This window comes from Micromys minutus, assembly GCF_963924665.1.
Source record: "Micromys minutus genome assembly, chromosome: 8".
Taxonomy (NCBI): Eukaryota; Metazoa; Chordata; class Mammalia; order Rodentia; family Muridae; genus Micromys; species Micromys minutus.
The window spans coordinates 3,245,095-3,389,273 of NC_137977.1; the positions used below are offsets into that span (position 1 = coordinate 3,245,095).

The 144,179-nt window shown below is 44.9% G+C and overlaps 1 protein-coding gene across 2 annotated transcripts; it reads right to left on the reverse strand.

Moving 5' to 3' along the window:
- Positions 1–2,187: 2,187 nt before the first annotated feature.
- KCTD1 (potassium channel tetramerization domain containing 1) lies at positions 2,188–99,957 on the reverse strand. Of its 2 annotated transcripts, none has more exons than XM_080920227.1 (5): positions 99,635–99,957; positions 46,371–46,549; positions 20,122–20,266; positions 6,576–6,881; positions 2,188–3,006 (listed from the first exon to the last, which is right to left on the reverse strand). In XM_080920227.1, the coding sequence occupies exons 2-5, from the start codon at positions 46,532–46,534 to the stop codon at positions 2,848–2,850; spliced, it is 774 nt and encodes a 257-aa protein (XP_080776353.1). In that variant the 5' UTR covers positions 46,535–46,549; positions 99,635–99,957; the 3' UTR covers positions 2,188–2,847. The 2 variants fall into 2 exon arrangements, with proteins under 2 accessions (XP_080776353.1, XP_080776352.1); XM_080920226.1 differs by lacking the exon at positions 99,635–99,957 and adding an exon at positions 97,500–98,967.
- Between the last annotated feature and the right edge of the window lie 44,222 nt (positions 99,958–144,179).

Genomic DNA, 144,179 nt, shown 5'->3' on the forward strand with positions numbered 1-144,179 from the left:
AGTGAGAAGCAGAAGCGGGTGGGACTTTGAGGCTGTGGCCCACTTACTCACTGCTCCTGAAGTATGAGGGTCTGGAGATCTTGCTAGAACTAAGACCATCAAGAATACAAAGGGCTCAGTTCCACTGAGCTCAGTTTCCTGGGGTTGGAGTCACATATACTGTCCTTAAAAACTTAAAAAAGACCAAAAAGTCACAGTTGGGGCACACAAATCTGTGGGGTGCAAGTACTTTGGGGGAGGCAATTCTAACTGCAGAGATGGTGCTGATAAGCATCAAGTGTTGGTTCATGTGTGTGTAGGTACATGTATGCCTTGTGTGAAGGCACAGTGCCATTTCTCAGCCTTTTTGTTTGAGGATTTCTCCATAGCCTGCAATTTTGCTGAGCTGACTAGGTCGGCCAGCCAGCAGGCTCTTGAAACCTGCCTGTCTCCACCTTTCGTCTCTCCAGTGCTGGGCTTGTAAGTGTGTCCTGTCGCTGATCCTAACTTTTGCATGGGGTCTGGGGCTCAAACTCCTATCTTCATGTTTGCAAGGCACACTTCAATGACTGAGCCATATCTCCCCAGCACTTAATGCAAACTTGATTGTCACCAGTGGAATCCCAGAGCAGGGCCCTTGTTTTACTGTTTTGGAGCTGTCTTGTCTAATGAAAATAGATTGCTAGTAAGAACCAGGGTGAAATTTCATTCTTGCAGTAGTACAGGAATGCCAGAGCAGCTGGCAGGGCAGCCCTGGCTGTCTGTGTCAGATCCTGGGGTTTATTAGTCTCATCTGAGAGGACATTACAGAAGAATGTGGCAGCCTTGTTGGCAATCACTAAAGAAAGTCAGCATTCGGGCTGCCTCTGTGGTTCTGAGGGGCAGCAGACATTCATGGTTTACTTTCCATCCCAGTAGCAATGATCTTTTCATTACTGCTGGCCTCAGGCACAGACTTTTTAATTTAAAACAGGAAGGTAAGTTCAGGGTGGAAAGAACCCATCACCAGAGGGGCATCACTGCACCCAAACCACGCTATAGCTTACCTGCCAATCTTAGCAGCATGCCAGATGCTTGGGGTGTCTGGAAGGAGGATGTAAGAAAGAAAGGTAGCAGGACAGAGACTTGAGTCACCAGTGCCCTGAAAAGGCTGAGGACTTTGTTTTAAAGTAAGATGGAAATTCCAGGTTTGTACCTTTCTGGCTGATAAGAAAGCCATTGCTTTGGCTCCAACATTTTCCTTATTACTTGTAAAGTTATAACACCCTTCTTTTGGCTGATAACATAGTGGATTCAAGTTGGCTGATAACAAACTGTGTTGTTATTCTCCCCAGCAGGTGGGTTTTATGTCCTTCTTCTCCGTCTGAACTAGTAGTGTACGTTCAGAAAACAGAACAGAGCCACAGCACAGGACTGCGCTTTTCATAGCTTGCTTCTCAGTACTTACAGAGACAAGTCGATGAAGGGTCTTAGCCACAGGGATCCTCACAGACATATGACTGACAGCCACCTGGATAAGCTGCCTTGGACATCATAGCCCTGCCGGTTCCCTGCATGGCATTATATACAGCAGGGACAGACCAGCCAAGATCAGTATGTGCTTGAGCAACCCTGAATCACAAGCAAGAACACATGCTAAGCCACCCACACAATACTTGTCTGGTCACCTCTACAGCAATAGACCTAAGTGAGACTCGAACGTTTGCAGGAATAAAGACTAGAGTCTAGGCATGGTGGTGCAAACATGTAATCCCGGAATCTGAGATGGAGGCAGGAGGATCAGACACAGAGATGGGGCTGAGGAAGGAGCTCAGTGGTGGAATTCACACTTAGCTTGAATGAGGCTCTGGTTCCCTCATTCTCCTCAAGAAAAAACAAAGTGTTTTATCTTATTCAACAAGATAGAATAACAAAGTGCAGGAAACAGTGGCTAAGTTGGAAGAAAACTGTCTAGAACAAATTGCTACATCCTTATCTTTTTTGTGCTTTTTGACTTTAAAGCTAGCTCCAGCTGTAAAGACTGCTTTTTGATGTTCAACACAAGAGAAAAAAAAAAAAAGAAAAATTCATTTTAATTCATTCTCATCCCAACACGTGTGTTCTACACAGGTCTCATTTTTTAAAACAGAGTTTATTGTATTTAATACATTATAAAATCTGAAAAAATTGTAGGAAAGCAGGAGACTGAAACTGGAGATCTCTAGCAAGTAATAACTCTGGCCCCTCTGCCAAACGGTCAGCTTAACAAGCAAGGAAAGGTCGTGGCTGTGCGGTGGACAGACTGCAGTCCCAAGGTCCTGTCTACCGTACGTCCAGTGCCGTGTGCTCTTGAGCGGTCATCCGAGTTCCCTCCTGGTCCCACCTGAGCAGACATGAAACCTCCACTTATAAAGAAACACCAGCCCGAGGTGTTTTGTATTGTTTGTTTAGAAAAAAGAAAAGGAAGAAAGATAAAGGAAACATGGATGGCTGTTGGCTATGAAGCTGTAAGGAATTTCTGTCCTCCTTGCTCATGGCTTTTCTATTGGACAGAGACCTCAGAAGCCCAGGACACCCATGGTCATCACATCATCCACTGCAGTGTTCTCTCTCTCTCTCTCTCTCTCTCTCTCTCTCTCTCTCTCTGCATTTCCTACCTTTTGACATATATATTTATATATATATATATTTTTTTTTTTACATCTTGAGGATATCATGATTCCAATTGTTCCCATATGAATACAGGTGTGAGTTCTAGTGGATATAAATGTCTTTTATTCAATTTTAGGTTCAGAGCTTGGTTTACTGTCCCAGCTGCACACAAATGTCCCTTGTCTCATATTGTTATTGGTTGTGTATGTTTTCTTTTTGCATAAGAGCTATTTCTGTTTAGTCCAGTGGCTCCTGTTTTATCCGGATGACTGAGGGTACTCGAGGTGTCCGCCTCAGTTCCCGTCGGAGGACATATTCACTGAACTGGGACGAGTCTACCCCTCCTCCACAGGATCCCACAATTTCAAATCCTCTTTGCTGCAACCGCTCGAGGACCTGGAACAAAACAAAACAGGAGTCTGCTTACGGACAAGGCAAGTTCATCGGCCATATAAACATACCAAAGATGTGTTCTAAAGCTCAGTTCATGGACATTCAAGAATGAAGGCAGAGTTTTTTATTAGAAAATATCCCCAAAATACCCTATTTCTAACAGGGGCTGTCGGTCTGCCGCAGAGTGCTTGCTCCACATGTACAAGACAGTGGTTTTCAGCCCGATGCTGCAAACAAACAAGAAGATACTGGAAACATCCAGTGTAGGCTTCGTGAGCGGCTGTTTAACTCTGAAGTCAAATGCCAGCCAAATCCTTGCATTTGGTACATGTCTGACACGCTGGGGGAGAGTGAGGTTTGCTGGCGGCCATCGCTGTAGCCCGGTCGGGAGTCCACTCGCACTCGGCCTGCAAAGCAATCCTGGTTCTAATTCATTGTAGCACTGGGTATTGAACCTAGGATCCCGCGCATGTTCGGCAAGCTCTCTGCCGCTAAGCAACATTTCCGGTCTCTTAAATTATTGCTGTTCATCACCAACTTTCATATGTGACATAGAAGCAAAATAATGTACTAGATGAGTTTGGAAAAACAAGCCTATGCTCCAAACATGCAGACTGGAGACTGAGGACAGTGGCAGCCCTCCCGGGGTATCGCTGTTTGCGCAGGTGAATTCGTGCGCACATCTGCGTCACAGGATGCTGGGGTCTGTCCTTATGCTCAAGCTGCAGATGCTCTGGTGGCAGGGGAGTACAATGGTTGAAAACAGCTCTCTGAGTAGATGACGCTGAGGATGGAATTGAGGCTGAGTGAGAGCTCCTCAGTGTACTTCGAACGGATCTTCTGCCCCGCTAGGAGAGGCCATGTAAGCATGAGGAGCCATCAGACAGGAACGAACCTTATTCTGATGCTGACTTCCCAGGGATCTTATGAACACCGAGTGGTCTTTCCCCCCAGAGCTTATGATGCACGGAATGTGACGAGTATGTGGAACGACCTGATGGCTTCTGTGGTCCAGTGCTTGTCCCAGTGCCATATGCACACAGCTTAGGAGGTCACTGCTTTTCTTCTATTTTTTTTCCCATTTGCTTATTTACTAAAGTATTCAGTGTGTGTGTGTGTGTGTGTGTGTGTGTGAGTGACCATGGGGGTCAAATGACAATTTGTGGGAGTCATCTCTCCTGCTGTGTGGGTGCCAGGAATTAAACTCAAGTTAACAGGCTTGAAGGCGAGCAAGCACCTCTTCCCACTGAGCTAACTCACAAGGCAGACGCTGTTACGTTTAGAAACCTTTTGGGAATGCTTAAATGACTGAGTGTATCAGTATCTGATACCCTGTCCCTAGTCTTTGTGTACTGACAGATATGTGTCTATCTCTTGGTGGTGGGTGGAGTCGGAAGCAGGAATGGGTTGGGAATGAGGAAGGTGATTCAGGTGAAATGTGCACAGCCGTCTGGCTAGTGCATCAGATGAAAGGTGTTCCCGGGGGCTGAGTATACTTTGAAAAGTATAAACAGGATGTAACAATTCCTCTGAGGCAGTATGATCCCATGAGCGTTTCTAGCCTTTTAACTCTTGAAGAGTCCTTAGTGGTGTTGGGGATGGAGCCCAGATAGGGGCCATTCGGGCTGGATGAGCACTTTACCACTGTTGACTAAACAATGAGTTGGGGGGACGTTTTGGAATACTGCCTCTTAACGGAGCTCCAGTGTCACAGAGCTCCTCGGGGGAGACTTAGGGGTGACTCTGACAGGCATACTAGCAAAGCTTGCCTGCTAGAGTTGTTGTCCGAGGGCAGTGACCTACTGGTCCAGCCTTAGAGAAGCCGACTGATGCTCAGCACACTGAGCTAAGATGAAAACATTTATCAGTATTAAAGGCATACAGCACGTCACATGGTCTAAACCAGGATCCTCTCCAAAGATGCTTCCACCTCAGAACAATGACAATTCCTCTCCAGTTCTGTTAAAAACTTTTTACAAACCCTCGTCACAGTCAGAAACACTTGAGGCCAATGCTCGGAGACTTCTCAGCTGTCTTCAGACCACTGCTCGGTAACCTGCTTCCTTGTCTGCTGCTAAAGGGCTTTTTTTTTGAGACAGGGTCTCATGTAGACAGAGTTGGCCTCGGGTTTGCTTATTAGCTGAAGATGACTTGAATTTCTCTTAAATTTTGTTTTTATTTATATGCATGTCTTCTTGTCAGCATGTGTGTCACTAACAATAGTCCCCAGGAAGCCAGGAGACAAGATCCCGGAGCTAGACTTGCAGGCAGCTGTGAATCAAGCAATGTTCGTCAGCCAGGTGGTTCCAACCACTGAGTCCTCTCTCTGGCCTAATCCTGATTTTCTGATCCTCCTGCCTCGAACTCCCAAGTGCTAAAATTATAGCTATGCACCAGAGCGTATGAGGTACTAAGAATCAAACTTAGTGCCAAACGCATGCTGGGTAAGCGCTTTACCAAGGGATCTACATCCCTGTGCCCTGGAGTGTTTATTGTGAAACACAAGTTATGGTAGCTCACTCTTCTACTCAAAATCCCTCATCGGCTTTCCCCTTGTCTCACAGAAGCACATGAACCCAGTGCCAAACACCCGCTCCCCAGCCCCACAGAAGATCCAGCGTGCTGGCAGCCCTCTAAGGTTCACCAGGATTGTCTCCCATCATCCCTGATACCATGTGCTAGCCCATGCTCACTCTATGACTCCCTTTTTTCAAGCAGCAGCCTCGGTAGCACTGAACAGGCAGAGGGTTAGGGGTCTTTATAATGGAAGACCACTAGGAGCTGTGTGTGAAGGGCGAACAGGCGGAGGGTTAGGGGTCTTTATAATGGAAGACCACTAGGAGCTGTGTGTGAAGGGCGAACAGGCGGAGGGTTAGGGGTCTTTATAATGGAAGACCACTAGGGGCTGTGTGAAGGGCGCCTCACAAGGTTTGAATACTGAAAGTCTGGTCTCCAGCTGCTGGACAGTCAGAGGATGAGTTCACACCAAATGGGATGTTAGGAGGTAAGTCTGGTGGAAGGAGGTAGCTCACGTGAGGGTGTACCCCTAAGTGTACTTAGGCCTGGGCCCTGTCCTGTTTTTTGCCACCATGAGATGAGCAACTTTTCTCTACCACACTAAGAAACAATAAAACCCAGTGACCACCTCTGGAACCATGAGCCAAAATATTTCAAGTTGTTTCTCTCTGGTATTTGTTACAGTGACAAATGCTGACACAAACACTGTGCCCCAGATGTTCTCTTACTACTATTTGGGCAGCATTTATGTTGGTTAATGTCTGCCCCAACATCACTTTTGTCTACAAACACAGAGCTGTTGTCTATCTTGTTCTCTTCTGTATCTCCTGCACTCACAGTAGGTACACATACTTACAGCAGGCACACACATAGTGGGTACTCAGCAAAGACTTGTGGATTTATGGGATGGAGGTAGCAGAGGCTGAGAAACCACCTACTCAGCACAAGCACTGAGCATCAGAGTTCCTCAGCTTCCCAGAGGAAAGGCAGCAGCAGAGTTCAGGTTGAGTGAAAGCACGAACTGCCTTGAAGCCACATGCCACCAGATGGCTTACCTGAACTGAATTGAGGTGGCAGTAGCCATTTAGGGGGAACCTGATGACATGCGTTGAGTCGTGATTCCAGCCTGCGTTGACCGAGTTGCACATCACATCCCCGATCTCGGGAAACACTTCTTCTATCAAGGACTTGTCCCCACTGAGCGTGATCCTTTCTCCAAGGTCTGGGGCCACACGCACCACGAGGCACTCGCAGGGCCGGGAAAAGCGACCAGTCTCTCTGTCTTGTTTCCACCGCTCCATCTCCAACAACATTGGCTGAAGTTGAAAGTATTTTGCCTCTTCATATAACAAAGTATAGTCCTGGAGGAATAGAAGCATTTCAAGGTGGAAAACACATATATAAGGCATTGAAGACAGTCATGCTTAATTTTCTTTGCTTAGAGAGGACCTTACTAGGTAGCCCAGGTTGGTCTTGAACTCATGATCCTCCACCTCACTCCTGACTCTGCAGGTGTAGCTACAAGTGTAACATGTACACATTAGAAATGTGTTTTTAGTGTGTTCTGGACATTGCAGGATCACTGTAGTTACGAACTCAGAGCAGCTGCGGCCGAATGGACATCCTATCGAGAGAGAAGAGGTCCCAAGCTCCCATGCCTAGCTGAGGAGCTGCCGGGAGAGGAACAGGCGGTTTCTCTAAGGGAGTAGCCCGTGCTAGGCTGACATGCTGCACTGGATGATTCCAGACTGGACTCAGGGGGTCACAAAAACAAACAACAGCAAAATCCCATAAAATTGGGGTAGGGATGGATACATGCGGAGTCAGAAGAAGGAGTGATGGGGGTACGTTTATGAGGAGTCACTCCACTCAAGGAGTGGAATGAAAAAGCTCAAAATACATTACTGCATGCAGGAATGGAGTTTTCAAATAAATAATCTTAAGTGTTATATTAAAAAATAAACGAGTATTTGGTCATTTCTAGATTTCAATAATCAAACCTAAGTGAAAATTTACAACATATCTGTAAAGACTCAATTTGCACTCGCCCATCCATCCATCCATCCATCCATCCATCCATCCATCCATCCATCCATCCATTCGTTGTGCTGACTAGATCTCTGTCAGCTTATCACAAACCATAGTAATCCGAGAGGAGGGAGCCTCAGTTGAGAAAATGCCTCCATAAGATCAGACTGTAGGCAAGCTGTAGGTCAGTTTCTTAATCAGTGATTGATGGAGAAGGGCCCAGCCCATGGTGGGTGGGGCCGGCTTAGGCCTGGTGGTCCTGGGTCCTCTAAGAAAGCAGGCTGAGCAAGCCATAGGAGTAAGCCAGTAAGCAGCATCCTCTGTGCTCTCTGCATCAGCTCCTGCCTCTGGGTTCCTGCCTCTGGGTTCCTGACTACTGGAATCCTATCCTGGTAAACTTTGATGTAGAAGGGTAAACTAAATAAACCCTTTGTTCTTCCCAAAGTTACTTTGGTCACGATGTTTCACCACAGCAATAGAAACCCTGACCATGACATTCATTCACTTTGTTGATGCAGTGGGTGATGGGCTAGCATGCAGGCCTGGCTAAGTGCTTTCCGTGAATCAAGTCCTCAGGTCACCTAGGAAACCAGGCATTACTCTCTCTTCACAAATGAAAATCTGAGCCAGGAAAGGACTCCATTTCGTTCAGCTCAGTGCCCACATTCCAAGCTTGAGGGGTTGGCGGGATACTGGGCCAGTCTTCTCTGATGGAGGACACAATGTGGGCTAGGCTCAGCGGCAGACACACTCCTGGGGGCCTGCAGTCCTTGTGACCTTCTCAACTCTTCAGGGGGAGGTGGCAACATAGCCTGGGGCAGGCTGGAGTGGGTGTCTGGAGAGTGTGCATGCAGCTTTTGCTTAAACTTGGGTGTTGGTATGGGATGGTTTAGGCAAGGCCAACAGAGATTTGGAAGTTTCTCACCCTGCCCCTGGCCACCTGTCACTGGTGTCACTGAGATGTACACATCATGCAACTCTGACTCCTGGGAACTGGGTGAGGAAAGGGGGACTTGCCCATTTCTGAAAGACTGAGGCACAGATGGCCTGAATTAAAGTCCCAAACCTATGCAATAGGGCTACTGAAAGAGAAGACAAAAGAAAGTGGGGTCAAGGATGGAACGGAGAGGCAGCGTGAGAAATGATGTTGACAAGCAGGCCAAATATTATGCCTCAGCGTAGCTATGGTCACAATCACCTCTGGGTATGAGGTAAGTGGGGACTTGTCCGGACACGTTGCCTGAGAATGCTTCAGTCAACTGACAAAGTCATTGCTGCCTTCCTTCCATGGGCCCAGGCTGACAGGGAATACTTGCTATTCACATGAAAGTCAGCCCTGTAAATACGTGCCCTCCTGCCTCTAAAACTGAGAGATAGCTCAGAAGTAGAAGATAGCCCATAACATACACACACACTTACTCTGTCTTTGTCTCTTTCTGCCTCTGTCTCTCTGTGTCTCTGTCTGTCTCTCTCTGTCTCTCTGTGTCTCTATGTCTGTCTTTCTGCCTCTGTCTCTCTGTGTCTCTGTCTGTCTCTCTCTGTCTCTCTGTGTCTCTATGTCTGTCTCTCTGCCTCTGTGTCTCTCTCTCTGCCTCTGTCTCTCTCTGTGTCTTTGTGTCTGTCTCTTTGACTCTCTGTCTTTGTCTGTCTCTGTGTCTCTCTGACTTTGTCTCTGTCTCTCTGTGTCTCTGTCTGTCTCTCTGTCTCTCTGCCTCTGTCTGTCTCTGTCTCCCCTCCCCAGCAGTAACCACATCAGCAGCTTCATCTCCACCTTCCTGAGAGACCAGGGAATATACAGTAGTTGGTACCAGGGGCCTCTCACTGGACAGTCCGCTCTCCACGATGGGAAATGGCTGGTGTGAGACACAGTATGACACACGTCTCAGCAGAGTCACCTGGAAAGTCAGCAGAGTCCCTCCTCACCCACAAAGGACCCCGACGTCTGAAGGTCCTCTTTGCATACAGTTCTGTTGCATGACCGTCTGATTCTGGGGGACATGGCTTGGTTTTAGGAAACCAATGATTAGCTGAGGTGTGTACACTCTCAATGTGGGGCAAAACCAAACTGCGTAGTTTTATACACCTATAATCACAGAATGTTCGACGTGGAGGCAGGAGGATTAGGAGTTCAAAGCCAGCCTAGGCTACATAAGACAGTTTCAAGGTATAAGAACAAAAGAACAATAATAACAAAACTTAGGGACCCCACAATCAGCCTTAAGGGTAGGAGACAGTAGACCTGGGTTTCTGCGTGGTTACCCAGGCCTTCACTCTGGAGCCTCATCACTTTTAAACGATAGTGATGTAAGATACAGACGTGGAATATTATTAAGATGAGCGTTCTAAACGAGATTTAAAATCAGAGTGGAAAGCTTGGGGGATACAGAAAAGCACTGGTTGTGTAGGTGTGCGGACCTTATTCATTTCCAGGACCCAAGTGAATAGGCCGGGCAGAACTTGTCATCCCAGCTCTCGCTGTGTGGACACATATGCATCCCTGTGGTTCACTGGCCAACAATGTTAACATTGGTAAGTTCTAGGCCAGTGATATATCCCTGCCTCATGTCAGATAAATGAAAGTGGGCAGAGTCCTAAGGAAGAACCCGAGCCTGACCTCTGCCTCCAAGTGAGTATACATGTACTCCTGTGCATTTGCACACATGAGCACACACACCAAAACCCAGAATCAATAATGGTAGCCCTTGGGAGGTTGAGACAGGAGAATTGAAAGTTCAAGGCCAGCCTGAGCAAGTCAGTTAGATCCTGCCTTTTATAGAAGGAAAAGTTAAATAATGGCTAGGCATATAACTGGTGGTAGCGCTTGTCTGCCATGTGTAAGGCCTTGGGTTCAAGCCCCTAGCATTGCAACACAAACACACACACACACACACACACACACACACACACACACACACACACTGATCAAACAACCCCCTGGTGCACAAGCGCGGGAGAGCTGCCTACTGCTCGCCTGCCGCCTGCCCACACGGTGCGCATCGGTAACTTCTGTATGAGAAAGGATCTGTTAACACCATGGGATCTCTAGCGTCACCAGGCCTTCCCGCCAAGGAGAGAAGTTGGAAACAGCCTGCTTGCCCAGCCTTGACCCCAGGGAGAAATCTGTCCCATACACTGAACAGCAGTCACCGGGCCTCTGGCTGGAAGTGTCCATCAGTAGGAGGCTGATTTGAATAAGGCTCAGCATTCACACGCTTGGCGGCTCCGGTCATTATAAATGGCGGCATTACACAGGCCTGAATTTTCCCGTGCTACCAACTTGTTTATTCTAATTCTCTCTGGAGTTGTGGTGACTTTAAAGTGTTTCTGTTTAAAAAGTAAAGGGGTTCACGGTACCACTTCCACACAGACATTTCATAGGCTGGGGCTTTCCTTTCCCTGCGCCACCCTCTCCGTACCTCCTGCCCCCCCCCCACTACTGCCCTTCCTCCCTCATACACGGTGTGCCCTCTGCTTCCCACATTCCCTCCCATCTATTCAGACCTCCTCCTCTCCCAAAGTCTCTCTGTTATTTCTCTCTCCCTCTCTCTCACCCTGCTAGATCCTGCATCTGAAACAAAATGTCATATTTGTGCTTAATTTTGCTTAACATGATGACTTTGAGTTTCATCCATTCTCCTGCTACTTGCATGGTTTTGTCTCTTTATATTTCTCTTTAAAATGTATTATTATCATTATCATTATTATTATTATTTTTGAGTGTATTGTATAAGATTGTGGGCCAATATGGGACACAATGTGTGTGTGTGTGTGTGTGTGTGTGTGAACACGCATGTGTGCATCAGAGGACAGTTTTGTGGGGTCAGTGGTGTGAGGATGGAACTTTCTCAGTTCTGTGCTGGGCATCTTGGCGGGCTGTGCATCCTGCTACTGTGAAGCACTAACGTGGATGAGCTGCTTTCACAGGTCAGCCACATCAGATGGCACTTGGTTTTTGTTTCATCCCCTTAGGCACCTGCATACTGAATTCCACATGTGACATTCCCAGTGTGACTTCACACCAGTTGTCCACAGCAGCTCCTCTCCCCCACAGCCTCACCACTGTTGGTTGAAAGACATTCAGACAGGGGTGAGATGAAACTTTAATGTGAATTTTAACTACATTTCCCTGACAGCTCAGGATGTCTTTTATCATGTAAAAATCTATTAAAGTGCATAAAAACCTGACTGTAAGACCTGGAACTCTAAAATTGCCAGAGGAAAACATGGGAAAACTCTGCAAGATGTGTGTAGGAAGGACCTCATAAAAAGAATCCAAATCACACAAATGCATCTATACAAGACTGACCAGCAGGATTACATGCAGTCAAAGATGCTCATAGCCCAGAAGACAGCAGAGGCTGCCGTGGAGTGGGAGAAAGTCTGTGTCAGCTGTGCATGTGACAGAATTGTAAAGAATTACTAAAGTTTCCCCAAATCCATCCATCCATAAATTGGCTGACAAACTGGGTAGATAATTCTCAAGGCAGAAAAACAAATGGCCAGAAAAGCAGAAAACATGTTCTACACCCCTAGTCCTCAGAACTGGTGTGAGGACTGCCCCTCAGACACTAGCCTGGCATCATACAGCTAAAACTAATCTTTTGATTCTTGTGTTTGCGGTGGCTCTGAGGAGTCTCATCTGCCACTTGTACATGACATTGTTGATACGCTCCCTAACAACCCAGCAGCATATGGCACTGAAGGTGTCCTTTAAGAAAGCCCAGGACAGTCTCTGCTCAGCGAGAGGCTCTGCTGGCCAGGATGCAAGAGATAAAGGGAAAAAGCCAGATGGCCAGTGACAATAATTCCTTTGTTTCTGCTTCCAGCCTGCATGACCTGAAAAGGACCATGCATTCGCCACACTGTGGATGCAGCCCTCTGAAACCGTGAGCTAAAATAAATTCCTTAACAAAAGCAGCAAATAAACATTGTAATGAAGGTATTTCTCATAGTCCTGGTCAAAGGCTAAATCAGAGTCTGCAATGGCTTATTTAGAATCTGGGAGCACCTTCATGGAAGCAAGGGGAGATGGAGGTGGGGATGAGAGGTGGAGTGGGGGGTGGGGGAAGGGGAGGAGTGGGGAGAAAGGGGATAACATTTGAAATGTAAATACAGAGAATATCCAATAATAATAATGACAATAAAAGAATCAGCTTCCAGAGGCTACCTCTCTGTGGCTGGGAGCCTCCCACTACCCCTCCTCCTATCCTTTCTGGACTCTAACCCTCCTGTCTCCTCTTCTCCATGAACCCACATAACACAGCACTTCCAGGTAATATGAGATCATCTCTGCAGCTCAAGTGCCTAACTTAATCAAACCAGAAAGTCCTTTGCCATTAAAGGAGTTAAGGTTTGGCTACCAACGCTTCTGCCTCCCTTAACACCCCAGTGCAAAGCACATCCTTTCTTGGCATCTGATCTGTTTTCCCTTTGCTTATAGGGGGATCTCTGACCCTGTTTCACCATGGCTGCTGTGGTCTAGGTCCTTATTTGGTGTCTGAGAATGCTCTGAGATCCTGCAAACTTTACCTCACTCTGACTTCCATGCTGTCGGCTTTGGATTTGCTCTAACTGAAAACTTCATTCCCCCATCCAACACCCTCTTTCCTATTGCTCTGTCATTCTGAACTGGGCCGTCTACTCCTATGAGAATTACTGGGCAAAGTAAGAAGACAACTTGGCTAAATCCAGCCCTTTGTGGGACTCAGGCAATAAGACTCTGGACTGGCTGGTCCAGGACTTGGGAAGCCATCATTTTTAAGATTCCAGGTTCACAGCTATGACATTCAGTGGGGGCTTGCTGGAACACTACAGTTTAAACTGGGATTTAACCGGAGCAGATGGCATTCTGGAATGGGGTCACATCTCCACACTGTCCTGGCTTCTCCTTCACTGCTTAGACCTTAGCCTCTGTCTGAAAACTGAGCAAAACAAATTTCATTAAAGCTATTCCCCACATTCAAAGGCTGCATCTACAGCAAAGCAGGACATATTTCTCCATCATGTCCCAGAGATGATAGAGATGATGGTGTGGTGAGATGTGGTAAGGCTCAAGGCCTTACACTGTAGATAATAAATAAATGAATACATAAATAAAATCAAAGGTAATGAGGTTACAAGGGCTTGGGTCTCTGCTTGCTGAATCCTAACCATTTTTTTTCCCTCTAAATATTTTAGAAATGACTCGGAAGCCTGATCATGATGGACAGCACATCTCTTTGTCCTGAGCGCTAGAATGTCATGCTGTGGGCCTAGCACTGAGCTGTGTCAAACCACTGAACATCCTTTCCTCTCTCTTCACTATCCTGGCTGTTCTCTGGGCTTCAGGGAGAGGAGTTGGGCCATGAGGGCTGACCCTGCAAGCATGCCCCTGAGCACCGGGCAGCCCCACCATGCCTGGGTCCCTCTCACGGCACCACCGTCCTGTGAACGTAGGTTTACTCTGGCCAGTCATTTTCCTGCCAAAGCCATTTTGTTTGTTTGTTTGACTTTCTCCACGTCCTAGCACACATTTCTAGTTTTAGTTCATCCAAAAACTTCCTACAAAGTGGGGTCAGTTCCTTTGGCTGCTTTCCTTTAGAAACCTTGGCCCTACTCTTTAGCAGGCCTGTCTGATTCCACGATTTCAACTTCCGCTTTGAGTTTTGCAATGGCTCCTCTGGGGTTCTCTGCTCCTGGGTTTGACCCCACTGGTCTCTAAGTCTTTTGAAGATTCCTATGTTCCCTTTTTGATCTGACCATGCTCTTTCTTTGGCTTATATAGACTGAACAACTTCAGTCTCTTCATCCCTTTCATCCGGAGGCAGCAGATAGAAATAGATCTGAGATGTCAGTGCAGCGGGCTGGGCTCCAGCTGCCCAGGGAAGATGAGCTACAGCACTTGCTTTCTCTCAGCTGTGAGTGAGGAGCTTTCAGTGCAGCAACTGGAAAATGGTGAAGGGCTGATGCAGGAGCAAGAACTCAGTGCCCAGGGCCTACTTCCTCTGACGGCTCAGCCTGTTTCCAGGGAAGGGAAATGGCTCTTCATAGACACATCATGTCTGAGTGATTTCAACTTCTGAGAGGATGTATTTAATTTTTTTTTTTTGTAATTTATAGTAACTTTTTGAGATAGGAAGATGGAGACCCCATTTTATAAAGGAGCTTCCCTAAAACCTGGAGGTGAGCACATGAGAAAACAAGTAAACATGGATGGACTCCAAAATGCACATAAACCAGGCTCTTAAAATGCGTTTTGTGGACTGGAGAGATGGCTCAGTGGTTAAGAGCACCTGCTGCTCTTCAAGAGGACCCAAGTTCAGTTCCTTGGGTGAACTTCCTGTGGCTGGTTCACAAATGCCTGAAATGCAAGCTTCAGAAGGTCCAGTGACCTCCATAGGTATACACACACACACACACACACACACACACACACACGAGAGAGAGAGAGAGAGAGAGAGAGAGAGAGAGAGAGAGAGAGAGGAAAATAAATCTTAGAAAATGTATTTGTTGATTATACGTGTGAAATAAATACACAGTGCATTAGTTTCAGGAGATGCCTGCAAATTTGGTGGCTTAAATCAACACAGGCTCATTCTGTTATTGTTTGGGAGGTTGGAAGTCAGAAACGGATGTTTCTGTGCTGAGACTGAGGTGTCAGCAGGACCTCTCTCCTGCAGATGCTAGGGGCCAGCTCTTTCCAGCTGTCATGGCACCTTGTCATTTACACTCTATCTCTGAGCTCCTTGTCCCTCTCATAAGGGCCCTTGTGATACCTAGTGCCCACCTGAGTTCTCATCTAAAACTTGTAACCTCTTCTGCCAAGTCTCACTGCCATGCTGGCAGCACGGTCCCTGGACACAGGGACTCGGCTTCCCACACGATTTCCGTCTCACAGAAACCGCCAAAGGCCTCCTGATGCACTAGATGTTTTATACCATGATTGACACATCTGTCTCTCTTGCTCACTCACTCACTCACTCACTCACTCACTCACTCACTCACTCACACACACCTTAAAACCCATGTCTGTGCAGACACCACACAGGGCCCAGCAATACAGGAGATTTCCTATGGGGATGAGTCAGTGCCCAGGACAGTGGGGCTGTGTTCTCAGGACCCTGGGGAAAATACTGGTTTCCAACAGCAGGGCATCACCAGATGTCACAGAGGGCACCATCTTTTGCTTTAAAACGGCGCCCTGCCATCAGAAGTGGCAGGCCTCAGGAGGCCTTAATTAAGCTCCTCCAGTTTTAGAATGTCCTCCCCACCACAGTTTGCCAGTGTTTGGACCTCTACTTAGTTAATCATTAATCCTCATAAGCTCGGTGCTATTCCTCAGTTGCTCTTCACCTGTTTTTCAAGACAGGATCTCTCATTAGCATCACATTTACCTTTGATGGCTACTAAAGGATAAGGATGCAGGAGTGTGCCCTTCCCCCTCCCCTGCCCCCAACGCTTTGCTGCTGTTCCCTCCACTGCACAGGCCACAGAGAAAGACTAGACCAAGCACAGCTAACAGTGGCCTGACACTGCCCTGGAAGCAGACACACTGAAACAACACTCCAACTCCAAAGTCTCATGGAAACAATTTACCTAAAACATGGTCAAGCCGGTTGGGGAGGCGGATGGGGGTGAAGTGACCACAGTGCCTCCTGGGTCCCTGGGGGGGGGGGAATTAAACTGAGCAAGCTGAAGGAGGAAAGCCTGTAATCTGTAAACAGCCCTGTCCTGTCATCTCTGTTCCTGTCCTGGCTTCCCTTCATGGTGGACTGTGATCTGTAAGCCAAGCAATGTCCCTACCCCTGCCACATTATGGTGTTCATAACATCAACAGAGATGCAAACTGGGGCAGGTTTTAACATTGTCAATCTGAGCGGTGGGAATATAGAGCATATGTGGTTTTTGCTTCTTTATACTTTTAATTTACAGTATATGCATGCTTCTATAAGATTAAGAAGCATTAGAGTTTTGAATACAATGTAGATAGATAAACTGGGCCTGCCACATAGTGGATTTGTCTAAATCTAGGAAGGATGGATATTCATAGAGAGCCATCTCAGCCTCAGCTGTTGCCAAAGAAGATGCTAAAAATAACGAGCTGGAGGGAGAATCTTATGGGTTCTAACTGATAAGCAGTCTCTGACTTCTGGGTTACTGGGAATTACCGTCACACAGTTGTGTTTGTATTCAGGGACTGAAGTAGCAATAATCACATCAACATAATTGAGGGTGGAATTATGAAGGAAGGGAGAGCAGCTAAATCCATATGAAACACCGAGAGTTCTGCAGCCCACACACATGGAAGCCAGGACACGCACTTCTGAAACAGGAAGTTGTCAGAACTGCCGAATGGGCATCCAGCACAGACAACATGTTTGTGGTCTGGACGTTGGCAGGGGCAGAACACCGACCCTGTGAGATTTCCCGTCCGTATTTGCTCAGGAGTGAGGGACTGGAGGCAGCAGGAAGTGGTCAGCAGCCATTCTCCCTAGCCAACCTGTGCAAGCAATTCTTCCTATGGGAACAAGATAATGTCCCATCTGCCACCGTTGGGAGGGAAAATCTGGCATACCGACTGTTCACATGGGTGTCTGCTTTTATGATTTCCATGAACTGCACTGATTTTTGTGGTTTAATTTTACCAAGGGCCACAGAGCTGAATGGCCACCTTGACTCCCAACCCTTCTTGAAGCTGTTCCTCAGTTCCAGAACATTCCTGATGCCCATCATCCAGTAGTCCCAAAGGAAGCATTTCAAGGTCCCAGGACACATGCATCTCTTTTGACAGGATCCCCAACCTTGGGCAATGATCCACTAAAGGACATGTTCTATATATAAAGTTGATAAGCAGCAGGTATTTAGGGTTCAGGAATCCTCAGGGATCAGCCCAAAGATGTGGTGAAGCAACTGGCCCAGTCCTAGGTGACTAGGATGGTCCCCAGGGCATATCAACATCTAATCTGCCTATTCTTGGAGGTAGACCCATGCCTGCCATCAAAGTTTGGGGTGGACTGTTAATCCAAAGTATGTGTTTAAAATACTGAGCTCCTTTCTTAGAATATGGTGTCATTAAAAACAAATGGGTATATTTATTTTCTAACAGTAATTTCCAATTTGCTGTCTCATGGTTATCCTGTTAGAAATGGGAGTTATAAAGACGCAAGCGGTCAGTTTTCAGTTTGGTCCTATATGATTCTAAGAGAAGTGGGCTGTGTCCTGGTGCTCAGCATCTGGCCTCCTGGGACTCCTGTAGCTAAGTAAGCAGTTAGCATGAGCACAGTGTACATTATCCTTTAGAAAAAGACACGTCTCTCTATTCGTACAATATCACCACGCAACAAGTTAGCTAGGACAGCGCACTTAGGTTCAGAGCCAAGATGGTATATGGCTGGAATTTACATCTCTGTTTAATTTGTTTACTGCTTGTGCAGGAGCATATATGTGTGCATATGTGGTACATATATGGAAGTCAGAGGACAATTTCTTCTATCAATCGCTTCACTGTTATTGTTACTGCTAGTTTTTGAGACAAGGTCTTCCACTGAACCTGGAGCTCACCATCTTAACTAGACCAGCTGGCCGCTGAGCCCCCAGGATCCACCCACCCCTCTCTGTGTCTCTTTGTGCCTGGCTTCTCTGCAGAAGCTGAGGCTCTGAACCAAGTTTTCACAGTGATCACTTTACTCCTTGGTCTGCCGTCCCAACCGGCGTGACCAAGGCTTAGGTGAACTGTTATAAACCAGCAGATCCTACATTAATAAGGGGCTCAGGGGCTTTTCCTTCATCCTCCTTTCTGAATTGAAAGCAGAGAGCATATGCCAAGGATTGTTAATCAAATGGAAAAAATTACTCAGGACTTACTCAGGGCGTGTTTGTTTTACATGAAAAACTATGCACCTTTAAAAGGAAAACGAGGAGAGTAGCGGCTGCTGTTGGGATGTGAGTCTCCACACTTCTGCAGGAGACCTGAGGAAGACTCAGAAGCCTGCTGCTCCCGGGCCAGCGCCAAGCTCCGAAGGGATCTGAAGGGTGCTCACCTCAATTTAGAATCCAGGCTCTAAAGACTTGGTTAACACACCATATCTCTAAAGTGGTAACTACTTCTGTGTGTTAAAAACACGCCATTTCAAATACTTACAACATACATGATATTTTACTTAATTAGAAATGCATTCCATATAATTTTATAACTGGATATTGTCACTAAAAAAAATAAAGCTTCGGTTTTTGCCCTAGACATCAACAGACAGATGAACCACACTTTTTAAAATTATTGTATAATATGAATAGTCTATTATTTACAACTACCTACCGTTTTCAAACTCCTTTTAGGTACACTAAGTTTTCCTGTTATGAACATGACTAGCAGATATTTTATGCACATACACATTTACACGTTTATGTGAATATTTATAGAAGATAAATTTATAAACATAAATTTGCTAGACAGCATGCATGATTGAAATTTTAATAGCTATGGTTGGATTATTCTCCAATAAGGTTTAATCATTTTCCCTCCCATCCATACTGTATATTCCCCCACAGTCTCTTAATCTTTAAAATTTTGGTCAAACTAATGTGTAATAAAATGAGTCTATCATTTTATTTTTGTTCCTTTGATATAGAGGAAGATCGAATATCATTTTAAATATTTACTGACAAAATCTTTTCTTTCCCTTTGGGAGAATCTTGTTTATAGATACAAGCTTCCCCCTAGATCATTTATATACTTTTATAGATTTGGAGGAACTCTTTTATGATAATATCAATCTTTTGTTGCAAATATTTTTTCTACTAAGACATCTTTTATGTGATTATCTCTGCTTCATAAGGATGTTTAAAAAATATTTTGTGTATAAAACGTCTTAAATATACCCTTTCTCTCTCAAAATAGAAATCCCTTTTAACAACACGCCCCACACACTTCTCCCTCGGTTTATGGCTTCCTGGACATGACAACCCTGCTTTGCTTGTGTTGCTGTCGCTGCCACGCACTGTGGCCGATTCTTGCTCTCACTGACTGCAGCGCACTGGTTCTGGATTCAGATGTTTTAATTACTCCTCTATCAGCTCTAATAGCACTCAGAATTAGTAGTTTTAAAAATCCCCTATTTAGAGAAACATTACCAACCATAAAAACACTTTCATGCGTTCCCTTTTCACACAAACACTTTCTATAAGCCCCCACCCCATTCAAATTCCACTGCCTTCGGGGATTCTCTCCCTGTGCTCAGCACTTGCTACTCAGTTTTAAGGGAACAATTCTAAAACTGTCTTGCTGATATTAATCCTAGATTTCTAGGAGACAAGTTTCCATTAAGTTAACAAGTTCCTTTTACACTCTAGCTTGCTAAGACATGGCAGAAATTAACCTTGAATTTAAACAGCTTTCCAGTTTGCTAAAGGAAAATATAATTCAATTATTTAAATAAAAGCAAATGCTCCCTTATACCATCTAAATGTCACATACTCTGCTTCATGACGACATGTTGAAGGGCTGCTGAAGACATATGTGGTAAGGGTGTAGAACCAGAAAGTTTTTGGAACACATAAAAAGAATCACATATTTACTATTAACACAGATTCCCTCACCTTGAAATCATCAGGAATGAGGAGTTTTGATGTTCGTAGAAAATTCAAGATATATCTGAACATCTGCCCGTCTCTGTCAATGAAGTAGTGCTGTTTGAGACTGTCCAGAACAATGGGCTCTGTGCCATCGAAAAGTCTGCCGATTCTGTGACAGAAGAGAGGAAGAGCGAGACAGTTAGATCACCGTCAGCACCTCCGCGCGGGGAAATCATCTGTTCAGCAGCGACAGCAGTCTCTGGGAAGTGCTGCTCTCTGCGTGATCAGTATGGTAGGGTGAGAAAGTCAGACTAGTCTCAGGTTTGTTCTCTGCCTCTCACCTGCAAAGGGATTGTCCTGACATGGTGATCCCAGCAAAAGACTGTCACTCCAGTGGAACTTACCTCTTCTGCCTAAAGTGTTACTTCTGTGTGTCTTTTAAACCCACCCTACTTTAAAAGATGCTCTGTAAAATGGAAGCCTCAGTCCTTAGAAAACAAACAAACAAACAAACAAACAAACAAAAAGTGTATAGCAGCCTCTCAGAGTGGGGTACACCTAGACCTTAAATCATTAATAACTCAAGAGCTAAGAATATAGCCTTATGGCAATTTTTGGTATTTAAGAATCATTAAGTCTAATCTATACACACCAAGAAAACTTTGACTATTTCATTGTTACATTTTGTTTTACATGTACTTTATACTAATTATAACTAGTAAGATTTCAATTCATACTATCAAACCTTTAAAAAAAATCAAGTACTGACAATAATATATTTATATAGTTTTATGCCAAAATGCCTTTAAAAATCTGTACATGTATCTCTGTTTTTTTAAAATAAAGTTGTAAGAAAAATAAAGTGATTTCAATTTGAAAAAAAAAAGTTCTGTTTTAAAGAAATGTGTTCCAGCATTTTCCCAACTCATGAGCCCCAGATTTCTAAAAATGCAGTCATAGAGCATGCGGCATTATTCTAGGAGGGAGCAGATAGCTGGCCAGTGCCACCAAACTCACAACAGAGAGAAGAACTGTGTGTCCTTTACCACAGGTCATCTGACTTCTCACTAATGGCTATTCTATTAGTATTTCTTAACTCCTTTCCCCCTAATCTCATAGCATGCCTGTCTCAGTTTTGGAATGTTATTTATTGCTATAAAGACTATTTTGAAATAATACAAATCATAGGTTGAAATGTGACAAAGGTCACAAAAGAATCAAGTATTCTACCTCTTGAACGTGACACATCATATTTTCCTCTCTTCTGATATCAGTCATGCGAATTTGTCTCACTAAAAACATTTTAAAGATCATTTCTAAAACTCAAATCCTAGTCAAAGGTGGATCAAAGGAAGCCAGAGGAGGGCTGAATTTCTCAAACACGGAAAGTATTTTTCTTTTTCTCAAGCCTCCCATGAACTGCACTGATTATCCAGAGTGCAGATTACAATCACCCTGGGACTCTTTTGCTCTCTGTAATTTCTCATTGACATTTCAATCAAACAGACAAGCCCACTGAGTCACTTCTGAGCAGGCTTTTCAGGACCGCCTTGCTGCAGGAGGGGCTACCAGGAGGCTTGCTTGCCTCTTGTGGAAACGTTTGACTCTTCACTTAAACTTGGCAGGGAAGAAGGGAGGCCGTGTTCACTAAGCGCTGTCTGGGACTCTTTCACTGTCCTCAGAACCTTCTGCATGTGACAAACATGTTATCCTCATATTAATGATGAAGGAATATGATTAAATGCATGAGGAACTGGCCTGACTAGTTAAGTAGCGATGGGGGTGGGGTACACCCAGGAGAGTCAAAGATTGTCACCGAGAAAGCAACACTTTGGGTTAGAGTTGTTTCTGTCCACATTTTGTTAACTAAGAACTTTATAGTAATTAAGTCCAAGCCCCTATACGGATTAATTTAGAGGTCTGAAATAAACCAGGTTTCGTCACCTTATTAACAGAGACGAACAGTATTTTAATTTAGCTGTAGTGGTCTTGCACACAAACCTCCAGGCCCACACAGGAAGTGCAGATGCACTGAGCAGGCGCAGACAGGAGCTGCTCACTCCTGCATGAGGAAGGTACATACGAATGTGGCTCAGCCAGGCACTACCTATCATCAGCATGCATGGTCTTCCTGGGATTTCCATTTCTTTTTACAGAATTATCTCATTTTTAATAAGCTTTCATTTTCTCTTGATTGATGAGAAAAACCCAACAAGTCATGGTGAGCTCAGGAAGTACACAGTAGTAGAGATATTCCAAGAGAGTCAACATTTCTATATTTATTAACTTATTAAAATGTATTGATATATTAACTTATTAATAAATATAGAAATATAGATGTAATTATCTACCTACTAATTTTCTAAGCTCTACCTAAGAAAGAAAAGGGACATCATTGGCTTTCAACCTCTGCAAATTAGGAAAAAAGTGTCCCTGAAATAAGTTTTAGTGTATAAAAACCAAAACCAAGCCAAACAGGAAATGTGGCATGGGTGTAACAAAGCTATCATGGGAAGATGAGAAATTAAAGAAAAGAAAGAGAGGGAATGAGCGCTGAGCAGCCCAGCCCAGCCCAGTGAGTATCGTCTCTAGGGAGAAACAGGAGGGACTGACCACTAGAACAGCAGAAGTGGAAAGCCAGCCAGGGTTGCAAAGAGCAAGAAGACCCAAGTCCAGCATAGAGGCCCTCATCCTTAAAGATACCCCCTCTCTCCATCCTCCCCCCACAATGACCAGGTCACCTGTTGCTGGCCTTTATCCAAATCTACGATCATGAATGTGGAGGAGCACTGGGTAACTGGAACTGGAAGGGAATAGGACCGCTATGGAAAGGACCAAGTAGGGCAGGAGTGCCCCCAAGCAATGCAACTAGCAAGGGCTGGCGGACATGCTCCCAGAATCCAGGGAAAGAAGGGCCCTTGGGTGGAAGAAGGCAGTGGGAAACCATGGACTGTTTAGGGCAGAAACACCTGCAGATAATGGGCCAGAACTGTGGAAAGAATGAGAGACCGGTAAAGGGGCTGGGGCCTTGGACACACATTCCTGAGCAAGGGGAAAGCCCTCCTGAGAAGAAGCTTGTTCCCTATCTCAGCCATGCTGTTACAAGTATAGAAAGCACACTGCTTCGCTTTCTGCAGACCTTAGAGGAGGAGCTGTGTGAAAACAGCAGAAGGGAAGGGAAAGACGTGCCAGCAACCATAAGATGTTGTCTCCAGATGGGTTTTGAGATTGGGGAGATTGTGCTGTAGAAAAGTATTGTTTGGCTAAGTAAATAAAGGGGTGCACTGACAGGGCCGTATTTCTCGTGGACGTATGAATGGAGTTACAAATCATTCTGCAGTGCTGTGTAAACGCGGCCGCTGGAAAGTCTGTGGGACTGATTACAGTGTGCAGGCCTCGGAGAACATTCCTGGTTTCCAACTGACCAAGACCAAGCTGGCTCCAGATATATGGCTGGGGTTTTTTCTCTCCCTCTTTACAATATAAAGTCAGTGAGCCAAACGATAATGCTGAGCAAGACTCCCCCGACGTCTTAAAGGCTAACAACTATTTTAACTAGTATTTTGTGTGTTCCTCAAAAATCAAATTATTTGGGGGTAACTTTAGTGTCCCACCGAAGCAGACAGAATATATAATGGACCCCTTAAGTGAAGACCCTGGCATCCCAGTTTCAAAACCCATCAGTTCTGAATCTTCCCCATGTCTACCTCCGAGCCTCACTGGCCCTTACTGAGAGTTTTTAGGTAAATCTGAAACGTCATATCATTTAATCTGAATATTTCATCAATTGCTAATGTTACAAAGGTCTGCTAAAATAGAAAGTAAACAACGATGAATAATATCTCGCTTTGCTGTTTTTCCACATGAGCACGGTGCGTCCCTCTTGCTTATTGCTCAGGGCAGAGCCTACTGTGGAAACCAGGTTTCTCTGGGTGAAAAGTTGGTATGGTTCCCTCCTGTGATGGGTTCCCCTTTAATCTGGGATAGCTGTGTTACACAGTGTGCGTATCAATATGAAAGGGTGCGGCTGGGGAGATGGTTCAGTGGTTAGAGCACTGACTGCTCTTCCAGAGGTCCTGAGTTCAATTCCCAGCAACCACATGATGGCTCACAACCATCTGTAATGGGCTCTGATGTCCTCTTCTGGTGTGTCTGAGACAGTGTATTCACATACATAAAAGACAGCTACAGTGTATTCACATACATAAAATAAATAAAAGGGCTAACATTCGATTTACCAGGCTCTGTATGGATTAGTCATAAAGGCTGTTTTCTTCTCTATTCATTCATATGTAGGACCTGGTTTCTGTAATTTACTGACTTGGTTTCCTAAGTTTTCCTTGCCCTTGTTTTTGTGTAATCAATTATTCATTCAGTATTCTCTGAACATGACTGTACCAGTAATAGGTCTGGGGGTGTGGGAAGATGTGGATAAGACACAGTCCTTGCATTTGTGGAATTTAATAGTCTGTGTGGCTGGAGCTCAGTTAAGTACAGCGTGACCGAGTAAATCACTCACGATGTGTGCACTGGATGGGTAGGGAGAGGAAGGAGGCGGGCCTAACCCATTAAACCCAACTGTGGGTCATCAGGGAAGGAAGAAAAGGCTCAATGGAGTCCTGAGGGGGAGGAAGTTAGGAGAGAAGAGTAGGGGAGGGCACAAGAGATAGAAATAGAAAGGCTTGAAGCTGTCGAGTTTCCCGTGTGACTTCTCTGTTGAATCAGGCCAAAGCAGCAGAAGCTAAACAGTGAAGAGCCTGGTGCGTCAGGTGACGGGTGTAGATCTGTCGTGAGGGGGTGGAACTAATGGCAGATTGTTTTCCAGGAAATCTTAAGTGAAACAGCAAGCTTACAAAGGATATGGAAGGGAGACACCATGCTTGAAGCAATATCTCCTCACAGCCAGAGCTCATCTGAACCCTGTGCCCTGTGCCTGCTTTGCAGTGTTATGTGAATGGTGAGGTGGTTCTCAGCCCTGACTGATGATGAAAATCCCTGGGAGCCTTTGAAAAATACTGATCTCAGGTCCCCAGGTTATCCTGACGCAGTTGGGAATAAGGACTAAATGGCTGAAGTTTTAAAAGCTTCCCAAGTGGGTGTGTTCATTTTTAAGACAGGATCTCACCATGTAGTCCAGGCTGGCCTCGAACTCACAGAGATCTGTCTGACTCTGCCTCCCCTCCCAAGTGCTGGGCTTAAACCACAACCACCGTGAGCAACCCTGAACTTTTTCTGAGCTTCTTTCTCTTCCTTTTTCTACTTCCGAAATGTGAGGATTACAGTCGTACACATCACTATTGGTCTCTCTAAGCTGAGACTTCCTGTCAAAGAGCAGGAGCAGAGATTAGAGAGCTTGCTCAAGTCCCACGCACCTGGAATGCTTTACTCAGTCATTTTTCTATCTTAACTTGTTAGAACCCTTCCTCAAATAGCCGACCACACTTTCAGGAATCAAAGACTTAACCCAGTTCATCCTCTTGTTTTATAAATATAGCAATAATCATAAATATATCTTCCGAGTTGGCTAGGCACAGAGTTTCTCTACATCTCATCTTGCTGCCGTGTGGTAGCCTGCAGAGACAGGCACATTCAAGCCCCTGGGCGGGGGGCTACTATAGTTACTAGGAGTTTCCACCACTTGATGATCTGGACATTACTGGCCTTATGTTGCTTGGCCCATCCTACAGTGATTTCCCACAGGTAGCCTTAGCTTCTCATCTCGTGGGTAGGGAGATAGCCCAGTTGTTAAGTCATTTGGTCAAAGGGCTATATTTACAAGATGGCGCTTGAGTGACAGCCTTGGTCTGACTTAAAAGCTTTTCTCCATCACTACACAGACTGCCTCTTCATGTATGCTTAAAAGAAATCAAAAAGCTTCGTCTAGGAAATGTGCAATTGTTAAAGTTGATGAAGGGATAGCCCAAAATAAGATGTTATCTTGTAATTATCTATTATGTAGGGAAAATGATTTACTTGATATCTGGGATATAAAAAGCCAAGGTCTGTGTAATGAAGCTATCACATTCCAAGTCAAACCAAAAAAGAAACATCCCAAGACTTCTGAGGTTACTGTCAATAGCAGAACTGTGAAGGATCACAGGTAGGGACAGGAGCTGAACCTTTGCAGAGTAGTGACAACCACTACCGGGAGAGGGACACAGCTGGCTCCGCTTGTCACTACTGTCCTGGACACTGTGTCCTACACAGACTCTGGAACACCCCATGGGATTTACAGCTTTACAGCTGTGGAAACTCCTGTCGGGAGGTCCCCATTCTTTCTGAGGCCACCTTCAGTCTCCAGTTCTCTACCCCTGTCTTTCCCACAATGCCCGGTCAACACCTAGTCATGTGCTGTTTCCGCACATGGGACAGGAGGCCATGCTCTGTTCACCCAGGGACAAGTGGGATCACCCTTCCAAAGCTCGCCTAACCCCGATGGCCAATGTAGCTACAGGGAGTGATCGTGTGCAGTTTCTGTAGGATGGACTTGAACAGACAGAAAGACCCATGGGGAAGGAAATGCTGAGACTGACTAGGGGGCAGTAGGGAGAAAAGGCAGAGAAGTGTACTAGGTGGGCATTTATACCCATGCAGAAGCTTTTTGTCAAGACATGCCCCAATCTCTCAGTTCTAAGGAAAACATAGTTTGGACTTGGAGAAAGATTCCTTTTAGTTTCTGGTCCAGATTTATTTTGCTGTTTACCACACTCGGGGGCAACTCCCAAATGATCTCTTTAGCATTTAAGGATATTTTTTAGTTATTAGTGGTATCTATAAATTGAAAATTGGGAAAGTGTAGAGGGTGGAAATGTTAGTTGAACATAAAATGTGTCATGAGTCCACCATCTAATGGGGCATTAAAAAAGAAATCCCATTTTGGATATGAAAAGTCTTCCCCATCCCCCCCCCCCCCCACACACACACACATACCCACAGGTGCATGTGTTGAAGCCTGGCTCACAGCTGGTGATGTACTACTGAGAAGTAACTGGATGGGTGGGGTGCTAACTTCATCAACATGTCAATGAGCTCACAACCAAATGGACTGTTCCTAGTGGAACCTAGTGGGAGGAAACAACAGGCCCCTGGGGATGTGGCTTTGAAGTGGTTTATTTGTCCCTGGATGCTTCTTCTTTCTCTGCCTCTGGGCACCATGAGGTGACCAGTTTAGTTCCATCACATGCTCCTCACTATGATTCTGTGCCTCTCCTCAGGCTAAAAACAATAGTGTTGGCTACTGTAGGTCAAAATAAGCCTTCCCCCTTGAGATGACCTTGCTAGGTATGGCGACACAGCAAGGGAAGCTGGCAGTGGCGTCCAGGCAGCTTTATAGACTTGTTAGGTCCTCTATCTTGGCTTCCAACAAAATTTCTTTTGTAATATTTGCAATCTGAGATAGATGGTAAGCAGGGTAGAGGGATGGGCAAGGTGTGTATGCTTGTGTGTCCATGCACAGTTGTGTGTGTGTGTGTGTGTGTGTGTGTGTGTGTGTGTAAGTGTAGGGGGAACTGTTGCCAAAGGAGTTAGCTAACATGAGGGAGATAAGCACACATGAGCAGAGGAGATGACGTGTGGCCAAAGGATTCCTTTGCTGAGATTATAGGGGGAGGAATGGGAGCAAAGGGAGAGATCTGCTGCATTAATAACGGGCATGTCAAAAACATAGTGTCAAATTGATCAGGGACTCCAGGACACCTTCTCTACTGTGATGGACTGTATTCTTGAAACTGTGAGCCAATATAAGTCCTTCCTTAAGGAAGGAAGGAAGGAAGGAAGGAAGGGAGGGAGGGAGGGAGGGAGGGAGGGAGGGAGGAAGGAAGGAAGGAAGGAAGGAAGAAAAGAAGGGAGAAAGGAAGAAAGGAAGGGAAGAAGGAAGGGAGGGAGAAAAACCTGAATGATCATAAGCAGTATTTAATTTCAAGCAAATAAAATGATATTGTTTATGATCATCCAGGGTTCTGGAATAATTCTTTAATGTTTCCAGTCTTGGGAAATTTCATGTTTTATGACTACAGATAAAAATTGATTTAGATCTTGTTATAGAAATGGATATAAGTAATTTAAGGGAAAAAAGAAAATAACTTAAGCAAAAACCAAAGCAAACTGTGTGTACTTGTGGGAAGATATGCTTCCAGTAACTGTCCCCGGGGCAGCACCATTTTCTTACGTGATATACGGAGGCAGTAGCGGAAGAAAGAAAGGCACATTTAAACTGCAAACAACACAGGAGCCCAGCACTTTGGAGAATCCATCCTGAAACTCATGGCTCAGGGAGACCAAGGCCACAAAGACACTACCTTATCTACAAGAAGTTTTAAATGCTTTCATTATTGTGTTCACATGCACATGTGTGCCCAAAGTGTCCTCATTTGCAAAGGGGGTACTAGTACAAAGCCTGTGCCAAGAGTCACCCTCACTGTTCCCCGCCTTACCTTTTGAAACAAGGTCTTTCACGGGACCTTGGTTCACTGACTCGATGGCTGCCGAGCAGGCTCTCGGAACCTGGCTGTCTTTACTGCCCAGAGCCGGTACACGGGTGTTCCCCACCACACAGCTTTGTATGTGGACTGAGGGTCTGAGCTCAGGTCCTTATGTTTTCGCATCCTGCCCTTCACCCACTGAGCCCTCTTCTTAGCACTTAGGGAGCTTTGATTTGTTTGTTGTTTTAACTGGAGAACTGGGATCCTATCAGGCAGTGAATCCTTATAAGGAACACGTGGCCACGGAATAAAACATTCACTGCTCTCTGTGGGGCACATGGAGTCTACACAACTCTTGAGGCTCCCTACTTTGCAGGCACAGACACCGCAGCAAGCTGATGAACACTGAAGCCAGAACTAATAGGGCAGCTGGATCACAGGGCCTGGCTCTGACCTTCTCCTTTTCTGCCCAGCGGTCATCTGTCTCTCTATAAACCACTGTGCCTTCCTACCACCAGCCCAGCAGCTGCTGACAGATGTTCAGTCTTAGATTCGGTGCTGTGTCCCAATCAGAATTCTTTCTGTCTACAGGATCTGGTTGATGGGATGACAAATTTTGAGATCACCTGTGCTTACTCCTGGTTCAAGCAAGTTTTCAATGGCTTCTAGAACGAATGGCTATTTTTTTCTCAGATGAGCCCAGGACAAAATCATCACAACTTTTCCTGGAGCCCAGCTGGGTATTTTCAGTGAACACAGTCTGTTTAGGTTTCTGTCTTGCTCTCTACGTGTGCAGGCAAGCATGAACGTGTGTGCACAAGCCTGCCTCCACAGCCGCCCCTTCCTCCTCCCAGCAGCCTGTTCTATATTTAGAGGTATTTTTGACACACTCCTTAGGCTTTTTTCTTAATTTAAGAACTCTAGAATATGTTTTCTGTTCTACAGTAATAACCCCCATTTCGAGGGGAAAGCGCTCTAATAGCTAACATTTATTGAGAGTGTGTTCAACACCCTGCTGAAAATTCTACAGATTATCTGCTTGAATTCTCACTGTGGCAAAGTATTAAAAAATTGCCTAATATAAGGAACATTTGATTGCAGCAGTGAAGAAACTGAGTTGTAGCACTAGTAAGTAGCCTGTTGAGGATGCGCAGCTAGTGGGCTTTGCTTTCCCTGAGACTGAGAGCCTGTCTGTCTTTGCCCCAAGCCCCTCCAGTACCACATATACAAGCACACTAAACTAACAAGTGGGGGGGGGGATACAGGCCAGTAGTTAAGTCCTTGCCTCATATCGGCAAGGACCAGTGTTCTTCTCTTCCTAGCTCTACAGACTGACAGACCGACAGACCGACAGACAGACAAATCACTTATAAGGTGTCAGAATATGTCCTGCATTGGTCCCACATTTGTCCCCCGTCTCAGAACCCCAGCTCCTTTCCTGTCCCTCCTGCCATCTTATAGTTGTGTTTTTTCCATTCCTCCCTCCCTCCCTCCTTCCCTCCTTTCCTTCTCACTCCCTCCCACTCCTTCCCTCCTTCCCTCCCTCCTGCTTCTTCCCTCTCTCCCTCCTCCATTCCTATCTTCCTTTTTTGAGCCATCCATTTCTTCCTCCTTCTCTTTCTCTCCCATCTTTCTTATGGTGTGAAATCCTCAAACCCAGCATGTATTGCACACTAGCCAAGCACTCTACCATGACACTACTGCCTCGGTCCCCCCATTTCTTATGAATGGACACACTCTTGCATGTGTTCTGGGTAAATGTAATTGTGCCAGATTATAGAATGTGGTGCGACACTCCCGAGTCTCCCCAGTTTAGCAGATCCCTGGGTCTGTCCCTGGCCCCCTCTGCCTCATCCTGTGGCCATCAGTGAAGCTAGGCAGGCGAGTGCCGGGTGCCCACGCCCCCTCTGCTGCTTCCCACTCCAGACGGCTGGGAACCGCCGACAATATGCTCCCGTCATTACCTCACACAAATGCACATCGTATTGATCATATGAGAGGACGATGGCCAAGCCAGCACTTCTATTTCCAGCCTAACAGTTTTCCCTGCTTGTGATCATGCCAGCAAAACAGTGGCTTATAATGAAATATTTAAATCTTTTGCTTGGTATGTTTAAGTGAAAATCCTAGAAGCTTAACAGAGTTTAATGAAAAGAACAAGAACTGCCAAGAAACCTGCTTCATGCTTTTTTAACATCCTCAGAAAGATGAACAAAATAGCTGATCCACTTCAACTTCTTCATACTGCTTCTAACTCTCTCATGATCCAAGACACAAATGCACACACCCAGCATATGCATAAACACCAGATACAGACACAAATGCATGCACAACATATATGCTGCACACATACACAAATACATATACAATACACATGTCACAAATTTACACACACTATGAGCATAAATACCACACACATACAAAAAGGCATGCACATTCACATGTGTACATGCCCCTCACAAATGCACACACCACATATATAAACACCACACACATACAAAAATGCATGCACACTATATGTATAAATACCAAACACATGCATAAATGCATACATATGGACATGCATATTTGTCATAAACATATACAAATGCACATACAGAATGCATATATGCCATGAATATACATATGTGCACATGTATGCCCAAACACATCACATAAATATACACATGAATGCATAAATGCGTATATGTTCCACACATACAAATTCACACATATAGACTAATGCATATGCACACCACATGCACATACACACACATTTACTGTCTTAGGATTTCTGTTGCTGAGATGAACCACCATGACCAAAGCAGACAGGGTTTACTTGGCTCACACTTCCAGATCACTGTTCATCAGAGGAAGTCAGGACTGAAACCCAAGAAGGTCAGGAAGCAGGAGCTGATGCAGAGGCCATGGAGGGATGTTACTTACTGGCTTTGTTTCCCCTGGCTTGCTCAGGTTGCTTTCTTATAACACCAGGACCACCAGCCCCAGGGACACTCCATCCACAGTGGGCTGGGCCCTCCCCCATCAATCATGAATTAAGAAAATGCCTTACAGGTGGATTTTATGGAGGCATTTTATCAATTGAAGTTCCTTCTTCAGATAATTCTAGCTTGTGTAAAGTTGACATAAAACTATTCAGCACACACAAAATGCTCACACACACACAAAACTTCAGTACTGCCATCATTCAAAAGTTATACAGCAAAAGTCTCATTTGAATATCAAATGGTGGTTGAATGAACGGAAATGAATACATTCCGTGATTGTATGAGTTTAGCGTGGTGAAGAAATTTTACAACCCACCAGCTTCCCAATAAGACTACCGGGACTGAGCCCTGACTCCTTAGAGAGAGATGAGCTGAAAAATTCAGTCACGCCGCAGAGCCGGTAGTACACACGGACACATTAAGGGTGCACTGAACACCCTTGCCATTCAACTGCCTCCTCAGGAAGTCCAGTTGCTTTTTCTGGACACTGTGGGATGTGCCTGTTTGTTATACACTCTCTGAAGATTTATATTTCTAGATTACATTGTACATATACTTAGTAGTCACCAACTCCCAGTGCCATGAAAAGAAAATGTGACCTGTAGAGCCAGGCATGGTGGCTTATTCCTGTAATCTCAGCCCTTGGGAGCCCAGCGTCACATACAGAGCAAGTGCTAACTGGTGTGGCTAGTCACGAGACCTCGTGTTAATTGTCCCCTCATAGAAAACTGTGTATCTGCTCATGATTTAAAGACAGCTCTTACTGTTGTGTGTTTGGGCAACACCCACAAAAGCTGCTAAGGCTCTCTGCCCTTGGCAGAAGCAGGGCCAACAGCACTCACTCTGGAGGTGCCTTCCTGGGGTATCATCCCCTCCCTGCTGGGTCTACACTGGTTTACATAACAAGAATCCCCCTTTGGCACCCTGGACAACAGATCCATCTCTGGATATTTCTCCCTAAGCCATCCAAAAAATAAAAATCCAGAACCAGGCCCCAACCTACTGATTAGCTCTAGAAATAAATGTTCCCAGCTAGGAACCAGGGCTTGTCATCTCCCTTTTCTCTCCAGGGCAGCTGACAGAACAGCTCTGCCTCCCTATGCTCATGTCCCAGTGAGAACCAAGCGCCGCTGTCCTTCAGCAAGGTGGGAACCTCTGAGACAGGTGAGCTCCTCCCGGCACACTGCACTTCTGGGGGGCAAACTGTTGCTCTTCCGCCCAGCTTCCCAACCATGGTCGACACCTCAGTGGGGTGAAGAAAGGAAGGTACTTTATTCAGACAGAGCTCCATAAGTTTGCTTGGTTCTTACGACTTTTAGTTCTATAATTTAATTCATCTAATAATCCTCTTTCAGAATTCTCCCTCATTCCTAACATGGTAAATTATCAAGATGTTGGGGTTTTGGTGAGACCTCTTCCCTAAAATGCTGAAGATTATAGATTAGTAGGCCGGTCTTACAGTATTCCTTAAAGACAGAATTAGAGAAAAGAAAGGAAGGGGGGCCATCCAGGCATAGAGCTCACTTGGTGGAGTGTTGGCATAGCATTCCCATGGACAGAGGTTCTATCTGTACCCCGATATCACACCTGTGACCTCAACATTCAGGTAGAGCCGAGGAGATGGGGTACCCTGGGTCACCTGAGACCCTGAAGAGGGAGGGGTAGGAGAGAATCTTCCTCTTTTCCCTCTTCTGTGGATTGAGCTATTCTGAGACCAGGAGAGTTTCAGCTTTTGGATAAGCTCAGAAGTCCTCAGGGCCTGCTAGGCTGTTTTTCAAAGATTAATTTTAGTGTGGGGGAGGCACACCGAGCTTAGTGAGGCTGGGGGTGGATCCTAGACTTCAGATAAACACCGAGATGGAATGAGCTCAAGCTCACCTCTGAGACAAAACCCTCCCAGCCTGAACACTCTGCTATTGTGGAAAAGTTATGGTCAACCAAGCCTTTCAGCACAAAGAATCAAAAGAGGTCATAAAGCTCACGGCCATTTCTAAGCCGTCTGACACAGTGCTGAGTTTTGGGTTTGTGTCATGTGTATGTTCATGTGTTCAGACATGAGTGTGGTGTGCACACAGAGGTCAGAGGACAACCTTGGGCGCATCCTCAGGTTTGAGCCGGGCTCTCTTCCTCGTCATCCGCTGCTGTCTGCCCGGCTGGGCAGTCTCCTGCTTGTCCTGTCTTTGCTTCCCACCGCAGGTCTAGGCACTGAGATTAAAGTATGAATTACTGCCTTTTCCATGGAGTTCTGGGGACTCAGATTCAGGGCTTCATGCTGCCACACAAAGCCTTCTCCTGATGACATTCGACAACTCGTTCATGTGGCTGTGAGGCAAAGACTTTTTCTGCCTCCAGACTGAGGAGTCCTGAGGCTGTGCAGTGAAGAGTTCTTACATCCAAAGGTTCCTCTATAGCAAAAGGGTAGCTGGGGCTTGGAAATTCATGTAAGTACTTACTTTTCATTATAATTTTGTGCATGTGATGATATGTATAAAAGAGTGACACAGCATGCATGTGAGGTCAGAGGACAACTTAAAATTGTTTTTTTTTTATTCTTGAAAATTTTATATATGGATACAATAAATATATCTTCCATTTCTCTCTTCCAGTTCTGCCTCATTCCTCAACATGCCCCTTCCTCAACTTTACCATATATATTTATTTTATATATATATAATAGAATATCTATTATATAAAGAATATAAATATATATATATGCATATAGTGTGAATACATATATTCACATACAAATATATACACATATATTTATATATACTATAAGCTATATATATACAAATATATATATAACTATTTATAGATATATGTATATATAAATATGTTTATATGTGTGTATACATATAGACACACTTATACACATACACACATATGTACAAACACACACATATACATATATGTACACACATACATATTTCATATGTAGCCCGCCCAGTCCAGTTAGTGCTCCCATATGTGCCTGGGTACTGACTTTCCACTGGAACCTGGGAACACAGTAACCCTATCAGTACCACATCCTCAGAAGAGAGTGGCTCTCATCCCTCCGACTCTGTCAGCTTCGAGCAGCTAGAGAACAACTTGAGGGAGTCAGGTGTCTTCTGTTGACAGTTCTAGGCATTCCACCCCATCATCACGCTTTTAGTCACCAAACCATCTCGCTGATCATGAATGTTCTCAGATTGGCTGTTTTTTCTTAAATCATGAACTGTCTGTCCATCCACATGTGAGACTGGCAGAAGCAACAGGGTTTGTTAAAAACCAATCAGTCCCTGAAAAGCAGTATCTGAGATCTGTGGGCTGAGCTGCACGCAGGAACCATTTAAAAACTGAAGTTACTTCAATGGAACTGTTCTTAAAAATAGTGAGATGGATCATATTTCCATATATTAACCTTGTAAGAAATTACCCACATGAATTAATTTTCAAATGGATGAATAGATAAGGCACTTGTTATAATTTTTGTATGATGAAAAGAAACAGCAAAAGATTGAAAACCATAAAAATAACCTTGGCATTTTCAGGATACTATTCATCATGAAAAATGAAAGCTGAGAACTCTTTCTGTCCCAAGCATTATGATTCATGGCATAATCAGCAAAGAAAGCCTGGTTTTACCAGACTGTCTGTGGCCATACCATAGTATGCACCGTACCAGCCTGTGGACACTTAGGCATCTCTCTGTCCCCATACACGAAGTATCCAAACTCTGAGATCCTTAAGGATTTAGGGGCGTGTGTTAAGACTGAAGAGGTTGGGTGAGGAGATGCTGAGCTGGTAAATCATTTGACTTCAAGGGGAACCTAAGTTTCACTTCAGAGCCCACATTAAAGCTGGCCAAGGCAGCATAGATCTCCAATTCCAGTGCTGGGACTGGAAGAGACGTGAGGATCTAAGGGGCTTGCTGGCCACCAAATTAATGAGCTCCAGGCTCAGCAGGAGACCCTGTCACAAAGAACTGGATAGGTCATGGACCCCATGGGAAACCTACTACCATTATTGTGCTAAATGAGCAGAGTAGCAGCATGCGTCCTCATGACACCGTCATCCCGTAGATGACGTCCACGCAAACTTTTCTTCTTGCAGTAAATGATAATTGACACAGGAACCCATAACTGTACAGAGAGGAAGTAACTTTAGAATGCTCAGCCTAAATGGGATGTCTACATCAGAGCTGCCCAGGCTCTGTGGAAGAGGGGCAGGAAGCTTACAAGAGCCATACATGGTAAAGAGCTCCAAGGAAACCTCTCCAGCCATGATGGGAGGGCGCAGAGACTTGCAGAAGCTCAGGCCAGACAAACCCCAGCAGTAAGGGAAAGTCGGTTTGGTGATGTGATGCTTAATGTACCTGCCATGCTCCAGGGCGTGTCCCACAACCAGGAGTAATCAGCCAGCAAAACCTGACTTCATGGTTGTTTGTTTGTTTGTTTGTTTAGAGAGACAGAAAGAACCTGACATTGGAGTTGGAGGAAGATCTGGTCTGAGAGGATTTGATTATGATTAAATACATTGTACCAAATTCTCAAAGAATAAATAAAAATATTTTAAAATAATGCAGAAAGCCATTAAAAAGACATCTAGTGTCAGCCTCTGGAATGTGCACTCACACACACCTACCCACACTAACATGTACACACACTCACAAAAGTTGAGGATTCCCCTTCCTCACTGGGAACCACACAAGTGAATAGCAGAGCATGCCCAGTAATCTGTCTCCCTGAGATAGAGGAGGAGAAGGTATCAGTAGAGGAAGTTAGGAGTCACATGGCTGTCATTCTGGCTTTTTATTTCCCCCTAAAGAAAGTTAGCTTGAAAAAAAATTCTTTTGTTTTGTGCCTGGAAGGAAAGAGGCTGTAAGTCCTCACTTCACAGCCCCCCGCCCCCCCAGACACGAGGCTGGAACACTCCAGAAGAGCTTTGGAGAGATACATTTCTTTCTAACAGGAAGATGGCCATAGGAAGCTGAGTTCTTGAAAATTAGGACATAATTAAAGTACACAATCTGACCTACAGTTCAGCCTTGAATTGTTTCTTGCAGTTATTCCCAAGTGAGTCTGACATCAGGGCACCAGCAGGGGCAAACATGCACGGGGTGGGGGTGGGGGGTGGGGGGGCCTCTGCCTTCTTCCAGATCTGACCCGGAAGAAGGAGGAGCAGGCTAAGGCACTATCTGCTTCTACACAGTTATCCCAGCAACTTCTAACTCACTACTCAGTGAAAACCAAACATAACTTTATGTGCAAAAATGAAAGACCACGACAGTCACTAGTGCCCTGTGGGTGACAATGAGGGAACTGTCCTACGCCCAGGGCCTGTCCACTGGGAAGACGGGGCAATGTGGTGATTCCCCATGTAGCAATGCAGAGATGCATCGTAGGACACAGGAGACAAACAGACCACAATGACTCAGCATGCTAGCAAATTCTTCCAAGTGGGAATTAAAATACAAACTGGACTCTTGAGTTAGTTATTTTTTTTTCCAGACAAATAGATGTTTCTTGGGGTGGCCGAAGAGATTTAAAAATAAAATTATCTTTAGATTTAATATAGGGGGCAAGTTAATTCCCCAGAGGATCTCCTTACCTGTACAATAATCTTTCTTTTTTTAAAAAAAGACAGTGTCTGAAACAGCCTAGGCTGGCTCAGACTTGTATAGCAGATATAGTCATAAATCCTGAACTTCCCTCCTCCACCTCTCAAGTGCTGGGATCACAGAGGTGCTCCACTGTGCGTAGCTATGATCCTTCTCAGTGGGAGCGAGCTGCTTCCTGCCTGTTTATTTTGTTTCTCTCTGCTGCCTCTGCCTGATACACTGCAGAAGCAATAAGAGGAGGACTCTGTAGGTTAACTGTGTTCTGGCGGAAGAGAAAACAAAATCCCCCATCCAGGGAACACGGGAGGGCGATGGGGAGAGGTGTAACACTGCTGTGGTCTTTTCTCTACATTCATTCTACTTTCAGACAACACTTCCCAAGTCTGACCACACTGAGAACAAGGCCCGCCCTGTTCCCTGGTGATATAGGAGTCCTGCAAGTGTACAGCACACCTTAGTAAGCGATTATTTTCCCAGAACTACATAAAAAAGCCAGGCTCACTGTTTAAACACAGAGGGCTGCTCAAGGTTTCATTTGTTCACCTGCACCGAGAGAGGAAGTGTGGGAAAGCTGTAAAGTAACATTAACAGAGGCGACGATGGAAGAGGACTCCGCCCCATCGCCCCTGAGGACTCCGCCCCATCGCCCCCAGGGAACTCACACTCCAAAGTTTAAGGCTCAGCCAGTTCTTGCTCTGTCATGGCAGCAGCAGGACGGGTTTTTTAAAATGTATTTAAAATTAGGTGTATAGGTCCATGTGCCTGTGGAATAAAGAAGAGGGTGTGGATCCTGCTCAGTAGGGTTCTAGGAACCAAACTCAGATGCTCTGGAAGAGCAGGAGGTGCTCTTAACCACCGAGCCATCTGCCCAGTTCCATATTTTAAGTGGGTTTGTTTTGAGACAGGGTACAAATGTATGTAACTGAAGGCGGAACGCACCAGGCGGGCCTCTCTAATCCTCCCTCGGAACTCACCTGGCTTCGTTCTCAGTGCAGCTCCGCTAAATTGATCCTGTGATGCCTACCTCACATGAGCATGCTGCGCGCCAGAAGACAGAACTCTGCTGGCAAGGGTACATGCTTGGCTCCTCCTGCCTAAGGCTCTGAATGCACACACGTTTTGGGTGGCCATAGGCGTCAACTCCAATGCTATGAGATGAGTCTCTTGAGTTTTGCTGTTACCTACATATCCCTGTATGCTTAGCAACTCAGCAGCTATTTTAGAGATACCCATTTAGCATAATCTGCTTATGTGGGAGTTAATTCATGTACTGGGTTTAAAATATACAAAAGCTCTGTCAAGCCATCAGCTCAGATGGCTCAGAGAACTAAAACCTGAGTGCTCGCTGCCACCGAGGCCCCCACTTTATTACCACCCCACAGATCCTATTAATTATGTGGTTCAACCCACTTCCTCACTTGAAAGGGTTTACATCTGAATAAGCATACACAGAATACCACTGAAATTACGTTTGCTAGAAGGGACAGTGAAAAATGCAGAAGACTCAACTTTGAACTCAGAAAAGCCTTTCTTGAAATGATTGCTGGGTGGATGTTTACACACACGTATGACCAGAGCAGAGCTTCAGGACGCCATGTAATTTGGCACTGGGGCTTAATAAATGAATTATTGCAATATTTCAATCTTTTGTTATCACTGGTGTTAATAAAGTATCTTCAGAGTTTTTGAGCCAGTCATAATCAGATCGGCCCTTCAAATCTGCACTGCCCAGAGAATGAACGTCTACAAACACCTCCCAACAGATGCTCACACTGTAGAAATCAAGTAATAGACCAGTACAGAAGTTTCCAGTTCCATCCACTTATTCCCCTGGTTCCCCAGCCCCCCTTTTAAAGTGGTGCTGGGTCCAATCAGGCATATTGGGCAAGCATCCTACCACTGAGCTACATTCCCAGAGTTCCCCACTCCCTTAAATTTTTGTTGTTGTTTTGAGACAGTTTTGATAAGTTGCCCAAACTGGGCTTGAATGCATAATTCTGCTGCATCTATTTCCTGCGTAGAGTAGCTGAGATTATAAACCCATACCACCAGGTCCAGCTGAAAATACTTGATGGTGACTTTTTTTTTCTTTGTTGGTGTCCCTAGTAAAATGATACTTTGGAAAATGGGCCGCAGACCCCCAAGTCCTAGTTTGTTGACTTCTGACCATCCATCTTTACATATTCATGGCTGTCTACTCTCTCTGTTCTGCTTTGTTGAAAGTGTCCCCCTTTGTAAGCCAGCTTAGCCTTGAGCACAATACGCTTCTATTCCAGCCTCCCACGTGCTAGGGATACAGTGCGAGCTGCTTTCCTTGGTCTATTTTTTGGTTTATTTGTTTGTGGTTTGTTTTGTTTTTGTTTTCCTTTAAATGAAATTAGGGTAAAGTTATTACAGATCGAAAGCAGGTGTTTGGTGCTACAGTACTCTGTACCCAGAAACCACTGGGAGAAAGAGGGACTCACAGGAGAGCTGACACATCTGCAGGTGAGATCACCACCTTTGCTCAAATTCCTGGCCCAGAAGGAACCGGCCTGGGGCCCTCAGGACATGGGAACTGAGGAGCACTCTGGGACAGGATCCTTCCAGTTTCCACCTGCACCCGGAGCGGACCCAGTGTAACAACTCTCTGAACCCAGACTCTGCCGGGAAAGAGCTGGTCTCCCAGAAGTGTAAGATCATCACTGCTGCTCCGAGGGACCCACCTGGAATCAAGAAGAGTTTGGAACAGGATCCTTACAGTTTCTGTCTGCACCCTGTGCTGACCCTGTGCTGACCCTGTGCCACAGCTCTCTGTACCCAGACCTTACTGGGAGAGAACTGGTCCCCCAGTAGTGCTGACACACAGGCTTACAAGAAGATCAAGTCAGAATCAGCAAGACCAGCTAACACCAGAGAAAAGCAGATGGCTAGAAGCAAGTCCAAGAACCTAAGCAATGGAAACATAGGCCACTCGGCATCATCTGAAGCCCATTCCACTACCACAGAAAATTCTGGATACTCAAACACACCGAAAAAGCAAGATTCTGAATTAAAATCACAACTCATGATGGTGTTAGAGGACTTTAAAAAGGTCCTAAATAACTTCTTAAAAACAAAACAAAACAAACAAACAAAAAACAAAACAGGACAACACAGGTACACAGATAGAAGCCCTACAAGAGAAAACACAAAATTCCCATAGAGAATTATAGAAAATCATGACCAAACAGGTGAAGGAATTGAACAAAACCATCCAGGATCTAAAAATGAAAATACAAACAATATAATCACAAACGAAGACACACTTGAAGATAAAAGAACCTAGGAAAAAGATTAGGAATCATAGATGTAATCATCACCAACAGAATACAGGACATAGAAGAGAGAATCTCAGGGGCAGATGATACCATAGAAAACATTGACACCGCAGTCAAAGAAAATGCAAAATGCAAAAAGATAATAACCCCAAACATCCAGAAAATCCAGGACACAATGAAAAGATAAAACCTGAAGATAATAGGTATAGAAGAGAGTAAAGTTTCCCAACTTGAAGGGCCAGTAAATATTTTCAATAAAATTTTAGAAGAAAACTTCCCTAACCTAAAGAAAGAGATGCCCATGAACATACGAGAAGCCTACAGAACTCCAAATAGATTAAACCAGAAAAGAAATTCCTCTCAACACATAAAAGTCAAAACGCCAAATGCTCAAAACAAAGAAAATTATTAAAAGCAGTAAGGGAAAAGGGTCAAATAACATATGAAGGCAGACCTATCAGAATAACACCAGACTTCTCAACAGAGACTATGAAAGCTCGAACATCCTGAGCAGATGTCATAGAGCTGCTAAGAGAACACAAATGCCAGTCTAGGCTACTGTATCCATCAAAACTCTCAATTACCATAGATGGAGAAACTAAGATATTCCATAGCAAAACCAAATTTACACAGTATCTTTCCACAAATTCATCCCTACAAAGGATAATAGATGGAAAACTTCAAAATGAGGAGGGAAACTACACCCTAGAAAAAGTAAGAAAGTAATGTTCTTTCAACTAACCCAAAAGAAGATAGTCACACAAATACAATTTCACCTCTAACTACAAAAATATCAGGAAACATCAATCCTTGATCCCTAATATCTCTAAACACCAGCAGACTTAATTTCCCAATAAGAAGACATAGACTAACAGACTGGAAACTTAAACGGAACTCAATATTATGCTGCATACAGAAAAAAACACCTTAGTGACAAAGACAGACATTAACTCAGAGTAAAAGGCTGGAAAACAATTTTCCAAGCAAATGGTCCCAAGAGACAAGGTAGAGAAGCCATTCTAATATAAAATACAATTGACTTTCAAGCAAAAGATAACAAAAGGGGGGGGGGGGAGGATACTTCATACTCATTAAAGAAAAAAAAATCCACCAAGTTGAAATCTCAATTTTGAATATCTATGCTCCCAATGCAAGGACACCTACATTCATAAAAGGAACCTTACTAAAGCTCAAAGCACACATTGGACCTCACAGAATAATAGTGGGAGACTTTATCACCCTATCTTTGAGAAAATCAACAAGATAGATAAACCCTTAGCCAGACTAACAAGAGGGCACAAAGATAGTGTCCAAATTAACAAAATTAGAAATGAAAGGGGAGACATAAGAACAGAAACTGAGGAAATTCAAAAAATCATCAAATCCTACTACAAAAGCCTATACTCAACAAAACTGGAAAATCTGGAAGAAATGGACAAATTTCTAGACAAATACCAGGTACCAAAGTTAAATCAGGATCAGATAAACCATCTAAACAGTCCCATAGCACCTAAAGAAATAGAAACAGTCATCAAAAGTCTCCCAATCAAAAATAAGCCCAGGACCAGATGGGTTTAGTGCAGAATTCTATCAGACCTTCATAGAAGACCTAATACCAATACTCTCCAAACTATTACACAAAGTAGAAACAGAAGGAACACTGCGCAATTCCTTCTATGAGGCCATAATTATGAATAAAACACACAAAGACCCAACGAAGAAAGAAAACTTCAGAGCAATTTCCCTTATGAATATCGATGCAAAAAATACTCAGTAAAATTTTAGCAAACTGAATACAAGAATACATCAAAATGATCATCCATTACCATCAAGTGGTCTTCACGCACGCAGCCAACTGAAGACTAAGCCAGTGTTATCCCCCCAGTGTCCTTTGCTTCAGGTATAGAGCCATGGAGTCAGAAGTTTCTTTGAAAGTTGACATAAGCTTAATGCTCTATGTGGTTGGGCAGGAGGAATGCAAAGCGGGGCATACATGAGAGTTCACCAGAGACAAGGAGGAGACCTCGGGATCAGTCGGTCAGGTCAGGCTGTCTCTGAGCTGTGAAAATGAAGCTCTGAGAATCTGGAAGACAGCTGAGATAGGTAATTGCTGAGTGGCTGATCACTATGCATTGAACAAGGAACTTTGAGGCTCTTCCTATAACCATATTCGATAAATGGCCTTATAAAATGATGCATTTGTACCTGTTTTATATGAGAGAAGGCAGCCATTCAGCCATCGGATCCTACCAACCCATCAATAACTGTCAGGCAGATGGCAGAGCCTACATGTAAACACAGATAACAACGAAGCCAATTACTTCTGCTCGGGCTGGAGGCGGAGCTTAGGGAGAGGACATGTGCCTACCATGTATGGGACCCAAGTCTGACCTCTGAAACATCAAAAAGAAAAACTTATTGCTGCTGTTGTGATACTGTGGGTAAATGGTGACTGGAAACGAGAAGAACATTGAGGAAAACGTTCAATGAGTCTGCCTTTTAAAATTATGTGGATGAGAAAAAATTCAATTTTTGATGTATGAAAGTGTTAGGATGGGGAAAGTTCAGGTTTGAGTCTTCCCATGAAGGCAAATATTCAAAGTTCAGTGCTTCCATATAGGAGAGAAGACACATAGCAGTTTTGCATTTTCTAGCAGCCACATGGGAAAAATAAAAATAAAAAAATGCGTCTGAAATATCATTTCTATTTAACTTAAAATGTCATCATTGCAACATGAAAAGAAAACTATATAAAAATCAGTCTTACACAGTTTTTTGGTTCTATGTCTCAAAGTTTCGTATACACTGAAGGGGGAGGGGAGGTACCAGTTGGACTGTCCTTTCTTTGGGTACTCAGTACCTAGATGTGGCAGTTGGGTACTGTAAGAGACCAAGCAGGAAGAAAGAGAGTAAAGAAACCTATGAAATTTGATACACATTTCAGGATATGAATAATGAGAACCAGAATCATGAACTTCATTCATAGAGAGATAGGCTAGGGAAGTCTCCAAATGAGACACTAACTGAAGTCTATTCCTAATGCAGTACCCATAGATGGTGAATGGAAAATTCCTTGAGCATCAACAGACTGAAGTTAACCTTTTGTCTTGTACAACAACCCAAGGCCGAGTGGATCCAGAGCTCTACAAAGGCTTGAACCTCACAGAACATTAGACTATGGAAAGACCCATGCTCATCCACTGAGCAACACAGAAGGAAACTGGCTGCTTAAGGCATAGGCTACTGGTCCAAAAATCCCATGCCCACATGTTCCAAAGTCCAGTACATTGGTGTGTGCATCTGTTTGAGTATGCACACCTATATGTTCATGTATGTTTGGGGGCTTCAATGATGTGCATGAGTAAGGAGGCTTAAAGTCAACCTTGGGTGTCATCCCTCAGGAGCTGATTTTTTGGAGACAGGGTCTCTCATTGGCCCAGAGTCTGATGAGCTGGTTGGCCAGTGAGTCCCAAGGGTCCATCTATTTCTGCCTTCCTAGTTCTAGTGTTAGGTTCCATTTTGTTGCTGTGATGAAAGGGTTCAGTTAACTCATATTTCTGGGCCACAATAAAACATGAAGGAAGTGGAGGCAGAACTCAAATCAAACATGAGCCTTAAATAGATACCATAGAGGAATGTTGTTTGCCATCTGACTTGCTTGAAAGCTCATGCTTAATTTTCTTTCTAATACCACTCACAATACCTGCCTAGGGATGGTAATGCCCACAGTGGGCTGGACTTCTATCTATTTTAATCAAGACAGTTCTTCACAAGCATGCCGATTTGATCTAGGCAACTGTGCAACCGAAGTTAAGTTCTCTCTTCCCGGATGACATGTCAAGGTAAGAATAAATTCTAAGCAGATAGCTGGGATCATAGGAATACCAGCTGTTTTGTGTGAGTTCTGGGGATTGGACTCATGTTTTAGTGGCAAGCACCTTACCAGTTTAGCTATATCCACAGTTCGCAAGACCTTTTGAGAAAAAACACGTAACACCCCTACGTGGAAATTTTCAGATCATGAAAGTTTGCTTCATCCACAGAATTATTAGAAATATAATACAAAATGATCTTCAGGACATGTGTGTAAAATTATATATATGAAACATAAACGAATTTCATGTTGAAACATGGGTCCCTTTCCCCGCATAGCTCATTAGCTATAGACAAATATTCTAAAAATTTAAAATGTGCCAAGTCAGAACTACTTCTATGTACTTCAGAAGTAAGCCCTCACGCTGCATTAACTTCCCCCTTCTATAAAATGTTTAGAAAGCAAACCAAAGCAAAAGGCTAACAGACCAGATCACTGACTTGCCTGACACCTAAGGACAGGGTTTGGACCTCTGTATATATTTTGTACTTGACCCTGAATTTAAGTCCTCATCAGAAGGTCCAGCAGCAACGTTCTGTAATTGCTGTTAGCATTAACAGAAGTTTGGAAGGGATACACACAGGTACTATTTTAAAAGAACGAGAATTAGAGTCATAGTTTTGAAAAGTAGCCACTGTGACCATGTGACCCCGTGTCATCTTAGTGTTTTTGAGTCATACCTGCCCTGTGTGTGACTCAAAGGTGACTGGCAGGATTACATCACTGTAATCCTTTGTGGATCACATATAAACTTACATTTTAGCCATTTCATTTTTATCATGGTAATTAAAGCTGGTACTCAAGAGAAACATTTTTCTACCCTTTTTACCTTAATTTTCAAATTATTTTACATAATACTAGGTAGTCAAGAGAGATCTAAAAACCCAATACGCCAGTCTCCATAACATCTTTACAGTAACTAGGATTCTTATTCAGTTTCTCCTATTTAGACTGCAAACATTTTTTTTCTTTCTCTCCACCCCTCTCTCTTTCTGTCTGTTTCTGTCTCTCTGTATATGTGTCTATGTGTGTGTGTATATATATGTGTGTGTATGTGTGTATATGTGTGTATGTGTGTGTGTGTATATGTATGTGTGTATGTGTGTATATGTGTGTATGTGTATGTATATGTATGTGTGTGTATGTGTGTATATGTGTGTATGTGTGTGTGTGTATATGTATGTGTGTGTATGTGTGTATATGTGTGTGTATATGTGTGTGTATGTGTATATGTGTGTATGTGTATGTATATGTATGTGTGTGTATGTGTGTGTATATGTGTGTGTATATGTGTGTGTATGTGTATATGTGTGTATGTGTATGTATATGTATGTGTGTGTATATGTGTGTGTGTATATGTGTGTATGTGTGTGTATATGTATGTATGTGTGTATGTGTATGTATATGTATGTGTGTGTATGTGTGTGTATGTATGTGTATGTGTGTATATGTATATGTATGTGTGTGTATGTATGTGTATGTGTGTATATGTGTGTATGTGTGTGTATATGTGTATGTGTGTATATGTGTGTATGTGTGTGTATATGTGTGTGTATGTGTGTGTATGTGTATATGTGTGTGTATATGTATGTGTGTGTATGTGTGTGTATATGTGTGTGTGTGTGCGTATGCATGTCAGCCCATGCATGCCATGGTGTACACATGAAACCTAAGAAAACAACCCTCTGGATCCTTTCCTTCTACCTTGACATGAGTTTGAACTGAGGACTTATGTATTTATTATTATTATTATTATTATTATTATTATTATTATTATTATTAATTTCACCTTGCTTGCATCATTTTTAGATTGGGTTTTATTCTATAGTCCTGGCTCTCCTTAAACTCATTTTGTAGCCCCAGCTTGCTCTGAATTCATGATCCTTCTCCCTTGGATTCCTGAATAACGGAATTACAGGTATATATTGCATGCCACTCAAAATGTGACATCCGGACATGTGCTCCACCAGACAACCATGGCCCTGAGCACCTCGGTAGGTTATCTTCTACACTGGGCAGTGGCCAGGCCACACTGTTCTTCTGATCATCCCATGCATGCACTTGTGGGAACGACATCACTGCTGCAGTTACCTTGATTCAGGGTATTTGGTGAGGGTGGCCAGGCTGCTGGTGTACATGTGACCACCCACATCGATGTGGACGGGTGCATTGGATTTGGTGAGCTGCGCTGGAGTTGGAATGCCTTGGTTGTTCAGTGGCGATGCAGGGGATCTAGTGATCAGAGGTCTTGACATATTGGGCCGGCTGTCCTACAGAGAGAGAAGCACATTGAGATATGGTTTCTGTTGTCACTGTAACTGGAAAACAGGTCATAAGAAAAAAGTGAGTGCCGATGTGATCAGCTGCAATAAGAGCTGGAAAACAGCAGATTCTCTTCAATTTTGCTCTAATGATTTATTAGCAAAACAAACCTGGCAACAAAGAGAAAAAGCTTCACATGCTCAGCATCCAGTTCTGATGACTCTCAAGGCGCATTATACAAATAAATTTCCACATTATGCAAATAACAAGTGGCGTGTGGAGAAATTCTATTCATTTCAAATGAAAAGATAATCAGTGCTTAAAACAATACACACCCAAATAAAATATGTGTGGTTTATACTCGTCTTTGGAAACTTCCTCATTGCTATGCACAAGAAAGCAGAGCAGATCTTTCACCATGTGTGCTCTGTAAGACAGTTTCCTACGGTTCTAGTTGTGAACCACTAAAGAGAATGTTGTACAGTTCTGTCAACTGTTCAAAGAGGCTCCACAGGTTTATCAGTCAATAGATTTAAAAAAAAAAAAAAAAGATTCCCAGTTCTTTCCCTTGAGGTCTGTGACTCTGGGATGCTTCAAACAACAGAACCCTCAGGTGATAAATATGTGCTTGAGGACCACAGTCCAGCTTCTGTGCTGTGCTCGTGACTTCTGAAGAGATCAGGCTTCCTAGGTGAGGATGAGGCAGATGTTGCCACCACAATGTGTAGTCAGAGCAGCAGAAAGTGTGCTGTAGCAAACAGAGCAGGATGAGGGCGGCATGCGGCTGCCCAGGGACATGCTCAAGGAACTATACTCTCAAGAACGGAGAGGAGGCCAGTCATCCCCCGGTACAGCCATAAATGCTTAATCACTGTGGGTGACTCCCAACCGCAGGCAAGTTACGTCAAGTTTCTGGCACTCCTCAAGGGCCAGCTATTTAGAGTCATCAGTCTGATGATGTAATTGGTGATCAGTTGAGGACAAAACTAAAAGAGCATTCTGTAAGACTGACCACACACACACACACACACACACACACACACACACACACACACACACACACACACACACCCTCTGTAACTTAGCCAGAGACTGTTTTCAAACACACTCACAGTGAATGACAAAAGTAGGGCTGGATATTCCAAGATGATTCTGAAAAAACGGCTCCGTTGGAGATCTCAGAAGTGGCTTAGTCTTGAAGTACAACATGATAAAATATATATTTGCAAACGTCATAAGTTTGTTGATCCTGGAACAGCTTGAGGAGCTACCTGGAGCTCAGCTGGTAGAGCTCTTAGTGAAACCACGAGTCCGAGCAAGACTGCGACTTGGCTTGCTTTCCCAGGCAGTCACTAAGAACAGGGGAGTGATGGTGCCTTCACAAAACGTTTACCATCTGTGTGGTGCCCTTCTGCATGGTACATGAAACAGAGCCCAGAAACTGTCACTTGGAGATAGTTCATTTCTCTGCTCCTAAATCAGGTGGCAAATTCATGGGTACTCACTGGAGTATTCTTCATTGTATTTTTCAATAATGCAAAATAGAAATTAAGAAAACAAAGGGTGCTTGGAACACATAAGGAAAAGGGATCTGAAAGTGTTATTAGTTAGAGAGGAAAAAACCAAACAAAAAATGCAGATGGCAGAACATATTAAGATTAAAAAGTGCCAGAAGCAGGAACTGCAGTTCCGGGAGACAGAAAACATACTTCACCCTGTGATCAAGGCCTATGGAAAGGCAGTAAATAAGCTGCTAGCTGTGTACATTTGAGGGATGCCATTAGAATTCATACAGTCTGCTCTGGTATCCCAAGCCTGAAATCCCAGTGTTCCTACTGTCTGCTGAAGAGAACAAAGTCCAGGAGGCTTTGCGTGAGCTAGCCTGGGTATGAACCAACCAACAAAAGACCTGTCCTAGGTAGCCTTACTCTTGCTGTGATGAACACCTTGACCAAAAAAGGAAGTTGGAGAGGAAAGGGTTCATTTGGCTTAAACAGTAAATCACGGAAGGAAGTCAGGACAGGAACTCATAAAGGACAGGGACCTGGAGGCAAGAGATGACACAGGCCATGGAGGATGCTGCTTATAGGCTTGCTCTCCATGGCTCGCTCAGCCTGCTTTCTAAGAGCAGCCAGGACCACCAGTCCCCAAAGGGCAGAGCACCCCAGTCCCCATCAACAAATGCTCTACAGACCTGCCTGCAGCCCAGTCTTATGGAGGCTTTTCCTCAATTGAGGCCTCCTTCTCTCAGATGACTTTAACTTGTGTCAAGTTGATGTAAATCCAGCACAACTGACTCCTCGTTAATTTGATACACAACCTTTCCTGCTCCTCTTCATCCCCAAGACTGCACATTAATATTGACATCACAATGTAAAACATTTTCAAACTTAAAAAGTCCCATCAACTTTTTAATTGTGGGCCTCTATAAAATAAAAATAAATAAATAAAAAAACAAATAAAATAAAATGTATTTTTTATTTCAAGAAGAAAGAACCAGGGCACAATCACAATCAAAGCAAAATAAAATTCCAAGTGTGCAAATAATTCAATGTCCAATGTCTGGGATCCACTCCCAATCTTCCGACCTCCTTCCAAGGGTTTGGAGCACTTCTCTGGCTCCACCCTCTGCAGTTCACACAGCTTGTTCTGGGCTCTGGCTGCTGTGTGCACGCCACAGCTGCTGCTGGTCATCCCATCGTATCTCTACAATGCTGGGGTCTCTTGCTGACTGGGCTGCACTTTCACCAATATCCTCTCCTGGGCTCTCCTCGGGGACCCCAGTCCTGCCACACAGTGCCAGGCCTCAGCTGTTCTCCATGATGCCTTCGAGTCTTCAAATCCAGTACCACCTGGGTGACTTTCAGCTGCCTGTCGGAGGTATAATCTTATCCACCTCTGGAACACGGTATCTGTGTGTGACCCTGAGGAAACGCTTCCCAGAAGACTTCATGGCAACCACGTCAGTCTCTTCTTGATCACAGCTGATTCTTTAGGGCCAGTTGACCAGCATCCATTGTCCCAAAAAAGCGAAGATTTTACTGAAGTGGTCTGGTCTTGTATTAACCGTAGCCATTTCTTCAGCTCCAGATGACCTGATACCACAGGTTTTCCCACAAATAGCCTGGCAGAGTCTTTGCTTCCCTCTGAACCTTCACAAGCCAGGCCTCCATCGTACAGTGATCTCAACATTCTTATCTTCCAAGCTCCTTCACAACAGCTCTCTGAGCTATCAACACTCAATGGCTCCTCTAGCCCAACGTTCCAAAGTCCTTCCACGGTCCTCCCAGAACAACACAGTCATGTCTGTCACAGCAGTACCCCACTATCCTGGTACCAATTTCTGTCTTAGCGAGACATCATGACCAAAAGCAGGTTGAGGAGGACAGCGTTAGTTTGCTTTATATTTCCACATTGTGGAGTACCAGTAAAGGAAGCCACAGCAGGAACCTGAAAGCATGCATTGAAGCAGAGGCCATGGAGAAAGAACACAGGCCTACCAGCCCAGGGGCAGCCCTACTCACAATGGGCTGGACCTTCCCACATTAATTACTAATTAAGAAAATGCCTCACAGGCTTACCTGCAGCCCAATCTCATCCAGGCGTCTTCTCAATTAAGGTGTCTTCTCCTGCTCCTGTTCCCTGTGTCCAGCCGACACAAACCTAGCCAGCATAGGGACCCTCCCTGCCTCAAAGGAGGCTGAAGGTAGAGGTCCAAGTCCACAGTTGCCCTCTGGTTTCCACATGCTGCTGTGACTTGCATATGCACACATTCACAGACTCACACACGTGCAGGTATCATACCCCCCCCACACACATCACACCCATACATCTCACAAAGTAAGAAATACCCCCCCACACACACACATCACACCCATACATCTCACAAAGTAATAAGAAACCACTTTTAGGAGAAACCTACTATGTGGCTTCCTATTAGAAAGTGACACACATCCACACACTCTCACACACCTGTTACAATTCAGACCATCCCAGCACTGCAGAGTCTGTAATAGTTCTTCAATTGGACACATTCTATATCCTGCCTGAGGCTCGGGCAGAAATGAACAGATTTGCAGGGTTAATACTGTAGTTAGACTGTGACCTCATTCAGTACCGCTCTAACTGCCAGGTCTGCATAGAAGGAAAAATTCAAAGCATAACTGAATGGTTAAGGGTTCCAAACTTCTCCGGTTATCTACCATTTATAATGGAAATCACAAGTGGGTGCCCACTGCTAAATTTAAAATGAAACCAGCATTTCTGCAGCTGGACACAGGGTGGGGGCAGGGCTCAGTCCTAAAGGGTAAGGAGTAGGATTGGTCTTCTGAACCTTCCTGGCTTTTCTCCTAGACTCTTGCCCCATCCCAATGCATCTGGCGTCCAGCACCTGCTCCATTCAATAAGATCTTTAACTTTTTCTTTTTGTATTCGTGTTCATGTACAAGTGTGCAAATGCATGGAGAAGCCAGAGGCCACCCTGGGGTTCCGTGGACACCTTACACTTTGCTTTTTGAGACAAACTCTCTCATGCATTTGGAACTTGCCAGGTAGGCTTGCTGGCCAGGCGCAGCCAGGTGCAGGTGAGCCCCAGGGCTGCGTGCGTCTCAGCCTTATGAACGTGTGTCTGCACAATCTTTCCTCAAGTGGGCTCAGGGGATTCAAACTTGGGACCTCAGGCTTGCAAGGCAAGCACTTTACTCGCTGAGTCCTGTCCCCAGCTCCCAGGGAGGTGGCCAGGGACAATGGAAGCTTCCTCCTCTTTCTGTAGACACTGAACACTTAGAGCTGACCTTACCTACCACATAACCGCTGTGTCTCCCCAGAAACCGAAAGATGAACTCAGGGCATGAAAGCATGTTCTGAAAGCTGATCACACAGAAAACTGTTTCTAAAAACATCTTTCTGGAGCTTAGCCCACTCTAAGCTACAAAGCCAGTGTTCTGTCCTGTGGCCTACACCCCTTTCCTTCCTTCCTTGCTATTAATTGGCATCTTCTATGTGTCAGGGATGGAACCAGGTGCTAGACAACACAGTGAAGTCTGAGGAAGGCTAGCCCCGGACTGTGGATCTCTGGGAAAAATCAGCAAGGGACTGTGACTAGGGAAGAAGCCCAGATGACATGAAGCATCACAAAGAATCATTTAACCCTGGAGTAGGCTTGGATGGAACGGAGGAAAGGTCCTAGAGGCAGCATGAACTGAGCCCGAGTGTTTAAGATGTGGACACGCACTGGTTCACTAGCAGGAGAGCTCTGAAGAGTTGCACTGAGGCTCTAAAGAGGGAAAAACACACATTAGGAGTTGTAATTTCATTACACCAGGTTTTAATCACTGATGTGTCTCATCCTTCAAATTGTTTTTTTCAATAAAACATCCTTATACCTGGAAATGGGGATGAGGAAGAGGCAGGGAACTAACAGTTTGCTCTCTGGACTTGATGGAATGGTCTGGAGCAGTGGGGTTACTGTTCAGTGTGGAACCTGACGGCCATAGCTGAGCATCTGAGGTTTGTCCCATACCAAATGGATAATTATTTATTGGTTGTTGTAGAGACAGGACCTCACGGAGCTCAGACTGACCTTGAACTCACCATGTAGCAACATCTGGGCTTGAACTCCTGATCGTCCAGCCTCAGCCTCCTGAGTGCTAGGATTACAGGTTTTTATCACCCTTCCCAGCTTCTGAAGTTTAAATTGTAATGTCTTTGAATTCATTTGAACTTTATTTTAAATGTCCCCTGTAGACAGTGGCTATCATCGTGGATGACAGAGTATTGTGAGCTTGACTTTTTATTACTACATTGGAAGAGCAATTCATGACGCATCTAAAGTTTTCGTTGCAGGCAGAGAAGTGAACACAGGCTTCATGCTGGCTGCCTTTCTGTATTGTGCTTCCACTTGGGTCCCTCAGTTGCCATCTGTTGTCTTTGGCTTTTGAGACCAGCCTAGCGTGAGCCTGGAACTCGAGATCTTCCAAACGGGAGTTTTTTCAATCAAGTACAGGAAGGAGTACAGGCCCCAGCATACTCTCCTTGTTTTTCCCAACAGCTTTTCTGCCTTCTTTATTGACATTATGACAGAAAGCAAAAGGAAAAGAAAAACTCCGTAAAGAGAGAAAAATGAGGGAAGAATGAGCCTGTCTGGGTCAGACAGAAGGTCAACAGACACACAAGAGCACACGGTGTGTGTCTGTCCGCAGGAAGCCACAGGCAGACAGGCAGGGCGCCTCTGTGAAGACAGAGGTCAACATACTGGTGGTCTCGGGAGGCCTTTCTCTGGAAACAGAGGGGAGAGCTAGAAAGTTCTGTTAATCAGGGTGTCGCACAGGTACACCTAAGATATATGTGTACTCAAGGCCTTGTTCTTTATTCTAAACTCCAGTCAAATGTGGTAAATTAAACCAAATACAATCTCTAAGGAAACCTACTCTACTCAAAACTCTGTTGATCAAATACTTGTATTTCAGTGGGATGCCTAAAACCACACCTACCAAACAATCAACAATCAGTGGAGATGTAGCTCAGGGATGGAGTAGCAGTCCCCAGGGGAGAGGCCTGGGGGTCCACTGCTAACTGTGGGGTGGGTAAAAAGGTGTCTATTATTTCACAGAATTTGATGGATCTAACTAAACACTCTGGCAAGAAGCAGCCCTCTGGGACTATTTCTAATTCCTCCCTTGTCCATATCTGGCCCACAGACTTCCCAGGCCAATTGGTTTATCTCTCCATTCTATTTCCCAGCTGCCTCCCTCCCTGCCTCCTAGGCCCCCAAATGCTCATCTCACCTACCCAGCACTGATTGGGGGAAGAATCCTTCAAGGGATCTCACTTCAGGCACCTTCCCAGAGAAGATAATGAAAAATTTGTCTTTTCAGTCTAACCTGGCTGTGTGCTGTTCAAATAGGAGCCCTGAGGGCACTGCCTCAAACAAATGCGCTGAAGTTTAAACCGAAAGTTTTAATGACTTTATCAGTAAAGAATGCTTGCCCCTGTCACGTTGAGCTCACTTTCAAGTTGGACTCTATCAGCTTTCACCAGGGAAAGAGACAGGTTTCCCAAGGACAGCTCTAGAGAGGCACATGAAGGGAAAACACACTTGCGCTATTTTATATTTTAATTTATATTGTACAATAAGACAGGAAAAGAAACTGAATATAGATTAGAACCTTTCTAGAAGTTTCTACTAAGATTTGTAAATCAATCGGTCTCTCTGTCTGTCCCTGTCTTTCTCCCTCCTTCCTGCCTCTCTCTCACACATATCTAACAACACACACACACCTCTAATCACACGTATGCACACACACACACACACACACACACACACACACACCTCTAATCAAACACATGCACAAACACACACAAATATACCTCACCTCTCTCTTATTTCAGACATCCTGATGGACATTCCTAGCATGCAAACTATAACCAAAGCCTCATAGTCCGGACATATTCTTTGTCATGGAAATCTGTGTTCGACTTGGGTGTGTTGCTTCAGGAATGACACAGTTCTATGGGACTCACAATGATGCTTGTTAAAATTGTCACTTTGCCAGGCATCATTCCTTAATCTTACAGCAAGAGTCTCAAACAGCACTGGTGAACTGAAGGAAGCCTCCGGTTCTTACTCTTAAGCCCTGTGACCAGACATCTCTTATCTGCTAAGCTCTGCTTTCTAGTGACTTTAAATAAATAACAGGATGAGCTCGAGCCCAGAGAAACAACAAGAACAACACAAAACCAAACTCCTCTTCATTGATTTTTATCTAATTTTTTTTTAAAGGCCAACAAACGCCAGAGCAATTCAACTTTGATGATGAGCTTCATCAGCTACTTGAAGGGCAGTTTCTGTCAGTCTCAACCATCTGGAAGATAATGTGGATGTAGTTCCCAAAATTTTTCTGAGCATCCAAATTTCATGTAAAAAAAATCTCACTTACATGAGCTACTACAAATACTTACAGCCCGTTTTATTAATTTTTAATATTTTATTTTTATTTTTAATTGTGTGAATGTGTGTGTGTGTGTGTGTGTGTGTGTGTGTGTGTGTGTAAGCATGCATGTGAGTACAGTGCCTGTGAAGGCCAGAAAAGTCCCATAGAACTGTGTCATTCCTGAAGCAACACACCCAAGTCGAGCACAGATTTCCACGACAAAGAACAGATCCGGCCTATGAGGCTTTGTTTATAGTTTGCATGCTATGAATGTCCATCAGGATGTCTGAAATAAGGGAGGCAGAAAATTGCTTTCCCAGGGCCTGCCATCCATAGGAGCTGAAGTTACAGGTGGTGTGGGTGTTGGGAACTGAACTTAGGTTGTCTGCAAGAGCAGACTGCGTTCTTAACCACTGACAGTGTCTCCAGCCCCACCCTGAGCCTGTTCAGTCTGATTCCACACATCGTAAGAACCTCAGGATTGCCTTTGCAACTCATTACCAGAACCTCCACCACTTGAACGTCAAACCCCAGACTAGTGCAACCAGAAGTGTAGACTATAGTCGAAACATATTTCTATCCCCAAATTGTAATGAATTGCATTATTTTTAAGACCATCTTCAAAACTTCCTATGTCTGCAAAGTTCCATGGATATGGTATATTTAGTGTGAAGAGAAAGAACACACATGTCCGGAATCTGAGGACCTGGGTGAGGCTCGGCCTCATTTGTGCTTTGCATGGACCCGGGGAAATCACCAAACCATCTGCTTCTGGCTGCCTCTCTGAGATCAATAGAGATAAACCCTCCAACCTTTTAGAGAAGGTGAATCAGTGGAGACGGCAAGAGAAGCTTGCCTGTAATTCCAGCACTGGGAAGGCTGAAGCAGGAGGATTGCCATAAGCTCAAGGCTAGACTGGGGTACAAGGTATGAGCTCTGGGCCAGGTTGGGTTACTGAATGAATGAGTGAATAGCTCTCTCTCTCTCTCTCTCTCTGTGTGTGTGTGTGTGTGTGTGTGTGTGTGACAGAGAGAGGGAGGAGGGAGGGAGGAAGGGAAAAGGAAGAGAGGGGGACAGAGAGAGTGAACTGGCGATGTAGCTCAGTTCTTGACTAGCTCTTGTAAAGCCTCCAGTCTCTTTCTATCACTGCTGTCAGCTAGGTGTGGCAACACTGTAACTCAGCACTCAGAAGCCAGATGCAGGAGGATTCGGAGCTCAGGGTCACCATCAGCTATACAGAGAGTTAGAGACCAGACTGGAATCCATGAAGTCATGTCTCAAAAACCTGAACCATGACGGAAGATGAGAGAGAAGGGGACAAATGGCAGCACCTTCCATATTGCACCCCAAAGAGTCAAAGGAAGGTGAAAAGTATTGTCACAACCTGTCCTGGCGCATACAGATGTCCCTTCTCTCCCTCCCTAGACAGCACTGCAGAACAGCCGGTCACATAGTGCTGACATTTATTAAGGACAGTGAGCAATTTTAAGTCTGTAGGATGTATAGGGCTCTGTGAAGACAGTGTATCATTTCCCATGAGGGCAACCATCTCAGGTGGATGTACTGTGTCCTTTTTCCCTGCTGCACACAATGAACACGGCAAAGCAGTCACCAGCTGCCCCGGCCCTCTGCGGACCACGCTTGTTAACGTGTCTGATGCAGGACAGGGAGAAGGCTGAGGCGTGGGTGTGGAGGAAGAGGAAGCAGGAGTGGACACAAACAGAGATGCTAAGCACACACTTACATACTGCAGAGTGTGACCACAATGAAGCCGACCAGGCAGGCTCCTGGATACAAATGGCCTTGCCGCTGCATTTTTCTTTTCTGGATAAAATCTTAATTTCACTGAAATAAACAAATGAAAAACAGGATGTACTTCAAACTCTTCTTTAATGACCTCTAGCCCATGGCACGAGTGTGCGGTTCCCTCTTAGTCGTTACAGGAGTATGCAGGTCTGTTCTAAGCTGAGGCCATGGCATGTTGCTTTTCTCATAGGGCTCAGGATGTGGGTCACTGCTGTTTGGGGTGACAACGCAGACTCTGTAGCAGAAAGGGAGCAAACGCTCTCAGTGCGCCTTTCTCTTTTCCTCTGGAATAATGGAAGACGTATCTAAAAAGCTCCATTATTAAATTTCCATGCTGGAACCATGGGAAGAATGACCAATAGTTCTCTTTTCTTTTTCAAAAGAAAAATGAACTTGAGAAAAAAAAACCAACATATTGATGGACTTAGGTGGTTAAGTAGTTTTAAAATTAGATTGATTGCATATTTATAATATATTTAAGTACAGTATGTAAATGTACAGCTCTATCTTGTATATTAAGTGTTTACAAGTACAAATGCATCATTAGGCTGACAGAATGGGCCATGAGACAATAGTTTTAGAGAAAAAGCCTGTCTTGTTTGTTTGTTTGTCTAAAGAACATGAACAAGAAAACCCCAGAAATTACTGCATCAAACATTACAAGTTTGCAAATAGGTGGTGATGTTATGAGCTTTTTAAAAAAGTCTATCATGTATGTGTGTACATGTTCATGAATAGAGAAACATGTGTGAGTACATATGAACCTGCGTGTACATGTGTGGGAGACCAGAGCCAGGCTGACCTTCCTCAGGTGTACTCACCATATTTTTTCAGACACTTTGTACAAGCCTGAAACCCACCAAGTCGGTGCAGACTGGCTGGCCGGGGGCCTTGCCCATTTCCACCTCCCCAACAGTGAGGCTGCAAGAGAATGCACCTAGATTTTTAAACTAGAACTCAGGCCTCGTGATTGGAATCCACTCACTACACTGGCTTAAGGTATCCACTGGCCTCTTGAAAATATCAATAGTACAAGAACATTAACAGTTGTCACTTTTGAAATATTTTTCTTAAATCTTATTTTGAAAAGAGGAAGAAGTCAGGCTGCTATTTCTCTTGTTTGGGAAGGCTGTCAGCACGTGCTATAGCCTACCTTCATAACAGAGATTTTAACAATGTAGAAAAAAACTGCAAGATGAAACTCAGAAATGGAACTCGGGAAACCGCTTTCTCTCCTTTCTTTTCTTGCCAGCGAGGAAATGTGCAGAACGGAAAATCAAGCAGGCCTCGGGTCATGGTAAGCTCACATCCAGCAAACACAGGGCCTATTTAGTTTGATCCTGAAGGCCAGAGGCAAAACCCACAGTGCCCCACACTCTTGAGGCCAATCTGGTTGTCTGTTCTGCCTGCCTTCCAGGCTCTCAGACCCAGGAAGGGCAGAATGATTGAGGTCGAGGGTCAGACAAAATCTCCCAGGATCCTGGGGGTCAGGACTCTGCCAGTCTAAGAGGGAAACTGCCTGGCAACAGGGTTTGGCTGAGGCACAGTGTCTAACACAGAGGGCCTTCTAGGCTGAAACCAGAAACCTCTGTGAGATGTTAAGCATTATCACCATTTCACAGAGAAGAAAGTTGACTCTGAGGTCAAGTGGCTTAGCCTATAATTACCTAGTAATGAATTTACTGTGATATTTTACACGCTGCCCTTTGTGTAGCGAGGTGAGGTTGCCACTCTCCTATTACCCATGAGCTCTAGATTTTCCAGAAGACGTGGATCTGCCATTTGGACCATCCACTCTCTCTGTTAGCCTGTCAGGAAGGACTGTAGCAAGTACAGGCTTGTTTGCTGGTCACAAGGAGGCGGGAGCTGGCCCAGGCAGTAGACACCCCTTTTCATCCACGGACACATTCCTTTTCTCTACCACAGGAAGGTGTCACTCTTTACCACCCAATTCCTGGTTCTGTGGGCCAGATCTACCTCTAAATAGACACTGAAGTGACTGCTTATGCCTATAAACATTTCCTGAGCAGGGACGGGAAGATGGCTAGGTGGACAGGATTTGCCCTGAAAGTATGAGCAGCCCTGAGATATCCTCTAGACCCCACAGAAAGTCTGGGCTTGTAGAGAGTGCTCGCGGTGCTGGTTCTGAGGAGAAACAGGCAGACAGATACCCAAGGTTCCCTGGCCAGTCACCTTAGCATACCTGGCAAATTCTGTGCCTGGGAGAGACCCTGTCTCAAAAACCAAGGCAGATAACACCTGAAGAATGGTCCCCAAATATGTCTTCTCTGGAATGCACAATGTCTCGAAGGAGGTAGATGGCGTTCCTGAGGGTGATAACCCAAGTAGCCTTCTGCCCCCCCCCACATGGGGGGGAGGCTACTGCTGCCACCACCACCTCCTTTTCCACCACTACAACCACCATCCCTTGTCCAGTCAATATCAAAAGTTAAATGCATTCCCTCAAACCTAACTCAGTCTCTAAGAACCCCTATCCCCTGCTAGATTTTTAATGCCCAGTTGCTTGCTTTATCTGCATTAAAATAATAAAAATGAAGGCACACAAATTTATGTATTCATTAAAAGTTCATTGCCTTACTCATTTAGAACTTGATTGCTGGTTACCGTGCTGGCACTAGGCTACGGCCGTGGCCCTCAACTCCTCGGGAAGTTGAGGGTTCACTTGAACAATGGCTCCATGCTCGTGAATTCTTGGTGGCAATGAGTATAAATACGAATATAAAAACCTTTTACATTGTCAGTCTTTACATCAGGTGTGTCCAACCTTGTGACACCAGCGCTGCCATCGCCAAATATGTCTGCCCCTGTTCACAGCCATGCTGAGACACATGTGGCCCATGGCCCATAGCTGGACATGCCTGCTATGAGGACCATGTCTAGGTGCCCTTACCTGGGTCCCTTCGAAGGTGAGTGATACTTTGCTATAGAAAAGAATGCACTTTGCTTCACTTCATAAATCTAGGGCATGTCATTTTAAAATATGGCATACCTATATTTAGCATTTTCATATCCCAAGAATCTTCTGACTTTGACCCAATTACTTTTTTGATTGTTGTGTTTTGTGTTATGGGTGCATTCTGTTTTGTGTGTTTGTGTGTGTAGGTGCATGAGTATGCAGGTGTGTGTGTGTGTGTGTGTGTGTGTGTGTGTGTGTGTGTGTAGGTCAGAAGGCATTCTCTGGGATAATATGCCTATTCCACCATGCCTAAACCTCCTTATGAGTGTCCTTGAAATTGAATTCAGGTCTTCAAGCCTGTAAGACAAGCACACAAACAACTGAGCCATATCCCCAGCCCCCAGTTTCCTTGGAAAGGGGAAACCTAGTTGGCGTCTCTAATGGTGCAGTTGTTGATAAAGATTCCTAAACCCAGGACTGTTTTCTAAGAACACAGTGAAGAAGTATCTAAGAGTCAGCCTGAGCCATGTCACTAGTGCTGCCTATGGCCTTGCTGGTTGGTGTCTCTCACTTCTGTCCCTCTATAACACATACATGCAGTCGGAGCAGATGGACTTAGATGCTCTTTCCAGTTCTACATTTTCACTACTCTATGACCTTAAAAATAATACAAAACTTTGAGCCTCAAACATCTCAAGGAAGCATGTGTTTTGGAGGTCAGCATGAGAGTTCTAAATTCCTTTGCAGGAATAGAGAACTGGCAATCAAATGAAAGGCACTCCCGAAATAGCACAAACGGAAAAGAAGCCAACTCTGAAAGAGTTCTCAACAACTACACTATTTTCTCCAGCTGATGGGCAAGATTACATTTTAATCGTTGTTACTTTGCATTTGCTTTCACTTGCTGTCGAAACAGCTAATAAGACATAGTGTCTGACGTGCAAAATGCTCGCTTTGGAAAGTCTTCTCCGGGTAGCCTTCCTTGTATTGGAGTGTTGTTTGTATAGACCGTGTATTGTTTGAAAATCTCAAGAGTGTGTGTGAGATCCCAGCACTTGGAGAGCTGACGCAGCAGGTTTATGAGTTGGGAGACCAAGCTGGAGTAAACAGTAAAACCCCGTGTCAAGTAAATAACACATGGATCACTCTGTGTGCTTGTGTGTGCGCAGTGCATGTATGTGTGCACGTGTGTGTTGGAACTAGAGTGTGTCCGGTGTCTTCCTCAATTGCTCTCCCTAGAGCTTGAAGCAGAGTCCCTCCCTGACCTTTGGCTGATCTGGCTGGTCACTGATTCCCAGGGATCCTCCTGGTTTTGACTCCCTAGTGCCACCATGCCCCGGTTTTATGTGGAGCCTGGGGATTTGAACTCAGGCCTTTATACTCATGTGGCAAGCACTGTACTGAGAGAGCCATCTCCCTAGGCCCAGGGATGTCTTGAAGGAGCTTGTTTGAAATTCTTCAACAAAATAAAAAAAAAATCTGCTTTAGTAATACAAAGTGAATTTTATAAACTAAAGTAAGTGTTCCTATAAGCAGAGTCAGCAGTTATCTTCCCAAGTGATCTCACAGGTGATGCAAACAGGGACGGTGGGCCTCTGAGGGATGTGTTGATGTCTACACAGTAGATCCAATGGGCCGTGTGTCCCAGCCAGTGGGTATGCTTTGCCAAACGTCTTCTCATAGGAGGCATCTGGTGCTCCTAGGATCTCACTCTTAGGTGACACAGGCTTATTTTCTCCTGCTGGCTTGGGTCATCCTAATTCTTAGCCACTCATCTCCAAATGGGACCTGGTATTGCACAAATAAACGTGGAGGTGAAGGGATGGGCTCCTCCTGCCAACAGCTGGGTGTAATTGCAAGGCCCAGCTGTGTTCACAACAGCCCTGCTGCCCCGTGTCAACAGAGGGCTCATGTGAGGGATCACTTTGAGAGGACAGTGGTCTCTGGTACTTCTGGCTTAGGAGATGGTGCTGAATGCACTTCGAGGTTGGAGAAAGTGACACGATGACATCATCCTTGGCCCTCAGCATGCTATGAGCTATTCTTTACAAGTTTCACACTGAACAGGAGACATCTGTGTTCTAGGGAACACTGCTTAAAATAAACACTAAAATGATTAAAAAATGAACCAACCTTTTTCTTCTTTCTGGACACAGGGCCTCCTGGAGTCAGGCTGGCCTCACCTCCTCTGTAATTGAGTATGACCTTGAATTCTAGACGGTGCTCCCCTTACCCACTAAGCACTGGGACTAGAGGGGGCTACAGGCATGTGCCATTGTCCCTGAAATATGTCTTTAAAGATCAGTGTGATGGGGAAGAAAAATTTACTGTTAAAATGAGAACACCATGCCTCCCATTTACCTCCTGACTTATCAGAGTAGTTGGTTATAAGACCCAAGAAGCCCAAAGACTATGACTAGCCATTGTCCTTTCTGCCATTAGGGGGCTGAGAGATGGGAAGGTCTTTTTACAGAAAAGGAAGAGCAAGGCAGCCATCTGTAGACTGGGGGCTGCAGGCCAGCAGCAGACACTGATTTAAAGTCAGAGCTCAAGGCTTCAGGGTTGGAGCCCATCCCTCCCGTCCTAGACATGCTGTCTCTGTCGGGGTCGAGGTGGTGGTATCTGCCTGCCAGAGTCTGGACAGTGCATCCATTTGTACACACTAGGGAGCCTTGACACCCCGAGATAACAGAATGTAAAGTCTTTCGTAGTAGCTTGTAAAAGCTCTAGCTATGTTTTATTACATGGTTATTTAGTCACAAGCCAGTAAAAAAAATGTCAAGATGGTAGGACTGCATGGTGGTCAAATGTAATCTGTTTGCAGATAAAAAGAGCCACAAATAGATGGGAAAGGCCAGGACATCCCAGGGAGAGAGAGCAAGGAGAAATGGGAAGCAAGAAAGACATGAAGCAAGGGAAAGACTGAGAGGGAGAAAGACGGGAAGGGAAACTGAGGAAAAGGGAAAGAAGATTCAGGAAGAAGAGTGTGTGTTGGGCTAGACAAGTTTTATGTTTTATTTGTGTTTTCTTGAGACAAAGCCTCACATATCCTAGGCTAGCCTTGCACTTGTATATAATGAGGACGACTTGAACTTCTTGCTGTATATCTGTATATGTATACATAGGTATAGGGCATGTGTGTGTGCATGTGCCCATGCACACGTAAGCAGAGGCTAGACATTTCTGGATTGTTCCTCACTCAGGTTATCTATCTGAACGAGCTGCCCATCGAGCCCCCCAGCTCCTTCTCCATAGGCCCTGGGGCAGTGTTTATGTAGGTGACAGGATCTGAACCCAGATCTTCATGCCTACACTGTAAACATGTTACTGACCGAGCCATCTTCCTGGCCCGTCTTAAACTTCTGAGTCTCCTGCCTCTACCTCCAAAATGCTGGGACTACGGGTGTACATCACTGTGCTCAATGTATGTGGTGTCGGCTGACTCAGGGCTTCACTCTAGACCGGTCCACCACTAGCTAAGCTCTGTCCCTGATGACTGACCGCACCAACGATTCCCGAAGTCGCTGTCTACTGCCCTTTCTTCTGCCCGAGTTTGTTCCAGGGCAGGGCCCTTCTTTGTTCCCTGTTCGTGGGCTTTTGTCATGCGCAGCTAGAGAGATCTGGGCCCTCGGGGTCTTAGAATTTGCCCCTGTCATCTGCTCACAAGTCTGAATGATGCTTCTCAAGAACGCATAAGCCTAAATTTCTGGAAAATCAGGTAGATATGTTTATCATCCCAGTTTGCCAATGGGCAGACGGACAGAGAAATGTTTTCGGAGTAGAAGGAAGAACCAGTTGGAAGCAACAGACAAATACAGCTGTGGTGAACCCCTGGAGGAGTGCCCCCCACTTCCTGTCAGCTCTCCCCAGAACTTCATGAGACACTGTTTCCTTTCTGTGCACAGTGGACAGTGAACAAGTCACACTGACAGACCTGCGTCAGAGTCTGCGATAGTAAGTGTTCTGATTCTTTTCTCCAGTAAATGACCACGGAGTTTTGTCCTTTAGGGCAGTGGCTCTCAAATGCCTTCTGGTTTGTTTCAGCCTCCACACCACCCATCAAAACAAAAAGACTAGCTTTCCAGCCTGGTGGTGTTCCCGTATCACATGGTGGACAGGTCAATGAGTAAGAATGTGGAAACCAATGACACTCAGGACACCAACGGTGTCACAAAGGACTGGCAGCATGCCCTAACCCAGGAATCGCCCAGAGTGATATGTGATGGAGCAGACTATTAGGAAGCTGAATATTGTGCTGCTTTAAAGGATGACGAGGAGTTTCCAAACCGCGTCGTGGGTTTGATGATGCTGCACTGTGCAACAGAGACAGAACAAGTGAGCCAAACTTCTCCCCGTTCCTCACCCAGGGCGTCTTCACCAATGAAACACACTATTCAGAATCATGCCTGGAGGTCAACCAGGCTGGGGGTTGTCCAGGCAGGAAGCTGTGCATTTTGCTTACTGGACCCTCTTTACCACATAGTGGGGTTTGGCAGGCACAAAATACCTGTTTGTGGGATGCAGCAACCTAATGCGGGATTTCAGAAGGGAATTAAAAAGATGCTGTGTCATGGTACCTCATCATTCGCCTTCCTTCACAGGCGCTGAGTCATGAATTCAGTAACCACACAGAGCCAGAACCACTTTAATATAGAGAACAGGGCCCGAGAGGGAAACCACAAGATTAACCCCAGGATGGAAGAGACAGGTGCTTCAAGAAACAGAATGTAGCACGGTAGGCTCCTCGTATCTAAGTACCCCGACTGAGAGAGGCCACAGGGAACTGAACACTTACTCTGTGATAAAAGTGATACCATCTTAAGGCAGAGCGAACTATTTTCTGGTGTAGTACTGTGAATTAACAGCCATGCTTCACATTTTCGCTTTGGACAAGCTTAGGCAGCATGGAGCAGAGGCAGAGCACACCCTGGGGGGAGGGGCACGTGCTTTTTAACCACAGTTTTCCCATCAGGCAACAGTATCATCATGGCTTTTATGATTATTATTTCTTTAAATAACCTCAAAGGCAAAAGTAACAAGTCATGGAAAACTTTTGCTTAGTACCTAGAATGTAACTCAAAAAAGCAAAAATCTGTCACATCTTAATACTGGCTTTCAAAATTTGCAAATAATCATTTTTTTTTAAATTAATGACAATGTTTGAGGGGTTCAAGACTTCAATCTCACGTCCTCCAGCCTTGCTTCCTTCTCTTCTTTGTTCTCCTAGGTGCTAAACTGGGTAATCCCAGCATTTTCTACTCAGCAGAGAATGCTGTTGGGACCCACATAGAAAGGTAGCCCCTTGGTAGCTCATGTAGAGTGTGCACCAATGAGCTTCTGATAATAGTCATCAGAAATAACAAGGAGAACCAGAGGTGGGAGACATGCCCATCATCCCAGAACCTGGGGAGCAAGGCAGGAGGGGTGGAGAGAGTTCCAGGCTATCCTGAGCTACAGGACAAGTTTCAGGTTACCCAGCACTACGAAGTAAAACCCTCTCTCAGAAACCCAAATAAATATGTATGTACTGAAGTAATTCTCTTTCTGGCTTTTACTTCATCCTCAAAGCTGTTTAAATACAATTTGTATATTAATTAACAGTCGTAGTTCGGGCAGGGGCGATGATATCTTAGGGTTACTATTACTATGTGTAATGCCATGACCAAACAGCAATTTCGGGAGGGAAGGATTTATTTGGCTGACATATCCAGCATCCTGCTCCACCGAGGGAAGCCAAAGCAGGAACTCAAACAAGGCAGGAACCTGGAGGAGAAGCTGATGCAGGGGCCATGAAGAAGGTTGCTCGGCCTACTTTCTTATAGAACCCAGGACCATCAGCCAGGAATGGCATCACCTACAATGGGTTGAGCCTCCCTACAGGCATTTTCTCAGTTGAGATTCCCTTCCCTCGAATGACTATAGCTTGTGTCAAGTTGACATAACTGGCCAGCACAGGTGGCTTGTCAGTCAAAACCCAAGTTCTCAACCAGGGGGCTCCCAGCTCCAGGGGTCTCTGTACATATCCACACTCTGAGTCTCTCTGTCTCTGTGTGTGTGTCTCTCTCTCTTCCTCTCTCTTTAAAAAACAAAAACATAATTACGCTAAATCTATTAAGTATTATTTTTAGCCTGTATTCAGAAAGCTCTTAATGATGGCCTTAACTAGTCACTGTGTAAAGAAGTATCACTTGAATAGAAATGACTCAGAAAGACAGAATATAACTTCTCTTCTTGAAATGAGACACCTGCCGCCCAGCCCAGGCTAGCCTCAAGCCCACTGTCCTCCAGCTGGGGTTATTGGTATAAAGCAGCTCGAGCGTCCCCTTTCTGTGCAGTAAATACACATGTAATAACAGCGAAGGCTCCAGGGATGGTCAAATAGTAACTGCCTTCTTACACAACACTCCTTTACTGTTATGAAAAAGTGTTTTGAGACAAATTCTTAAATATTCTCAATCTTTATACTTGAAAATGCAATGGTCCTCTAATCATATTAGGCTAAAAGGTAATATAATCAAGTTAATAATAATGGCTGTAACTTTCTGGTCTGCTCTTCACCGTTTAGAGAAAAATGGCCCAAAATTTAATTCTCACTCTACCACTTATATAAACTAAGGGTCAAATTCCAACACCAGAATAATTTTGTAATTTTAATAATACATTTGTGATCCTGTTCCATGTACTTGAAGTATATCTATTCAAATGTTAAAAATTAAGCAGTGGGGGCTATGATTCTTTGTGAAGCTATATTCAGTTGCTTAATACAATTTGGTTGGATGATAAAGAGGAAGATAGGAGGAGGTAAGACATTAGCATACTTAAAATGTAGAAGGGTTTGTGGGAAGGGGTTGTGGTAAAAGCCAATTGCTGCCATTTGTTATTCTTAATTTAAAAATCTGTAAGAAAGCATCAAAATCAATTCTGTTCAGTTTTAATGAGACAGCTCGAGCAGGAGACGATTCACTTTACCTGCTCTAATTAGCATGAGTATGTCCTCAACGTCAAATCTGACGATACACTTAACTAAATTAATGTTCATCTCCAACACAGAACCACATCCCGGTTAGTAGCTCTGACACCGAATTTGCATATTAACATTTTGATGATGAATAGCTGGTGAGAGTGAGGCTGGGAAAGAGATGTTCGAGGTCTAAAGAAATGGGAAAGAAACTGAGGTTTGAGGAGGTTTGGCTGAGAAGTGCGTGGCCAGAGGGGTGCTGGGTCCCAACGCATCAGACGCCCAGTGATTCCTTTCCACCTTTGCTCCATGGGACAGAGGAGCCCTGTAACCTTGTAAACGTGCTTCGGAGGGGATGGTACCCACCCACATCATTGATGACTGAAAAGACCTGCTATAGCAAAAGACCTCAGATACCCCTGTGGAGGTTATTAAGTTTAATCCTTACTTTTTAATTGCCACTTAAGCAGAAATTATTGCCTCTTTGAGAGTGAGACAAAGATAATGTAGCGCTTCAGTTTGAAGTGGATGTCGACACACATGCTAATTGACCTTAATTCACATGAATTTCTAAAGTGATATGCAGAAAAGGGATAGGAAACTATAACAAGTAAGAATATTTTCTTCAAAATCACCCTAGAAATAAGCGCCAGGCAATGGTGCTGGACAAGTCCACATACCTGTTCTAGTATGTCCTAAACACCAGATGAGAATGACTGCCTCTCACCTGTGTCTTCTAGAAAGTTTACTCTACTTTGGCAGGTCCTGAAGACACTGAGCAGGTAAGAGCAGCCCTGTCTTAATTGGCCTGTCGCAGTGCTGGGCTGGCTACCTGCATTTTAACTTCCAAAGACACATTTTAACTTCTGGACACAGAGACTCTTTTATTTTAAACTGGTCTCAAACTTTATAAACAAGTCTTGCACTCTTGGGCCTCCTGCCTCAATCTCTTAAGTGCCGGGTTTATAGGCAGGTGCGATCATACCAATTTAAGTGATTCTGGGACTCAAACCTAGGCTACAGGAATGTTAGGCAAACACTCTCTCTACTGAGCTGTGCACCCAGCTTCCGAAACCTTCTTTTAAAGAGAAAAGTGCTATTTATAAGATTTGTTTGTTTATATATGAGTGTTCTGTCTTTCTCAATGTCTGTGTATCAAAAGGGCATCAGATCCCATTATAGATGGTTATGAGCCACCATGTGGGTGCTGGGCATTGATCTCACAACCTCTGGAAGAGCACACACAGTGTGCTTAACCACTGAGCCACCTCTCTAGGAAAGTATTATTTAATAACCAGTGAGGTGATGTTAGGACAGAATCATCTCTCCCTGGGGCTGGAAGAAATGTCAGAACCCTAACAGCCAAAGTGCTCTGGCAGAAAGCATCACTGGGGCTTACATAGGGCCACCCTGTGACTCCACTGGTGGCAGTTATGACAGGCAGTGTTTTGGAGGTACTAAGAGTGATAATATCTCATTTAACCACTACAATTACCTTGTGACACCACTCAAATATCCCAAGAGGCTAATGTCCCCCAAAGAAATGATTTTTTTTAAAAAACTATTTTTTTAGATAGTAGGAGTCAAAGTTTTTAATTGTTAAATGTTGTAAGAAATTTAATTGTTAGCCAATTGTAAGGTACATGCCTATAATCTCTACACTTGGGAGCTAAGGCAGGAGGATCACAAATTCTAGGTCAGTCTGGGGTCCAGACTCAGTCTCAAAAACAAAACAACACCACAAGCAAACATCAACTGTCCCTTTCATGATCAGGGAAAAGAATACTTCCCTCCCAGGCAGACATGGGGTGTGGGGTGCTGAATAGAGAGTCATGGGTACAGTGAAGAAGCAACTGTTTTCAAAGAAGATTGTGGTCTAGCACTTCACACCTGTAAGGGCTGGCTTATGGTAATTAGAAGCTTTGAACTAGACCCCTGTGACTCACACACAGTTCACACTAAAGGCAGGGTTGGGGCACAGCTGAGCCAGTAAAGTGCTTGCCTTGCAAGAACATGGACTAGACTCTGATCTCTGAGAACACATGTTTAAAACAAAATAACATAAATAAACGAATGAAAGAATGAACGAATAGACAGACAGCTAGAACCAAGCATGCGAACAAACAAATGGTAGTTCTTGCTTGTAATTCTAGAGCTAGGAAGGTAGAGAGGACCATATCCCTGAAGCCCTCTGGTCAGCCAGCCTAGTCTATTTGGTGAGCTCTCAGTTAGTTATAAACAGGGTTGACGGCATCTATAGGACAACTAATGCTGTCTTCTGGCCTCCACATGCATGTGCACATATGCACACTTGTACTCAGAAAGGCACACACACACATGTATATATACACACACATACAAATAATACTCACAAACATACACACTAGCACAAATATACACACATATACACTCACATGCACAGACACTCAAATACAAAGACACTCACAAAAATACAAACACTCACATACATATACACACACATAACACACATATGCACCCACACACATATGCACATACAAGCACACATGCTGTTACTCATACACTCACAGACACACACAAATACACTCGCAAACATACACACTCATGGAGATACACACACATATACACATGCACAGACATACTCATACATACACAAATAAACTTACAAACATACACTCACACACATATGCACTCACATATATGCACACATGCAGTATGGATTTGTCTGTATGAAGCTCTAGGGAAAGGTACAGCTTTAGTGACACAGGTTAGCAATGGTGGTGGGTTCTTGAGTGGAGCAGGAATATGGCAGTGGACAGACAGACGGGGCAGCTCCTATGATGGGAGAAATAATGCATGCCTTGACTAGGGCATATTATTTTTAAAAATCCACTGAACTGTATACCTGGCACATTTACCAAAAATTGGTCCATTTAAAATAGTGCATACTTTAATAAGAGTGATGGAAAAAGCTAAATTCCAAAAGAAAAAAAAAAAAAGCTTAAAGAACCACAACTCAGGTTCAACTAAATCCCTTTTCTCTTGCATGTTCTTTCTGGGATTAGCACATAGGACTGCTGTTTAAATCAGCACTGATGGTTTAAATCACATCTCTCAAATATTCACTCACTGAAGTCATAACCTCGAAGTGGGGTCTTCCTGGAAACAGAGTCCCAGGAAATGTAATAGTTAATGTAAGACTGTACAGTAGTAGGGTAGGCAGGACACACTGGTGTTCAGGGGAGAGAACAACCAATGACCGGCCCAAACGGGCAAGAACCAATCCCTGACACTATTAAACAACACTGCTGTGCTTGCTGACAGCATCCTAGCATAACTGTCCTCGGAGAGGCTCCACCGGCAGCTGACTGAAAGACATGCAGAGACCTACAGCCAAGCATTAGACGAAGCTCTGGGAGTCTTGTGGAAGAGTTGGAGAAAAGATTGAGGGACTCAGAGGGGATAGTGACTCCACAAGAAGACCAGCAGAGTCAACTAACCTGGACCTCTGGGGGCTCTCAAAGACTGAAGCACCAACCAAAGAGCAAGCGTAGGCTGGACCTAGTCCCCTGCCATAAGTAGCAGATGTGCAGCTTGCAGGTACCTCAACAACTGGAGCAGGGGCTGTCTCTGACTCCGTTGCCTGCCTGTGGATTCTGTTCCCCTAATTGGACCACCTTGCCTGACCTCAGTGGGAGAGAATGTGTCTCCTCCAGTGATTTGATGTGTCAGGGTGAGGTTATACAAGAGGGGGAGGCTCCCCCTTCTCAGAAGGGGAGGGGAGTGGTGAGGGTCTGTGTGAGGGGAGTCCTGGGAGTAGAGGACGGCTAGCAGCAGATGAAAGTAAATGAATAAATAAATTTTTAGAAAAGAGTAGGGTAGGGCTGGAGAGGTGCCCCAGCCCGTAAGAGCACTAGCCTTGCATGTCTAGTGACCCAAGTTCCACTGGGGAGAACATCTGCAATCACAGCACTCCCATGGTGGAGCTGGAGGCAGAAATAAGACTGTCCCGGAAGCCCACGGGCCAGCTAGCATGGCGGAGAAGTTTGACAGACACATGAGAGACTCTGTCCTATGACCTCCAAATGCGCACTGTAGTACCCTCACACCCACACCTTCACCCATACACACACGCATGCATGCATATGTATACACACACACACATATATACACATACAAACACACATGCACACACAAACACACATATACATATACACACATACAAACACACATACACAAACACACATATACATATACACACATACATGCACAAGCACACACATACATATACACACATATACACAAACAGTACAAACTTTAAGAACTCTTTGAAAGTTGGCGAGAAGTTATGTTTTCCCCATGGTGATGCGTTGCTCACAGCGTTAGGAGACATTGTGATACTATGAATTGCCAAGTGGGAGTGAGGGAGGGCTGAGAATCAGACAAATCTCAGAAACACTGAGTTAAACTCATGCCCTTTTTTCTTGCTGCTAGGGATTGAACCCAGGGCCTTCTGCATGACAAGCACACACTGTACCCTCTGACAATGCTTATACAAACAAGTCACATAGCTATCTCTCTTTTTTGTTTCTATTGTTTGGGTTGTTTTGTTCCCAGAAGGCTCTCATGTAGTTTAGGCTAGCCTTGAACTCATTATGTAACTGAGGCTGACCTCAAACTGCTAGGCATCTTGCCCCTGCCTATGAAGCAGTGAGGTTACACGTGTGCAACATGACATGTAGCTTGAATGGCTACTGGGTATCCAAGAGGGCAGCTCCATTCCCTAAACCTAACTGACCTTGGCATCCTACCTAATAATTAATTAATTAAGTTTTACCTCTAATAAGGCTAGTGTCTCCTCTACTTCAGGGTGAAATATCACATAGACTTAATCTCTGTTTGAAACTGCCCCAGGACTATTTTGAATCATGTTTTTGCATCAACATAATGAAACAAGCAGAAACCACCACTAATTTCCAAGGTTAGGTATGTGTAAAGACATGAAAGTTTGAAAAAAAAAAATGTACTTAAGAAAACTGTGTGTGCTACTCAGCTACTAGAAACAATGACTTCATGAAATTCTTAGGCAAATGGATGGAACTAGAAAATATCATCCTGAGTGTGGTAACCCAGTCACAAAAGAACACACTTGGTATGCACTCACTGATAAGCGGATACTAGATCCAGAAAGCTCTGAATACCCAATACCCAAGAAACAATTTACAGATATTATGAAGCTCAAACAAGAAGGAAGGCCAAAATGGGGATACCTCAATCTTTCTTAGATGGGAGAACAAAACTCTCATGGGAGGAAATGCAAGGTCAAATAGAGGAGCAGAGATTCAAGCAAAGATCACTCAGAAGCCACCTCACCTGGGGATCCACCGTATTTGCAGTCACCAAATTCAAGCACTGTAGCTGATCCCAAAAAGTACTTACTGGCAGAAACCAGACAGAGATGCCCCCTCAGGGACTATGTCAGAGTCATACAGACACAGCTGAGCATGATTGCAGCTAACCATCGGTCTGAACTCGGGGATCCCAATGAGGTTGCTAAAGAAAGGACCTAAGGAGCTGAAAGGGGTTGTAACCTCATGGGAAGATAACATTATCAACTAACCAAACCCTCCAAAACTCCCATGGAGTAAAACACCAACCTCTGTGTGCACTTTGAGAGACCTATTGATCCAGTTGCGTATGTAGCTGAAGATAGCAGTGTCTGGCATCAATGTGAGAAGAGGCTTTTGCTCCGGAGAGGGCAGGTTTCCTCAATGTAGGAGAATGACAAGGCAATAGGGTGGAGAGGGGGATCAGAAGGGAGTGCACATCTGTGAAGGCAAATGGAGGGGGGGGGGGAAATGGGAGGGGGTGGGGTAAAGGGATAACATCTCTAATGTAAATACAGAGTATCTAATAAAAAATGAGAGAGAGAGAGAGAGAGAGAGAGAGAGAGAGAGAGAGAGAGAGAGAGAGAGAGAGAGAGCTGTGTGTGATAGATACTGTGAGGAAAAAAAAACCCTCTATTTGTAGGAAGTTTTCTACAAGCTATTCCTGTATCCTTTTCTATAAACTAATAAAAATGGCCGGAAGTGTCACATGGTGCTCCTGTGGGCACTATCACAAGGGACGCGTGGGCTCTGGGGTCTCAGCATGTTCTCTGTGGCCAGTGCAGCTTTGGTCTGGAGTAGACTAGAGCCTAGAGTCTTGCAGTCTTCAACCTGAGCACCGCTTGAGAAGCTACAGCTGTGGCCATGGAGAAAATAGGGTGGACATGGGGACACTTTCTAGCTGTTACTTGGTGGCTTCTAGGGCGGATATCCCCAAATCACCCACTAGAGCATCCCAAGGAAGGGTCGAGGGGGTGCACCCTGGAGCATCTCTAACATGTTGACCTAGATTAGGGTCTAACCTGGGACAAAGGTCTAGCTCTCCTTCCCAGCAGCCTGAGTGTGCACACGGCTGAGTGAAGGGGCCCCACAAAGCATTGTTTATCACCTCTGCTCACTTTTCAGACTTCTTGAAAAGGAGAAAAAGATTCCAAAAGATTCCTTTCATGCATGTAAGGTGAGAGGATTCCAGCTTTTGCTTTATTTCCAAGTGTCCTGTCTCTGCAGACAGAACTGGCCGGGTTTCACAGGACACATCTTATTACATGCTCTGTTTGTGACGAACCTCCAAACTCACCATGGACTTCATTCTCCTGTCTGTCTATTCTACTTGGTCGGAACCTATATGCCGGGACACACCCGAGCATCTGATAAAATCCTACCTTTGAGAAACCGTGTGTGATGGGATCTGTGTGCGGTAAGGCACAGGGAACAATGTGCCAATTATTGACTGGAGGGACCACAGCCTGGACTCTCTTCTGCCCAGGACCACAGACCCTCGGCTGCTGAGGCAGGACACCAGGTGTCAGTCACACTCCTTGCACGGACAGGAAAGAAAGTTGAAGGATTGTGACAGTTACATGTGAGAAAAGAGACCAGGGAGACACCAGTCCTTTCCTGACACCTGTGCTATAGTTATTTATTCCAAGGGGCCCTAGAGCAACTTGAGGGGACCACATCACCCCCCACAAGCAACTTCCCCAGGCTCCCAATAAATCCAGGAAATTAAACTCTTTACAGCCTTTCCTCTCTGTGGTGTGGATGCCGTCCCCCAGCAGGACCCACGCCCCAGCAGAGCTGCAGGGAGGGTGGACAGGTGTCCTGGTGATTTTAAATAGCATGGGTTTCACACCAAACCAGTGATCCTGGAAACAGATATTCACTATAAAGAAAGGGCAAAAGCCAGGCCAGCGGAGCTCCTGGAGACAGCCCAGCTTCCCTCTGCTGTCTCTCCTTCCAAGGCATGAGGAGGTCACTGGGAACCTAGAAGAGGCTCTCCCTGACCATGCATGCAAAGCAGGACCAGTAAGGAACTCACTCACAAACAATGCTGCTTTAACTGCTTAAGCCCCACACTGCCTTTCTGCTCATCTTCCATTGTCCCTACCTCCTGCCTCTTATGCTATGACAGAAATCCTAAAATGCCAAAGGTCTCTGCCTAGAAAGGAAGAGGGGGTGGAGGGAATGGGGGTGGGGGTGGCAGTGCCCAGCCTACAGTCATTAGGAAGGGACAGGCCCATGGAAGGTTTTTTCTTTTTCCTCCATTGCTGGAGAGGGAGAAAGAAGTTTGTGCTGAAATGTTAACTGCAGAGTTTGTAAAAGGAGTGGAGATGACAGAGGGGAACAAAGCTGGCATCAGATAAGGACAATTACACAAATTAAGGGGCTGGCTGCTTTAAAGTCATTAATTCCAGGTCAGCGACTACATTTTTTCTTCTGTGTACTCAAACCAAAACAAACCTATTAATAAGGTCATACCACAGGGTCTTCCCGACCTGTGAGCCGGGAAAACAAGTTATGTTTACAAGGAAGAATACTAGAGCAAATGGTGAGTGAATTAATGAATGGGAGGAGGCACAGGAGGAGCCCAGAGGGCGCTCAGAACCCTGCCACTGCAGAGTGTGACACCCTCTTGGGGACATGTTTATCCAAACTTAAGAGGATGTACCAGAGCGACCCTCCTGGGAGCTGAAGACATTGTGGTAGCTGCGTGTTTACCGCAGCTGAAGCCAGTGTGCAGCCCCAAGAACAGATACTGGTGGGGTTTTCTTGTTTCTTTCTTATTCTTTTCTTTTTTATCTTGTATCTGGAGACAGGCTGCCCCTAGGTAGCTCAGGCTGGCCTGGAAACTGTGTGCAGCCCAAGCTAGCCTTAAATCCTCCTCATGCATGTGCCTCTCAAACACTGGGGCCTGGGTCCCCAAACCCAGGTTCCTTTTATATCATCCCAGGAGATCCATGGAAGCTCTAATTTTCCAGTCACTTTTCTGTGAACCCAAACCTCGTCTTAAAACGGTTTCTTAAGAAAATAAATAAGCAAGTCAGTCAGTGGTGCTGTAAGCCTTTGACAGCAGCACCAGGGGGGCAGAGTCGGGTAGAGTTAGAAACCAACCTAGTTTACAGATCGAGTTCCAGGACAGCCAGGGCTACACAGAAAAACCCTGTCTTTAAAAAAAATCAATGAATAAACAAACAAACACATATAAATTAAAAACTACAGTTGTACAAGGACCCCAATGAAGGAGCTAGAGAAAGGACTGAAGGAGCTGAAAGGGTCTTGAACCCCATGGGAAGAATAATATTATCAACCAACAAACCCTCCAGAACTCCCAGGGACTAAAACAACAACCAATGAGCACACATGGAGAGACCCATGGCTCCAGGTGCATATGCAGCAGAGGATGGCATTCTCTGTCATCAATGGGAGGAGAGGACTTTGGTCCAGCGAAGGCTCATTTACCCAGTGAGGGGAATGCCAAGGTCCTGAGGTGGGAGAGGGTGATTGGAAGAGAGAGCACCTTCATGGAGGCAATGGGGGGGGTGAGATTGGGGAAAGGAATAACATCTGAAATGTAAATACAGAGTGTTGGGAGTCTGTAAACCCACCCCTCAATTACCCGGCAATAGCCAGGTATGCTTTGCCCCAGTGACCTGACACTATAAAAGGAGCTGCTTGAGCCCTTTTCTCTCTTTTGCTCTTGCACTCTTGCAGCCTTGCTCTCCCACCCCTACCCCTCCTCTTCCCCTTCCCTCCCCCCCTGACCTGAGTGCTCATGGCCGGCCTCTACTTGTCTATTCCTCTCTCTCTCTCTCTCTCTCTCTCTCTCTCTCTGCCTCTACCACCCTCTTAACTCTCCCATGACCTGAATAAACTCTATTCTGTACTATACCCTTAAGGGAAGGGATTACCAACATGGGCCCCCCAGAGGCATCTCCCTTGCCCCCAGGCCTCACCACACCTCCATGGGCCATATCCCCCCACTCTCCTCATCCTTCCCCTAACATTGGTGCCAAAACCTGGGAACGTCATCTTTTCACAACATTGGTGCCCCATGACATTTCCTTTCACAGAGAATAACCAAAAACAAAAACAAACTATAGTTGCTGCAAATCACAGTACATTTTTTCCAGAAAACAAAACAAAACAAAACAAAAAAAGGTGTATGTGTGGAGGTGTGTATGTGTGGAGGTGTGTATGTGTGGAGGTGTGTATGTGTGGAGGTGTGTATGTGTGGAGGTGTGTATGTGTGGAGGTGTGTATGTGTGGAGGCGGGGGGGGGGTATCGACATGGGACAGGACTGTGTGAGACTAAAAGTCTCTCTTTCCCCACTATACGTTACGTTTACTCATGCCCAGCTCAGCCTGAAACCTAGACTGTGACTCTTGCACACAGGCATCTTCCTTAACATCAATTAACAATGTGACCGAAAGGTAATTTTAACTCAATAAACATCAGGCCTGCTGCCCCTGCACAGCTATGGGTGTGAACTTGTATGTGTGTGTGTGTGTGTGTGTGTGTGTGTGTGTGTGTGTGTCACTGGGTAGCTCAGGCTGGCTTTGAACTTTCAGCCATCCTCCTGCCTCTGTTTCCTAGGATAAGAGACTTGAACCACCACAGCCAGCTTGGGTGTTCCTACCTTACTGAACTTGTTTGATCCAGTGGAGAACTGGACTCTCAGCTTTGACTCTAGCTGATGTCAAAGTCAGGCTGAACTCAAGTTGACTGGAAACTTTATTTAGCAAATAGGGGGCCAGGATTTTTTTAGGGACAGAACTCCCTCTTACCCACCCCACCCTGTCTTCTATGCCTACCTCTAGAACACAAATCCTACTAGTCAAGGTCACCTCCAACTTAGTGGAGAGGCTGCAATGCTGGTCTAGCCTGAGTTTATCTTTTCTGCCTGTAACTTTTGAAAAGTACAGTTAAAACTTAATGAGGCAATCTGCCCTCAAATGCGGCTGTGTCTGACCCCAGAGCTCTCCTTCTTAAAGGTACAGAACTTCCCATACCCCGTCACCTCCCTTGACTACACTATGACTCCCCTGCAGCCGCCCCTATACACGGACCCCTCCTCAAAATTCCCTTGCCAAGATGACTGACTAAATGGCCTCCCTAAAAGAATTCAAAGGCCTCCACCTCCACATACCTCTTACTTCACTTAGCAAAATGGGACACTTGCTACATGCTTCTGACACTGCCTGGCTGCAGCTTTGTGTGAAGCTCCCCACTCTGGCTTCTCAGCCGTCCTCAGAGTCCACTCGACCCCCTCCTATCATTTCTTATTAAGCAAAATGATCTCTGCAAATGGCTTCAGTCATCCTCTTAACTGGTGCAGGTCTAGGTTTGGTCACCTAGTCCAAACTCCTTGGGCCGAGGTGGCATCCCTTCAGCAACTCCTGTCTCTCTGGTCACCCAGCAACCCAAGACTCTTTCCTTCCACCCTCAGCAACCCTCAGTGTCAGCCTCAAGCTCTGTGGCTGCTCCCAAGCGCCCACTTCTCACCCTCTCTACCACCGTCACCTCAGGCTCTGCCCTGCTCTGGGCAGCAGTGCAGCTCACAGTGACATCTCAATGGGACAACTTATAACCAAACAAAAAACCCCAAACAAACCCCAGAAAAGCAGATAGTTGCTCACAACTCCCGCCCCACTTCCCCACCATCAGTGGTACCCAAGACCAGAAATCTCCAGCACAGCCTCAGACAGGACCCTCGACATCTGCCCTTGGCTTTCTCTCCCCCCACCCCCCCCCCCCCCGTCTGCTCAGTCTTTGCTCCAGATCAGAGTCATTCTGTTCTAGAGTATTCTGCACCATTACTTCTCTGTTCTAGAATATTCTGGATCATTCCTGCTCTTTCTTTCATAAGGCCCTTTGCTCATGTTCCTCCCTCTGTCTCCCATGTCTTTAGGTTCAAAATCCCTTTTCCTGCCTTTGCTGTCTGCACATTCTGAAATGAAAACAAAGACTATGTCATAAAGAAAAGTGTAAAGTGTTAATGATACAATAACTAGGAAACATATTTAAACATCATTAATTATGTTAATATCAAACATTAATTACTAAACATGGATGAGGTGAACTGTGGCACAGCTTCACGTAGCAAAGCTGGTCTCAGACGTTATGTAGCTGAGGGTGATTTCTGAACTGACCCTCCTGCCTCCACTTCCCTGGTGCTGGGACTACAAGCTGGGCATACACTTGGCTGAGCTGTCATTCTTTCCATGGACAAGGAAAGGAGGAGTGGAGGGATGGTTCAGTCAACAAGGCACTTGCTTACAAGTGTGAGGAACTGAATTTGATCCCCAGAATCCAAAGAAAAATAATAGATGGGAGCAGCTGCACACACACACACACACACACACACACACACACACACACATATATACAGACACATACACACACAACACACATACACACAACACACATGCACATATACACATACTTACACACATACACACAACCCACACATACAGACACATATACACAACACACACAGATGCACACATATACACATACACACACATATATACATACAGACACATACACACACAACACACATACACATGCACACAACACACATACACATATACACATACATACACACATATACACACATACACACACAACCATCACAAACACACACACAGATGCACACATATACACATACACACATACACACACACACACACACACACACACACACACACACAGTAGAGTGTCTGGAGAATGTCAGCCAGCCAGTCTGCCTAGTCGGTGAGCTCTGGGCCAATGAAAGAACCTGTCTCAAAAGAGGTGGGACACACATATACACTTGGGGGAAACAGGGAGGGGAGGGAGGTTAAGAGGAGAAAAGTAACTCCCAGAGGTTGAACCTACACTAGAGCAGAGCACACGTTTCCAACTATAAATCACCTTGAAAATACTGATTTTAATCTGCCCAGTTGTAAGCAATCAAAAAGACAGGCCCGTGATGGAAGCTCACAGAGGTAAAGCAGGGTTCAGTCAGCATTACTGACATTCTAGATCATTGCACGCTGTTCGCATCTCGACAGCAGCCCAGACGAGGATTCCAGCCCTCCCTGCCCCTTTCTTCTCTAGGAAAGTCCACTTAGGACCAGTTTTGCTGCATGGACACGTATTCCCTTCATATTCTAAAGCACCAGGTACAGAATGCTTACTTCTTTACTCCCCAAACCCAAATTATAACGCTGAGCCACCTAAGGCTGAAGAGGCCCCTAAAACTTGCCCGGTGCTTCTGTGTGTCTACGCTTGGAGGACATCCGCTCCTCTGCACGTGGGATGACTGGGAAAGGAAATGTTACTGGTGTGAAAGAGTTCTCGGTTGTCTCTATGGGTGCAGTTGAGGAGGGCTTCGGGGAGAAAGACAGTGTGAAGTCTGGAGACAAGACTCATCTGTAGAGGCCAAAAGGACACATGAGGCTGACTCTGGGGCAGGTCCACCCCAGTCCTGGCTTTCATTACCCACAGAGGATTCAGCCTGACAACCAGATGCCCTCTCACCAGGACAGCGGTTATGTGCCGGAGGCCATCTGGGCTGTGTCCCCGCTGCACACTAAGAACCATCGGAGGAGAAGCACCAGAACTGGAGGTGACACTGTGCCTGACCAACCCCAAGGTAACCTCTTAACCCCTGGACAGCGGTGCAATGCAGTGCCAGGCACTGGAACCGTGCAACAAGTGCTGAAGGAACAGTACTTTTCTGTGCGCTACTGGGAGAAGCTTTTTATTTCTAATCTTCACAACCAAGAAATTGGTTTTTATATTTTCAGATGAGGACATAGCATTCAGGGGAAACCTTTTTGCTTTCAGCTTGGGGGAGGGAGGTGGCAGAAATAATGAATTCACGTTAAATGATACTACAAATATTTTTTTCTACAACTGCATCTGAGCTCTTAGTGTGAAGTGGGCATGGGAAAGAGCGTCAACAGAGCGATGTTTCTACCCACACGATGGACTTTACCTGAGAGTAGATGCCTGGGCTTACACTCAAGCTCCCTGTGGTACCACGGTTGGAGCCAGAGCCCAGTGCATGCTGGGTAAGGACTTTATCACTAAGCTACACTCCCAAACCTCATTTCCCTTTTTATTTTGAGAAGCGGTTTCACTAGCTGTCCAGGGGGTCTTGAGGTGAGTCTGCAGACTGAGTGGGTTATGATCCTCCTGTCTCAGCCTTGAATAGCTGAGGTGACAGAACTATGCCACCAGGCTTCCACACTTACCTTTATCCTTTAACAGACTGTTCTACATATATTAAATTAAAAATAATTATAAAATTCCAACCCCTGCTTCAAATACAGTAAGTCCAATGCTTATAAAGTATATTATAAAAAAGACCCCGTCTCTGTTTCTCTCCCAACATATAAATGATAACTAGAAACAGTAATAGATACTAGAGTACACTAGAAATGTTTGGCATTAAATGCCTGACCTAATATTGAAATTCATTCCAGGAACAAACAAATCTGAGCTTTAGAAAATTATTTCCCTCCAAATATTTGTTTTGACCGATTTTTTTTAAAAAATTTTATTTGTAGATATTTTGGCAAGACAGAATCTGTTACTCAGGTCAGAGAGAAATCCCCTGTGTATCACCGGGCTGACACTATTTCTTGCTCTTTCAGGCCCGGTCAGTCCCCCTACCTTGCTTGATTTTTCTGATGGACTGACCTGACAGAGTGGAGCTTAGCACAGGGGTTAGCATCTCTTCACAAATGCTAACCCCACGATTGAGCTATAAACTAACATTTGATCTATGCTGATGGCTGTTGGTCCCCCTGGTACACCTCAGATGCTTTCTTTCGTGGGAATCAGAGAGAAAGGAGAAGTTTCAGGGGAAAGCACCTGAGAACAGAAAGATGTCCCCACTGAGTGATTCATTTAGGTTTTTGGGTGGCCCATCTAAGATGAGAAAGGCCAGAATGAGGTATAATGACACAGCATCCTTAAGGTCAAGCAGCAGGAAAGAGGCTTTGTCATCAGGAGAAATACCATCTCCTTGGACTGGGACCAATTCTTGACTTTGGACAGATGCTGGTTTTCATCCCAGATGGGCCTGTCTCCCCACCCAAACAGGAAGGGTATGTTCTCGAGGAACTCCACTCACATGTGCTCCAGAGTTCACTGCCCTCTAATTAAAACCAACACCAACTAGGAAATGCTGGCTGCAGAGACAGCACAAGGAGTGAAGTGCTTGCTGAGATCAGAGCTCTAGGTCTAGATAAAGCTGGGTACAAGTAGTTTACATCTGTAACCCCCGAGCTCCTAAATGGAGACAGGAGGTGGAGATGGAGCATTTCCTAAGCTCACAGACTAATTAGTCTTATTCACAGGATGCTGTATAGCACGAGACCCTGTCTCAATGAAGGTGGATGGTGAGGACTGACCCCCATGCTTGTCCTCTGATCTCTACTTCTGTAGCATGTCATTCGTGCGCCTGTGTCCCCATTTAAGAAACGGAATACAACAGTGGCCACCTTTATCTGGAAGAACAGATGAAGCCAGTCACAGCTTCACCAGCCAGTGTCACTGGAGCCTTCCTGTGACAATGTCAACATGAGTGATCAATCGGCGTGCAAGCTGCTTCTGTGGAGCAGGAACCAAGTGACAGAGGACACTGCACATCTCGTAAGGCAGGTTTGGTGGCTTTGGTTCTATTATAATGAGCAGACTTGTCAGTTTCAGGGTCTGCCTTTCCTACTGGAATGCTGAGTCTATGAAAAATGAGCCTTCTTTATCTTGTACTGGGTCTTCTATGATGGGTACACATGAAAGTTATTCAATTATTATTCAACAATGAATAATTATTGAATGAATGAACAAGTGAGAAACCTAGTCCTAGGTTTGGTATTCAACAATTACTTGCTAGAACACATTGTTTGCATTCTTAGCCTGTAAGTTTGTGGTGAGGATTATACATACATAATGCATAGTGAATCTTTATGGAAATATATGTGCATATACATATATGTAACATATGGTTGACTACTGTGTAGCCAATTGTAAGGATAGACTACTTGGAGATCATGTCTGTCTGTATGTATAGAGATCATGCATGTATGTATATAGATCATGTATGTATATATACAGATCATGTATATATATCATATATGTATGTGCACACACGTGCACACACACACACACACACACACACACACACACACACACACACACACACACACCCCACTATGAGGCAGCAATGCAGAGAAGCCTAATGATCTAACTGGAAGCTTACTGCACGGGTTGACAGGGCTGGCATCAATCCCAAACAGGCTACTATAAAGTAAATCAAGATCTAGATGTGAAGTCGCATGATTTATGTCTACTTAGTATGTCCCATCAGGTAGGAAAGGGTGGTTAAGAAAATGACATCCTGCCTCTTGCCTGTGAAGTTCTCACGAAGAATGGTACCTACCATTCTATGCAATACACTAAAGGCGGCTTCACATTCTTGTTTGTTTTTTAATTTGGGTGGGATCTTTTGTGGCCATAAGAATATTCTTAAAACTATTATTTAAAAAACTTCACAAAAAAATTTAATGATGAAAGAGTAAAAGACCCTAGGTGGTGACGTGTGTTTATTAATTTACTGAAAGAAATGTAGAGTGCTGGTATCACACAACCTGATGGGAAATGATTGCTATATGCCACTGATAGTAACTAGGGAAAATATCAGCAAGATGGGACATGCCAGTGAGCACCAAAGTCACACTGCCAATGCCCAGAAGTCATTTTCAGTATTAGTATTTTAAACGTTTTTACATACATAGTGAAGCTCCCCAACTGTGATGACGTGAGAAAAACCAAAGCTTGGTCACTTTGCTCTGTTTTCACGACTTGCTGGAGCTGATGCTACAATCTAAGATCTGTCTTTTCTGACGACTGGGTTGGGTCGTTGGATCATCACCTCACTTGAGAGATAGACAGCTTTACAGATGCTTCCTGGATGTATTTCTGTTCTGTCCCTGGTACTTACAAACACTTTACTGTTCCCTGGATCCTGGATTAATAAATAGTAAGAGAATACCGGGAACCAGGAAAATGTGTTATAGAACCTTTCTATCCCTCCCTTTCAATTTGTAAGCCTCCGAATAGAAGAATTTTTAGACTATAATTTATTAAACACTTATTTCAAGATTTTTATTTCTTATTCCTAGGGACAAAACCCTGAGACTCATGCGTGCCAGACAAACACTGTACACCCCAGACCCACATCACTACTGTGGACTTAGAAAAAGTTACACACCCCACTCCAGTGTCAGGTTGTCAAAGATTCCAGTCAACTGTGCCCTGAGAGCACTTCATGGAAAATTCCAGAAATAAACAATTTATAACTTCCAATTTACACATTATTTTACACACTGAGCATGTTGCGACCTTTCCTCCCTTCCCCCTCTCTCTCTCTTTCTCTCACTCACACACACACACACACACACACACACACACACACACACAAACACACCCTGCTCCCCCCCCCCACCCCCGGGGTGTGAAGCATCCCTTTCCTGGCACTTATCCTGCTGGCACCTTACAATTAGACAGTCCATAGCCATGGTACCATTCTGTTGGACATACTACATGACATGTAACCTGTGTCCTGTGTTCATGCCATGCACTTAATAAACACCCAAAACACAACAGCCACAATCCTGGGAATTCGGAAAACCCAAAGAGAAGTTGTAAACCATGTACTTTAAAAGGAGAGGCTTTTGAGACTTTGGGTCTGTTGTCTCTATTTTCCAGACTTAAAAGTAGAACCACTTTTATCTTATAATGAAGAGGGAATCCTCTGAGGCTGCTGAGCTCACCATGAAGAGCCTTCTGGATGCTACAGTTGCTGTTGCATCTCAGAAGAGATGACCAAGTGCCTGGTGTGTGCTTTGTTCTGTGGAGAGTGCACTAAATGTGCACAATGTGTAGGAGGACACAGACCATCATCCACTTGTGACGCTAACTAGGGGTCTAAGAATATAGGGGAAGCTGCTATGTCCCCAGTGTCTGCTTTAGTTGAGAAGTGCCTGGCCACCCAAGTCAGTTGTTTACACAACTTGAATTGTCCTGTCCCTTGGATTCTACCAGAATCAACAGGGAATCCTCCAAAGATGTAGCTCCTTCCCTATGCCTTCTTTTTACTCTGTCTTTTCCTGTTTTCTCTTGGGCTCCCAGGTCCCCAAAGTGGCCTTTATTCCTAGTGTACTGTCATCACCAAGAAAGGTCTACATGCCTATGACTGTCACCTCTTAGAGATGTTCTTGCAGCAGAGACAAGTGGGGTGACTCCAAGAGGGCTGAATCCTTTCACCTGACTGATCCTGCTGGACAAGTACCGCCTGCCAAGGAACGGCCTTGGTGGGAGGGGCTGCCCTGCATGCCAGGGGGCAAATCCTTGCCCGTAAAGCACTGGCATTTTATTAAACATTTTCTATTTGTCTGGCACTTTACAGGCATTTTTTATTGGTCCTTTTACTAGCTACAACCCTGCATCGGAATCGTGTTTATCATTATTATTTTTTAATTAAATGCTCTTAGTGAGGGGAGTGACCAGGCCCGAGGCCCTGGAGGAGTGAGTCTTCAGTGGCTCAGCAGAGAACTATTCTGGTCTCCCTGAGTTCAGAACCTTCAGTGAGGACCCCAGGAGCATTCCACCCTCACAGAAAGGGCTGAGAGGCGGGGGTTCTTTGTATAAAAACAGAAATCCCTCAGTCAGCCTAGGGAGGCGTGTGACAGCTAAGCGTGAGCTAAGCGTGAGGGCGCTGCTTCACCCTCATTCACAATGCTTGTTCTCTACCATCTCTAAAATCTAATTGTTTTCAAAGACACGCCCAGCAAGTGTTAATGCCCTTTCCCTCCGGCACACCCTCTTCCATCCTTCCCCTCCCTCCCTCCCTCCATTATTTTTGGCACTAGAGACCTCACTTGGTTTCTCAAACATGCTAGGCATGTACTAGGCAAATACTCCACCACTGAGCTATATAGGCAGCCTTTGTTTCATTTTTCAACTTTATATTTTTGAGACAGGGTCTGACTAATTTCCCTAGCATAGCACAGGGTAGCCCAGTGTAGCCCAGGGTGTGCCTTAGCTTTATAATCCTCCTGCCTCAGCATGTTTTTCCTCTTATAGAATATCACAGGCTGTCAAGACTTGTTCTTCTGGTTATTTATCTACCCCAGGGATACACATCTGTGTCCCAATGTCTATGTAGCCCAGTGCTCGGCATTGAACAATGCCCAGCACTTCCTGTGAACACTGCTGTGACATCCCATAAACACTGCTCAGAAGACCTCAGAACCATTTCATCAATTACGCAAACTTGGAGCCCCATGAGTGTGAAGAGATGACAGAAAAGAGGCTGCGTGACAAAGAAGCCAGAACTATAGTTGTTGTGAAAGTTATAGCCGGCATGTAAACCATGTCCTGCTTCTGCATTCCTCTGCACAACCACACGCTCAGTCATACAACATGTAGATGAAAATATGGTGAACAGAGAGACACATGCATTGGAAACATGGCCGTTTACTCTGAGTTGGGACATTTCGGTTGTAGCATATACACAGGTTGAGCATCTCTCACCTGAATACCCAACTGTTCTGAGCACTGACACTTCACCAGGGTGGAAAATACCACACCTTATTTCATGTGCTGGATTACAATCCAAACACTGGCATGAAACAGCTCCACAGAACCAGATCTAGGCTGTATGTGTGGGGTACACATGGACATGAATGAATTTCACGTACAGATTCGAGTCCTAGCCCCCAACAGATCCTATTAGGTATATGAAAATACTCTAAAAATAACAAAACTTAAAAATCTGAAATTGGAAATATTTCTTGTCCTAAACTTACTGAAAAAGGAACACCCAACCTGTTATCTCAAAGAAAAGGCATGACTTCTTTTAAACAAATATTTTATTTTCTTCTGAGTTTCTATATCTTATATAAACTTGCGGATAAGTTTTTCAGTTTGGCCAGTCCATGTTCGGTTCTGTTTCTTGGAGACCTACACAAACCGTTTGCTCTCTGGGGTTTATTTGTGGTCAGCCATGAAATAAGATGCCCTTCCTCAGCAACCAGCCTGTTGGGTTGTCCCCAGTGACTCTTCACAAGCACATTTCTCTTTACCTCCAAACTCCTCCAACCCCAACACAGAGTGAGCGTGCTGGCTGCTCTTGTGTCAGTGTGCACATGCTAGAGTCATCTGACAGGAGAGAACCTCAACTCAGAAAATGCCTCCATACGAACTGGCTGTAAGGCATTTTCTTAATGAGTGATCCGTGGTAAAGTGTCCAGCCCATTGTGGGTGTTTCCATTCCTGGGCTGGTGGTTCTGAATTTCTGGATCTGAAGAAGGCAAGCCATGCAAGCCAGGAGGAGCAAGCCAGTAAGCAGTATCCCTCCATGGCCTCTGCATCGGCTCCTGCCTCCATTCCTGCTTTGCTTGAGGGCCTGTCCTGATTTCCTTTGATGATGAGCAACAGTATGGAAGTGTGAGCCAAAGAAATCCTTTCCTGCCCAGCTTGCTTTGTTGTGATGGTGTTTTGTCACATCAACAGAAATCCTAACTAAGGTAAGTATTCAATGAGCACATCTGCAAACTACTCCAGGTGTTCAGGATGCACTTTAATTGGTAGGTGCTTATTCAGCATGCATGATATCCTCAGTTCCATCTTGGCTGGTGGCTGTTGTCTGAAATCCCAGCATTTAGGAGGTAGAGCCAAGAGGACCAGAAGTTCATGGCCATCCTTGGCTACACAGCAAATTGCAAGCTAACTTGGACTACATAGGACCCTACCTTAAAATAATAAATCAACTTTTTAGAGATTTTTTTTTTTTTTTAAGAGTCTTCATCTCCTTACTCCTTTTGGATAAGAGCTCTCATTTTAAGAAACCATCACTAGGAACGATAGGCAGTACCAGTTCATGATTCAACTCATCCATAAGTTTTCTTTCAAAAGGCCCCAGAGATAGTGGTAAAGGCACTTGCTGCTAGACCTGAGATCCCGAGTTTAATCACCAGATGATAGAAGGAGAGAACAGACTCCTACAAAGTGTTCCTTGACCTCTACATATGTGTTATGGCATACACATTGGCACACACACACACACACACACACACACTGTAAAATTCATTAAAACAACTGCCTAAGAAAGATTCCTGAAATGTCACCATCACTAGTCTAAGACTGTCTCTGGAGAGAGGTCACCAGTTCTGCAAACGCCTGCCATTCATTTTCACCATATGAATGGACACTGGCTTGTGAGGAAGAAAGAACAACTCTACCACCACTAGTTTTCATTTTGGTCGGTTTCCACAGTAACGTGTTTTTGAATTGCTATCTTAATCCACTGCTAAATTGCTATCTCAATCCACTGAAAAATGAATACCATCTCCTCTTTCTCCCTTCTTCTCTCTCTCTCCCTCTCTTTTTTTTCATCTCTTTCTCCCTTCCTCTCTCTCCTAGCATAAACACACACACTCTCTCTCTCTCTCTCTCTCTCTCTCTCTCTCTCTCTCTCACACACACACACACACACACACCTTTGTTCAAGGTGGAAGAAAATGCCTAAAATATCTAAAACCTATTAAGATAAGTTTTATCAGAAATGATGCCAAAAAATAAAGCCAATATTGTAGATGAGCTATCTCAATAATAAAACTTAATTCCCAAAAGCCCACAAACTTATCCTACAAGGATGACATTGGCTGAATATCACTGACTTTTGAAAGGCAAAGTGAAGGCAGTAAATCCATGCATGGTCACAACAGTCATTTCTATTCTATAAACATACTTGGTCATACTAAAAACAAGTCATAAGAGGTCATGAGTTGGTTAGCAGTATTCTGTCAGAGCTACAGTAGCCTTGATCATGGGGTCTAGTCACCTGATCATGGAGTCTAGTCACCTGATCATGGAGTCTATCCATCTGTGGGTTCTCCAGCTCCCTTCAGCTTGAAGAAAGCCTGCATTACCATAAAGAGAAATAGAAAGGGCCAGGAGAGTGATCCCAGAAGTTTCAGAATGAATTCCTCCTCGGGAGTTGGGGGATCAGGCCTGCTCACAGATAGGTTCTGTGAAGTAACTATGAGATCAGAGGTCAGAGAAGACCAGAACTCACAGGCTGCAACAAAATTCATCATGTATCAGGAGGCCACAGAGAAGAAACTGCAGAGGTCCCTGCCCATCCCCTGGAACACTGAAGACACAGGGCTTGACTCAAAAACTCCATTTCCCCCCACATGCAATATTTTTTGCTTACAAAAATAATAGTAACTACTAGAATGGCTATGTCTTGAGAATCAATCTTTCCTTCTTTCTTCCCACCCCCCCCCCCCCCCGCTTTGGGATTTCCTTCTGGTTTTGAAACAGTATATCATATACTCCCAACTGACACTGAACTCACTATGTAGCTGAGGGTGACCTTGAACCCTGATCTTCTTAGCTCCATCTCCCAAGCACTGAGTTTATAAAGCATGTGCCATCAACACCTGGTTGATTTTATGCTTGGAATTAAACCCAGGGCCTCACATATGCTAAGCAATCCAACCGAGCCACATCCCTAACCTTAAAGAACTTTTCAAACAGTAACTAAGTTAACTCTGATGGTTATCTCATTTACCTAAGGAGGGAGGTGACCCCAGGGAGTTGGGAGGCAGAGCTGATTGAGGGGTCTAACTCTGGGAGCTGGCTGGTCCTATTCCATGACTTGGTTTCTCATGAGTTTGTTCCAGTCCTCAGATTCAGCAAAGGCTGAGTTTCCCACAGGGCCTTGTGAGCTCGCTGACTACCGGAAACAATATTTATACTCCCTACGTTTGTGTGTGTTATTTTTTAGTGTTGTGTAAAAACAAGCTGTCAGTGAAAGCTCCAAAGGCTGGGGTGTGACTTGATGCTCCGTTGTCTTTACTTAAAGACTATTTATTTGAAAAGTTGATAAGAAATGTGGCACAAAAACAAAAAAAGAAAAAGAAAAAGAAAGGAAGGAAGAATGAAAATTGGCACCAATAGATCCTGTATTTAAATCCAGAAGTTCGAATCCCAGCTTAGTCATCGAGTATGTTAGTCAACATTTACCAGCCTTGTCTTCCCAGTAACTGTAAGGAAGGGCCACACTCTGTGAGACTCAGATGAGAGACTGTCCCCATCCCTCCCATGTTCATCAACTGAAGGTTTTATCTCCAGATGGTGGTGAGAGGTGCTGGGACTTTAGGAAGTAGGGCTGAGCTAGAAGGAAGTCGCTGGGGAAATGGCCTTGGAGCAACCCCTTCCTGTCTGGTTATTGGTGCCCCGCTGCTGGGAAGTGAGCAGCTGTTCTCCATGACACGCACCTGACCACGGTGCTCTGCACACTATGAGGACCACGACTGAAACCATGGGCTGCAGTAAGACTTCTCCGCTGGTTTGTTTCAGGTACTTTGTCACCCCCACCCCCAAAGCTCAACCAATACACTGCATTTCCTACAAGCTCCTGAATGATGTAGACGCTCAGGTTGACGGTTGATGGAACCATTACTCCCTGCTCAGTAAGAGGCCATTCGTATGCACAGCAGGACAGCGCAGTGAATGAGCCCCGTCTCTGCAGCCCACAGCCCACTGAAAGAAGAACCCAGCACCTCTGCTCCCCCTCCTGCCTGGATCTGGCCAGTGACAGCTGGGAGCATGGGAAAGTTCACACGCCTAACGACAGCCCTGAAAGCTATGTGTCTGAAACAGGAGCAGGCAAGGCCACTGAGTAATTAATAACCTCACAGACAACAACACAATGAAAGATTGTCCTTTTCACTATCAAATGCACACCTATAACTAGCACTCAGGATGCTGAGGCAGGAGGATAGCCACAATTTGAGGCTACTTCAGGTTACACAGCAAAGAGTTTCAGGCCAGCTTGTGATTATACATAGTGAAACCCTGTCTCTCACACACACCATACACACACACACACTACATACCATACACACACATACTACACACCATACACACACATACTACACACCATACACACACATACTACACACCATACACACACATACTACACACCATACACACACAATACACACACACACCACACACCATACACACACACACCACACCATACACACACACATACACACACACACACTACACACCATACACACACAATACATACACACACACCACACACCATACACACACACCACACCATACACATACACATACACACACACACACTACACACCATACACACACATACTACACACCCTACACACACACACATACACACACACACCACACACCATACACACACACACATACACACACACCACACACACACACATACACACACACACCACACACCATACACACACACACCATACACACACACACACCACACCATACACACACACATACCGTACACACACACACACTTGAGTCTATGTGTGTAAAAGTTATGATCATTTTTATAAAATAATAAAATCTACAGGTAATACAATATTTTAATGTATTATAAGATTTTAAATGTTTATTATGTTTAATAAGTTAAATATATAAATATATTATACAATTCTAATGTAGCCTCCTACCTGGATACAGCAGACTGCTCCAAATGGGAACCGTGTGGACGCTGAGCTAACTGCTTTAACTTTGACTCCAGGCATGAAGTAAAACTAGAAACTGACAGTTACAAGCTGCTCAGTGCCCTGGCATCTTAATTTGGTAACAATGTCTCATGACGGAAGTGACACCCCCACCCCGTCAGGCCTCTACATCCTTTGTAGGGGCCTGCCCCCACATGTTATCTTAAATCTGTCAGCCCCTTCCGGTGGCACATTCTTGCCCCCTCCCCACAGACCCAATCAAAACAAGTCTTCCAGGGTTCACTGCCAGCCGTGGGGATGAGGCCTGATGCTCCCAGACAAGGTTTGCCCTGCACAGGAGTTTTTCCAACTGCACTGTCCCTGCTTCTTATTCCAGGGGAGGGGGAGGGGCAGGGAGAAGGAATGAAGCCACTCCTCCAGCCTTTACCCCCTTTTCTCTTTCAAGATCACCTCAGTGCTCTCAGTTCTCGGGGTGTCTCTAGAGGATCCACCACTGGAGATTGACACTACCCTCACTCTGCCAGTGCAGGGGGTGGGGTGAGGGTGGGGGAGGGCATGGGGACAGTGGGGGAGGGGGATTAAAAACAACCAAAGTCACTACCTGGCAAATGGCAGAAGCTCAGAATGTAGAAGGTCCCCAGGAAAGATCTCCTGGGGTTCTGTGGGAAGCCCAGGCAAGCACAAAGTAGTGCCCACAAGCAAGCAATTCAACAGGTAATCAAATCTCCCATCCTCTGGCTTCAACAACAGCTCCTCCTTCTACAGTTAAAAATAAAAAGACTTCTCTAAGACATGAGCAAAATGTAAGCCATGATGTCAGACAAAAAAGTCACTAAATTCACTGCTGAATACAAATGAGTACCTCTCACGTTGAAGACAGCTCGGCAGACTGAGTCTGGCCTCCTGTAGCTCACTGTAGCAAACGTTCTCACCCAGCCTACAGTCAGCCATGGGCACGAGCAGCAGCCTTAGCTGTGCTCTGCCCCAGTCACAGTCTTTGCCATACCGAGGCATCTCAAAGGGCATTACTGCTCACTTATTTACAGACCACAGCACGAAGCCTGTCCTCTCTGGAAGGTGGGGAAGAGGAAGTTAAGAGAGCTGTAAGCGTGAAAAAGCAACAGAAGTTCCAGAGGCCAGGCTGGGAGAATTTCCCACTGTGACTGTGACTCCCCAGCTCCTGCAGATCTGTACAGAGGGAGGTCTAGACCCCGCTCCCCTTTGAAGCACACAGTAAGACACTCAATTACCGCTGAACTGAATTCAGCATCAGAGAACACCAAAGTGTTACATAAAACTGGGCCACTTCAGGCTGCAGGGTTTGCCATAAGCATGAGGGTCTGAGTACAGACATGGGACAGACAGGCCAGTGACAGGTGCAGCCACAGCATCAGCACAAGACGATCTCTGCATGCCATTGGCCGGCCAGCTTCAGAGAGACCTGACTTCAAAATTAAAGTGGGGAGCAAAAAGGAAGACAAAGTCAACCTGTCCTACACACACATACATGCATACGAGCATACACATGCATACACAGAAATTGACACACACTGACACATACACACATAGACACACCCTGACACATACACACACTGACAGAAATTGATACACATAGTCACACACACCCCAACACACACACATTCACACACACACACACACACACACACACACACACACACACACACGGTGGGCCTTTTCAAAGTTTCAAGTTCTAAAACTGCATTTTTGGATTTTTTTTTTTTTTGTTTTTCACTTTAATTCATCAAGATCAATATTCCTATATTCCTTCTGAAACAATAAGTTCAATTACCCCATTCCTTACATAGTACATACTCCAAAGGGCCTATTAACTATTACCTCACCAGCCAACCGTGAATGGAGAGAGGTCACAAAGCTTCTAGGAACAAGTGTGGCGCGGAGCCAGAATGCTAGCTTCCACACTTGCTCCTGGAACCTGTAGTGCCAGGAGCTACCCAGCAACTTCCACACTGGTGCTTTGGAAACAGCACCAAAGGAACTTGAGAGCTGGAGTGGGCGTTCCCACCGGCCAGCGCTACCTCAAGCATCCCCAGTCTCCAGTGCAGGTAGCAGTGAGTACTAGAGGAGAGAGTCTCAGGCTAGAGGTGTAGCTCAGATGGTGAGGCGCTCGCCTCAAGAGCGTGGAGCTGTAGATTCGACCCCTAGCACCACGCAAGCCTGGAGTGATTCCAACGTAGGAGGATCAGCAGTCCAAGAAGTTAGGAACCAGACAATGAGTTCAAGGCCAGCTTGGGCCACATAAGGAAGGCCTGTCTCAGATAACCAAAGGGTGTGTGTGTGTGTGTGTGTGTGTGTGTGTGTGTGTGTGTGTGTGTGTGTGTGGAGGGGGGGTGTCTCTCTGTTCAGAATCTACTTTGATCATAACAAGTGGATATCTTTAGGGTATCTTTTATTTCAGACCAGAGTAACTCAAAGATTTGAATTTTACATCAGGATTATCCAACCTGTGACCCAAAATAACAATGAATGCAATCCAGCATAAACTTACTTAAAATGGTACAGGATTTGGGGATTGAGATGGTTAACTATGAGCTTTGTGGACGATGACTCAGAGGAGGCCAACGACTGGACACTCCTATTTCTGCTTTAATGAACAGCGAACTGGCCTTTGGTATTGATTTATATAAATCTTAATAAATTCTGGGTCTGGTAATGCGCTCCTGTGATTTTAGCTGCTCAAATGGCTGAGATAGCGAAAGAGAAACAGTATAACCCTATTTATGTAACACAGTAAGACTATTTCACCAAAAGTAACGAAAACTAAATAATAATAATAATAATAATAATAATAATATCCCTTAGTGCTGATAGTAATAGGAAGACTCCATAAAGAAAAAGAAAAGTATAAACCCAGATCTTTCCTCTCACAATGGCTGCAAAACACTGAGTGTATCAGTCAGGCGTAATGGCTGATACCTGTAACCACAGCACTCAGGGCACAGAAGAAAGAGGCTTAGGAGTAGAAGGCTAGCCTGAGCTACACGAGGCCCTTATAGCTCCCCACCCCCAAAACCAGCTTTTAACTTTCTTATTTTTTAATCTGGTTTTAACTTGAAATGAGGCTGAAGTCTTGCCAGTGAGATTACTTGCCAAGTAGAAAACTGATCAATTTACTAATTCCTGGCTCAAGGCTGAATTAGTCAGCACACACTCACTACTTCCTGAATGAGAATGATAAGCCGGGCACACACACAAGACATGAAGAGGCTTCCTAAGAGAGCAAACTACTGCAGGAAAAGGAATGGAGCCACAAACCAAGAAAACAGGGGGGCAGCCATCTTTAACAAGGAAGTTTCAGGCTCCCAAGTAACCAGCACAAAGAAGTCCCGCTGCCTTTCACACCTGCAGGGATTCTCACCTTTACAAAGAGGCACGCCTCCCGCCTAATCTTCCTCAGAAGCCATAACAACCTCAGAGGTGATTTCAGTACTCCATCCAAAGCACACTCCTTCCATCGGATCTGTAAGTAGCACACCGCAGCGTCTTCTGCGCATGGCTTCCAGGGCCACACATTGCAGGGCATGTCTATCCCAGAACTAGGAGGCAAAGGCAGGACCTGCAATTCTAGGCCAGTTTGGGGTACACAGCACAACCTTCTCTAACACCACTGCATCCCCCTAGAAGCAACAGGGATGTTAGCATCTAGCTTCTTCCAGAGGTGTATTAAAGAGCTGTGTGTGTCAGCTAGGGGGCTGCTCCCATGGCTAGACTCTAAGGATCAACCTGGAGAGCAACACAGTGATCTCACAGAAAGAGGGGACTTGCTCCACCTGAACTACTATGCTGCTGGACTTTCTACTTACAGAATTCCTTAAAAGTACCAGCAGAATGACTCAGGGCCAAGTGAGTGTAACCAGACACCTTGGTCACAAGTCTGCAGGTACTCCTGAGGCTGATGGGGGAGGGGTGGTGTTGTAGCTCTGTGCATACATAGTGTAAGCTGTATCACTGAGCTACATCTTTGGCCTCAAGTAAGTTTTATAATGAACTAAGTTGCTCATTTTTATTCCTCACTGGAGGATAAATCATCTGTAAAAACATCAGCAGAAGATGTGGTGACTAGAATGTAAATTTACTAATACCTTGGATTGAACAGAATCCCAGGGCTGAGATACAGCTCAGACTCTATTTTCAATTCCAGTGCCACAAACAAACTACAAACTTCTACCATCTACCTAAGTGGGTGAAATGCTGTGTTTTCATGCAAAGAGAATAGTTATAAAGATGTAGAATACCATACTAGGCCTATTTTTCCCTATTTAATATGTTTTTACATTTATTTTCGAGGTTAGGATTGCACTGCACAGCCCAGGCTAGCCTCAAATACAAGACCCTCCTGCCTCAACCTTTCCATGACGGGCTCACAGTGTGCACCACTGCGCTTGATGGTGTGAGACTTTTAAAACGGAGCACAGCAAGTTAAGTCTTTAACATACGTAAAGTGCTGGGTTAAGTTCTTGGAACTGAAGTAAATACATAAACAACCAACAGAATACAATGGAACATACAATTGCTGTCAAAACTTTGACCACCATGACCCTTCTGGAGGGAAAAGGAAACATAAAGTACTTTTGGCTGCTAACAGCATTGGAGATAATCAGAGTTCCTCAATTAGAACTACCATCATCCTCCCAAAGGCAGATACACTAGAGCAAAAATCATAAACTCCATCCTATTTATTCTTGAGTGTGTTCATTTTTTACCATCCCCATCAGTGAAGACACTTCTTATCACCCTCAGAAATTTAAAAAAGAAAAAGAAAGGAAGGAGAGTATTCATCCTTTACCTGTGGTTCTCCTTTCCAAGGTCAACTATGGTCTAAGATATTAAATAGAAAATTCCAGAAATAAATAAGTCATGAGCAGTAGATAAGTTTCCTTGTAGGATACTGCACGTGTTCTATTTTTTTATCAAAAGATGCTGCCGCCCACCTCTTATTGAGCCTGACATATAAATCAAGCTTTATGACCGGTATGTGTGTCGGGGGAGGAGGGGACAGGCTATACCTATGGTTCGGTGCTGTGTGTGAGTGATGGTTTTGAAATGTGTGTCCCGAGGATAAGAAGGGACTAGACTGTGAATTTATCTCCATTAGCAGAGTCTTCCTCTCCTGGGGAACTCGCCATGTTAGAGGAGACTTCAGCACCAGTGCCTAACCTACATGGCCACCAGGGCTGCAGGTTAGGGTTATTAAGGTTAAGGTGCCATGTTTATAATTAAGAAAAACACAGCTGGAGCTCACAGTCCCCCAGGCATCTCCAGGGGACTGAGAAGAGAAGATGCCTTACATCTCAATTGACCACCAACCTCACCAGTCACTAATCCAGAAAGGTAGGGATTTTAAGGTAAGAGTTCAGTGTCATCTTTCTCCCTGAAGAAAGCATCCATGATGATCCCCCTTCAGTGAGTGCTGATGAAGCCGGTGGTTTAAAGTTCTTTTCAATATCTTACTGCTAGTTTCTTTAAAAAGAAATGATTTCTACTGGATTCTAACCGAAAATGTGACTATTAAGTACATGCAGCACCTGCCTGACCTGCCCAGAGCCCTGGACTTGCTCTGTAGGAATACAACCCCACCCCTGAAAAGTGCAAACAGAACCCCTGCTCTTCAGAGTTCTAACTAAGACCCTGTTGGACAGCCATGGTTAGTAATTACACATGGAAAATATACTCAGGTCTACACTTAACTTGGGAGTTGCCCGACACGGACTTGAGAATAGTGTCAGTATGAAGTTGTATAAGTTGATTTAGTCCAGTCCAGTAAGTGAAACCCAGGGAAGTGGTTTTCACTCATAGAAAACAAAAGCCAGGAGAGACGAGAAATAACTGTTCCGGACTCTTTAGTCACACATCTAGATGACACCAGTGTCGAGCACAGACCGAAGTGATGTGGACAACCTGTTTTAGTTTTTAGTTTTAGGCTTTAAAACGTTTAATTAATCAGGTCTCACTCTAACCTAAGGCACTTTGAGGGTATTTATTAGAAGAATATGAACATTGCTGGTTTGCTTTCAGAGACACGGCAAACCTCCAATTTGCCTCTCTACCCTTAAAACATTTTAAAACCACCGCTGGCAGAATGGGCCACACAGAGGGGAGCACAGGACACAGCCTACAGGCCCTGTGTGGCTTAGAGGCCAGTGTCTAAGACTGTCATCACCTTCCTGGCAGCCTCCAGGCTTGCCCATTAGCTGGTAATCAGAACTGGAATTTCCACTTTGGAGAAACAGCACAGAGTTAGTGATGGGTTTGCATCATAGCGCCACACTTGGGGAAGAATTTCTATTTCTACTGATAGTAGGGGAGGTCAACGTAGTAACCAACTCCCTGTGGCACCTGCCAGAGAATGGGGACACAAAAGACCTCCTGTGGTTGCCTCTGGAGAAGCAGATAACCTTGACAGTGCTGATGAACAGGTTGGGGCAGAGGGAAAGGAAAGGCTGTTCTAACACTCAGGTCCAGTCTCCACGCAGTACTGTCACAGATGGAGCAGGCTTCTTTCAGACTTAGTGACAATACCTAAGCCGGGACAGGTGAGCTGATTGGCCCACATTTTACTCTTGTCTGGCTTTTGACTTACTTTGAGGGTAATGCCTCCCACTTCTTTGTTTGGGCCCAAGAGAGCAAGTTTCAACCTGGCTAGTGCCCTGGGCTGTGGCAGCACTCCTGCGTACCATGTCCCCAGCCCAAACATCACTTTCCAATCTGAGTAATGCTAACACACACTGGTGACAATGACACCCCAAAGGTCAAGTTACACAGGGCTGCACGTTAAAAGAATAAACTGGTACTCTACAGCAGGCTGCTTTAGTCTCCGCCCCTTTTAACAACAAAAAAGCAAGAAAAAAAGCTCTTCTACAGGAAGTGAAATTGCCATGTTTTCTTTTTTTTAATAATTTAGAAGCGTTTTTTCCCTATCTTCAGAAGTTATGGCGAGTATGGAAATAAGCATTTTAAGAGTAACTTCATTCTAATGTTTTAAGGTAACTACCTCTATTCAGCTCTCTGGCAGTCCCTGTCTTATAAAACTCAGGCATCATGGGAGGCATTGCCAAGAGCGAGCTTAACCCTTTTGTTCTGAAAACTTTGAGGTCTCTGGCTTTACTTTGCTTCACCGACTTGGAAGCAAAGGGATCCTTGGCGTCTTTTAAAGGTTGGGTGTAAAGTTCCCAGTCCCCCAAAGCACGAAGAGAACATGTATTTCTAGGAACTGTACCAAATCCTGTGCAGTGTAACGACTACTTAAAAAAAAAAAAAATCCTCCCCACAACCCCGATCTCCTAGAGCACAAAAGTTAGTCCTGAACTGGTACCAGACAAACATTTCATGCAGAGACGTCGTTTTGGTTACCTGGGTGGGGGAAACAATGGCAGGTGAAACTATGGTGGGAGAATTGGTGCTTCGGTGCCCATTGACTTCTGGAAGAAGAGGCAGGGGGTCGTGTTTCACGGAAACCACCACCACCGCATCCACAGGTTCCGAGGAGGGACGGATGCAAAGTCTTTTGGGGGAAGAAGGGCCGCAGATTTCCCCGGACCCGAACACTGACTCGTACAGCGCGCGCTTGGGCGCAGCCTCGGACTTCACGTCGGGCCCGACCTGGCTGTCTTTGGGGAGGATATAAGTGTTACCCAGCGAGGGCGGCTGGGGGCGGTGGTGGTGGGAAGGATGAGTGGGGGCATGGTGGGAGTGGTGACGAGCTGACCCGTTCAGAGAGTCGGTATAGCAGCCCTGCGGGGCCGGGGAGCCTAGCTTAGTCCCGATGCCCGCGATGCTGTTGAGTGTGGCGATGGACACCGCGCCGATGCAGTGGTTAGTGTAGGTCTTGGACAGTTTGGCTGCCTTGGAGAGCATCTGCATCCTGGTGCCCAGCAAGTTCTTGCCTATGGCTTTGTTCTCGTACCATGTCACATCGCCCTCGCTGCAGTGGTCCCGGGGCCGCTGGAAGAACGCCTTACAGAGGGGATTGCGCTTCGACAGGTACTTGACAAAGCTGGCGTAGGGACAGAACTCTGTGCCCGTCTCATACATGCGAGGCAAGTTCTCTTCGTCGCTGCTTTCCGCTCGCTTTTTACTCCAGGACGAGGAACGCGACTTGTGGTAAGGCCCGAGCGACTTGAAGTAGACGAACTTGCGACCGTCCTCGTCCATGGCCAGCCCGAAGGAGTCCTCCTCCAGCTCGCGCTGGTTCTCGCGGCCTCGCGTGCAGAAGTACATGCACGTCTCGAACCAGACCTTGTTGAGCAGCCCAAAGGGTGTGTTGGTGCTGAAGACGCTGGAGGTGTAGAGCTTGCGCAGGTCGGCGCGCGTGATGGCTTGTTTCTGCACCACGGGGCCCGCGCCCTGCTCCTCGAGCTTGCGGATGACTGCGGCCAGCGTCAGGTTGGCGCTGCGCAGCTCCGGGTCCTTGGTGAGGTCGAGCGTGCGACAGTAAGGGGGCTCGTTGAGGTAGCGGTTGAGGGAGCTGCGGATGCTGATGAGCGAGGACTTGCTGTAGAGCTGGCCGCTCTTAGAACGGGCCTCGGCGTAGAAGGAGCGCAGCACGCGGCACAGCGCCCCCTTGTCCATGGTCTCGAAGTCCGGGCTCTGAGCCTTTTCGCTCAGGTACTCCCGGAAGATGCGCACGGCGTAGCGGGTGGCCAGCCGGGTGTTCTCGCTCAGCCGGGCCCGCTCGGGGCGCTGCAGCACGTCGGGGTCCAGCTCCGCGCTGTCCCCGGGCGGCCCCGCGCGGGCCCGGGGCGCCAGCAGTCTCGGCGGCGCCTCGGGCTCCAGCGCGGCGCTCTGGTCCATATGGATCATATGGACCGGCTCGGGCTCCAGCTCCTCCCCGGCCGAGTCCTCCGGCTCCAGGGGCTCTTCCCAGTCCATCCCCATCTCCTCTTCCTCCTCCTCCTCGTCCTCCTCCAGCCCCCCACCTCCGTCCTCCTCCTCGTCCCCCGTTATCTGCACCTCCTGGATCTCGTCCTCCTCCTCCTCTTCCTCCTCCTCCTCGCCCGCGCTGCAGTAATGCGGGCGGCCGTAGCGGCGACCGCGGCCCCCGGACCCGCGCTCGCCCTCGCCCCGCTCCCCATTGTTCTCGGCCGCAGCGGCGGCGCTGCCGCCCGCGCTGGTGTTACAGTCCCCGCTGCCAGGCATTCTCGCCATATTGCCGTCTCCCTGCCAGTCCTCGGGCAGGGCGCATGCGCTATATTGGACCGCAGCGCTGAGAGCTTTTGTGTTTAATGACCTTCAGCTACCGGGAGGCAAAGCCGGGCTCTTAAAGGAGCCGCGCTCCAATTGTCATTCCGGAGCGCCTCTCGGGAGGGGTTAGGGGGATGCCAAGGGAGGGGAAGCGGGGGATAACTGTGGCCAGGAGGGGGTAAAAGAGGGAGGCCAGCCGGACCTTCTTCCTCCTTTAGCCCGATCCCCACTTCTAGGAAAACTTTGGGGAAAAAATAGGGAGGGGAGGCAGAGCTGTCGGTGGGGGCGAAACACTTCCAACTTACCCTCTGGCGGAGCGGGCCGGCGGGCCCCGGCGGGCGCGAGGGAGGGCCGGCGGGAGGGCGGGGCGGTGTCGCTTCACTAGGTAATGCCGGAGGAGCAGTGCCCCCTCCACCGCCCCCTCATTGCCCCCCGAAGCCGGGGGATCGGGAGGCTGCTACAGAACCGGCCGCGGATGCTGCTGCGAGGAGCCGGTGTCCGGGACCGCCCGGAGCAGGCAGGTTAATGAGCTGGGTGGAGGAGGCTCGGGGAGGCCCTGCACCCTCTGTGCGCCCGCGGCCAGGGCGCAGCGGGCGAGGCTTGGGAGCGGGATGGGGCTGGCGGCTGAAGCGGCTCCCCCACCTACTTGCTGGCGGCGGGGAGCAGGGGCCTGGGGCCAGCAGCGCGGCTCCCAGCTCCCATCCCGACTCTTGCTAAGGAGCGAAACACGCCCCACGTCAGCCTCATCTGTTTAGACGTTTCCAACTGCCACTTTTAAGCTGTCATTAAAGACCTGGGGCGCTCCCCAAAGGTCTGGGGCAAGTCCGCGCCGGTCTAGCCAGCCCCGGGAAAGTGCAAGAAAGAAAGACTGGGAGGGGTTGGTGGGAGGGGAGATGTGGGAAGAGTTGTTTTCCGGGACCCCAGGGACCCACTTGCCACCCACTGGGGCCGCTGTTCTCCCTGCCCTGGAGCAAAATGACACAACACTCCGGGGCGAGGAGTGCCCAGGTTGGCGCTAAAGCAGTGCGGTTCCCTGAAGCATAAGCGAGAGCGGGCGGGTGGAAAAAGTGAACCTGGGTTTGGGTCGCCCCCGCTCTCGCCACAATTCTAGCAATTAGGATCTCGAGCGCGCTCTCACTCTTAAGTTTGCCAACTGCCTCGCATTCGCCCTCGGGGCTGTGCTGCCTCCGGCGCGTGGGGGCGGGCACCTCGGAAACTGGAAAGACAGCCAGAGAGCTAGCCGGGTCCCGCTTTCCCATAGGAGGTACTGTCCCACTTCCAGCCAACTTCCGCCCCCGGCGCGCCCAAGCTCTGGGCACGTCCTCGCGTTACCACCAACCCCGCTCCCGGCCCAGGGGGTAGCGCCCTAGTGACACCAGGACCTTAACTATTCTATTTGTTGGTGGCAGTAACCAGGGCGGTCATCCTTTTTCCAGCGAGTGTCCACTGGCTTGCCAGTCAGGCCGGAGACCCAAGGCCATTAAGAGCCGATGGAGCCAGATCGCAGCAGTGTGCCCAAGTGCCAGGCCATGTCTCCCTGGAGGCAGCCTCGCTGGGTCCCCGTGTGCGTCATTGGAATTTGCCTCTATGTCTCAATTCAGCTGTGTGGAGTCCTGCCTCAACTACTTGTTCGCCCTTTCTCTGGTGCCTGTCCTTCTCCGCCCCCCCCCCAAGGGCGTTTATTATTTTGTGCCACAATAGAAACCACCCATCAAATTGTAATTTACAAGGAACGTTAAATTAATAAGAAAAAAGAAAAGCTAAGGCCGGGCCAAGTAGCCATCAGAGTGGCTTTTTGGAGCCATATTTCGTCGCCCTCCAAGAGCTTCCTCAGCCCTGGACACCACAGCGTCAGGAAGCCCTGCCAGGTGTGGAACAAGTTGTAACAAGTCCCATTCTCACAGGTCACACACGCACATGCGCATGCACGCCCTCTTATTACAACTGTGCAAGGAGAAAAGGATCCTGGAGGTTATCCTTGTGGGGAGTTAGAATCCTAGGTGCTACTAGAGAGGCTGTCAGATTTTTCACAGCATTCTGTTCTCCGTCTCAGCTCTGGATATATGTAAAGAAATATACTAGCTTCCCAGAGCTTGGAGCAGTGGGCAGCTAAGTGGACACACATGGCTCAAAGCTCAGCTCACGAGCCAGCACAGGCTAGTTGCACACCGCCACTTCCGGAGTGCCTGCATTTGGTCCTGTGATGGTGCCAGGATTTGGGACCTTGGAGAATTGCTGCAGTGCTGAGAACTCCGTTGGGCTCAGGCAAGTCACTTAACTACCAGTAACCTGGACTTCTAGAAGCGCTATGAACCCGGGGTCCGCCTTGGCTCCAGGCTGTGTTCGGGACTTCGCCTGGAGGATCAAGTTCCATGCTTGGGCCCTCGAGGGAGTCGGGAGTCGCTCTCCAGGTCTCCCCACTTTTGCAGCACAGAGAGTACAACACTCCCCCCAACTCGCTCCCAAGCAGACACCAGCTCCCCTCCTCTCTAGGGGAGCTGCTTCCAATTGCTTGCAGTTTGCCGGAGGCGGTGTGCTTGGTTGGACGCTCCGGGAAACAAAGCAACCAAAAACAGCTTCCAGTTGACGTCAACGTATTTCCAGAAAAGAAAATAGTTTTGTGTTCCCAGGACAAAATACCCCCCAGGGCAAGTCCCTACTGGCAAAAGCCAGGCGATGTGGGTGAGGGATAACAGGGGAGGGGGAAATGCCACCCAGGCATGAATCGCTGTTTAACGGACTTGGAGAAACAGCAGTTTCGGGGGCTGCCTTGACGATTTTCCAACAACCGGCAGGACCCGAATTTAAACTAGGGATTAAAGAACCGCACCTTGGAAAGTAAGCTAACTGTTCTCACACCAGCTTCTGACCGGCTACCAAAAATTTATACTTATAAGGATACTTCATCAGACACCGAAAAAGACTTCTTCAGGTTATTAACCAACATAGTTACTGAGCAGAACCGCCAGAAACAAAACAAAGCATTCACAACGAGAAATATCAAATATGCACCCTTTTCTCACTGCTTCCACCTACAGAGAGAAAAGAAAGATACGGGAAAGGTTTCTTAGTTTTTAAAAAGCAATAGCATAAAATTACAGTTGAACTAAAAAAAAAAAAAAAAAAGATCTATGATAATTAAATGATCTCTTAAAACCATACCGTGGTTCCATATACTCAGTTTGAAGTAAAAAAAATAACTTAAAAATGCTTTCTTTTTTTGTTGATGCAACATTTATTACTTGTTTAGTCTATCTGGCTTCTAAGTCCTCCACTTGACTTCACATCCTGAAATTTACTCAGACCCCCACTCACAACTGTGCAAGAGCTGTGGTTTCTTTATTACAAAACCAAACCAGTTTAATGTGGAACTTTTGCTGCAACCATCCAACCGTCAGATTCTTCATCTTAGCCACCTGAAGGGGTTTGCAACTTCCACACCATGTTCTGTCCACTTGAGGTGTCTCTGTCAATACAATTAGAAAGTACCACCTTGGTCTCTGTGTTTCCCCATCTCAGAAAGTAGAGAGAGACTAGGTTGTTTGAGGAGGAAATCCTACACACCCACACACACCTGATTTATATGCCACAGATTTCTATTCATATTCTCACATTTTTGTTGCAAATATCAGTTAGGATACAGTTTTTTTTTTAAAAAAAAAAAACCACTAGGCAACCTCTTTGAAAAGCCAATGTTTAGACAATGCTACCAGTTTTCTGGGGCTCATGTGATACATTCAGTACAGGACTGCCTAGCTTTCTCTACTAACCCAATACACTTGTGTGTCTCAGAATGCTGCCCAAGGCTCCCTGGCCATTTATTATAAATAAATGAATAAATAATCAAGCAAACAGGGGCTGTGTTTAATTAAATCCCATATTTATCAGGATTTTTTTTTTTAATTTGAAAAACCCAGAAGTGCATGAGCGATAGTCTGCCATTCCAAAGCAGGACAAAATAATGATTAGACAACACCAGTCCCTGAAAGTTAGAGAGAACTTAAATTTGGGATTAATATGTCTATTGTCATTTTTTTCCTCTAGTGGAACATTTTGTAGAAAGTTATTACTGCAGTAGAGAAAGGGACCACTTCCTCCCCACCAGCGGAGTTAATGAGTTACTGTGAACTCTTTAAGGGCAGATAGGGAATGGGGATGTCTGTGTGTGAGAAGGGGTGGGTTGGAGAGGATCTGGATTGCTAAACTGGCAGGATTTTGTGGGCTCTTGGGCAGAGGCCAGAAAAAGCATTTAGTTAATCACTTTAAAGAAACAAATCAAAAGAGAAAACCATGCTCTCTCGATTTGATTACTTAAAGATTCATAAAGTGCTTTTGAGGGCTAAATATGAATTTAAATCGAAGCTATTTTGAGTTTTTTTTTCCTTCCAATTTCACTATTAGTTTTGTTATGTTCAATTGAGGATCATCTCAAGTAACATTTGTTGAACTCAAATGAAATTTGAACTCATGTAGTCTAACTCTACTACAAAGCAGAGGAGAAATAACTTTGAAAGGACAAAAATGTGTTCACAACTGTACCCCATTCATTTCCCCCAAAAATGTTTTCGCAAGGTGACTGGCATATAAAATACTCAATAAATGTACAAATACTTTTGTGTAGCTGACTTTATCTGCATGCTGTGGAACAGGGCTGCTGAGAGCTTTCTTTCTGAACCCTGGGTGTCTGGGTTCAAATCCCACTTCCTCTTATACCAAGCAGCCCTTTGTATAAAAGTCAAGATTTTTTCTTTACTCTGTGTTCTGAGACATAAGTCAACAACTTTTGATTATTTTGAAATTAAATAAGCTGCTATTTTAAGCATTTAACATGGTATCTGAAACATTAGAAAACATTTAACTATTGGCTTGTATTTTTGTTTTTTGTTTGATTTGATTTGATTTGACTTGAGAGACAAGAACTCATGATGTAGCTCAGGTTGGTCCCAAACTCAAGCTCTTCCTGCCCCAGCATTCTCTCAAGTGCTGGAGTGACAGATGTGCTGAACCACACTAGGCTGAATCTAGTAATAGCTCTTAGCTGTTAAAGCTCCAATATTTCCCATATTTTGATAAAACCAAGGCCAATGCAGTTTAAAAGGTTATGTTGTAGGCTGTGGTGTATAGTTAGTGAAAAAACACTCCTGTAGCAGGTAAGAGGCTCCCAGTCTGGCTCCCAACACTGTAGAAACATTTAAAATAAATGTTAAAAAGTTAAAACACATGGCCCAGTCCAGACCTCTCCGGGATACACAAGCTGTTTCCATAGTTCATGAGCAAACTTCTTTACCCCATGCAGCCACTAAGGAATCAAAGAATAAACACACACACACACACACACACACACACACACACCACTCTCTCTTAAGGAACTGATTCCCTGCCACTCAAGTTCCTGTGCCTGTGACTTGGGGATTTTGGCAAGACAGCTGCTAGGGTGAGGCCCTGGGCTTTGAGTATTGCAGAAATGGGTGAAGACTTGGTATGACCTTTGTCACGCAGTGGTTCTATTTTCCTGATTCATTGGAAGTAAAGCCCCATTAGTGTGTTAGAAGAACTCAGAATGAAACATTTTGGAGACAAAAGAAATGCCTACCCACCCAACCAGACTAACCTGCAAAACATTCTACTCAAGTTCTTGGCCCTTTTGTGTGTATCTTTGGGAGCAAGGAGGAGTATTGCATATTTTTGCTTTTGATGCTGTGCCAGAAAAAACAGTCACAGTAAACTTAACACAGTGATTGATAGGAGCAGAATGTCTAGAATCTAAGTGCTACCAGTAATTCTAGACCTTTCCAGCTAAGAGTTACCAATTCCCTGGGCCTTTCAAAAGTAAATACACACAAGAGGAATGTGGTTTTCTATAAGCAACTTGTGTGTTTGCAGTCTCCCTCTGTTATAATATCCCAACAATCAAATGTGAAGATAATCAAACCTAATTAGCAGGAAGAGTCATTTCCTTATCTTCTAGCCATGTATCTTTAAAGATCCCACTGAAGCACTCATTCCTACTGTTACTATATATACACATATCACACATATTTATTGGTAATATAGATTTTATATATTTCCATTTCATCACAATGCTGATTAAAGTGGAAGAAGAAATAATATGTGTTAATGTCATGTAGTAAATGTTTTCGAGTAATAGAGTTATTTACAATGGTTTTAGTATATAAAATATTTCTAAGACTGTTCGCTATATTCAAATAGTTTATTGAACTAGTGAGATCAAAACAACATGAACAACAAAAATTAAAAACAATCCTTTATCTCCAAATGTTGATATAATTGCTTTTTGTCATTACCAATAGGACATAGAAAGCACATAGGTGACCACATCACAAGTCATGACAATGTTCATGGATGATGGCCAAGAAATCACTGCCAGAAGGCCAGATTCTTAAGAAAATCTTGTTTTATTTCTGTTTGGTTTATTTTGTGTCTAGGCCACGGGGACTAGTGACTTCTGCAGTTTATGTTCAAAATATGTTTCACAACGATGATTCATAATGTCTCAGAGACTTGCCTTTATGGATACGAGCTCACAAAATATTGCTACATGAAGAGGAAGACAGACATACTTTCTTAGCAGCCTTGTTAGGTACCTCTTGGTGAAGACAGGATATTAAGCCAAAGGGCTTGATCTCAATGATACATTCCAAGCCCAGAGAGAGTTTAAGGACCAGCATTTGAAGATCCAGGTATCAGAAACTTGTATCAAGGTATTTGGTGGATCCTCACAGGATGTGAGGAGGAGTCAGTATATGCCTGCCCCGTGGCTGTGTTTCTAATGAACTAAAAAGGAAAAGAAGAAGAAGAAAAAAAAACCCTCTCTTAAATACCCAGAAGCTCTAACCCACATTTTGAACTAATTGACTTACTTTTTCTAAGAAAAGCTTAATTTAACTGATAGGGGCACATGGGTTTATCTGAATATTTAAGGAAGCCCCAGGATGAGTTTGTTCCATTTCTTTAACTTGATGCTGGGCCTTTGAGCTTCATGCCTGACAGGGAGAGCTGCTTTAGGGAGAGGCAGGGAACCCACCAATACTGTAGCCTACCTCTCCATCCAGAGACAGGGCAACCATAGGACAGCCTACTACTGTGGGAGACTGTTAATTCTTTCCACAGTCCACGTTCTGACTGCAACATCTCAGGATCACAGGCAACTTCTCCATATAAAACCAGACTCTTAAACATCGATGGCATCTACTTTGCTATCATTTCTCTCTGCTCTTCCTGAAGTTACAAAACACAAAACAAGATCGTGGCTTATGATACTTTTCTGGCTATAAGAACAAAATGAAGATGGAGAAACCATAGACATCTAACCTAGATGTGTGTGTGTGTGTGTGTGTGTGTGTGTGTGTCTGTATGTATGTATGTGTGCATGTTTCTGGGTTACATTTAGGGAGCATTTGCTGAGGATCTGTATTTGGAAAACTCTTCTGTTTTACAAATAGATGTGAAGCTGGATTCTATGTTACACATAAGTGGAAACCTGGAGGGCTTAAATAACCCCTCTCATACATCCCTAGTTAGTCCAACTCCAAAGCACACACACTTTCTGAACAATTCTCCTGGCCACTTTATTCTGATTCTATTTCTATTTTTCCAGAAAAAAAAAATCTGTACTCTAGTATATTTCTACAGATCTGACCCCAGAGAGCTTACTATTTAAGTTTTAAACATTAAATATTTAAACATTCAGAAATCAAAACTGTCATCAGTGGATGTCATGGTTTGAATGTGTCTTCCAAATTTTATGTGCTAGAAACTTAATCCCCAGTGTGCTATGTTAATGGCACTTGAGAGGTGAGACCTTCAGGAGGGGACTGAGTGGCCAGGACTAGGCTCTCATGGACGATTAATTCACTCAGGGATTAATGGCTTAATGGGGATGGAGGGAGTGGCTTTGTCACAAAAGCAGCTCTCTGGCACAGTTGCTCTTCTTGCATCAGAAGCCCGGTGCTGCTTCAGGCCTCCGAATCTCTACCAGCAAAAAGGCTCTTGCTAGATTTTGACCTTTTCTTTCATCTAAGATTTTTCAGCTCCTGTAAGAAATAAACCTCTTTCCTTTACGAATGGCTGCTTAGTGAGATTCTGCGAGAGAAAGATGAGCTATGCTGAGGGGTCTTGGCCCCATCTGCCAAGCAAGTTATAGGGCAGGTAGGAAGAGGACACATTCAAGGAAGTGTGCATCACCTGGTGAGAGAGGGAGGGGGAGAGAGAGGGAGAGGGAGTCAGAGAAGGAGGGGGAGGAAGAGGGAGTGAGAGGAGGGGGAGGAAGAGGGAGTGAGAGGAGGGGGGAGAGTGAGAGTAGGAGGGAGGGAGAAAGAGAATGCAGAAAATTAGGTGGGCTGGTGTGCTCATTAACAGCCTTTTCTTGGGCTTTCCTTCTAGTTATCCCATTTCTGAGTACCTTAGAGGCTCTCAGGGGGCTGTTCTGCTCCCACCCTGGGAAGCTATTCTGAACTACCAGGGTTTGAGGAGAATACGAAAGCCAGTCCCCCTTTGCAGCCATATGGAGACATACAAAAGACAGCTTTAAGGGAGGATCACAGAGCAAGGCCCAGGAATGAGCTTGCTGTGACATCAGTCTCAGTTTGGTGGCATTTAGGTGACTGATAGCAATGGCTTTTTCAGCCTTATAGACCTTAGCACTGTGTTCTGGTGATGAACGTATAGTCTAAGTTCATAGTTAATCTCTCTCACTCTCTCTCTCTGAGTGTATGTGTGTGTGTGTGTGTGTGAGAGAGAGAGAGAGAGAGAGAGAGAGAAAGAGAGAGAGTGTGTGTGTGTGTGTAAGTGTGTGTGTGTGTGTGTGTGTGTGTGTGTGTTTTCAAGCCAGAGGTCAGCCTGGCCAGGAATTCAGAATAGGCTAGGTTGGCCGGCCAGGGCATCCCAGGTGTCCTCAGATCCCTACCTTCTCACTGCTAGAATTAGCTATAAGCGGGTTGGGTGCACCACATCTGTCTTTTTCATGAGGGTTCTGGGAACTGAACTCATGTTCTCTTTGCTTGCAAGGCAAGCACCACTGAACCAACTGAGCTACCTCTCAGTCCTAGCATTGCTGGCTTATAGATCCACCTAGAGAATTGTTTAAAGATTCAGACTCTCAGGTGTCAACTCCAGAGGTCAGGAATGTGGCTCAGGGATGTGCATGTCACACTCTGCACAGAAAATTTTAATACCAGTCTGACCCCACCACAAGAAACACTGCTTCTAAAGCTAATATAATTTATCAAACCAGAAAGCAATTTCCTCCCCAGCAAGGGTAACTAACCACCTCAAGACTGTGAATATCCTGGAAAATCGAATGAAAATTATGAAAGCTGTTCCTTAGAAGACCCACATGCTGAACCAATGCGACCTGTCAATCATTTGAGGTAAGCAGGCAGCCTTGGGGCAAGGCTGCCTAAGCCCTGGTTTTCAACAATACTGCAAGTGCTTCTCTTCCTTCGGTCAAAACATCACCCTGTTATTTTAACTCCAGGTTTAACTTCTCCAAGATCTAGCCCCAGTTTAATCACCCAGCATCCTCTGTAGGACTTCCCTGACATGAGTCCCCGATGTGTAGGGTGACAATCCTACCCTGTGAATTCCTGGCCAGTGAGACACCCTGTTTCAAAAACCAAAGTGGATGGGACATGAGGAATGACACCTAGGTTGGCCTTTGGCTTGAACACACATGTGATAATAATTGTTTCCAAAGGAAACAATGCTAGAAAGTCCACACACTTGACAACACCTGGACGGCAGTCACAGTTGATTCTGACACTTGACTTTGTCTCAAATGACCCAGGAGACTGATGGGAACTGGAAATGCTGGGCATCCCCCAAGTATGATGGTGCCAGTCCCAGGTGGGACAAGGGGGTTCAAGCTCCCAGAGGCTGCTTCTGCTAGCTCCCTACCTCACTCCTGAGAACCACAGGTCAAGAAAATGTGGGTACACATGGCTGCTCTGGTGTGAATGTCATGAGTCCCCTCTTGCAGATCTTTGATTGTTGTTGCCATGGTGTTGGAAGGTGAGGCCTTGGTGACTTCATCACCCAGAGGAACTAACCATGGTCTGAGGTTGTAATTCAGTAGTAAGTGCTAACCTAGAGCACAAAGAGCTCGAATTTGCTCTCCGGCCCTGTAAAACAGAGCAGACAGTAATGCCTTTCTCAAGGGACTAGATCGACTTGTCACAGAGTGATGTCATCATGTGTATGTGGGTGGTGTATATGTATTGTGTGTGGTATATGTACTGTGGTGTTTGTGTGTGTGTGTGTGTGTGTGTGTGTGTACCTACCTTCTGCACTAACCTGCTTGCCCTCTGCTTTCTGTCATAAATTGGAGAAGACCCCTGCCATCACAGTGTCTGCAGGGTTCTCAGTATCTGGAATTATGAGCCAAAAAAACCTTCTTTCCTTATAAGTCATCTTTTGTTGTGTAACAGCAGCAGATAATAGACTAAGGCAGCACCCCAAAGAATGAATCAGCACAGGAGAAAAGATGGGGTGAGGGTCAGGACGCCACTGTCATGGCTCAGGCATCGGGGGAAAGGCTGGCAGGATGCAGAGTTGGCCCAGCCCTAAAATACCTAAAACTTCTTCTTTCTCCTCGGTGTTCTTTCATTTCATAATCTATTTAAAGGTTTTTATTATTGTTTCCGTTATGTATGGGCATTCTGTGCACCATGTGAGTGCCTGGTTCCTACAGAGGCCAGAAGAGGGTGTTGGCTACCCTGGAACTGGAGTCACAGATGGGGATGAGCCTCCATGTCGGTCTAAGATTTGAACCAAGCACTTCTGGAAGCACAGCCAGTGTTCCTAACCACTGAGCCATTTCTTCCATCCAGTCTTTGCTCTTTAAAGAAAATGTGTTAATTTATGTAGTGTGTGTGGGGGGAGGGGCATGTGCAAGCCTGCCATGCTATACACACGAAGGTCAAAGGACTATGTGCAGGGTCAGGTCTCAGGCTCAGCAGCAGCACACGTACATGCCGAGCCACGATGCTGGGTCCTAGCTACTTCCTTTAATCTCCTGGGGCCTCTCCTCTACTACAGTGGCGTCTGAGTCTGACTGTGGGCTAAAAGCACATGTAGAGATTGCAGAATCTGCTCACCGAGAGCTCCTTTCCCTGGGAAGCCTGCTGGACTGGGGTCCAGACTGGGAGCTTAGTTAAGCTTTGTAGGGGATTCCAGTGAGCAGTTAGGAGGGAGACCCTCACACACGTGTTAAGAGTTGCCTCGTTTTAGTGAGTAGGCTCCTGGGTGGCAAAAGCCACAGAAACTACTTGTAGCATGTGTATTTCTATCTGCAAATTTATCTGGAAAAGAGACTCACAGTTTCTGTTCGCACCCCTCTGTCAGGTCCCTGCCTTGTGAACTACAAGTCACAACTTGCTTTCAATCCGTAGTGGGCCTTCATCAATAAGTGAATTAACTGTCACTCCCACTGTATTAGTTTGCTTTAGCTGCCTTTACACACTCACACTGCCTTTACACACTCACACTGCCTTGAGACTGGATGGCTTCAATGACAGAAAATATTTTTCTCATAGTTCTGAAGGTTTCAAGTCCAAAATTAAGGTGCCAGTGGTGTCTGGCTGCTTCTTCTCTGGTTGAAAGAGTAAAGAGTATAGAGAGATCTCTAGTCTCTGTCTGTCTGTCTGTCTGTCTGTCTGTCTCTCTCTCTCTCTGTCTGTCTGTCTCTCTCTCTCTCTCTCTCTCTCTCTCTCTCTCTCTCTCTCTCTCTCTCTCTCTCTCCAAGGACTCCCATCTTAACCAGGTTAGGCTTCTACTCCCAGGACTTCATTCTCTCATAGTTACCCCCTTAAAGACCATATGCCTAAAAACAGTCACTTTTAAGGTGGTCTCTTTCAGGGTACAAATGGTTTGGGATGGGGCACCTTTTTAAATCCCTCTTGACCTCTTGTATGCCCATCTTCACAAAGCCTCCAAACCAGGAACCTGGACATTTTCTCCTTTGTGCTGTTCACACCAAACTTATCCCATTCACTTTCCCAACAGCATGTCTGTCATGAGTTCAGGCTAATACCACAGCTCAGTGATGGACGGGCAGAGTGCCCCATCCCTAGTTTTCAACGGTGCATTAGAAGTAGCTTCTCACTTCCAGGAAACAAACACATACTTTCCTCCTGAATAGCCTGCAATTTGTGGGCACTGCTTTGTTTTTTTCCGAGTTCCACCTTGCTTTACTGGCTGAATTAACTGGACCCTTAAATTTACTGCTGGATGCTTCTCCTGTGGGGTGAACACGCACTGTCTCCAGAACCTTCTGCCCTGTGGAATATGAATGTGATGGTGCCATTTTTTCTCTTCCTTTCTTTCTAAGAAGCATGGAAGAGTCGGCTTAGTGCTGGAGGATTAACGCAGGAGTGTCTGCTAAAGTCTTTGGAATCATAGATGAAGGGAAGAAAGATCTGTGCTAAGGACATGAATCATTGCCATTTCTATTGTTATTACTGTGGAAAATTACCTATCCAGACACTTTCTTATGCGTGGATCATTTTCTCCCTGGGTTTATGAAGTTAAGTTTCACTTGGGGGGGGGGCATTTTCTTCACAAGCATTCTTTACATTTCTTACCCAAGATGATGTGTTGTGGTGCAGTGTGAAGCCTTTGGTTTGCTCTGTTGTTTCACCTCACACATCTTACACAGGTATGAAGTGACCAGGAACCACTTTGTGAACTCAATTAAGTCCAATGGCTTTGCCAAGTCATTGCTGCAAGTAAATCTTGTTTTCTTTTAAACTACGTCCATGCAAGGTTTGAAAATGTTAAACTGTCATTATAATTATTATTTATTACTTCTTGTCTTCCTCCTCTCCCTCTCCTTCCTTATTTTCTCCCTCTTCCTTCTCCTTCTCTTCTGGGTATTAAACATGCTGGACATGCGTTCTACCATTGAATTACACACTGTGTCCTAAAATTTGACTTTTCAAAGTTTTATAATTTTCCCAAGGTCCCTGGATTCTTTAACCATGACCCCTAGCACAAAAGGAGTGGGAGGGTGGGTCCTACAAGGACAGAGATTTTTGCCAGCCTTTTGCCTTGTGTTTTCCCTGGCTGGACCTCCTACACTGTCAGCCTCACACCTGCACCTCAAAGGCACCAGACCAATTCCATCAAGTTCTTTCTGTCCCCAAAACAAACTGATAGAGCTTGCCCCTCCCACCACACCACCAGGATCTCTGAGCTGGTTAACAATTCACAGAGAATGTGTTTGCCCACCATGGATGATAATGGGGCTCTGTGAGTCTTTTTCTAACTTGACAGGGAATCTGAACTTGCAGCCTGGAAGGAGCTTGTACAAGGTGCTTGTTCAAGGAGCTTCTGCTGGAACACTGTGTGGAACAGCCGGCGTGCCAAGAGATCCCAGCAGCTGGCACTGTGTGGAGGAGCCATGAGATCCCAGAGATGGGCATTGGAGATTCAACTTGACTATACAGGCTCTGTGACCTCATTCCCAAATCACGGCTCACACAACCCACTATGCTTTCCAGTCCCTAAACCTCTGTCAGAGGATTGGGACCTTGAAGAGGAAGAGATGAAATGGTCTAGGTGTTTGTTGGTTTTTACTGGGAATTGTCCCCAGGGTCTCCAGGCTGACAGAGTGTGGAAGTCAGTGCCACTTTGGGCTCTGCACTGAGACAAAAGAGCAGAACACATGCACCCTGGCTGCAGCAGACTCTGGTAGGAAAGAAATAAGGAAATGATCTAGGGGGTCTCAGCAAAATTTGTCTCTTCTTGGAATCCAAATACCTGCCACCTTTCCTTTAATATTTCCTGCCTGAGCTGCCATAAATCATTTTCCAGCAGATCCGGACGAACTCCACTCAAGTTTGTATTTTACTGTCTCCCTCCAGAACAGGGAATTGAAAGGCTCCTGCTAATCCTTAGGTTGGGATAAGAAACCCCAGGCATGTCTCAGAGCATCAGGAAATGTACTGGCAATTCAATGGAAAGTTACTTACATAAAAAGTTATGTAAGAATGGCTGCAGCAATCTACTTGTGACTTCTTGGGAGGAAGAGTACATTAATCTCTGAAACTCCAGAGAAGGACCCTGTCTGCTGATCAAAACAAGGAGTACATCCCCCGCCCCAAGGTTTCTCTTTATCTGTTTTTAAAAGCTGCCTTATGTCTAGCCCCCCCCCCCCCCCGTGGCAGTTTCACTCAGGGCTGGCTCTTGCCCTCTGTTGGAACTGTGTGATGACATGATTTCAGAGAGATGTCTGTGAAATCCAAACCAAGATGACCCATGCCTCCCTCGTTTTTGTTTTTTTTAAACATTTGCAGGATTTTAAGTTAGAACATTTGAGGTCTTTTCTGGAGCACTCAATAGAGAATTCTTTGCTGTGTGCGTAATGAAGGACAAACGCGACACTCTAGATGTTGGTGTTAAAGAAAGCTGAAATACAGCAAAAGGAAAATGCAGAATTATCCCAGTGGAAGATGAACTAGTTAACAGATAACGGTGGGTCAAACAGCTCAGGCTTTGTCTTATGATTAGATTTCTTTGACTGTGCTAAGCAAGCACTCCACTCCTTAGCTGCTGGTCCAGCTGTTATACTTAAATAGTTTTTTCCTTTTGTCAAAAATAAACTATCCAAAACCTGAGACAGAACATAAAGAGAGTCTTTTATATCACCTTGAATCTAATGGTTACACCCTAAAATAATACAAGTTAAAGAACATCAAGTTAGCATGATCTTTTTCCAGCTCAATTGGGCTGACATTCTGTTCCTACCTAATTTGCTGATTTTTCTGTTACTGTCAGACTTTTGACACCGAGCTCTGACAGGAAGCAAAGCACTGATGATGTCTTTACAGAGGGAGGGGCTAGGGAGATAGCCCTGTGGTTAAAAGCAATGGCTGCCCTTTTAGAAGACCCAGATTTGATTCCCAGCGCCCACATGGCAACTCCCAACCATGGGGATATGATGCCTCCTTCTGGCCTCTGAGGGCACTAGGCACAAAACAAATAAGTAGGCATGTAGGCAAAACATCCATAACTATTATAAGAATGAATGTGGCTTATCTGGTAGAACGCTTGCTTACCATTCCTAAAGCCCTGGGTTCTAGCTCAGCACTGAAAAACAAAACAAACAAAACAAAACAAACAAAAGCAGGCACAGACGTCCATGTAATTCTAGCCACACAGAAAGCAGAAGGACTGGCTTCAGCTACATACGCAGAATGAGTTTGAAGCTACCATGGGTTACATAAAAACCTGTTCTAAAACAAACAATGCTAAAGTTTCTACACATGTATTTTCCTTATGAAAACAAATTGTTCATTTTCCTTCTCCCTCGCCCCCTTCCCACTAGCCACCTACTCCTCTTCCTCTTCAATTTGGGTGTAAACATTTGATCTGACTTGGAGGGAACAGAGATGGTTTACTGCTGAATAGTTTTTTAAATGCTTGGGCTGCACACGGACCCCACCCCCATTGCCTAAGTAGTACTGAATACAGGATCTGGCTGAGCACTCCTTAATGCTAACGCAGAATGGTGTTCTGTGTGCTGGGTTACAGTTTACAAAGCACTTTCTATGTATTATCTTAACTAAACGTCACCCCATACGGTGAGGAGGTACTTATATTTTCTTCTGCTTGCAGGGTGAGAAAGCTGGCAAGATGGCTCAGTGGGTAAAGGTGCTTGCCTTCGGGCATTACAACTTGAGTTCTATTCCCAGAACTGATATGGTGAAGAAGAAAACCAGCTCCTAAAAGCTGTCCTCAAAGCTGTGTGCACACACAACGGTACGTGTATGCACACACACAGCCTTACACAAGATAACATAAATGAATGTAAATGATGTTCTTCTTCTTCTTTTTTTTTTTAATGCAAGGTGAAAGACTTAACCCTGGGTTTAGATTGCAAATGCTACGCCTCATCACCGGGTCATCAGGTATGACAGAGGTTCTACAGAAGGCCTGGATCAGCTCCGTGCTCTGCTCTGCTAAGAGACTCACTGAGAATGGAATGAAAACCCACTCAGAGCCCTCCCTTCCTGACAACTCAGCTCAAATGTCACGGAAAAGAAACACTTCCTACCTCTCCCCTGCCTTCCTCCCGCCCCCGGCAACACGCTTCTGTTCAGGCTGTCAAATTCTCCTCTCAAAAAGCACTTGGGACTCACTCGGGGAGGAGGGGGGCACACGTTGCCTGGATTCTTATGACAGTGGTGATGATGATGGAGCTGTTAGATTAATTGTTGAGGGGGAAGCAGGGGTGAAGGTTATTTTTGAAGAACAGGTGACTTTGAGTTTACCTAGGGTCAGAAAGACCTTCTTAAAACTTGGTCTTCACCCGTTCATCAGAACACCATCTACCAGAAATTAATTTTAGATCAAAAGACGCACAGCACACAAAGTGTCTATGATGATGATCACATTGTCCAGAAGCCTGAGTAAATCAGATACCAACAGTTGATAGTTAGGAGAACATACGGGAATGGAACCAAGGCTGGTCCAGCCATGTGCCGGCCACACTTACATGGAAAGCGAAGGGAACGTCACCAATGAGAACAACTGATTAGTTTGGAACTTGGCTGTCACTGGAAACCCTTGTCTACAACACTGAACAAAGACCGGCATACCCACCTGCTGTCGCTCACACTCTGGGCAGTAAAACAACTAAGCTCTAAACTGGAGAGTTAAGTAGATCACAGAGTAATGTAAAGACGCTTCATGGATACAGAAGGGGTCCGGGTGAGGCCACCATCAGTATCTAATCAAGGAAATACTGAAGACACAGAGAAAGCTGTGTTCTGAAACTATCCTACTAATGTCGAGATAGCATGCAGGAAAATCCTGAGAAGGATGCTGAGGAAGAGAAGAGATAAAGGTAAGCCTGACCTAAGAGCCATTGCAAAGATCTGCTTCTAGACTAGGTGGTTGGTAAGAAATCCATGCAGAAATCCCCACTAGAGGACTTGGACCCTGCACACTTTACTTAGGAGACTTCTGCCTTTAAGCTCATTGAACTTTCTGAGTTTCAACCTCATTATCTGGAAACAACAAATTGCCTTCTTTCTCTGATATTAAAGTATTCTACAAGTCCCAAAGTCCAGACTTCAGAGATAGGAAGGTTGCGCTTCAGATGACAAATAAAGTGAAGAAATTTAACTTGAAGATAATCTTCAGATATTTACAATTCCATAATGTTCGAGGGTACAGTCATACGGTAAGGACAACCCAATATCTGTCCTGGAATGTTCCAGTTTTCCTATCATTGTAACGCTATTGCTAAGCAGACCCCCACCCTGTACTCTTGAGACAACTCTATCGCTCCAAAAAGAAAGCCCCAGTCACAGAGAGTGCCATCTCTCCACGAAGATGTCTCCCTCGTATCCTGAGTATACCCTGAGTATAGTCCAGCAACTGTGGGGTTTTTCTAGGCATTCAAAGGACATATATGTATACACCAATTCCAAACCCTTCCTAACTAGAAAGCAGTTGTACTGGTGCACATCCATTTCATCTAAAACCCCTCTCTTTTTGTTTAGAGAGTCTAAACTGGTACACTTTCAAGTAGCCACCGAGTGTGGAAAAGCATTCTCACGAGCTGGAGGATAGGAGCTGAGTCCCCATCCATTATTATATTAGCAGAAGTCACGATTGTTTCTTACTCAGCCTACAAGTATAGTGCACACTAGGGAATGAATGGATGGTTAAGTAAACAAAGGCCTGCTACCCTTCACTCTGTGAAAGTGACAGTCTTGGAAGGAAGAAAGGAAGGAAGGGAGGGAAAAAAAAAAGAGAAACAATCATAATTATGCGGGCACCGCATAATTGCAGCTTTAAAACATGCCCACATCTGATTATTTATAGGCGTTTTTGACTCATGTGTGACAACTGTGCATGTTACCCAACAGTCACATGTTAGATAAGCATTCCTTAAAAGAAGTTGCAGAGCAGCACTGTGGGCTTTGCTAAGGCACACCTGTTTGCCTTGTCTGTACAAACCAAGTGAGCTTATCCACGGAATGAAGAATAGTAATGGCATGGAATCCACATCCATTTTTTAAAATTGGCCTCATGCTAGTGTTAAGATTTTTTTATTCATAGCCTGCACTGCTGTGGAGTGACAAACGCGGTTTCTTTCTGTGTAAGAAAATCACTTGGGGTAGTCGAAGGGAGGTAAGCCGTCACAGACTTAGTGCTCAGCAGCCCACGGGTCAGATGGTCCCTGCCAGCACTTCTGTTGTTGGCTCATTTGTTCTGCTCTGTTCTCTTTTTCTCTGAGTCAGTGTGTCTCATATAACCCAGGCCTGAGCTTGCGTTGTGTCCCTGGACAACTCTTCCCTGCCAGTCTTCTTACCTTCTAGATGCTAGACTCACAGACGTTTGTGCAAGACACTCTTCCAACTGCCTTAGACACCCCTGTACCCAGTTCTTTTTGTGGTCTTTAGAAGGGGCCGAGGATTCAGTGATGCAAATGAACAAGGACGCTGTGATGGCCGTCAGCATGACAGTCCCATGAGATCCGTGTAAGGTGCTCTGAGAACTAACTGAGCTGTGTAAGGTGCTCTGACTGTGGGTGGAAAGTTGGTTCTTTCCAGATGCAGAAACCATCACAAGGAATGTGAACAAACCTCACAGGCTGGTTCCCAACCAAACCAGGCTCCTTCTCATTAATGTATCTTCAACCAGCCAACGGTTGTTTATCCAGGAGTCATGTCATGAACGTAAACTCCCAAGACATTAGATAAATTAGACTACAGTTTCCTAGTATGGGGGAGGACTGTGCAATAATATCACTGGAACAGAAGCTGGCAACGGTAAAAGGTTTGATATGTGGGAAGAACAAAAGTTAATTTAAAAATCAAATGCATAAATGGCTGATGGTTCTGACTGCACTGACGTGATGTAGCGCACAGCACCACTGGGGCCTTGGTTCTGACATATAACATGCACACCTTTCACTGTGCCTGCCACAAAACAGCATCACACCAGTAAGGTGCCCCAAACACGGCAACTAACAGGAGAGGCTGCTGTATTCATTGCAAATGTTATCTTCTATATACACAGCATTTTCTCCCTCTATAAAACATAATAAATTGGAGGAAGCAAAGACTTTAACATTTTCTTTCTGTCATCCCTCAGCAGGTAACTACCACAGTAGCATATCTTTACATTAGATTGTGTTAAAATGTTTGTTTTACAAACTCTTATTGGAATTAATGATTTAAAAAAATCATTAGGGCTGGAGAGATGGCTCAGTGGTTAAGAACACTGACTGCTCTTCCAGAGGTCCTGAGTTCAATTCCCAGCAACCACATGGTGGCTCACAACCATCTGTAATGGGATCCAATGCCCTCTTCTGACACACAGGTATATATGCAGATAGTGCACTCATAAATTGAAAATAAATAAATCTTAAAAATTATTAAATAAATTTTGTCTGGGGATTAAGACAAATTTCTAACATGGCCCTAACAATTTCTGAAATTATACTAGACATCCTTTTACCATCTTGTGTTATGTATTTATGTAAATAATAGAATTAGTGATTATAATAGCAAAGTATCCTTCAGCTCTAAAGGACACTGTATATGCTTCATGTCTGTCCGTCTCAGGTACTTAGCCAAGGTTTGTTTCTTTGTGTAGAAATAAAACAAGCATCTACCTCACGAGCATGGAGAATTTTTTTTTTTTTATTTAATAAATGGGTAAAGTTACATATACCAGAAAATTGTTTTAAAATAAATTTCTATATGATTCATCATCATTAAACATTTGATTTTTTTATACTGATCTTAGAGACTTGACTATCCTACGGTCATATAAAAATTGTTATGTGATAAAGGATCAAAAGTATAAAAGGGTTTAAGAAGACCTGGGGCCTGTGATAAGCTTCTATTTCTGTTGACCAGAGTAAACGTTATTTCAAGACGGCCAAACTGTGTGAGAGCTAGAACGGCTCTTGAAATGTTCAAGTGCTTAAGAACCCTGCTCAGTAGGGCCTAGGTTTGGAGGGAAACATTATACATATATGTATGCGCTTCGGGTTAGGAGAGCTGAAAAGATTCTATGAACAACAGACATACAACGTAACATGTGTTTAATATTACTTTGCTGAAAATGGCTAGGAAGGTAATATGTTGTGTGTGCCACCACCACGTGAAAGTCCATGATGTGAGATTGGCATGATAGCTCAGTAGGCACAACAGCCTGGCTTCTTGAGTTCAGTCCTTGAAACCCCTATGACAGGAGAGAACTGATTCCCGCCTCTGACCTCACTTGTTCGTATGACACACATGTGTGCACCCACTCCCCACCACACACAGAGGCACACCTTCACTCCCACACACTCACAACCCCATTATATAAAAATGTAATGATCTTGTCCTGTTTTGTAATACAAAAGAGAAATACAAGGAACTTAAGTTATATTTTAATAAACAACACCAGTAAAACGTTTGGGCGCAGCGATGCTGAATGCAGTACTGAGGTGGCTGAGAAGCTGTTGGACCAGTCAGGCACATGAATACTGTAGACTTGAAGAGTGTCAAAGTGCATTCTCCGACCCTGCATGGACTCAGTTGCCTAGTGATACATGGGAAGTTTGCATTAAACAGGAGAGGGTTTTTCTGGATGTATAAGGTTGTTTCGTCTTCAGAAAACTCAGTGCTGTGTAAAACCTCACAGCAAGAATAGGGTGAATTCATTGTTGGTGAGATTTTTCCATCTCTATGTTGGGTTGCATTTGAAACTCACAAAAGCTACAGGACAAGCCTTTGGCATTCAGGACAGGCCCCAGCATTAGCATGCTTCCCACTGGGACGCCTTCCCACTACACAGCAGTAGCACTCCACAGGCATGGCAGGCATGGTGACTGGTAAAGGCTCCTCAAATAGTCATTATGTCCCTTCTTATGAGCCGTGACACAGGCTGACTGCACTCCAGGATGAGATCCAGGCGTCTGTCACGGGTGCTGGCTAGAGTTCTCATCCCACCAGATTTCCTCCTCCTTGGTCATTATAATTCTATTCACTTTCATTGATTATAACTAATACACAATGAAATAATTTTAACAAGCTTTTATAATTAACAGGAAACAAAATCACAGAGAATCTAAAATAAACAGCGCCCCATCTGCTTTGATAAAAGCTGAGCAACAAATGAACTGCTGTTGGGTATGTGTTCCAAAAGTGAGTCCTTGCTACTCCGTGCAATAGGAGTCCTCACTGGTCCCCTTCAAGCTCCGCAGTGTCTTCCACTAACTCACATTCAAAGCCAGTGGCCACATCCAACGCCATGGTGTTTACACAGGCACATGCACATTCTCAAGAGTGCAAGCACTACTAAGAGGCTTTCCTTATCTTTGAGCTTCTCACGGATAATAAAGGGCACACCCATCAATATATCTGTTGAAATGAATTCAATTTGTCCATGTACCTATTTGTAATAGGAACCAATATAATCAAGGGCTGGAGGGGGATAAGGGGGAGTGGAAGCAAGCATCAAAACTCTTCACATGGGTGAACCAGTGATTTCACCAGCAAAAAAGTGAAGGCACTTGAATTTTGCAGTGCGGTTACATCACTGATCCTGGAGGAGTCATCATTTAACTCCAGGATAGAACTGCTTCTTCTGGACACCACCAAAAAAAAAAAAAAAAACGGCTAAGACGAGCAACCTCCAATTACTGTGATATCTTGGCGGCAGGGGGAAAAACAAAACAACAAAAAAACCAAACGTGTAATTAAAATTTGCAGGTGCAACAGCCCTGCCACTTCGAACCAGGGAGGAAATCTGTGAAATTATCTTGAGCAGTTTTCTCCAGTGTAATTTGGAAATTAGCCCACCTGGAGACACAAACCCACAGTTTCCTCTGCTATTGTCCCATCTCGTTCGTCTTGGCTTTAACACTAAGACTCCTGCGGCAAACAGAAACAGGGTTGGGACACTCCAACCTCCGACGGAGGGGAAAGATGTGAAAAGTTTGAATTTTGGGCCCACTGACTTTCGCAGTGGCTTTAAAAGACCATAAAATCTAACCGAAAGTACTGCAGGGCATAAGGAGCCTGCCAGCAAGGCTCTGCTGGGGCTGCGGTGACTCCGATACACGTGTAGACTTGAACTGGTCTAGCCGGTGCCAATGCCTGCACCCCCGAGGCCATGTGCAGCATGGGGACCTGGCTCAGATGCAGGGCTGCTTCCCACCCACTGCGGCCTCCTCTGGGGCAGATCCCTGCTAGACTCTACTCGGGTCCCTTTGGTCAGACATGACATGCTGTGTTTGTGGGGGTTTTCCCTGTTCTGTGACCTGGGAGGTTTGCTTAGTCCTAGGTAGACATTGGGGGTTCCTTAAACGAAAGATGCTTCGTTCTTGTTTAGGTGTTTGATCATCCTTAAGGCTGAACCCCACCTGTAATACGCTCCCCGTACTTTCCGGAGTTTACATGTCTGAGAATGTTCCAAGACTGTCTCTGCTTTCTCCTTATGCTCTCCGTGAACAGGCTTTGCTATTGAGTTTCTGGAGCAGAGTCCAGGATGGAGGTTCTAACCATTAGCTGTGACAACGCTTAGCATTCCTCAGCACACTCCTGTGTCATCTGAATACTTGTAGGTCCTAGGCTCAGGCCTTATATGCCTACAGAACGACATGGTTTCTACATCCCCTCACATGAATATCTCTGTACCCCTTGTGACATCACCACTGTCAAGGAGCCCTCCTACCTGCTATCTCCTGAGGGGCAGCTTTTAGGCTGTCTAGGAACTCAAGTGGTTCAAGCTGGCCTTGAACTTCTGATTCTCCTGTCCTCACCTCCCAAGTTCTGGATTCACAGATGGGTGCTACCAACCCTGGCATCCTTTATATTTTGCCAACATCCTGTTCCTAGACTATAACCTCAGTGTTTGAGTTCTTCAAGATAGGAATGACTATAGCCATTTCTCTTGTGTTAAGTACAAGGTACCATGGGAGAGATGGAGGAATCCAATATGCTTGAGAAATGAGAGAGTGGGGGCCCATGTGCATGTATGTGTTTTTACTAATTTTTTGATTTCATTAAGTCATTAATCAGAAAATTACATATTTACTGTGGGGTCACATATATGCCAGGCTGCTGGTGCAAATCAGAGGGCACCATCTGGAGTCCTTTCCTTCTCTAGGATGGACTACGATCAGTGGCCTTCCTGCAGGCACTACCCACCGAGCCATCTCACCGGCCAGCTTGCTAGTTGTTAGAGCTGTGTTTACACCCTTAAGAGTCTCAGGTACTCCTGGAAACTGTTTTAAACAAACAGAAGAACAGTGCTTCTCAACCTGTAGGTCAAGACTCTTGGGGGCAGTGTGGGGTGGGCAAATGACCCTTGCACAGGAGTGACCTAAGACCATGGGGAAACAGATATTTACAACTCATAACTGTTGTTAAAAGATGATGTCCCGGGTTTCGGCACCAATATTAGGAAAAGGATGAAGAGAGTTGGGGTGGGGGGATATGGCCCATGAAGGTGCAGCGTGGCCTGGGCACAAGGGAGATGCCTCTGGGAGGCCCATGTTGAGAATCCCTTCCCCCTGAGGGACCAGCCACACGAAGACGACGATGATATAGTACAGAATAGTTTATTCAGGTCATGGGGGAGTTAAGAGGGTAGTAGAGGCAGAGAGAGGGAAGAGAGGAATAGAGAAGTAGAGGAGTAGAGACTGGCCATGAGCATGTGGAGGGGGGGGGAAGGGAAGGGGAAGAGGAGGGGAAAGCAAAAGCGAGAGCAAGAGTGCAAGAGCGGGGGGCGGGGGCAAGCAGCCCCTTTTATAGTGTCAGGTAACTGGGGTGGGGCATACCTGGCTGTTGCCAGGTAACTGAGGGGTGGGGCTTACAGAATCCCAACAATAACAGTAACAAAATTACTGTTGTGAAGTAATGATTTTATGATTGGGGTCAGCACAGCATGAGGAGCTGTATTAAGAGGTCACAGAGTCAGGAAGGTTGAGATACACACTGTTCCAGAGAGAACAATTGCCCCACATCTCTCTTCATCATTCCCATGCTTTTCCTCATAAAAAACCCACAAAAGCCTTTTATTTACCTTCATAAATGTGTACTTAATCTATCTGCCAAGTATTTTTTAAAATAATTATTATCATGTTTGAAGCATTTTGTACCTTGTTTTTCCAACTTAGCATGTAAACTAGTCTTCATCTATACTTATTCACTTTGATATTTATTAATATCAAATATATTATTATATATAATATAATTATCTATTCTAATGTCAGCATTATGAAATAAAGTAAAATTGCTCTTGTTGTGCTCCTGGGTCATTCAGTACCTCAGAGGTAAATGCTTAGACACCTTCAGTATTTGTTTGAGAGTGTGTTACACTATGTCTATACTAGCCAGGGACAATCCTCCTGCCTCGGCCTCCCAAGTGCTGCGATTATAGGCCTGAGCCAATGTACTGGTCATGCCTACTTTAAATATGCTGAGTGTTATTCCAGAACTTCAAACTCTCTCTTTCTCTCTTTTCTTCTTCCCTTCTCCCCCCCCCATCTTTCTTTTCCTAAAAGAAATATGTGTTTGTGAGAGTGTGTGCCACATGTGTGTGGGTGAAAATAGCAAAATTAAACAAAAACAAAACCCACCAACTAACCAACCAACCAACCAACCAAACAAACAAACAAACAAACAACCAATCAAGCAAACAACCAAACAATAACAACAACAACAACAAACAAAAGAGGCCAAAAGAGGAGCTGTAGTTCCAGGCAATGGTGAGGCACATAACATGGGCTCTAGATGCATTAGCTAGGCTCTGTCAGATCCTTGGAGAGTGGAGAGTTTGGTGTTTTAACCCCTTCCCTTTCTAACCTTCTACCTCCTGACTTTATCTCTGTGCTTTATCTCTGTTGGTAGTTATGTTGACAACATTACGCAAAGCACTTGACATTCTATGTGGTTCCTTCAACCCTCAGCAGCCTCGAGTCTCCCACTGGGCGCTTTGCAGCTAACTCTCCCTCCAGACTCCAAACCTCTCATCTTTCATCACTGCCACGATTTATGATGTTTACATCCGGCCCTTAGGAGCTTTTATTTCTTCTCTGCAATGCCTCTGTTTATGGTTCCAGAATTTTCCCTTCCTCCCCAGCATCACCCCTTTGGTCCCTCCTTCCTTGCCTCAAATCAGCTCTCTTCTCCACCCCCTTCTGTTTGGTTTTGAAGTGTAAGGTCTTAGTCTCAAGCACAAAGTGGCCTCCAACTCATGATAATCCTCCTGCCTCAGGTGAGATTAAAAGCATGAGCTATCTATCCTGCATTGTTCTTTTGAGATTTCTTGTCTGCACATCACATCTGTCTTAGAGTTCATTCTAGGATGCCTTTGTCACCAGCACTCAGGCTTTGGGGAGTCAAGAATTAGACTACCATCCTGAACTGCATCTTCCTCTTGAGTGTAAGTTCCTGAGCATTTTTTAAAAATTCTGATTTCCCATAAAAACAGTGGTATTTGTGGCTTGAATTGGTTTGGGAACACATTAAAGAACTGGGCAGAAGCCACTGGAGATGATCTTTTCTAGACTGTCACCGAAGCCTACCGTCAACATACTCCCATGTGAACAATGACTTCAAAGTCCTGTAAATCATTCCTGTGCTGGGAGCAATCATGTGCTTTCGCTCTCTCAGAAACCTTGTTTACAAACCATGTTTAGGAACACAGGTAACATGTTGTTGTTTGTAAAAGACCCAAACTGGTCTTAATAAAAATTATCTTTGCAATTGAAGTTGAAGTTAAAGATCTATGCAGGGGGCCTGGCAATAGCTTAGCAGGTAAGGGCTCCAACCCTGACATCCTGAGTTCAAGCCTTGTGATCCACATGATAAAAGAAAGGAATCAACTGCTACAAGTTGTCCTCTGACCTACACACAAACACACACACACACACTCACATGCACATGCACAACACGCAGACATACACAAACACAGAGACACACACGCAAGCACACACTGGCTTGTACACATACACACTCTCCAAATAAATAGGTAAATAAATACCGTGATAAAACATTAACAAACAACACACTCCACAAAGGAGATTTTCTATTCTTCCTGTAGTCAGGAGATCCCTAAGATCTCTACCTTGAGTTATACCCCCAGTTCTTTCTCCACTTTTATTTTGAAGTAGAGTTTTTAAAGTTGCCAATACAGCCTTGATCTTGCTCCATAGCACACCTGAGCCTTGAACTCACAATCTTCCTTCCATTACAGGTGTGCTATCTGCCAAGCAGCCGACCTTATTCTTCTTCAGTCTATTTTCTATTCCAGGGTGCCGTGAGCGTATAAAGGAGGTGCATGGCTGTGTCTTAACTCTTTCTTTGTTTTTAATTCATCCTTTTTACACTGCATGTTGGGTAAGCTGGCTTCACCTGAACCCACCTTGACAATTCCTGTTGGTTCTGCATTGCTGACTTCTGGCTTTAGGCCACAAGTGTCACAGCTTTCCCCTTTGGTCTATAGGTAACTATACGAAGGGGCCCCTGAGATACAGAGAAACTCCTCTTTAATCAATTTTACAACTTCCTTTCTCTTTCTTGGTATGCCAATATTCAATGTACCGAGGGAACTGATCTCAATTATAAAGGGCTCTTCCCCTTCCCAGTCATCAAATTACACACACACACACACACACACACACACACACACACACACACTTCCATGGAAATGATCCAGTGTAATTCTTGGTGCAAGGAAGGACAGACAGGGTGCCAATTACTTATGAGGTACTCATTACGAATGAAAAAGCAAATATAATTACCACATGCCAATTGCATAGGAAATAAGAATGCTTTCAACAAAGCCAGGCTTATTTTATGTGGCCCATATAGCTCCCGCAGGATGTGTTCTTGCCTGCTTCTCTCAGACTCAGATACGGAATACCTGTAAAAGATGTAGACCTATGAAGCAGGAAGCACACGAGACTGCAAATTCTGCGTTTATCTCTCTCTGTGGTCTTTCTAGCATCACAGTGAGCTTTCTGAGATGCTCTGATCATACCTGTTGGATCTTTTATGAACCTAGAGTAAAAAGAAAGCTAATTTCATGTAATATGAGCTCTCATATATGGCCCCACACACAAAAACTCAATCAGAGGTCTGAATGTACCAGTGTTAGGTTTACATTTATAAAAAGAATTTCAGTTTGGGATTAACTCCCTTGTTCTGGTTTGATAACATGCAGGCTACATACAGAGTGACTCCATGTCCTGGTTTGACATCTGCTTTCCTTCCTTCACTATAACTGCTCTTTAGGCCAAGACCCGATCAGGCCTATGCCTTCTGTCTGCGCCAGTCTCACCATATTTATTTCCCCATCCGAGGCAGTGTTTTGAAATGTTGCCTTACATACTTGGCAATCAAAATATTTGAGGTGGGGCTAGTTGCTTAAGTTATTTTTGTGTGATATTTTAACTGATTGAACAAATTGGCATCTATGCTATAGATATATAGAGACCTATGGAAAACTAGACTAATGGAGGTTGAGGATGGAGCCTCACTGACGGAGGCTTGCTTAGCATGCTTGAAGCCCTGGGATCGATCCTCAACACTGTGTAGACCACATGTGGAAGCAAATGCCTGGAATCTCATCACTGAGGATGGAGGTAGGAGGATCAGAAGTTCAAAGTCATCTTCAGCTATAAAACAGGCTGGAGGTCAGCCTGGGCTACATGAAATGTCTTAGAAAGAAATGCCTATCACAACAACCCCGAGATTCCACTTCACACCAGTGAGAATGGCTAAGATCAAAAACTCAGATGACAGCAGATGCTGACGAGGATGCGGACAAAGAGGAACACTTCTCCATTGTCGGTGGGGTTGTAAGCTGGTACAACCACTCTCAGAATCAGTCTGGTGGTTCCTCAGAAAATTGGACATAGTACTACCTAAAGACACAGCTATACCACTCCTGGTAATATACACAAAAGATGATCCATTATATAACAAGGACATATGCTCTACCATGTTTATAGCAGCCCTATGTCAGAAGCTGGAAAAAACCCAGATATCCTTCAACAGAAGAATGGAAACAGAAATTGTGGTACATTTACACAATGGAGTTCTACTTAGCTATTAGAAATAATGACTTTACGAAATTCCTAGGCAAATGGATGGAACTAGAGACTATCTTGAGGTAACCCAGTCACAAAACAAACAAACAAACAAAAAACCCAAAACAAAAAACAACCACACATGGTATATACTCACTAATTAATGGATATTAGCTCAAAAGCTTGGATTACCCAAGATACAATTCACAAACCACATGAAGTTCAAGAAGAAGGAAGACCAAAGTGCAAATGCGTTGGTCCCTCTTAGAAGGAGGAACAAAAATATTCACAGGAGGAAATATGAAGACAAAATTTGAAGCAGAGACTGAAGAAAAGACCATCCAGAGACTGCCCCACCTGGAGATCCATTCCATATACAGACACCAAACCCAGATAATATTGCTGATGCCAAAAAGTGCATGCTGATAGGAGCCTGATATAGCTGTCTCCTGAGAGGCTCTTCCAGAGTCTGACATATACAGAAGCAGATACCCTAGACTAACCATTGGACTGAGAATGGAGTCCCCAATGAAGGAGTTAGAACAAGGACTGAAGGGGCTGAAGAAGTTTGCAACCCCACAAGAACAACAATATCAACCAACCAGACCCTCCAGAGCTCTCAGAGAATAAACCACCAACCAAAGAGTACACAATGAGGGACCCATGGTTCCAGCTGCACATGTAGCAGAGGATGGCCTTATTCGGCATCAATGAGAGAGGAGAGTCCCTTGGCCCTATGAAGGCTCAAAGCCCCAGTGTAGGGGAATGCCAGGGCGGGAGATGGGAAGGAGTAGGTGGGTGGGGAACGCTCTCATAGAGGTGGGGGGAAGGGGAGATGGGATAGGGGGATTCCAGAAGGGAAATCAGAAAAGGGGATACCATTTGAAATGTAAGTTTAAAAAAATTCAACAAAAAAAGAAAGAAAGAAAGGATGGAAGGAAGGAAGGAAGAAAGGAAGAAAGAGAAAGAGAAAGAAAGGAAGGAAGGAAGGAAGGAAGGAAGAAAGAAATAAAAAGAAAGGAAGGAAGGAAGGAAGAGAGAAATAAAGAAAACGAATTTCTAATCTAGATAATTTGGGCTTTGTACTCTTTCTCCTAAGATGCCTAATTACCTTTTGAGAATTTAGTAGTGTTCTCTGAGCATACAAACATTAGTAGTACTCTCTTCAAGTGAAAACATGATACAGACATACTCTGGATTAGGGACATGGCTCAGGAACTGTGGTAGGTTGGAGACAGAAAGACTGCTGACTGGTAACAGTCTAGCTTTGGGTTCAGTGAGAGACCCTGACCAAGAAAATAAGACCCAGGCCAAAGCAAGTGTTGGAGGAAGACACAAGATGTCCTTCTCTGGCCTCCTCCTGAATGTGCACACACACACACATGCACCACATTCATTCATTCAAGAGATATTTGGGGGCTAGAAGGTCACCTCTGTATAAATTCTGCAAAAAAAAAAAAAATACTGTTTTTCCTGTTTCTTTCCTGTTAGCATGAAGAAACATGAGCAATAATGAGAGAGCTCAGGGCTGGCAAAGAGGATGTGGGGACCAGTTGGGTTTTGTTTAGTTTAGTTATACTCCCGTTGGGCAATTTCCTTTGCTAATGGGTCTCCACGCTCCAGCAAGGTACTGTTTACCTCTTGAGTCAAAGAAGTAAGTGAGCAATGAAGAATGTGAGTGCATTCAGCTTTGTGTGCACCTCTGTGTACTTGGCCATACGGACACGTGGCAAATAGTAGCTCAGTCTTTGTAGAGTTTCTTTAAGTCCCATGTTTAAAGTAGTTTATTTATTGCTGGGCATAGTGGTGTATTCCTTTAGTCCCAGCATTTGAGAGGCAGAAGCCTTTGGATCTCTGAGGTTAGCCTGGTCTACAAATGCAAGTTCCAAGATAGCTAGGGCTTTACAGGGCTATAGCCTGTCTTGGAGAAACCAAAGTAAGTAAATAAAGTATTATTTATTAATTTATTTGTCTTTTTTGTATTTGTGCCAATGCATGTGTATGTGTGTGTGTGTGTGTGTGTGTGTGTGTGAGTGTGTGTGTACATGGGTGTGTGAGTGCATGTGTGAGTGTGTGTGAGTTTGTGAGTGTGTGAATGTGTGTGTGTGTGAATGTGTGTGTGTGTGTGTGTGAAAGCCAGAGGTGTCCTTCATCAGCTGTCGTCCAGCATATTTGTTCTTTGTAAAGACAGGATTTCTCACTGGCCTGGAACTCACCAAATAGACGAAACTAGTTGGTTGGGGTGCCTTGGCCACTTATCTGTCAGCACTTGGGCTCCCAGCTCTGAAACTGCAGCTGTGAGCTGCCACATCTGGCTGGGGAACAAAGCAAAGCAAGCGTGTTTCAGGAGGGCAGTGTCCCAGCTCTATTGTACTATAGTTTGTTGTTTTGCAGTGCTGGGGATGGGTTCTAGACCCTTCCACATGCTGTAAAGGGCTCTCCTGCCAAGGTGTCATGCTCTGCCCCCAACTACCTCTACATTTTAAACCTTTAGAGCTCTGCCTGTCCTGGAATTCACCAGGTGGCCTTAAACTCATCAGAGATCCTCCTGGCTCTGCTTGCATGCTGCAATTATATGTGTGCACCATGAGTTCTGCCTTTAGCTTTTAAACCTTTTAAACATTTAAGAAAGGGTTTTGTAAGATGCCCTGGTCAGCCTTGAATTTGGTGTGTTGTCTGGCACAATGGCAATTTTAGTGAGGATCTCTACATTTATGAGCATCCAGGCTCCTTCAGCCCAAAGACAAGTCATTGATGTGGGAAATGAAGTCACTCGTGCTGCTAGCCCACCTGATGTTCAGCCAGGTTCCAGGATGGGGGCAACAGACACTGAGTAAAGTGACTTCTCACATCGACTCCAGAAATTTATTAATTCATGGTGTGGTGTCAGGTGTTCTGACCACCATGAAGCAAGGAACAGCAGAGGTTAGGGACTCTTAGCAGGTAGGAGCTTGGGTGGGCGGGGCTTGCAGCAATAGGGGAGGAGCCAAGGCTACAAGAATTCCCAGGAGCACAGTAGGTCTTAGTCACTCAAAGTGATTTACACTCTGCTAAGGGCAAATATACTGAGAGTGTTTGTCAGGTATTGTCTTGGAGAGAGCCTGGTTTGTGGCATCAATGGCCCAAGGACATGATTTATTACTGTTGTTATTACCATTTCTGATGCTTTGATCTTTGCCGACCTTGGCGATGATGTTCCCTTGTTTCTAAACCTGATGCTGTAAGAGGCCTCAGTCAGATCCCAAAGGGCATCTAGGAAGCAATATGGTTGGAATGCTTACAGTTCGGGTCAGCATCCTGTGGCCTGCAGGCCAATCCTGCCAACTTGGTACTTTACAGGAAGTTTGGGCTCAGAATGAGTATTTGAGATTTTTGTTATTGGTTTTGCTGTTATTTTCCTCCCTTAAAAAAAGATTTATTTATTTTATTTATATGAGTACACTGTAGCTATCTTTAGAAGCACCAGAAGAGGGCATCAGATCCCATTACAGATGGTTGTGAGCCACCATGTGGTTGCTGGGAATTAAACTCGATACCCTTGGAAGAGCAGTCAGGGCTCTTAACCTCTGTGCCATCTCTCCAGCCCTTCCTCCAATTTTTAAGATAAAAGATAAAGTAGGGACTATTTGAGACATAAAAATTATATGAAATTATACTTTCAGTGATCATAAACTTTCATTGGAACATTTTCAACATACTGTGTGTGCTTCCGAAGCAGAACTGACCAGCATGAGGTTTACAAAGACTCGGAGATTGTGATTTGTATAAGGAAAAGTGTGCTGATCTTTTGCTAAGAGTATTGTGTGGTTATATGTGTGGGGGCATTGCCGAGAATAAAAGCAATCGGAATAAAATACATTTAGCTTCCGTACCAGTAGGATCCCAGTGGGCCAAGTGCCTACTGTATCTGCCTGGCACTTTTGTGTCCCCACTACCTAGAACCTTGCCATCCATTGTATGTGCTCAATAAATGCTCATTGGGTTATCCTAACAGCCAGAGAAAGGAGCAAGGGCTCTTAATTAGAGATACAGGGGTAACTACTTATTTTGACAGCTGTAAGAACTGTCAAACCATCCAGGACATGAAGTCTGGCTTAGGGTGTGACTTGTGCCTGTGCTGATGACCCCACTGAGCCCTGATTATCTTTGCCTGAAAGCTGTGCCCATAGGTGCTCATCTGACCACCACCATCTAAATCCTCAGCAGGGCCAAGCTGTGGTTGCAGGTCACTCCAGAACTGTTTTCATCGCATGCTGTCTCCGGAGTAGATCATTTAGGTAATTAGAAATTAAAGCAAGGTAACCCAAAGCAAAACATTGTCTAAGAAACTGTGTTGTACTTATAGGCTAGTGATATATTAAACCAGCCCCTTAGGACCTAGAGGAACCTTTTTCATATCTGGGCATCAGAGACAGGGCCTGTGTAGCTCTGGTGGGTCTGGCTCTTGCCATATGGTATGAAGTTGGCCTCACACTTGTATCAATCCCCTGCCTCAGCCTTCTGAGCTCTGAGATTACAGGTGTGCCCCACCTTGCTTGGCATGACAGCTTTTACTTAATACAGAGGGTGGCCATCCAGTTTCCCCTTTTAATAAATACCTACTTTCTGGATTCCAAACCTGGTCTATTATTTTGTATCGCCAAGGGAACATGATTCTAAATTTAGGACGTAAATCTAGACTGTGGGTGTATTTCAACAGTAGACTCCAACCGAGCACTTAGGTTGTCCTGAGACTGATGAATACACACACACACACACACACACACACACACACACACACACACACACAAGCAGCTTTACATTGTGGTCTCTCTATTTTCCAAAAGTCAATTGGGTTTGTTTCTATCAGTTTGAGGTCACCCTGGCACGGAAGGTCAGGATGCTGAGGCAATCCTGTTGCTATGAGAGTGATCTCTGAGGACCATCGAATGCGACGTAATATCCCAGAGAGAAACTTTTAAAAAAGAATCTGTCTATGTTGTCCACTCAGCAGTGTGTCACTGGGAAATGTGCCTTATTCAGACCACGATATGGTATAGGTTTAAAATGCTCTGTAGGATGCGGAAGACAGGGCCAAAAGGTTAACTAGCTTATTTTCAGCACCTTACTGATTACATGTTGAAGATGAGCTCTGAGCAGGTGTGATGACATGTGCCTGTAATCCCAGTGTCTGTACAATACAGGTAGGAGGATCAGGAGTTCAAGGTTACCTCCAGCTACATAATGACTTTGAGGTTAGTTTGGATTGCAGGAGAGTCTGTCTGGGGGGGGGGGGCGGAGCAAAATGGCTCAGCAGGGCAATCTGAATTCACTTCCCAGGTAAAACCTACATGGTGGAAGGAAAGAACTGAACATGTACTCTGTGGTGTACACATACACAGACTCACACACACGCACAGACACACACACAGAGACACACCACACACACACACACACACACACACACACACACACACACACACCACACACACACACACACACACACACACACCACACATACCACATACACACACACACAAAGAGAAAGAGAGAGGCACTAAGTAAATAATAAATATAATTTAACCTTTTACACGCTGGGTTAATCAAACATATTAACAGAATCCATTTGCTTCTTTCTTTTTGAGAGCTGGCCACAGAAAACTAAAGCCCATGTGTGTGGGCCTTCATTCTATCTGTATTTGACGGTACTTAGTTAAAGGCTCCCTCTATTAGCTCAGCCAAGCAGTCTTTCAGCAGTGATCCATGAGGAGATGACTATGTGCTGGGCATGGAGCTGAACCTCCAGGCACCCCGCTGTGTAACCGACAGCGCCTGCCTTCAGGATCCTTGGTCTGGGACGTGTGGAGACAGGTCCTCACAAGTAGTTTGATTGTACATACAGAAGAACTCCTTGCCTAGTCCAGGTGGGCAGGGTGTGGCCACCCAGGCTAGAAGACCAAGGAGGTCTGGAAAGGATGCAACAGAGGAATTAATGAAGTGACTTGTGGGAAGGAGCTTTGGTGGGGGAGAAGTGTAAGTGCCAGAGAGGAGGTCAGAGTGAACTGTTTCACTCTAGTCTGGTAGGAGGGAACAGAGCCTAAAGCACAGAGGACAGGCCCAGCCCAGAGGATGGCAGCTGGTGACTGTGTGAAACCCCATCCTTACTTTCTACCTCTTTTCTTCCTTTTGGTTTGTTGGAACAGGACTTGCTATGTAGTTCAGGCTGGCCTCAGCCTCAATCCTCCTGAGAGCGGGTGTGATGGGACTGAACCACACACCTCAGCTTTCTTTTCCTGAGGTTCAGTGTTAGAGGTTTGCCCCTGAGGGCAGAGTCAGAGCCCCCACTGCCCACGTGCTGTGCCTAAGGAATGGAGATCCTTGTTTGTTTCAGTCATCGGAGAATGACTTTGCAATTACAATAAGTTTACTTTCTGCATTTGTAGTTTATTTCAAGCCTGAACATCTCTATTCAAATAGATTTCTTTTTGAAAAGTTTACAGTTATTAAGTGTTCATTCAAGCAAGGACACACTCTTGCATGGAGGTCAGAGGGAAGCTTGTGGAAGTTGGTTCTTTCCTTCTATGGGTGTCCTGGGATGGGTTGTCAAGTTTACTGGTCCAGCCATCCTGTTAGCCCCAAATGGAATTCTTTATCCATACAAAGAATTTAATGTTTGACCAAGATACTGTAATAAATCCTGGCGTCAGAAGTTCTTCCTCGTCTTTTTAATGAGTGACCTTCAACAACATAATTAACACACTGGTGCCTCTTTGTCTTGTAATGACGGGCTCCACACGGTGATCTGCAGTTTTCTTTGGGCTTTAACTTCCACAGAGTCTGGTACACATCCAGCAATGAATTATCTAACTGGGAAATGTCCAGGTACAATGGCAAGAAGGGGAAAAAATGAGATTTTATTCAGCTCAATGGTCCAAGTCAGAGGAGTAATTACATAGTTTGCAACTATTATTCAAAGTGTCATATTTTATTGAATTATGCTGTGCTGTGCATCTGATATTTTTAAGCAAAAAATGGAAACCAAGAACATGAAGAATCCTTGGACAGAATGTTTCTAACATTACTTTTTAAATCTATCAAAAATGATGAACCGCAGTTGAAAATTTAGAAGTGTCACGTTTTCATAGGAGTGTTTTAATTAAAATATTAAATATGTAAACAAGGCTAGCTAAGTGGGCCTCTTCAGGGCACCAGGGCTTCACCTAGTAAGCATTCAATGGCTTGGCCACACCCTCAGCCCAAGATTGGGAGAGCTTTGACAGACCTCACGTTCACTTTGGAGCCTTTTCCAACCCACCAATATTTAGCTACTGTAGTGCAGTTTATTTCTGTGTGGAAAATTCTAGGCTTCACTGGGGACTAAAAAGGCGCTGTGTTGGGAAATCCTAGAACATAGCTCAGACCGCTTCTCCTTGGCATGGCTTTACATTGGTAAAAGTCATTAAGGGCTAGGGAGATGCCCTGAGAGCAATGACAGGGTGTCGTGGGGTAACAGTGTTTGCTGTGCAAGCCAGGCACTTGAGTTTGATCCCCAGACCTATGTAACAGTACAAGAAGGTGTCCTCTGACTTCTGTATGCCTGGAGCAGCACGTGTACTCACACCCACACTCATTCACACACACACACACACACGCACTAAAGTAATTAAAAAATTTAACAGCCATCAATGTAATTAAGTTTGTATAAAAGAACTATTTAAGGACCCCAAAATCATTCATGTATAAATTGTATCTATCAATGTTTAGTATCTCGAAAAATAAATGTTGAGAAAATATTAAAAGATTTGGTTTAAAATATTTTTAAAACATCACATCCACGCATATTAAGTATGCATGTGCATTAATGAAATTAGCTTTTTATCCATATTTATTTTTGAAACAAAGTTTGGATAGCTAGCCTAGGCTGGCCTTGACCTTACGTAGACCAGGGTGTCCTCAAGTGCACACTAAAAGACTCCATAAGGCCTAGCTCTGAGCTACTGAATTAGCAATCCTGGAGTGGTGTGTGTGTGTGTGTGTGTGTGTGTGTGTGTGCAGTCATATGTGCATTTGCCTGTGTGAAGGCCAAAGGTCAATGCCTGCATCTTCCTCAGTTGTGCTCTGTCTTAGTTTTTGAGACAAGGTCTCTCACCAAGTTGTGGGCTTAGGGACTGCGCTAGGCTGGTGCCAGCAAGCTCCAGAAATCCTCGTCTGCCTGCTAAGTTGCAGACAACACCACTGAGGCCAGAACCTGAACTCAGAGCCTCATGCTTGCACATCAGGCAATGAGCTATTTTGTCAAACATTCTTACTTTACTTCTTGTGTAGCAATAAAGGTCTTCATGTTCAATATAAACATTTTAGACCATTTTTAGTATTCAGTGATTTTCAGCTCAAAGCACCCTTGTTGACAAGATGCTTGATCAAGCAACCTTTTCAGGTAGAGGGCTGAGTCTCTTAGCAGAGTCTCTTGTTCATGCATCAGGACTTTCTGCTGCTACTGTGTGCAGAGCTGCATTAAAGGCTGTGTCTGTAAGCACCCTATTCATCCTGCTGTGTGTATGGGCAGAAACTGCCTATATGCATTCTGAGTGTTCCTAACTCCAGAACTCTGGATTGGACACACATGGAAGGTATAACGTTAATCCTGTCCTCAGCAAATTTTGGCTAAGCCTCACAGTATCTCTTACAGGGATTTATTTTTAAAAAAGAATTTCACTTACTGATTTTTTAAAAGGAAATCTCTATGTAGTGGCCACGATGGTAAAACTCATCTGTTATGAGTTTTATTGGTTTATTTTTTCTACACTAGGGGGAATAGAAAGTTAGTGTCCCAGATTAGGTCATGTATTTGAAAATGCCTTAAGGACCGATTTTAATCTTTTCTGCACCTCTTGTAAGGACTACCTGACCCTCTTTTCTGTGATTTGAGGTCTCCTAGCTCATGTTGAGACATCCTGAGCTGAAACTGGAGGTCAAGTCTTCTTGACTTTGGAATACAGTCATGTGCCACACTCTATTCCAGGCCATCACATAAGCTTCAGAGAGATACACAGAAGGAGTGGGCAGGAAAAGACACCAGCGTCCACACAGAGACAGCAGGGCAAAACTTTAGATACTTTAACACCCTGTCTAAAGCCATAAAAAGAAAATTCCGGGCACCGAATTGTTTTTTTCAAGCAGATAGAAAAATCACAAAACACTCAGTTACTATGACGACCCACTGCTTTCCTTTAAAGGAGACTTCTGGCACCTGTGCATATTCGTGATGCCTTTGTCATGTCTGCTGGAGCCATGAGCCACTTGTCACACAGAGATATGACAATAGATACCCAAGAGTAGAGCCAAATGATTACTACAACCTAGTTGCAAGTTGCTGTCATGCACTGTGATGCACAGGTCACCTGATTGTGGTGGTGCTGGCTAAAAGGCCTACTGTGCTGCTGGCCATATAAGAGCACAGAACACGTGATGGAGCTCAGTTCTCAAGTGCTTGCCTAACGAGTGCAAGAATCTGGGTTCAATTCCCAACTCTGAAAAATACTACAGAAATAGTAAGAAATACGTGTGTGTGTGTGTGTGTGTGTGTGTGTGTGTGTGTGTGTGTGCGCGTGAAACATGGTCTATACAGCAGGAGAGCCTTAGAGTCTGTATGAAGCTGAGAGTGAACTTTCCATCTTCCTGCCCTCACCTCCGTAGAGCCAGTGCTGGGATCACAGGTGTGTGTCATTATGCACAGGCAATGGAGTGTCAGACATGGAGCCCAGGGCCTCATGCACAGCGGGACAAAGTACATTCTTATTAAAAAGGTCAGCATATGGAATTGTGATCAGTTCCTATCTCTTACAAATTGATTGTGTGATTGATTGATGGGTTGGTTGGATGGTTTGAGACAGAATCTTACTTTACAGCCCTGGCTGGTGTAGAACTCCTTATGTTGACCAGGTTAGCCTTGAACTCACAGAGACCTGCTTGCTTCTCCTCCCAAGTGTTAGGAATAAAGGTGAAAGCCTCCACACTTGGCTGACTTAAACGAATCTTAAAGCCCATTTTTCTAAGCTTTCACAGTACAGAACTGTTTCATTTATTTTCATCTGACAGCAAACCTAATTCAAATAAACATTTGGCCATTTGGTTTTCCTGAAGCGAAGGGTATGAAGAAGCCCGTGGTCCTGGGGTGGCTTGTGTGTCCCGGATGATGGTAGCCATCATCTTCCTGTGATGGTTGTGTGCCCAGCATCCACCGTCACCAATCTCTCCTCCCACCATCTACGCTTGGCTTTCTTCCTCACCTAGAATCAGACCAGCCTCCTGGACAGCCTGCAACTGTTCCATCTAGCACAAGACCCACATGTTCTTGGCTTTACCACTTCCACGCCCATACTCCTGTCTCTGTATTTACTTGGACCAGCTTTAGCTCCTAGAGCGTAAGTATTATAACCCTCATTCTGTGCACTGTCCTGCTTTTTTCATTGCTCACGACTCTGGAGGCAGCTCAGTGATGAGAGAAAGAAGGAAAAGAAGAAAAGGAAAGGGAGGTTTAGTGGCAGAGAGATCCTAGCTCAGACCATGGGCTCTGTCCTCCGCCGGCAGTGTGACCTCAGATACATTTGCCCTCCATGTTTTTTATCTGGAACAGAGGACTAATAGATCCTCTTTGGTCAGGACCCCAAAGTGGGATGATCAAAGGAGCTGGCCTCCTACCACTCACCTGCCTCACATCCACAGGGACACCCTCAACGCTGAGGCTGGCCTTTCCAGCCTCTTCATTCCGCTGCTTGGTTTGGGTTGGCCCCCGCTCCGGGTCGATACCATTGTCCCGCAGCTCAGTCCTGCCCCCAGCTGCAAAAGCATTTAGCTTGGCCAGGTCGGCGGTGGGAAAATATCAAGTAGAAGAGGAAGAGAAGGAGGTTGGGAGGAGGAAAAAGGAGGGGAAGGGGAAAAGGAGGAAGGTAGGAGAGAGGACACCCCTTTATGGGTCCACTATGCTTATTACGGTCTGATACAAGGCCAGACAGCCATCATAAATCCTATTTTCACCCTTAAAACATGATGTTGAAAACGTAATGAATTTTAAGAGATCTTAATGGAAATCTCTTCTCAGGCATGGTGGTATCCACTTATAGTCAGGAATGGAAGGCTGAGGCAGGGTAGTGAGCGCAGGGCCAGCCTGGGCTACACAGCAAGGGCCTTCCTCAAAACAACACAGCAACAAAATGAAACAAAACAAAAATGCCACCTGACTTACAAACATCAGCAAAGAGTGTGTCTGAGCCCGAGTGCTGATATTTTACCCTCATTACTAAACAACAGTGTTTTAGAGAACAGCACCTTATCAGTTAGGCAGGCATCCCCAGTTAGACAAGGCTGCCTGCGGTGTCTCAGGTCCTTCTACATGGAAGAGGAGGAACAAAGACTGACTAATGGCACACTAGTGGGGTGTCTCCCTGCAGTGAAAACACCAGAACGGGGCTGGGGCTGGAGCTTCCCTTCCCCTAAAAATAAACACCTCAGCTTCTGATAGGAACGCTCACCTGTTAAAGTGTCTTTATTAAGTCACAAAAGTTCTTTATGTATTGAGAGTGAAAAGTCTCTTACTAGATTGTAATTTATAAATATCTTTTTGTACTTTATAGGTTATCTGTTCAGCTCTTGGTGATATCGTGCGTGCGTGTGTGTGTGTGTGTGTGTGTGTGTGTGTGTGTGTGTGTGTGTATGTGTTTACAGGGGGATTCTCCTGTTGCTTTGCAGCTGAGGATGACTTTGAATTTTTAATCCATCTGTCTCCACCTTCCAAGTGCTGGGATTCAGTGGGAGTGTAGCCCAGATCTCCAGGAATTCTAGGTAACCAACTACATACACCACATCCCCAGTGCATGAGAACATCTTTTGGAGCAAAAATGTTTTTAATTTTTGTAAATCTAATAACGCTATTTTCTTTTTGGATTTTTGGTTTTGGTATCATCATTCTCATCCTCAATGACAACAATAGCAGTAGCAACACCACCACCACCAACAAAATATTACCAAATCCAAGGATAAGATTTTACGTCTACTTAATTAGCCATTAAATTTACTTTTGTACACAATTTTGCTTGTGGTCTGATTCACACTGCCTTTCCCTATGCCTTCCTGACCTACTCTCTTGCTCAGTTATCCATTCACTGAGGAGAATGTGCTGCCATCATCAAACTGTTTTGGCATGCACAGACATCTAATTGATAATAAAGCTGAAGGCTCTGGAATCTTGGGTTTCCTCTGTTCGTCTATAAGCTAACCTGCGTTAGGCGTGCTCCATCACCAAATAGCTGACCGACCACGCAAAAGGGCCATGTTTATTTGGCACACAGTTTCGCCCTGGAGTCGCTAGCTTCCCACTGCTTCTGAAGACAGGGTCTTTTGTAGCCCAGGCTGCCTCAAGCTTGCCACTTGGCTAGGCATAAACTTGAACTTACAGGCTTCCCTGCCCACAAGCTCAGTGCTGGGATCACAGGTGTGCAGTGCTAGGAATCTAGCCTTTGTTTCTTTCTCTTGGTTTTCTAGTCCAGGCTGAATTCCTGTTGTGTTCAGACTGGGCACTCCTGACTGCAGGAGATTGCTGAGTTTTAATTTCATTGTTTCATTAAGCTGCTCACTATTAACATATAAAGCTGGACTTAAATATGGAAACTGTACATTAGAACCTTCCAGAACATATTTGTTTTGAGAACTTTAGTGGATTTCTTAGCGTTTTACATACAGACACACAGATACATATGCACATAGTATTGTCTACAAACGGTTGCATCATTTCTAATCTGGGTGCTTTAATTTCTCTCTTTCTTAAAGACATTTTAAAATCTTTAAATTGTGTGTGTGTGTGTAGCTCATCAGTGCGTTTGTATCTGTAAGCAATGTCAATGTCATTTTCCTGCCTTGGATGTGTTTATCTGAACATTATCAGAGTGACTTTTGTAGACTAAGCTGGGAAGCATCCTCTTCTCTATTTTCTAGAAGTATTTGTGCTTTGGTAACACAAGGAGTCAGCGTAGCAGAGATATATGAAAAGTGCCTTAGTATCAGGTTAAGCGCCCTCAGTCTCCCCCCATGTTCTCTTCATACAACTCTTCACCTTAGGGTACCTATTGACTACATGAAAGAAAACAGTCTTGTTTTTTTTCTAACAGCTCAGAGAAGGCTCACTCATTAGCAGAGACTCCTCATTTCAGATAGTCCAAATAAAATAAGTTTATCTTTTTTTTAATCTGAAAGTCAAGAACTAGGTGTGCAGCCCACAGTTAATGCGATGCTTTTTTGGAATATGGGGTTCCTCCAGCTCACCATGCTGTCTCAGATACTGCTTTTCTTCTCCTGCCCCAAACGGATGCTTGTGTTTCAGAAAACGAGACAGAGGTAGAGAAAGCAGACAAACGGTGTGCTCAACTCTGCTTTAGCAAAAATTCAGGAAACTGCCACTTGACTCTTGGCTGTGGGCCTGGTGACCAGAGAGCACTCGCATGGTGTTTTAGTTATCTCTTGGACGTAACCAAATCCACGACAGAAACAACTTAAAGGAGGCTCACAGTTCGAAGACTGATTTCATTCCATGAGAGTTCCATGAAAGTGGGGAAGACCAAAGAAGTTTGTCACCAGTTGGAGGCCAAAAAGCAGAGCAATCTGGCTAGAACCAGAAACAAGGATAACTTTCAAAGTCTTTCCCCAGTGACCTGTTTTCACCAGACTAACCCTACCTCCTAAAAGTTCTATGGCTTCCTAAAACTGGGTACAGAGTATTCAAAACACAAGCCCACTTATGGTGGTTGACAATATATAATCTTGCTTAGCTGCAAGGGAAACTGGGAAACATGGCCTCTGCCTTTGAGTCAACATGGTCCATTAAAATGGGAAACATGAAGATGGAAAAGGGGAACAGCAACAAAGGCACCACTGCACACTCCACCCCTACACCCCAAAATTTAATTACCATTTCTGATTCCATTATCATTTCTACCAAAATTAGCACAGATGTCTTTTTCTCCAAGGATGCAAATGAAACCCAGGGCCTTACACTCTTAGGAAATGTTCTATCACTAAGCTAGCCCCAAGTAACTTTTTAAAACTGGTTTTTAAACTCCAGTCTCTTCTGGGATAGTTCCTTTATAACTCTTGTAAAATACAGATGTAATCATCCAGTCCAACTGTGCCGTTGTCCCAGCCCCACTGATCCCTCAAACTTGCTCAAGTCACACCCAGATCCTACTTTTGTTTCCTTAAGTCAATTTCTCTCACATCTTTGTAGCAGCTGCAGACAGATCACCCACCCCAGATTACAGTGTGAGTTACTATTTCAGTCGAGGGATAAGGCCTATTTTCTCTCTTTATGGCTGGTCTGTGAGTTCCATTATGTACAGAGCCGTCTGACCATAGGCCTAACAAGACCTTGTGTAACCCTGTTGGCTCTTTCTTTCTCTTTCTTTCTTTCTCTCTCTCTCTCTCTCTCTCTCTCTCTCTCTCTCTCTCTCTCTTTCTTTCTTAGACCATTGTCTTTGTCATCAGCACAAGCCTGGGTTAGCTTTCTGGACCATGAGAAAACAAGGACTATAGCTGAGTCAGCCTGCCAAGAACAGCTCTGGTCACCCATCCCTTAGCTGACTTGCCTGTTGACCTCAGGTCTGTGGATAGGCCTGGCCAGGCGCAGATCTGGGGATGGCCTGGCTCCCACCAGACCTTGAGACATTACAAGTAGTTGTTGGGTTAAGCTGCCAAGCCTGATGAGGCTTCTTAGGCAGTATCACCTTTTCTGTGTGTTCCTCCTCTGCTTTGAAGGACCATGACACTGTCTTCCATCCTAGCAGACTTTTAAATTTATCTATAAAGCAAGACCAGGATTAAATAGGAGGAGAACTAGAAGTTTCTTGTCTGGATCCAGTTGCTTCCTTTGATGAGTGTCACGTTTCCTTCTGAGCATGTGACTTCTGGTTTCTCACATGCACAGTCATCTTTCATAGTCTGAGATAGCTGAGGGCAGGAATAACCTCTTGTAGGATGTGTACCAAAAGTATTTATATGAAAATAAACCCTCAAATTGTAGGTCATAGAGCAAATTAAATCTCCTTCTCTTTCCTTTCTTTTTCTTCTGAACCCACACTTTGCACTGCTTGGCGCTTTTCCTGCCCTCAGCTTACTGGTAGTGGTTACCTACTGGATGCTGTGATTCCCTTTTGCTGTTTCTTTCCCTAACCAGTTCCTGTGCTGCTGTAATGAAATCCCACAGACCAGGCGGTTCATAATGAACAGAAATGTATCTGATTCTTGGTTCTAGAGTTTGAGATGTCCTAGGTCAAAGGGCTGTAGCCTTCGAGAGCCTTCTTGGTGCATTTTCAGAGACTGGAAGACAAAGCTTCCCCTTCTGAGAGAACAAACTCTTTACCACGGTGGTGACAATACTCCACAGGGCAGAACATGAGTCATCTCTTAACAGTGCTGCCCCTTGCTGCCACTGCACTGACCGTCAAGGTCCCAACACAGACTTTAGGGAGCCACTCAGCATCGTCCTATGTGAGTCTCATGAGGTTCCACAATGTCTCTCTGTTTTTGACTGGCAAATTTCCATGTTCGAAAGTCACGTGTCTGTGAGATTCTCAGACTCTCAAGTTGCCCCACTGTCTCTTCAGTCCTGCTCCCTGTGGCAGCTGGTTGACCTCCCAGCTTAGTCACCTGGGTCGTTTTGTGGTTCCCAAGTGACATCGTTCTCACCATGGGCTTTTGGGACTCAGGTGGAATTCCTGTGGCTTTCAGGTCTTCAGAATTGCCCCATCCTCCCAAGGCTCCATTGTCAGACCTTAGTGAAACTGAGAAATTGAGAAACCCAATATGATCCTTTGGTTCCTCACTGCCGAGTTCTGGTGAACCTGGGAGAAGACAGAAGCCTTCACTCCAGTGACTGACTGTCTACCCATAGTCCACTGCTCTCCAGTTCCCTTTGCTCTGTTGTGAGACAGTCTGAGAATGTCTTAACGATGATTATGGTGTTCTTCAGTGTCTGCTGAGGATGAGCTCTGGTCCTCCAAGAACAATAAAGTCCGAGTATTTGTATATAATCTATAAGCATCCTTCTGTATCTTACACACTCTCCAGATGACTATGATACATAAAATAATGAAAATGCTAGGGAAATATTAATAATTGTTTGGGGAATAATGAAAAGAACAATGAGTTGCATTTACATGCTCAGTACATATGGATCAGGGGATATTATCCGTGTGTGCATGATTGTATCTGTGAACGTGGAACCCTAGGCTGACAGTAATCTTGTACTGTGTCCCACTGAGTCCCACTGTGCCCAGCGATGCTTCACTGGCTTCCCAGTGAACACGGATTTTAATTATCCCGGAGAAGGAGTGAGGGTAACGAGATGTGTGTTGCAACATTCCATTTCACCAGAAAGTTTTGCTGTCTTCCAAGCTGACTGCTTCTGACGTCTAAGCAATCATTTTCTGGAATAATGCAATGAAAGCATATGATGCCTGTCATCAAGCCACCCTGAGACACAAATTAGTTACACGTCATTGTGTTCTGTAGGGTTACAGCAGGGGTGATGTTTCCTTCCCAGGCACCCAAACAGAGGCAACAGACTGCTGGCACTGGCTATGGGTTCAAAGGACGATGTCACAATTGGGGTCATAAATCTTGTATCCTGTGCACTAGATCTCTCTGGATAAATATTTAAAAATTTTAGTAGCATCAGTTCAAATGGTACAACAGAGAAATCCTGCTGTATCAGCCATTGCGATCTTTATGTTATATGGAAATTAAAATCCTTCAGC

Coding starts and splice junctions, on each gene's coding strand:
- KCTD1 (XM_080920226.1), bottom strand. CDS start 98,948: ATGATCCATATGGACCAGAGCGCCGCGCTGGAGCCCGAGGCGCCGCCG. Junction 20,267..46,370: donor ACCAAATACCCTGAATCAAG/GTAACTGCAGCA, acceptor CTTCTGTCACAG/AATCGGCAGACTTTTCGATG. Junction 3,007..6,575: donor GCCACCTCAATTCAGTTCAG/GTAAGCCATCTG, acceptor GTTTTGTTCCAG/GTCCTCGAGCGGTTGCAGCA.